This window comes from Vanessa atalanta, chromosome 28 (genome assembly GCF_905147765.1).
Source record: "Vanessa atalanta chromosome 28, ilVanAtal1.2, whole genome shotgun sequence".
Taxonomy (NCBI): Eukaryota; Metazoa; Arthropoda; class Insecta; order Lepidoptera; family Nymphalidae; genus Vanessa; species Vanessa atalanta.
In genome coordinates this window covers 3,490,717-3,612,612 of record NC_061898.1, presented here as the reverse complement: position 1 = coordinate 3,612,612, position 121,896 = coordinate 3,490,717, and the positions used below count along the sequence as shown (strand labels likewise).

General features: G+C 35.6%; 5 protein-coding genes across 7 annotated transcripts; 3 read left to right on the top strand and 2 right to left on the bottom strand.

Moving 5' to 3' along the window:
* Positions 1–394: 394 nt before the first annotated feature.
* LOC125074850 (glutamate receptor ionotropic, kainate 2) lies at positions 395–75,731 on the top strand. The gene is made up of 20 exons (XM_047686307.1): positions 395–613; positions 57,012–57,122; positions 58,179–58,340; positions 60,121–60,252; positions 61,706–61,837; positions 63,319–63,482; positions 64,114–64,167; positions 64,980–65,141; positions 65,729–65,872; positions 67,236–67,448; positions 67,899–68,102; positions 69,103–69,207; positions 70,432–70,568; positions 71,310–71,433; positions 71,873–72,070; positions 73,201–73,401; positions 74,107–74,290; positions 74,565–74,692; positions 75,332–75,439; positions 75,677–75,731. Exons 2-20 carry the CDS (start codon positions 57,050–57,052, stop codon positions 75,722–75,724), a joined length of 2,673 nt encoding a protein of 890 aa, XP_047542263.1. The 5' UTR covers positions 395–613; positions 57,012–57,049; the 3' UTR covers positions 75,725–75,731.
* An 11,874-nt stretch (positions 75,732–87,605) lies between these two features.
* Positions 87,606–96,665, top strand: LOC125074815 (peptidyl-prolyl cis-trans isomerase E-like). Its single transcript, XM_047686246.1, has 8 exons — positions 87,606–87,795; positions 88,505–88,660; positions 89,457–89,582; positions 90,274–90,437; positions 91,056–91,211; positions 95,241–95,368; positions 95,851–95,957; positions 96,469–96,665. The coding sequence occupies exons 1-8, from the start codon at positions 87,664–87,666 to the stop codon at positions 96,631–96,633; spliced, it is 1,134 nt and encodes a 377-aa protein (XP_047542202.1). The 5' UTR covers positions 87,606–87,663; the 3' UTR covers positions 96,634–96,665.
* Positions 96,666–98,248: 1,583 nt separating this feature from the next.
* Positions 98,249–111,257, bottom strand: LOC125074865. 2 transcript variants are annotated; one of them, XM_047686321.1, is made up of 7 exons: positions 111,148–111,257; positions 107,531–107,668; positions 101,903–106,984; positions 101,434–101,603; positions 101,039–101,253; positions 100,664–100,869; positions 98,249–100,367 (listed from the first exon to the last, which is right to left on the bottom strand). In XM_047686321.1, exons 1-7 carry the CDS (start codon positions 111,255–111,257, stop codon positions 100,310–100,312), a joined length of 5,979 nt encoding a protein of 1,992 aa, XP_047542277.1. In that variant the 3' UTR covers positions 98,249–100,309. The 2 variants fall into 2 exon arrangements, with proteins under 2 accessions (XP_047542277.1, XP_047542278.1); XM_047686322.1 differs by lacking the exon at positions 111,148–111,257 and adding an exon at positions 110,322–110,469.
* A 1,244-nt stretch (positions 111,258–112,501) lies between these two features.
* Positions 112,502–114,345, bottom strand: LOC125074878. 2 transcript variants are annotated; one of them, XM_047686340.1, is made up of 3 exons: positions 114,195–114,345; positions 113,326–113,534; positions 112,502–112,690 (listed from the first exon to the last, which is right to left on the bottom strand). In XM_047686340.1, the coding sequence occupies exons 1-3, from the start codon at positions 114,333–114,335 to the stop codon at positions 112,606–112,608; spliced, it is 435 nt and encodes a 144-aa protein (XP_047542296.1). In that variant the 5' UTR covers positions 114,336–114,345; the 3' UTR covers positions 112,502–112,605. The 2 variants fall into 2 exon arrangements, with proteins under 2 accessions (XP_047542296.1, XP_047542297.1); XM_047686341.1 differs by having other exon boundaries at positions 112,502–112,651.
* A 443-nt stretch (positions 114,346–114,788) lies between these two features.
* On the top strand, positions 114,789–117,287 carry LOC125074791 (V-type proton ATPase subunit e 2-like). The gene is made up of 4 exons (XM_047686214.1): positions 114,789–114,969; positions 115,058–115,105; positions 115,428–115,515; positions 117,237–117,287. The coding sequence occupies exons 1-4, from the start codon at positions 114,872–114,874 to the stop codon at positions 117,255–117,257; spliced, it is 255 nt and encodes an 84-aa protein (XP_047542170.1). The 5' UTR covers positions 114,789–114,871; the 3' UTR covers positions 117,258–117,287.
* The last annotated feature ends 4,609 nt before the right edge of the window (positions 117,288–121,896 follow it).

Genomic DNA, 121,896 nt, shown 5'->3' with positions numbered 1-121,896 from the left:
TTAACCAAATATATATGTTTTAATAGTATCGATACCAGATTAATAATTATATTTGGATTAAATTCCTTTTTCCTTTGACGAAATGGAACAAAAGAAAACTTTATATGCATTGATATTCAAAAATTAAAACAAAAGAAAACATTATTAATGTCAAACTGAATAATTTTGCTGTCATGTTTAGGCGAATTTTCCCGAAGCATCCCTCGCACTCGCCCCGTAGATGGGGCGAGAAACCACTACCGGAATTCGTTCATAGCAACATTAACTCACCCCGTATTTATTTAAGGGTCATATTCGCTTGTTTATTTCGAATTTATGTTATTTTACATAATCATAGCTATGTATTTCTATGAAATAATCAGTAGGAGTTACTCTGCCGTGCGGACTGTGTGTCCATTACAATAATTTCGGACCTAAAAACGACTATGATTCTAACAGACTGACGAATCCGAGTGTATTTTAACGTGAAATAATGTGTGTATATACGATTTTTATTATATGTGCGATGTTTAACGTTGTGTGGGATAATTTAATCGAGCAACTATGAAAAATGTAAGAGTGTTGAAAAATAAATGGTTTGATGTCGTTGATGTTACGAGGAAGATTATTAATGGTAAGTTTAAACGTCGACTGTATTGTGTCCGACATTTTTTTTTTCAAAGACATTTTCATTGGATTTTCGTCTGATAATTAGCGGCCGTAATTAGATTTGTAACTTCTTGATTGGCGCAACACGATGTCTGGCTTTTATTATTTGTGTGTAGATTATAAATGTATTAAGTATAAATATTGTTTTTTTTTTTAAGACGTTTAGATTTGTATCTTCGTCATATGCCACAATCAAAACTGTGGCATATGATAAACACATTTAATTTAATGTTATTCAGTGAAAAATATTAAAATTGTATTAGTTATTAAATATTTAATAAAGTTAGATTTAACAACTTGAACGAATTATTTTTTCCTTTACCTTTTTTTATAAAATAAACAAAAAAAATACAATTTACGGTATTAAGAATGTTTAACTTGAGCTGCTTATCTTCATTAAAATGAGTTTGTTTTTTTTATTCTTAAAATATGCCAATAACTTAAACATTTAATTATATTTAAACACAAAAAATACTGCCCTCATCAAACGTCATATTAAAAAAAAACAAACATTAAAGTTGCCATCAACAGTTTTTTTTTTAAATAACTTTAATGATACAAGTTTCTGTCGTCCATTTCAAATATTTTATATTGTTATTATTGCATTAGTTTTATATTTAATACAGTTCAGACAAGAAAATATGTACGTCAAACCAGAGTAAGTACCAGCTAATTTAATTTCAATAATAATTTAATATCATAAACAAGAATCCAAACAGGTTTTGAATAAGTTATCTATATCTATAAATATTTGTTTTTCGGGTTCCCTAACTGAAAAATTACTAAGCTAATATACATAAAACTTTTTCAAGAAGGTTTAAGTACGAGTATATGGCATGACAGACGCGCGTCGAAGGTTTTGTTGTGAATGTCATAGGGGATTTAAATAGGCCTGTCTGTTTCAATGATTGTTGTTATTAAACTATTTAATTGTTTGATTTTCACAATAAATAATCGCAAAAATGATCTTGTCATGGCGTCGTTTTTTTTTTAAATAATATTTATTTATTTTGTACGCGTGCAGTTTATAAATAAAGAAATTTATATGATATAAATTTATATTTTTGTTCTGTATAACTCAGGAATAATGTTATTTTCTACCAGAGAACAAAAAATAGTATTGTATCATTAGTTTCGGAGTTTTTTTTTATAATATCCGGGTAGGCTGACTCCACTCCACCTGATGGTAAGCGGAAGTGGAGTCCAAACGCGTAGACGACTAGTACAGTCAGCAATGAGCTGCACTAGTCTCCCTCGCCATGCCAGCCCGCAAGATTCCTCTGCACGCCTCGTTAGAAGGCACCAAGGTTATAAGAGGAGGGGAACACGTATGCTGGTAGAGAGTTCCATTTTTTGGCGGTGCGACAAATCTCTTCGCGAGTAATTTCTTTAAAATTAATTCATACTCCATACAAACTAAAAATAAAACCTCCGCCCGCGACTTCGCCCTATCGTCAGATGTTAGGTTTAAAAAAGTAGCCCATTCCCATTCCCAGACAAAGGGACAGGCGATTTGTTGATTAATCCCGGCCGCTGAATTTCACCTTCGGACGTCACCTCAAAATTCGAAGTTACCGGCTCCACTTTCTTAAGTTAAGGCATTTTCTGTCTCGCACAACAACTCTATCGATACGACTTGGGAATCTTCAAGGAAAGGGCGTACTCCTTCCTTAAAGGCAACGCACCTGCAAGCCCCCCGGTGGTGCTAATGTCCATGGACGGTGGAAGTCACTTTCCATCAGGTGAGCCTCCTGCTCGTTTGCCACCTATCACATCGAAACAAACAAACTTTTGATTTACGTATTTCATGAGGTTTGCTAATAACTATTTAATAAGTGCACTATTTTGTGAGTTTATGATTAATATATCTTTATTTTTAATACAATACTATTAGACTAAACTACTTACAACCATTTCAATTTTATTTCCGAAATTCTAATTGCAGTTTCGTCGACGTTCAATACGGCATTTTCACGCAAATCCACAGATTAATCGAGCTCTTGACCAATGATACCGCGTCAATTTGCCGTCAAATGTTTTTTATTTGGCTTTTCTCTTCTTGTGGTTGGAATAGTGTATAAGAAAAGAGGTTTGCAAGTCTTCTATTGGTTGCTTAACCATTTACCCGATTGTGATTAAGCTGTGAGTTTTAGTGCGTACGGTCGCTAAGGTTCCTGATCCAAAAAAAAAACAACAAAATATTTTATTTTTACGTTTATCCTTCAATATAACCTTTTTATGATTCCCTTATTTTACTCGAGCGATGCCGGGATGTGTTGCTAGTAATAAATAAAATAAACAATTCATAGTTTACGTCTACACTTCTAATGTCAAAAAAACCTAACAAACTCATATAAAATATTATTTAATATATGTATATTTTGGCGGACGTGCAAATGGGCCACCTGATGGTAAGTGGTCACCACCAGATATATACATTGTTGTAGTTAACCATCGTCTATGCGCCAACAATCTTGGTAGCTAAGACTTGAGAAGTCTTAGAAACTTCATAGTGGGTTCGCTGTTATTTTATGTTTTTTTTTTATTAAGAATGACTTACGGTTAATTAATAATAAAATCAATTATAATAAAAAAAAAATAATAATAAAATAATTCATAATTTATATTAGTATTGTTAGAAATATTTATTTATGCAGTTACATTTATATTATAATTATATATTCAATAAACTCATATTTTTTTATTGTATTCGAAATTATAAAAATAAGTGTAATCGATTTCAGAACGTCATTCGCAAAGCTTTAAAAAATAACACAAGACGTGTTCCCGCGCAAAAGTAAAAATAAAATAAATGACTGTCACTCATGTAACGGTGAATATGAGATTTTTGTCAATTGAGTTTTATTTTAACTTCAGGATTATAAGATTTATTAAATTAAGCAAATAATAAAAAATATTCTATGTACTGGGGTATTTATTAGTAGACGTTTATCAAGTCTAACTAAATAGAGGGGGGCGGGTTCAGTGATGTGGCCTTCTCCCATACATGTAACAATACAAACAGAAAAGTTAGTTGATCTGAAATTTAAATTAAGCGTTAACGCCCTTAGCCCGTATCTCGAGATTATATCCTGCGTCAAGATATACATAAGATCTAATCATCTCAACGGCGACTTTACAGGAAATTATAATTGTCACATCGATAATATAAAATATAATTATATCTCAGAGTTGCTTTCGTGTTTTTTTTTTCGAAAGAATGATTGTTTTTTTTTTAAACTGTTGGGCTCTGGCAAATACACCAAGAGCCCAACTTGGTCGATCGAATCGAACGTAAGCGTGAATTTAATGTCTTTGTATGGAAGTTTAAAAAAGAAACCCAGTCAAACACACACAACCATCTCAGCGAAACATTTTAAAGCCGCGTTTAATTTTCCATATTTTCAAAACGCCGACAGTCGACTAAAGGCACGTCAAATTTCTCAAAGAATCCGTCAGTGAAACCAAAGCTTTGTGACTGTCACAACGGAACAGCTTTGAACGGAGGCAGCTTTCAGCTCAGTCTCAGACTTAAGTTTATTTCGTTACGCCTGTGCCAGCGAAATAGTTTTTTTGTGAGGATTTTTCATTGGATACAGATTCGTAAATGAATTGATCTAAACGAAGGCTGCGTGATAAGTACGTATTTAGAAACATGATTTAATGGCAGAGTTCTGTTCTAGATTAATATATTTTTATTTATAGTACAATATTCAATTTAAGTAATGTAATGTTTTCAATTACATTGCCCCTCGAAGGAGGCCCGACGCGGTCTTGAAAATATGGAGGCCTCTCTTTTAGAGGAGTCCTCAAAGTCCAGGTTCATAACCTGATCTTAGGTTAACATGAATGTGCTCTAGCGCCTTTCTAGCAATTCGCCTGGTTTATTATTTAGTTTACTGATAGCATTTGTTGTTGATGGTGATATTGGTCTGTTTTCTTGAAACAGCGAGCATAAGTATCGCGTGGTGATCCCTTGTTGAATCTTGGTGGTCTGCTATCAGCAGTGCCGTATTGTACCTTGACTCTTACACGACTGTTTTAAACTAACCACACTTTCGCATTTCTATCATTTACAATGTTGAATGTAGATTTTTTTTTCAAGTTTTCTTCATTTCGAATGCTTTCTATTTACGAGGAGTAATTTTAAGAATTGTTGGATCGTTATACAAGTCTTAAATGTGGGTCAAATGGAACAAAGGAAATAATTGTGAAGCGAAACTAAACTACGTACCTACACGATTAGAAAATACTGATTCTCGTTCCGGATGTTTTTCTTGTGTTAAATTTGCATTGAAGGATTATGATTTTGGTCTTTTGGGTGATATCAACCACATTACAGCTGAGCAGGATATTGATATTGTTAAAATGCTCTTGATAATGTAAATAACCTGTTCAAACTACGAGAGGACAAAAGATAAATAGACAAAATTTGAAATCGAATCGATATAATTAGTCGAGAGCTTGAATGATAATCTAGGATATGCATTAGTGAGCTGAAGTGGCAGTGGGCCGGCCATATTTGTCGTAGAACCGATAACCGTTGGGGAAAACGTGTTCTAGAGCGGAGACCGCGTCTCGGCAAACGTAGTGTAGGACGTCTTCAGGCACGGTGGAGTGACGATTTGCGCAAGACGGCTGGCAGGAGCTGGATGCGAGTTGCCGAAAAAAGACCACAGTGGCGTGCATTTGGAGAGGCCTACGTCCAGCAGTGATATTTGAACTTCGACGAAACTATTGTAGGAACTTTTGGAAACAAAATTAAAGTGGTTAAGTGTAATAGTATTGTATTATAAATAAAGATATATTGATCATAAACTCTCAGTAGTGCACAATGTAGCTGAGTTATTAGCAAATCGCATGTAATGCGTGAATATAAGGTTTGTTTATCTTTTTTCCTACTTCCATTGGAATAGGCTAAAATATAGACGTTACTATAACGTGTTTAAAATAGGAAGAGGTACCTCTGCGTTTGCGTTGGGTTTAATAATAAAACTTTGCCCTCCACTTTTCCGGGATTAAAGTATCCCGGAAGGGATATTATTAATATATTGCAAGATACAGCATGCATCATGTTGATTTTTATAAACTATTGTGTATCGAGTACTCAGCCATGAATAAGTTTTTGTTGTCTGTATACAGGATGAGACTTTCAACGTAACGAGGATAGCTAAATCCGAAATTATGAAGATTTGATGATTTTTCTTGGTGGCAGGGCTTTGTGCAAGCCCGTCTGGGTAGGTACCACCCACTCATCAGATATTCTACCGCCAAACATTAGTACTCAGTATTGTTGTGTTTCAGTTTGAAGGGTGAGTGAGCCAGTGTAACTACAGGTACAAGGGACATAACATCTTAGTTCCCAAGGTTGGTGGCGCATTGGCGATGAAAGGAATGGTTGATATTTCTAATAGCACTATTGTCTATGGAAGATGGATGGTGGTGACCACTAACATCATCATGTGGCCCATTTGCTCGTCCACCAACGTATATAAATTCTTCTCCTTCGTGTGCTTCATTACCGATGCTTTCACCGATGTGTCGATTAGCTTCCTCCATGACCTCGGCTAGTCTCAGGGCAGTCGGAATATTGAGTCCCGTTATATTTTGAATCTGGTCGGCCCAGCTACAGCGGGTAGGTAGTCGACCGCGTGATCTTTTGCCTTCGATTTACCCGACTACAACCAGTTTATCCAGATTGTCTGGTTGTCTCCGGGCAATATGACCAAAACATCTTAGAACGTGGACGTATATAAAAAAATAAAGATTATAATCCAAATTCTCGGGTATGATTTTCGAAAATTCAATACTTCTTATCATTGTCTAATGTTGTACATTAAAAACAAACATTTAGTACACCATTCGGTAGTATTAGTAACAATTTTTGGTTGATTCATACGCTTCCCGTACCTTGTTCTAATAAATAAATAGTAATAATAGTAACAGTCTGGAAATTTCCAAATGCTGGGCTGAGGCCTCCCTTTGAGGAGAAGGTTAGGAGCATATTCTAACACGCTGCTCCAATGCGGATGGATTCACATGTGGCAGATTTTTTTTGAAATTAGAGACATGCAGGTTGCATCACGATGTTTTCTTTCACCGCTGAGCTTGAGATTAATTTTAAACACAAATTGAGCACATGAAAATTGAGTGCGTTTGAACCCGGAATCATCGGTTAAGATGTACGCGTTCTAAAAACTGGGTCATCTCGGCTCATTATTAGATCATATTATTATTTAATTAAAATATAAATATTTAATTATTTAAGGGATTGTCTATCGTTCGAGACATTGATTAAACGTGAGAAATTGTAACCGGTAATTGGTACCCAAACATCAAACAGGCTTACCTAGTGCGGGGCAACTGGATGTTTTGTGACAATGCTAATCTTTCATGTCCGTATAAGTGCACCTAAAAGGGGAATTAATTCAATCATTCTTAACGTAATCATTGTTGACGCGGAAACCACGAACGTATTACAATCACGAAAATATTAATGGAATAGTTGTTTAGTTATAATTAAATTAATACTAGCAATCTATCCCTGCTTCACACGAGTATAATAAGACTATTTATTTATTTTATTTTCAATAGGACAACCAACGGTCATCATAGCTCCCAAGGTTGGTGGCGAATTGGTGATGTAATGAATTTCAATATTTCTTACAGCACTAATGTCTATGGGCAGTGGTGACCGCTCACCATCAGGCAGCCCATTTCCCATCCCATTTAAACGATTCACAAACAAACATATTTCCGGTGTGTCAAGCACCTACAATTTGAATTAATATATAATAATACTTGTGTACATATATAAGTCTATTTAACCTCCCGTTTTGTACAGCTTTCGTTATAAAGCTCAAGGTATAAAATTATGTACTTCAAGAACATAAAGAACAAAAAATAATTACAGCAAAAGTTCTCGTGCACGGGAAATCCTTTCTCTTGAAGTGGACGAGTTTCCGTCCATGTATTGTCTTGAATATACGAGGGTCTCGTAGAATGACAGACTCAATTTTTAAACTTTAAACTTAACACCACTCGGATTTTAAAACGCTGAAAGAGAAAATATAATATCATTTAAGAATATCTAAAAAAAGTTACTTTATTTAGATTCTACCCGCGGTATATCTCGTCACTATTTCTTTTCCAATTTTTTGTAGGAATCCGTGCCGCCCTTTATCCGTTTATCCAAACATACATACTTTAAAATATAAATAATAGTAGGTGTATTATTATCACAATTAATCTTCAGTCTATAATACCTACAAAACTATACTAAATTACAAATGCACAAGTAATTTCGTCTATCGGTCTGTCTGTTGCGCTTTTACGGACAAACCACTGAATCGAATTTGATAAAATTTGTTATGAAGCAAACTTTAGCCCCAAGAAATGATTAACGCTTTTTTATACCTGACACTTTAATACCGATCCCGAAAACGCGATCGAAGTATACGTATTGATCACTGTTAGGGTATCTGGCTAAGAATTGATTTATGCATCTACTGGCGTAGGTACTGTGAATACTACCTAATAAAAGAAATTAAGGACCCTTTGACATATTCCTAACCACAAGTAAATAAGTCATAATTGCGGATTCAAACTAGACAAGAATTAATGAATTTGCTATAAATATTTTAATGACTGACATTGTGCTCGGCGGTGAAGAAAAACATAGTAAGGAAAATTGAAGGTCTAATGAAAATCACATGGTACATGTACATGTACCAAAGCAGCATGGTAGAATAAAGTCTAAAACCTCCTCAAAGAGAGCCCAGCAGTGAACCAATTACAGACCGTAATAGATCCATTCCCTCCCCGCTCTCTTCGTTAAATTCATTCTGATTTAATAAATTAAACTTAACAATTATAATCTAATTTGGATTTTTTTCTACCTTTAATCTTAGCCATCATACACCCAAAGACATCTTGGAAGCAAGAATAAGACTAGCGCTGCTAATAATTGAATGAGGAGGGGCGCGCCTTCGTGATCGAATAGACCATACCTTACCTCGTACGTTATACCGCCATTTTAAGTTATGCCTGTAAACAAATAACAAACAAGTCACAAGCCACAGTATACGTGACAGATATATTCACGCAAGTCAACAATAAATTTGAGTCAAAGTTTCAACTCAAAAAGGTAAAAAATCGTTTTAGAATGGTACACAATGTTGTGAAGAATAAAGGGCAGCGGGCATGTTTTGAAAAAAAATTAAATCGGGCATCGTTTCGAACAAGGCCGAGATGAGACCAGCACCACTGAATTTTCATGTGCTTAATTTGTGTTTGTAATTCATCTCGTGTTCGGCGGAGGAGGAAAACATCGTGAGGAAACCTGCATATATCTAATTTTAACTAAATTCTGCCACACGTGAATCCATCAAATCGCATTGGAGCAGCGTGGTGGAATATGCTCCTAACCTTCTCAAAGGAAGAGGAGGCCTTAGCACAGAAGTATGAAATTTACAGGCTGTACATGTTGTGACGTTGATGCTCACTTATGAGATTTACTGGCGATCGTGTTGTGAAAATATATCAAGGAGTTAACGGAAACGACAATGAAGAAATGAGAAAGCAATGGGAAAAAGCATAAAGAAAAAAAATGCAACAACAATATTAAGGGATAAAGAACAACACCTATACTACAAATAATCAGGAAAATATGTCCACAAGATTGACTATTTTTCTCTGTACTTTCCGCCCTTTCTCTCTCCCTCCGCGAAAGCAAGAAACAATATTGTCAAACAATTGCTGATGTAGATATTACTGTATTCTATATTTGATCCACACGTATTGCTGATCGATAATTGTTCAAATATAATTGCCCGTGTGAGTGGTACTTTTGGATTATATTTGCCGGACAGTGCCGAAACCGAAACCGCTAGTTAAAAGTGAAAATCTGAAGACTAAAAAAAAAAGGATCCAAATATTCGCGTCTTATGTTGCATTATTTTTTTGTCCCATTTGCTGTTGGAACCTTGGAGTAGTAATGCAAAAAGCTTCATTAAAAGAATGACACCTCGCCTTTTTGCCTCCACTGGTGACAGGAGGGCTGGTTCGTTATTTGCCCAGAGGATCAGAATTGCGATTCAACGGGGAAATGCTGCTAGCATTCTTGCCACCATTCCAAGCGGTCAAGATTTATACAGTACCAATTTTTAATTCATATTTGTGAAAATCTATGGACATCATATTTTTTTATTCAAACGACGAAGCCTCCGCTACGATTTAGGTCGTACTTCTTACCGTCAGCTTGTATTTCACGCGCATCGAGTATCGTACTGTCAATTTAGAAATAAATTTTCGATACAGTCTTAGTACATTTGTACCGGTCGGGTGGTTTTATTTAACTTTAAATTACCTCTGTCAGGGTTGTCTGAAAGCGATCGCTCTTGCGATAACATCGCCTTTTGTGCATGATTTTGTATATTTATTGATGTGTAAAGTCTATTGACGAAACTAAGTACCTCTCAATACCGACTGGTTGTATGACGTACAACGTTACGCACACATAGACAAATCTGCGAAAAATGATATTTTTATACTAACGACGGTAGATTTTAATTACTACGATACTAAAATTCCGCAGACATTTTTAACTTTGCCGTTTCATAGATTGATGTCAATTGTAAAAAAAACATTAGTAAAGAAGGCATATTATTCGATACAAGATTATATTGATGATAAAAAAGCGTGGAGTTAATGCTTGTTGACTTCCAGGCAGGGGACATAACATACATATAATTGTATTTAACTAACATGACTGTATTTTTAGACGTTGAAAAAGAGTAACTACTGAGTTTCTTGCCGGTTCTTCTCGGTAGAATCTACATTCCAAACCGGTGGAAGCTTTACTTTAATTAGTTTGTTAAATGACGATTCAAAAGTGCTTGTAAAAGCCTACTTCAATAAAAAGTATATTTTGATTTGATTTATCTTATTGTTTTGGAATGAAGTTCCTTGATGTTTTTCAGTGATGAACTGGCAGAAATCGTCATTTAAGGAGAAAGGGTCATGTGTCCTCCAGATGACCCTTCGCCCTCTCTCTATTGGTTTAATATACACATAAATACACTACAATACCTAAACTTATTTTTGGTTTTTGTTTTAATTCCACGGGTTTTTATGAAAATTTTATTTGAAGACCATTCTTTATTAATTTCGAAAAGTTCTACGATTCTATACACAATTATATAATAATTGATTTTTGATTCGATAACATATATCCGCAAAATTCATATAATAATCGAGATATATCGATATTATGTCTATTAAATTCAATGACGTGACAGTTCAACGGGCGGCCATGTTTGACGTTTATGGGTGCGTTCAGAGAGTGTGTGTGTATATTTGTATGTATATTTATGTTAGTTTAGTTTTAGATTAAAGCCAGGTTGACATCTAGTCATTTACATAATGTCAAACGTTATTAGTTTATTTAATTCTTTCTGTTATTTAATATATAATATATAGTATGTGAGAGTCGAGATGGCCCAGTGATTCGAACGCGTGCATCTTAATCGATAATTTTTGTGAATTTTCGTGTACTTAATTTGTGTTTTGTAATTCATCTCGTGCTCGGCGGTGAAGGAAAACATCGTGAGGAAACCTGCATGTGTCTAAGAAATTCTGCCACATGTGTATTCTTTTAATTTACAGGCTGCTAATGTATGTAAAATGTATATAGTGTGCGTCCGGGTGTCAAAAGATAAATATCTTTTAATTTATTGATGGATTTTCTTTCATTATAAATTAATTCCATTTTGATGTATTCCATCTCTCTAATGCAGCTCACATTTGTACATTTATTATTTTATTCAAATAAAATCAAAACATACTTTATTCAAGTAGGCTTTTACAAGCACTTTTGAATCGTCATTTAACAAACTATTTAAAGTAAAGCTACCACCGGTTCGGAATGTAGATTCTACCGATCAGAATCGGCAAGAAACTCAGTCTCACTCTTTTTCTCGTTATGTCATAGTTGTATTTTTATGGGTCAGTCTTAGTTTAGAGCTTGTGCAAATATGAACATATGTTGAATCACATAGTTGGCGACATATTGACGGAGTCTATGGACGAAGATGACACCTTGCAATAATACAGTCCATTATCACGCTTGACATTCAATAATAAATTTAAAAAATAACAGGCGCTGGATGGGAATATATTTTATCGTGAGGTTTGCTTATTGTTATTTTAATAAAACATTTTGATACTAACTGATAAATTGACTTGCCCCGTGGAAAAACTCTTTTAGATAATTTTTTTGGGTGGTAAGTGTTCAACACCGCCCCTAGACATGGCTCTGTATGAAATATTAACCATTCCTTACATCGCCAATGCGCCACCAACCTTGGGAACTAAGATGTCATGTCCCTTGCGCCTGTAGTTACACTGGCCGGTGAGTGAGCCAGTGTAACTTCAAACTGGAACACAATAATATCGGATGAGTGTTTATTTTTTTTGGTGGTAGTATTTTAATATTGACGATTCAAAAAAGCTTCGCTGTGAAGTTTACTTGAATAAAATTTATTTGATTTGATTTGAAGTGGGTGGTACCTACCCAGACAGCCTTGCACAAAGCCCTACCACCAAGTATAGAGTATCAAATCAGATCAGAATAAAATTTAAATATGACTTTGTAAATAGTTTTCGTCAGTAACTTTTTATCCTTTTTATCTAAAACCTTAATATAAGCGTAATAACATATAGTCTATGTTAAGTTACGGATGACGGAGTTTTCTAATGTTGTCAGAACAATCTCAAACTCAAACTCAAATCTTGACCGTATAACCTGTATAAATCTTGACCGCGTGGAATGGTGGCAAGAATGCTAGCAGCATTTAGCATGCTGTGGGCAAAAACGAACCAGCCCTACTGTCACCAGTGGAGGCAATAAGGCGATGTGTTATACTTTTAATGAAGCTTTTTGCACCATTACTCCAAGGGCCAAGTGTTTCGACAGCAAATAGGTCAAAAAAGTAATTTGACATGAGAATAATAAGATTTTAATTAGATTCAATTTAGAAGAATTGCCAAGAAACAATTGAATTTTACTTTTTAATATCCAAAAGACTGAAAATATCTGTTTTGAACAATAAACGAGTTCTCAATCGTTGAAGATAGATGATCAATTGCGCCAGACGATCTTCAGGCGTCTCTTAAATTTAATTAAACAAATTAATCGTTGTCGTTTAAAACGAGAGTTTCACAAACTGTGACCACTTTCAGCTTCCAAGAGATATATCAATGTCAGCCGTTGGATTAAAGCGCAGATGTGGTTAAGGGTTGCATAGCGCCTTTTTCGATGTTTATTAGCTAAGGTATTACTTATTTATCTTTAACTTTGAACATTATTAAGACCAGGGCAAGCAAAGATCTGGGACACCGAAGTCTTCAAAATCAATCGAACATTTTTATCCCTTGGGTATTTGAATTAAAAAAAAACTTAATTCAACTTTTATATCGTTCTTTTATTTAAAAAAAAAAGTTTTAATCAAATAAATATAATGTCGATATTTTTATTTTGACATGCAACGCAACATTTACGACGACAACGACATTGTAGTTTTTATTAGTAATTTCTCGTTGGAGGCCTTGGAGCTCTAGACTCGAATGCTCTCCCCCTTAACCCAGCAGAGAGTTACAGTAAAATATTGAAATAAAAATGATTCCGTCAAATCCCATGCAGTGGTTGCAATATTGCGTCGGACGAAAAGATTCGTACCTATATCATACAGACAAGATATAAGAGAGATCCATGATAGAGACGGTTCCATAGTAAACAGACTGGCTGAATACTAGGTAATCAGACCGGCCAAGGAATCCAGAATTCCAAGAATACAAACACCTCCTCAAATTAAAGTCGTTAAACGCACACAAAACACATTAAACAAAAAATAAGCTTTTGTTTAACCGATAATTTATTTTTGATACGAGCGTGTACAAAATGTTTGAACGAAATCGGTTGCAAGATTTGACATGAATGGCCCAGTTATTAGTAGACTTAGTCGTACCGAGCTTCCCAGAGGGTTTCCTGTGTTCATAAGGTAACCAAGTTGCTGAAGAAATTCTCATAAATCCGTAGCAACAATTTGCAATAAAGAAAATGGAATGAACTCATAACAGCTTAGTTACATAGTTTTTTTTTTAATTTGTTTTCCAGCTCTAGACAGAGAAGAATTTGCGAACCTTAATGTCATAGTTGGCGGCAGAAAGCTGATGAGTGGATGGTACCTACCCAGATAGGCTTGCACAAAGCCCTACTACAAAGTACATTAGCAGAGATCGATAGAGAAGTAGTTCAGTAATAGATTTGAAAATTAGGTAACAAAGTTTTCATTTTGATTCGTATTCACTCTCGATAAAAAATTTCATTTGGATCTAGAATTTGGGTCATGCTCGAGTTTCTTGGAAACTGAGGAGGTTATGCAACGTATAAATAAGAACTTAGATCATATTCTATGATGCTTCGATTATATATATATGTATTCTTGGTCTTTTGGTTGTAAATCTCATGATCTCAAGTCCACGCTTGTTAGGAAGTCCAATCAATGAGTATAAATATTTAATTACATGTTGGTAATATCTCCCCAGAGGTGTTGTACCTTTAGCGTATCTGAATATTTAATATCCTGAATATTTAATTTGTTTTTTTATACAAAATCTTAACTCAATATAAATATTTAAATTATTTATTAGTTTTTAACGTAGCCCTTTGATTGTGTTTAACATTGACCACTGATTTATCGCTACCAAGGGTTTGATCCTAAGTCCTAGAGATCTGCCTTCTGTACGCTGGGCCAACGAAGCAGTTTCTTGTTTTTTATCATAGAAGTTGTTTAAAATAATTAAAACTGAGTGTATTGTGATTTTTATTTTCTGCTGTAGATAGAACATACATATAGACATGAAGAAGAAATATCTGCATATTAAGGAGCTAAAATGTCCCAAGGCCAATGGTCTCAAAACAGACGGAATATACTATAACAGTTTAGTTTTAAATGTACACACATATTATATTCTTTATTGCACTAAAATAGGTTACAATTATGGTACAGTAATATATGTACAGGCAAAGGTGGACTTATCTCTAAAAGAGATTTCCTCCAGTCAACCTATGGAGGTGAGTGACAGGGTGATGTAGCGGGCAAAATAGTGCAGACTGTAGTATAGAAAATATGAAAATATAAATACTTACATAAATAAAATATTATACATAAAGATACATAAAAATACAATACACAGAATACATATACTACGTATATTATTTATATATACTATATAAATACATATACATACATATTTACAAATCGATGTTAATTTAGTATGCAAAATAAAACAGAAAAGACATGGGGACAAGTAAGGTTAAGATGAAGGGTTAGCTTGTGACAGAAAATAATGTTTCAACTTTATTTAAACCATAAAAAGAGAAAATCCAAATAAACGACATTTGTTAGCAAATTGACGCGATATTATTGGCCGAGACTAGATTAATCTATGATATTCACTATGGATTATCGAAAAAATTACGAAACTGTTATCGGAATTTTGGAAGTAAAATTAAAGTGGACATAAGTAGTTAAGTGTAATAGTGTTGTATTATAAATAAAGATATATTAATCATAAACTCTTAGTAGTGCATAATATAGCTGAGTTATTAGCGAATCGCATGAAATAAGTAAATCTAAGGTTTGTTTATCTTTATTCCTACTTCGATTGGAATAGGCTATATAATATATATACCGAATCAAGACTACTAGTTTAAATTCGCCGTACGTCTTAAACGAATTTCGCTCGAGGCGCCAAATTCGTTAAAAACTCGGCACAAACCCAACAGAACGTCCATTTAATTCGTAGACAACAATTCTAATGTTGCCAAAGAGTATTTACTTCTTATATGTATGTCATGGAGTCACTACGTCTTTAAGGAATTTTAAGTGAGCCTTGAAATTACTCTTAGAGGGCTAATTACTGCTAGTAATTAATACTAAGAATGTTTGGTTTATTTTTCCAAGTTCTGGCAAAAGTATAAATTTAGGGACGTTTTAGCCGTAGACCACTGCTTTGTAAACTACTTAAAAAAAACTAAAAGTTCCAAATATAACGATTCTATATTTAAATTATATTTTTTATTTCTCAGAATTTACATTCCGAATCGGTGGCAGCTCGATATTCAATTTTACGCAAAAACGTGATATGGTTTAACATTTAAAAATACGAACTAATATTATAAATCTAAAAGTGAATTCCATTTAGTTTGTTATTGCGCAGTGAAAACCTTTAAAAAGGTACTCAGGCCCCCGGGAGTAAACCGGGGTATGTGAGATTCCTATTCCAGGAAACCACTGCGAAGGCCGTCCTTGACACGGATCGGAGAGGCACCCTGGCAGGGTGAGGTCTCGCCTAACCCCGACCAAGATCAGCCTCTCCGCGTTCTACGCGGTATACATCATAATTACTCAACTGGTCATGAAATTTCCATACACATTGTCAGGGGTTAAGAAAGGGGGTCAAAGGCTACCTAACCAGTGATTCCATATATACCTTTATTTACTTTATTGATTAAATGTTTTCCGCCCTTGTCGCTGAAAAAAAAATAGCCTATCTACCTACTGAGGATAGGTGATCTCGTACAGATACGTTTAGTAGTTTTCACGTGATTGACGCACGAAGACAAACAAGAACATGATGTATATATATATAAATAAGCTATGTGTGTAATATACTTAGATTCTGTTTTATTTTCTGTTTCTCTATTTTAAATTTATTTTACATTACATTAGCAGCCCAATTTCTCACTGCTGGGCTAAGGCTTCCTCTCCCTTTGAGGAGAATGTTTGGAGCATATTCTACCTTATACCACACTGTTCCAATGCGAGTTGGTGGAATACACATGTGGCAGAATTTCGTTGTTAGACACATGCAGGTTTCCGCACGATGTTTTCCTTCACCGCCGTGCACGATATTAATAAACACAAATTACATATTAACATCGGTTAAGATGCACGCGTTCTAACCACTGGGCCGTCTCGTCTCGGCTCTTTTGGAATACAACATGCATGAAATGAAATTAATCAATCGTCGCCGCACTCGTGCTGTGTGCGAGTGGAGACTAATATTTTTACATGATTTGTTTTGTATTTTTATATTGCACTCTTTCAAACGTTATATTTGTTGTAGCAACATTTGTAAATAGTATACTTGAACATCTATCCACAATCATAGATCGTTAAAAAAAAAGTTTTTTATGTTGACAACTTCGTAAAATCGAGTTATTTCGATGTTAAATCCATAAAATTCTATGAAATTAAACGGGCGGCCATGTTTGACGTGTAAGGGTGCGTTCAGTGTGTTCCAAATAATAAGTTCGTGCAGGGCTGCGGTAAACAAAATGGAAACCTATTTACAATAAATTATTAATAAATGATAAACGGTATTATTATATTTATTGTTTAGTTTTATTCATTTTATCCGAGCGAAGTCGGGTTTTTGTCTCAGTCGCAGGACAAGTGGCTTTACGTGTCGTGTCGAATCATGGGCGTGTTCACACTTCCAACCTCCTTTTATTTATAGTTTTACCTGGAGGACCGGGACGGGTATGTGTACACCCCAGGACCTAGTGCCCCGTCTTACCCACTAAAACCTCCTCAGGTTTCTACCGCGTCGTATAATGGCGGGGCTACGGGAACGCTCGTGACTTACCATCGCGGTCCCGCCAGCAGCAGCCGCCATAAGGCGACTGAATACATTGAATGCGCGCCTAGGGCGTGCCTTCCTCTCTGCCTCCGTCCAGTGATGTGACGAACTCCCCCGAGTCCGCCCCTGGAGGCCCGGCGTCACGTGTTCATACAATGATTATCACTGATTCTATCAAAGTGAACAATGCTACAGTGAAAATATGACTGTGTAGTAAATTATTATATTATGACGCAACTGTGATTATTCCTACTTTATTGAAAACATCCCGAAGGTTGTCGCCTTCCTCTCAGTTAGCTCCCAGGGTTGGTGGCGTATACATGATATTATGAGAGACTGACAATATTTAATTTCCTTGGTATTATTGTCGTAATTTGACCATAATTAAGATGAGAGCCAGAGCCGAGATGACCCAGTGGTTAGAACACGTACATCTTAACCGATGATTTCGGGTTCAAACCCAGGCAAGCACCACTGAATTTTCATGTGCTTGATTTGTGTTGTGGAAAACATCGAAGAAACCTGCATGTGTCTAATTTCAACGAAATTCCGCCACATGTGAATCCACCATCCCGCATTGGTGCAGCGTGGTGGAATATGCTCCGAACCTTCCCCTCTAAGGGAGAGGAGGCCTTTATCCCAGCAGTGTGAAATTTACAGGTTGTTAATGAAAAAAATACAAATTATAGACTGAAAATGAAAGTCAATGTGTCGTTCAATTTATTTTCGTGAATAAGGTTTTCCTGGCGAATATTTTGAAATTTTGTTCATAGTAGCAATTATGTTAATCCGTTGTTAAGGCTTATTACATACATAACCGTCCACTTTAAATAGGCAGATTACTCTAAGCCAATCAAATACTAAGGCTGGGTCGCTCATAAACTCAGATATAGGTCAGATCACAATCGTGAAACGATAAAATTGTAATTCTAGATTAAATATCAGGGAAATTTTAAATACGAGATTTCGATTAAATTTTTTCGTAATTCTTAAAATTTATATTTGAGTTTGGTCTTTTTTTGTAACGGGGGTGAGTCTGACCATGTCGGGAGTCCACGTGAGTGCTCAGAATATGGTAAGGACGACGAAAATGCATTGTTTTAATGGAGTATTTTAATTAATAATATATATTCTGACTCAACTTATGGATTCTAATTTAGAAGAACATCAATAATCTTGCTAGTTTTATCGTTTATCATCAGAAAAACATAACGTAAGTATCGCAGACTTTTGTAAAAATGTCTTCGGCTTTTTTCCTTCTGTTATATACTTTTCTATTGACGTTTAAAACACTTTTGACCTTTGAATAATGATTATTGAATTTATATTATGTTTTAAAGATATCATACACTAGTATTTTCTCGACTGATAACAAGGGCGTTGATTTTGTCTGGTAGTACTGACTTGCGTTACACGCAGTCTTGACTTTAAATTATGTCTTTATGTTTTAATGTAACTGTTTTGTTGGCTTGATTATAAGGTGTGCAGAATCTTAGATCCTGAGTTAAAACACCGGGAGAGGCCAATGTGAATCATTCGGCTTAGTGTCAATAATTTTGTGCACACATTTGAAATTATGTTCTCCAGCAGTTGCTTTCCGTTGAAAATGGTCACATTACATTAACAGCCTGTAATTTTCCCACTGCTGGGCTGAGGCCTCTTCTCCCTTTGAGTGGAAGGTTTTTGGAGCATATTCCACAACGCTGCTCCAATGCGGGTTTATGGATACACATGTGGCTGAATTTCTTTATTCTAAAATGAAATTAGACAAATGGAGATTTCTTCACGATGTTTTCCTTCACCGCCAAGCACGAGATGAATTATAAACACAAATTAAGCACATGAAAATTCAGTGGTGCTTATTAACCATGAAAATGGTCGCCGTGTCTGAATTCGGGCATAACCATTTTGTCTGTATATTGTAAATCGATGTATTACACGGTTTTATTTGACGTATTGTTTTTCAATTGTACGTAAGTATTCTAATACTCGTAGGATAATATCCTGTCTACGTTTTTTATGATGCCAGTTTGAAAAACTACTATAAATCTCAAACATAAAATGTTACCAATATGTGCAGCGTGTTATGGAGAACGTTTTCAGTATATCATATTATTAGATAAGTACTGCGCTTCGCAGTTTCACTCGCTTTAAATTCAGTCTGTTGACGTGACGAGCGTCGAACGAATTTCATGTTCACGTCGATAATATTACACTTAAACGTGACATTTTATACTTTTCAACACACACCTGATTAGTGATGCATATCGATAGTCCACTATCGATAGACTAATCGATAGACTATCGATAGTTAAGGTGTTAGCGATAGTATCAATAGTCTATCGATAGTATTGTCACGTTTCAATACTATCGATAGTATTGCCGTAAACAATAGTATTGCTCACAGAGAGCTATTAATACTATCGATAGTATTGATCAAACGATACTATCGATAGTACTATCGATATCCTGAATAATTTTCGAGGTCAACCATCGATAGTCAAACTATCGATAGTTCTGCAACACACAGCTGATAATCAAAAAGGGATTGACCGCGTTATTTGACACGATACTTGTAGGGATTCCGTAGGGCGTAGAGACTGTTACTACAACTAATATATACGTTACGATATCGAGCTAATTTTTCTATCGTCAATATAGCCTCTTATGTTCTTGAAACGGAGTATTACGGAGTATATATGTGGCTTGTTGTATGGGGTCGTGAATTACTGTCAGTTGAAATCATAATGTTCGTAATTCTGGTTGGCTCTTTGAAAGTAATGAAGAAGAATGGGCATGAAATTTAGAAGTTTTACTCGGTGGTACTGCTCCGTGCGAGTCTGTGAAGGTACTACCCAATCATCATATACCTACTAACCTAACCTACCAGCGATATTTGATATTGTTGTGTTTCAGTTTTAAGGTTGAGCCAGTGCAACTACAGGTAAAAGGGCATAACGTCTTAATTCCCAAGGGTGGTGGCGCATTGGCGATGTTAGGAATGGTTAATATTTCATCTTCATTGTCTATGCGTAGTGGCGACCTACCATTATGGGTCTTATATGCCCGTCCGTTAAATTATGATATAAAAAAAAATGTTACTCTTTTTTATGTTGTCGTTAGGCGGACGAACAACTAAAAAATCACCACCACCCATAGACAATGGCACAGTAAGATAAAAATACCATTTCTTATATCACCAATGCGCCACTAACCTTGGGAATTAAGATTTTATGTTCCTTGTGCCTGTAGTTACACTGGCTCAAACCTCCTTCAAACCGGAACATACTTGATTCAATATTCACAAACGAAGCGGGGCTGTTTCAACTGAAACTGTATTACGCGAAGGTACATCAGAATGTAACGAGTAATGTCCTCATGCTCAAAATCAAATGTAACCTGTATGATAATCTATTAATGGATCTCTTTTTTGCAAACTTTTAAAGGAAAATCTAAATCAAATACTTATAAATGTGCTAGTCAGTCTCGTGAACAAGACATTCGTAGACAATGTCCAAATATCGAGCTCCACCAAATAAAAATAATAAAATAGTTTAAAAACGCACTAAAAATTACAAAATCACACACCTTAATTTAATACTCATATCATGGGGGTGCATTTCAAATAGCCTGTCCGCCATCTTGGACGTCCGCCATATTGGACTTAGGTCACGTGACAATTTTTTTCCTATTCCTGACAGCAAACCCTTTCATTTGATATCCATATCATGAGGGTGGATTTCAAATAGCCTGTCCGCCATCTTGGACGTCCGCCATATTGGATTTAAGTCACGTGACAATTTTTTTCCTATTCCTGACAGCAAACCCTTTCATTTGATATCCATATCATGAGGGTGGATTTCAAATAGCCTGTCCGCCATCTTGGACGTCCGCCATATTGGATTTAAGTCACGTGACAATTTTTTTCCTATTCCTGACAGCAAACCCTTTCATTTGATATCCATATCATAGGGGATTTCAAACAGCCAGTCCGCCATCTTGGGTAGCCGCCATATTGGATTTGTAATGACGTATCTTAGCTAGTCATGTATTGTCATCAGAACTCAGAGCGTGTGCAAAATTCATCCTAATCGAAGACCAGGAAATGGGTCAAAATAAGATTCCAATTAAGTCATTTCAAAATTAAGATTTTCTTACATACATAGTTACAAGTGAAGTTTTTATAAGCGTTTTAAAAAACGTTGTAAATAACCCGTTTCAAATACCTGTAGAGAGCCGAGATGGCCCAGTGGTTAGAACGCGTGCATCTTAACCGATGATTTCGGGTTCAAACCCAGGCAGGCACCACTGAAATTTCATGTGCTTAATTCGTGTTTATAATTCATCTCGTGCTCGGCGGTGAAGGAAAACATCGTGAGGAAACCTGAATGTGTCTAATTTCAACGAAATTCAGCCACATGTGTATTCCGCCAACCCGCATTGGAGCAGCGTGGTGGAATATGCTCCAAACCTTCTCCTCAAAGGGAGAGGAGGCCTTTATCCCAGCAGTGGGACATTTACGGGCTGCTTATGCTAAATACCTGTAGTAATATAAATATTCAAAATTGTTATTATCAAAAACACTCGTCAAATTTTGGAATCCCTCATTAGAAATTCCAACTATTATGATTTTGTAACTGGTGGAATACAATAACCTGGTTGTATTCTACATCAGAATCAAAAGCTTGATCATGTAACCGATACATTAATTCAAGCCTCTCATTGATGTAGGACAATAAGTTACCCCAAAAGACAAAGCATGTGTGTCTCGACACGCGCGACAGAAGTGATAAGTTAAACCGATATAAGTTGAACTATTTAGTATTGAAATTGTTTGAATATTTGGTTATTAATTTTATTTTATGTATATTAATATGATAATGTAATGAATTTTGTGTATGTACCAATCAATAATGTCGATTTTGCCTTTCTTCTGCCGTATGCGTAAGAGAGAAGGAAATCAGAGGGACTGGCGCCGTAACGCGTTACGTAACGAAGCGGTTTACCCTATAGCAAGTTATCACGTCAAAAATCTAAAACAAATTACTTATAAATATGTTATTAACAAAAACACTCGGCAAAAGTTGGAATTTGGAGTTTGGTATTCGGTTGGAAGTTGGTTGATTTTATATAATTTTAACCAAGGACCTCTCGACGAGTATAGGCCTCCTCGATCTCACACCACGTTTCCTTTCTTGAGATAAGCTCAAATTTGTAACGAGTAGAATATAATAACTGTTTGCATCCTAGATCTTAATCAAAAGCTTGATCATGTAACCGATACATTAATTTAAACCTATCATTAATGCAGGACGATAAGCTAACGAAAAAAAATATATTGAGGGAACAATGTCAACTAAATCCAGAAGTAGTCAAATATTAGATGATTAATTAAAGCCGATAAAGGTGATGTAACAAAACATCTCCTCGTTGACGACCTCCGTGGTCGAGTAGTGTGTACACCGGTTTTCATGGGTACGCCACTCTGAGGTCCCGGGTTCGATTCCCGGCCGAGTCGATGTAGAAAAAGTTCATTAGTTTTCTACATTGTCTTGGGTCTGGGTGTTTGTGGTACCGTCGTTACTTCTGATTTCCATAACACAAGTGCTTTAGCTACTTACATTGGGATCAGAGTAATGTATGTGATGTTGTCCAATAAATTTAAAAATTTATAACTTTCACGTAATCGTAATTTTCCTATTTTAATGATTGAAATCGCTCGTCCCTATTATGAAGGTTAGAAGATTTAACGAAGGAGTATTTAAAAAAGAGGTGTCATGGAACGGGTCTTTATTACATACTCATGGTCATGGATAGAATTAGTTGCTTTCGCTATTTATTAAATAGTAGACATAATCATATAAATAAACAATGTTTGAAAATAATAAAAAAATAAGAAACAAAGTTGTTCTCAATAAATTTGCAATAATAAGTTGCCGATGTCCTTGGACGGAGTCTGTTGCTCGTTTGCCAACTATAGAATAAAAAAAAAAAGTTTAAATATAATCTTATATAAAGGAAAGAGACAGAGAGACAGAGAAAGGGGGGAAAGGTCGCCTACCCACCGTAACGCTTTCGTCATATGTGATGATTTCTGCCAGTACATACTTCGGAACGCCGCATAAAAGAACATACACCCAAAAAAATAGATTCATTACCAAAACTACGGAGGTAAGTGGGACATCAAAGTTGCATCAGTAAGAGTTCAGATCCAAAGATTAACGTGTGGCCTGAAGCACGTAAATTTCCAACTTCCAGAACCCGGGTGGCTACTGATATTAATTTACCGAAAATAAAACCCAGTGACGTTTTATTGGTTCAAACTGGAGGCTTGAAGTCAGGACTTTATGTACATATGTGTAGAGGACTAGTGGACTTTCTGATGGTACGTTTTCACCACCGCCCATACACATGGCTCTGTAAGAAATATTCCTTACATTGCCAATGTGTCTCAAACCTTGGGAGCTATGTTGTCCTTTGTGTCTATAGTTACCCTTCCCTCACCCTTCAAACCGGAACACAGTAATACAAATCATCGATATTAAGCGGTTGCATTTCCAATAATTGGGTTGTACCTACCCGAATGAGTTTCTTCAAAGCCCTACCAACAAGTAAATGAATCAGCTGAATCAGTTGCGTTCCAAGCTCATGAAAAATATTCGTAGACTATACGGATTCTGCATCTCGTTCCAACTGCTTTTAAACGTTGTCTCTCAAGCCACTGAGGGTTTCTTATGTAAGAAGGTTAAATATCTAAATTTTTTTCTTAATGTCTAAGACAAATTTCTATTCCCTCCCCTCCCTCGCAAATATACGTCATTATTTTTGGTTCGTTATCCGTGCAATGTACGTGTCGTAACAGATGTCATATTGGACGTAATTGACAACTTGAGAAGTATATCTTAATCAAGTTATTTATATTGTTACTCCTTCGTCAGCCTATACGAACTCATTCACGCTCCAAACCGAAGCGTGGCAATACAAAATATTAATGTTAAACAGTAAATTCCGCGCGCTATGAGGATGGGACGGAACTTTGTCGAAGAATGTCGAAAATGTCATTTCTCGAGCGAAGGAGCGTTAGCAGAGTAATTCTGAACAATAATGATCTTTGACGAAGCCAAAATGGTGATAAGAATTCAGCAAATGTCTTCGGGGAATCTGTAAGTGTTTGTACGTAAGTCACGTCTCTAAAATGCGGGAACATAATTTTAAAAGTAACATAAACAATATTAGTTTATCGAAGAAGGATCAGGCCTTAAACTTAAACTTAAAGATGTTATGTCAACACCCTGGACTTCAAAGAACGAAACATAAAGAAGACGATGAAGTAATTAAGAACCAAAGGGACATTTGCAGGCTTTATACTTACCCCCACAACTATCCAACGGCTGCCTATAAAACAGCAAACACTTGAAAAACCAGAAGATTCACTCCCTAACAGAGTAGTTTTAGTGTAAGAATATTTAATCTCGTATGTACACCTTTCAAAACTGTAAATCTTTAACTTTCGTTCTACTTATTATTGTGATTTATTTGTCAAATTACTTTTTTGTCCCATTTGCCGTCGAATCACTGGGCCCTTGGAGTAATGGTGCAAAAAGCTTCATCGAAAGTATAACACCTCGCCTTATTGCCTCCACTGGTGACAGGCTAGATCGTTTTTAACCCAGAGGATGGGAATTGCGATTCAACGGGGAAATGCCGCTAGCATTCTTGCCACCATTCCACGCGGTCAAGATTCGTACAGTAACTATTTTTTATTCATATTTGTATATATTTAAGCACTCAATGTTATCAATTCTTATGTTAATAAACTTATTAATCACGATAAGGCATAAACAAACTTCATATACATAATAATTATTAAAATTAAGACCATCATGAACGCCTTTGATGTTAGCAAATATAATAATAATAATTAAATAATTGTACTACCATAAAATAATGCGGTAAAAAATCACGAGCAATAACTCCACACTTATAAAAAACAAAAGAAAAACGTGTCGAGCATCGACGCGAGTTTGCCGACGCTACCCCAACCGCGGACCACGTTTGTCTTAGTTCCAAAAGTTAGCATCCTGTTCTGATCGCGCGCGAATTATACCAATATTCCCTACCATTAGTAGACTTTCAAGCAATTGCCTCAACAATATCAAAATTCTTTCCAGTCCTGGAATTATTTGATCGCTTCGAAGAGAAAGTCGATTTGAGACTTCGTAATAAATGTAAAAAAGTTTGTCCATGTGCTTCTGCATGTATCATTCTTACATTAGCAGCCTGTAAATTTCCCACTGCTGGGCTAAAGGCCTCCTCTCCCTTTGAGGAGAAGGTTTGGAGCATATTCCACCAGGCTGCTCCAATGCGGGTTGGTGGAATACACATGTGGCAGAATTTCGTTGAAATTAGACACGTGCAGGTTTCCTCACGTAAACATCGCGAGATACCTTCAACGCCGAGCACGAGATAAATTATAAACATAAATTAAGCACATGAAAATTAGGTGGTGCTTGCCTGGGTTTGAACCCGAAATCACTGGTTAAGATGCACGCGTTCTAACCACTGGGCCATCTCGGCTTCTAATGTATATCGGGGTCCGATTTTCTAAAACTTCTTGTGAAGTGAAAACTTTTCATTAAATTCGTAATTCTTTCGTTCAATGAATATGAAATTAGTCGTATTGTCATTTTACGCGTTCAGTCGACTGTGACGACGTCAAAAGTTTTTCCCAGAATTTCGTTGAAAAAACGTGAAATGATAGAATTTAAACGTAATGAATTTACCACAAACGTTTGACAGAAAAATGTTTAAATTCTTGTTAAATTTGAAGCATCACAGAAACTTTATGGTATTAATGTTGGATATAATATATTGATGGATGGAAAAATAAAATTATGTTTAACAATGATGCTCCAATCTCCCTCTATATTTTTACAATACCTCACAATCATCCGATTGTTTTCCTTATGACAGCTCAATCACTTTTAAAATAAGAGATAGTGTTACATGTCAGAATTAAATGTTATTCCATGTAAAATAATATTAACTAAAGTTTTATAATATGTAATAATAATAATGTGATATTATTAATGATATAATTAATTATGATATCCTATGACGTACCGTATTACGTATATACGTACGTATCTTATATATTAATAGCGTAAGAACATTGTTGTTCCAGTGATTATGGGACGATAGCTAAAAAATCAAAATCAAAATATACTTTATTCAAGTAGGCTTTTACGAGCACTTTTGACATCGCCATTTAACAAACTATATTGACCCGCTATAGATTACATTTTCGAAATTGTCATATTTGTAAGAAATAACTAACGTATTCATGAAAAGGCTGGTGAGGATAGTCGATAGTATAAGTAGAAAGCTAAAGACGTGCTCTTCATGATACAACCAATCAGATACCTACGAATTTACGAAAATTACCGCATCGACTTTTTGAAACTATACTCAAGACGGCTATAAGCAAATTATTTGTACATGGTGTAAATATCTACCAAAATAGCCCCAAATTCTTGGGTGCCCAAGACCCTTTGGATACCACAGACAGATACACAGTCACGTTAAACTTATAACCTCTCTCCTTTTGCATCAGGACTTAAAAATACCACATCTCATGCTGAAAATAAAACATATGTACAATATTAATAATAAATTTATTTTACAAACGAAACTCATTTGTTTTGAATACAAATGAGTGCTTAGATAAATACTTAAATATAACACACATATGTAACATACATATTACATATAAATATGTAATTATAAACTACTTTAATTTTTCACGCCCACTAACAACCTCTCGCGAGCGTTTTGAGGTTTGTTGAGAATGCAGTTTAAGTCCACCTTTTGTGCAATTGGAGCGTGTAGTGCAGAAATATTCCAGCCCACAGACTACCAACATTCAAATAAAAATAAATAAAAAGTTATTAAGAATAATAATAAATACATTTTTAAACTAAAGGTAACTCTGCTTACATTACGAAATATCATTATAATAATATGTAGAGGATTATATAAGAGGGTTCTGAAAAATGGTGATGATGATGAAAAACTTTTATTAGTGATTTGTTGTAAATAAAAACAATTTGAATACTCTGAGAAAATAAATTATAAATCGAACTTGAGCCCCTTAAAATGGAACCGTTTATTTTTTCTGGAAATTTAAATGGTCCCAAACGAGGAGTAAACCACGCAAAGAAGTATTTACTAAATCGGTTCATAAATTACGTAGTTCTGAGAAAACGAACATTAAAATTAAAAACAAACGAATTGAGAACCGCCATTTTTGCAATCGATCAAAAACAGCTTTCAGAGATGCGGAATAGTTGCAAATTTAATGCAGTGTCAGTCTTCGATCTTCCCTTTACGATTAAACGAATAATATTCAAGGATTGCCATCAAAAGAACGTCCATTAGAAATACAAATAATATTTTAAGCATATTGATGATATAAATAAATAATAAAGTTTAAAATTTTTAATCTAGGCTAATGCTATGGCAGACGAAAAGTAAAAAACTATCAAGAATATTCGTTCCATCTACAAATTGTATAAAGATTTACCTTTTTGATACTCGGACGTCTTTTAGATTAGTGATTAAATTTTAATCTTACATTAGTTTATTAAAAGTGCTAAGGTTATGGAATTAAGGTTAATTCTTTATTACACTTACTTATTGATTGTAAAATTCAACACTACGGTTCAGAATAGAAAATACACTGATCTGAGAAGAACCGGCGAAAGAAACTCAACGGGTTTCACAATACTCACTACTATAATTTTTTTTTATTGTTGATAACACAAAAGGTACTAAACTGTTTTGTTTAAATATGTATAATTGTATATGTATAAGGCCGCAGATCTCGAGGTCCTAAATGAGTGTCATATTTCAACAAAATTCTGCAAAAGTTGTATCTACAAACTCACATCGGGGCGTGGTAGAAAAAGATCCAAACCTTCTCCAGGCTTAAGCTAACTGTAGCTATTGGGCTAATTTTATTATTTAATAAGTAGAATACACGTAACATAAATAACATAATATAAATGCTATAAAAAATAAATTAAAAATTCTTAGTAAAACGGAAGCAATACTTCTCGTTTTGTTTTGTAATGGTAGTTATTATTTTTTTCTCTTTTTAAGTTAAAGTTTTTTTTTTTTTATTTTAATTTATTTTGACCGGGCATCAGAGGCTTAAAAATGTAACTGCACACCTTGGGAATGAAATGATCGCCTCCAGGCTGTTTTAAATAACTAAAATATAATTATCATTGTACATGGAAAATGGTTAAAAATATATATATATATATCCCGCTGAGTTTCTTTCGCCGGTTCTTCTCAGGTTCGAGGTGCTAAATTCCGAACCGGTGGTAGATTTTTGACAATCAATAAGCAAGTGTAAACACTTCTATATTGAATAAAGATTTTTGACTTTGACTTGAGTAATTCATTTATCTGAAAAGTTCGTATAATTGTAGAAGAAACACTTGATTTTTTTTTTTTATAAAAATTAAATCCTTAAACCGAAGTCTATAAACGGAGAACGTGTCTATATTATTTTAAACAAACTTCACTTGTTCGTTTTCGAACTCGCATTCGAATTCGCATTCGAATTCGAAATCTTCACGACGTCGTATTGGATGAAAATCGCATGTGTCAAGTACCGGAGCTATAGTGTCCCGGATCATCATTGTCCCGGATCCGTATTCCGTGTATTAGGAAATATTGAATACGCCAGTGTCAACTGGCTGTGTTTGTGAAATCGATGAATACACGAAATATTTGGTCAAATAAAGACAAGGACACGCTACACGAGGACATTGTGACGCCCTAATGAACAATACCACCACTAAAACAATATTGAAGGCTGAGTCGTTTGCTTTCCATTCGAAACAATCTCTCGAAATGACATTTACTTTTTTTTTTTTCTACATTTAATTATTTTTATCACGCAATGAAACAAATGTCGACAGCCTCTGTATACTTTAGGATTTGATTTTTTAAATTAAATTTCAAAACACAATACAGGTTTTATTTATTAAATCTATTAAAATACGTCAACTAACTATTCTCGTTAGTCTATTTCCATCATCAGTGACATCGGTGAAACATTTTAGGTGTATCTAGTTAACGCGTATAAAAAGCCTGTGTTAAAAAAAACTAAAAACTCCTAAAAGTTAATTTAATTCGCCCTCTATTTATAGTAAATTATATTCGCAAAACGAGTATCATTGTGGTTTTTTTTTATAGTATAGGCGGACGGTTAAACAAGAGCCAAGCAAGAATTTTCATGTGCTTAATTTGTGTTTAAAATTCATCTCATGCTCGGCGGTGAAGGAAAACATCGTGAGGAAACCTGCATGTGTATAATTTCAACGAAATTCTACCAATTGTGTATTTCACCAAAGCGCATTGGAGCAGGGTGGTGGAATATGCTCCAAAACTTCTCCTCAAAGGGAGAGGAAGCCTTAGCCCAGCAGTGGGAAATTTCCAGGCGGTTAATGTATGTATGTATGTAAATGGACGGTTAAACGGGCCAACTGATGGTAAGTGTTCACCATACATTAATGGTGTAAGAAATATGAAACAACCTTGGGAGCTAAGATGTTGTCCCTTGTGCCTGCAGTTACACTGGCTTAGTTACCTTGCAAAGCGGAACTCAAAAATACTAAGTATAGCCAGACGGGATAGCACAAAGCCTTACCATCAAGTGTGGTGTAAAGAAGTGTCTCTTAAAATAAATGTATGAAATTTAGATGGGGATGCTGGAATGGGGACACAGAATACTTAAAATAAAGAGAGGAATTAGAAAGATAGTTAGATATCAATTTTATACCAATCATGGTGATAGGTTTTTGTGCAGTTCCGTCTGGATAGACGTATTTCGACAAAGGTAACATTTATAAATTTCGGTTGACACATTTTTGACTAGGACCGATGCGTGATACTCTTTACCACTATACAACTGTAGGAGTTACTTATAAAATAATACTTATTATTAGATATTTAAGTATTTATTATTGAATTAATGACGAGTATCTGTGACTTTTAATATTAAGCATTATAATAGTATTTTTTAATCTGGCAACACAAACATTGACAGGTAGTCGTCATGGCGGAAAAATTGATTTACTGGACATCGACTATAACAATAATTTATAATTACTGTATAATTAAATAAGAAATCCTATAAAATACTGTTTTATTTCTGACAAGGGGAGCTCCCTGGACGAAATTAATATTTGGATTGGAACACACTTCATGAACGCACCCGTAAACGTCAAACATAACCGCCCGTTGGACTGTCATGTTATTGAATTTTATGGATTTAATATCGTTATATCTCGTTTATATGAATTTGGCGGATATATACTGTCGACAAAAAAATCTATATTTTTTTAATTAGCATTAGCATTAGCAGCCTGTAAATTTTCCCACTGCTGGGCTAAAGGCCTCCTCTCCCATTGAGGAGAAGGTTTGGAGCATATTCCACCACGCTGCTCCAATGCGGGTTGGTGGAATACACATGTGGCAGAATTTCGTTGAAATTAGATACATGCAGGTTTCCTCACGATGTTTTCCTTCACGGCCGAGCACAAGATGAATTATAAACACAAATTAAGCACATGAAATTCAGTGGTGCTTGCCTGGGTTTGAACCCGAAATCATCAGTTAAGATGCACGCGTTCTAACCACTGGGCCGTCTCGGCTTATAACTTCTGTTTGTTCGTAAATCTGTCCCAGGGCTTTATCTTAAGCGTAAAAGCTATCCGACTCGCTATTAAGCATTTTTAATGAACTTAAATTAAAATATTATCGTTAATTGCACGTTGGAATTAAAACCCGCATTCGTCGTATATCAAGGCCAATGTGCTTTACCAACTCAAACCAACTTAACGGCCAATGTGTGTCCAATCCAAAACTTTTATGTGATAACTTATCTTAATCTATTTTAGTACCTAAAGATATTTTGTTTTTTATTATTTACATAAGAATTGATAACATTAAGTGTTTAAATATATACAAATATGAATTAAAAATAGTTACTGTATAAATCTTGATTGCTTAATTGTTTTTAGAATAATTCCGTCCTATATGGTGAAGGAGTTTAGTCAAGCTCTCTCACCGTAAAGACGTGTTCAAACATCAACGATCATTTAATAAATATAATAACAAACAAACTGCCGATAAACACACAAATAATTCGTCAAAATAGATCCAGCCGCTGAGAAGTTTTGTGAATTGTACTATAAATTCGTAAAGATAAGATCTCAAGATCTTTTGTTGTAATGTTATAACTAAATATACAGAGATACTTTCTTATTTATAACTAATACATTCACGGTTAAACATCGATTTTGTTGTAATTTAGTACGAAGCAAGCTTGAACCAATGGGACGGACATAGTCTACTTTTTCAAATTTTGATAGGGTTTTTTGAAATATAGTACATAAGTTATAGAAGCATTTTTTTTATTAATTAATTTTTAAAGTAAATTTTAAAGTTAATTGTAAAGCGTATAATGGATAAAAAACAAACTATAAACTTACTATTCATAAATAAATATTATAATGTTTTTCTTTGCAAATGGAATGAAAAACATTCTTGCATTTTGTTGCCAGTATTTATTCAAAATGTCTAAACATTTTTTATTTAAGTATACTTAGACTAAATATACATATTTAGACAGAGTTTCGCGCTACAAAAGTACTAAAACATACGAACCAAGTTTATTATCTTGGTGTGCGTGACAGATGTTACAAAACTAATGACTTCTTAGTTGATTGCACATCTTGAGAATGAGAAGATCGTCTCCAGACTGTTTTAAATAAGGAAAAAAATGTGTTGTATGAATACAGATATTTTAAAATAAAAAAATGACAATTTAAAAAAAAAGTCCCGATCAGTGTCTTTCACCGGTTCTTCACAGGTTCGAGGTGTTAATTTCCGAATCGGTGACAGATATTTGACTATCAATAATCAAGTGTAACACTTCTGTATTGAATAAAGATTTTTGACTTGACTTGACATGACTTCGAGACACGCTAGACTCTCGCCAAACGTCGTACTATTTTATTAGTGTGCATGTACTGACCACTAATGGCCAACGGTTGGCAACTATTTTCTCGACTCGTTCTCAGATTTGGTAGATATATAAATGATTAAAGCAAGTAGCCTCTTGTGAGCACTTTTAAATCGTTATTTTTACAAGATTGACATTAAGAAAGCATACGTCGTTTCGCAATGTAGATTCTACTGAGATTTCTAGGTTTCTTGTTTATATGACGTTCAATAAATAATCTTCAGCCCTGCTTTCAAATACAGAATTTCAGAGGTGCAATGTGTTCGCCAGTCCAGGGCCGGATTTAAAAGTCGGACGCTCAGAATAATTTTTGACCTAGACGAAAAAATGTATTTTATTAACATATTTAAAATGATAATGTTTGGGCACTTTTTCTCTTTAATAGAACGAACCCGGTACAATTTAAACTATTTAGGATGGGTTCACACACTGCACACACACACACACTTACAAAAGCATTCATTAATATTTGTCCAGCCATTTAGCAGGAGTACTGAACTCCTGTTCTATATTCTATGAAATGAGTTCTATTGATCGCTCAAGAAAGATCTAGAATATAAATCAAATAAACAAAATGTGGTTCGATAAAGTCACCAACTGTTAGACATGAAAACTAAAATAGCTCTTATACCGTTTAGGAAAAGTCGTGTTTTGATTGTTCTATTTATTTTCAAGAATGTTCTCGATTGTTAATAAAAACCAAATAAAATAGCGAGTTCTCTTAGAGTAGTCACCGTACTTTCGGACATAACATTGAATTCAAGAATCAAGCGGAGAATCTCGACCTGGTATTTTATGTTCACTGTAAAATAAATCACTGTTTCACTAACGGCATTTTATTACGCATGAGGTCATAACAATATACATACATAAACATTGTGGAGCTCCAGAGGTAGAGGTGTTGCCCTCACCCAAATCCGTCCCTGCACCGGACAGAATTCTATCACTAAAACATAGATATAGGTATATCGTACACCAAGTTGAACTTCAGCTCTGTTCAATCAAATTACAAACCGAATGACTAAACAAATAAGTTAGTTTCGTGTAATTTGCATGACTACGGGGACCTGCGTCTGTCTGTGTATGGCCTGACACGAACTTCCCTGATTATTTTATCATAATGCCGGTACTACACGCGTGTGCTCGCGTTAATTTCTGTGAACTACATAGCTGTTATAGTTATTCAACAGCAAGTTTTAGATAGGAGACAATTGAAATACATCGTCGTGATTAAAATTGTTTGTGTTTATTGCTATGGCTTAGTATTTTTGCTGATAAATAAATTTCTGAACTTTCTTTTTTTATTTATTTACCGACGCAAAAATAGTGTTTATATATGTGTCTGTGTATAATCGTCAATAAATCGATTTTGATTTATTTTTGTTTGAAAGGTGACCTCGCCGAGAGTTTTCTTAGCTACGATTAAAGATTTTTTTTTTCAGCTATTTGAAGATCAGTAGCGTCTTTTTTGTTCTTGAAGGGATGTGAGCTTCTAATGGTCTGTGTAGTGTACACACATTAAGTTTTTCATTTCTTGAGTTCCTACAATATTCAGAAGGTTGTTTGATTGTGGATCTTAGACGGGTAAATTTAAAATAAAAGTATAATTTATTCACGTTTTATCTATCTATAAGCAATCTTGAATTGTTGATTTTTCAATACTAAAATGGTTCAGAATGTAGATTCTACCGAAGAAAATCTGCCAGAACCTTATTCCTATTCAATAAATAAATCAGGTATAGTTTTATATGTATGTTTGTACAAATAAATGTTTGGGTAGACCAAATTGCGTTTGGAGTCCAATTATTTTAAACCAATTAATAAAACCTAAAAAAAGAAATAGAATTCGAAAAAAAAAAACATAAACAGCAACGTACGTTCGAAATTTGATTTGCTCTGAAACTGCCAAGCTGCGATCAGCATTCAGAGTCCAAGTGAGCTGAGCATTTAAATAAGTTTTCAAATAAATTAATATCCTCGTTCGCTACAAAACGAATTTCCTTCCAATAATTCAATAAAAACTTTACCGATATAAATTCGGATGTTTTTTTATTCGTTTGAGGAAAATGACTTAATTTTTTTTGTATTTATAATATTTAAAGATATATTTTTATGTCACTACTAGTAAGTACTACTAAGTGTATTAACGACAGAATCTTTTATATTAATAGTGGAATTGGTTTGGAAGAAATAATATATGATACTAAATGGCACACAGTGATGGTCCAGTGGTTACAAGACGTGTATCTTAGGCGTTGATTCTGAATGCAAGCCTGGGGCAAGCACCACTAAATTAATATGCCTAATTTCTAGTTAAAATCCATCGAGTATTCACTGGTGAAGGAAAACATCAGAATTTGCCTCTTGTATCCAAACGACCGGCATTGGAGCAGCGAGGTGGAGTAAGTTCCAAAACTCCTCAAAAGGGTGAGGAGGACCTTTGCCAAGCAGTGTGACATTAACAGACAGTAATTTTAAAGGCGAATACTTTTCTTTCTTATAATTTTAAGGCGTGTTTCGTTGATTTGATAATGACAATATTTTCTACCAAATAAATCGAAAGTGAACTAAAGTAAACTTCTTCGTTGAATCGTAGTTTTTGTTATAACCAACAAAGGGTATAGAGTATTCTATAAAAAACTAACAGTTGATGTGATTAAAATATCTATGATAGTTATTTATGACAATATACACGAAGGTACTTGAAGTAGCTTTAAAGCTCTTCAGTTACGGACGAACCGTTTATAAGAAAAGACAACATCAAATTCTGAAGCGACTTCTTTTTGCTGACACTTTAAAAAATACAAACGTAAATTCCCGCAAACGTCAAAAGAGCTCTCGTGTCGAGGGGAATTGTAACATGGCACTGCTGCACTTCAACTTGTTAGTTAAACTTGTAAGGGCACTGACACACGATGCACTTCCCGTAGTACATTTAATCAAAACGCTTCTGTTGCCAAATTTAAAAGATATATTAAAAGAACGCTTTTTGTGCAATGATTAGGGTTTACAAATAGAGTTCAGATACTACCTTGGAAATTAAATGGAACTCTTGGCAATTTCTTTGATATAGTTGTCGTCTGAGGCTTCGCACGAGTTTTAGAAACTCCACCACCCATGAACATTGTCAACGACGGTAGGCTTTCAGGTACATTGCCGACCTTAAAGAAACGAGTAGGTTATTTTTTTGAATGTTCCCAAATCGAATCGGTTCGGAAAAACCACCGACGATAGCTCTTCAGGTTCCTCAGGAAGTGGCGTCCTACTGCTAGACCAAAGCCTCCCCTCCCTCTGAGGAAAACGTTTGAGCATATTCCACCATGCTTCTCCAATGTATGTTGGATAATTATTAGTTTTCGCTTAGGTTTGATTCTGTAATCTTGGTTAACATTGAGGCTAACGTTCTAATCCTTTACTCTTCTCCGTTTAGATGTTAAAATTACAGAAGCTAGACACAGAATTTATTGTTTGTTTGACTTTGAAATATCTTCTGTATTTGTTTGGTTTATTTATTACGTCGTAATTCCAGTATTACAAAGATCAATCTGGTGCTTGGTCACAGAATATCTGATTAGTAAGTAACCTACACAGACTGGCTTGCACCAAGCCCTTTCACCTAATAAAAGAAGTTTGAAGAAGTGTCTTATCTTAACTGGCTGGACTGAATTGGAAAAAACCTCTATAAAAATCACACTGAATTTTCAGTGGCGATGCATCGCTAAGTGATCTCAGAACAGAGGCACCAAAGAAACGTGTTGAGGGCACAGTCAAGAAAAGGCAGGAGCGCGATAAAGTGACTCCAAAGCCGTGACAAAACCGGCGTATGCATTATCAACGCTCAAATGTGCCGGATCCGACTATAATTGAGTAGGACTGAGATTGGAAATATGAGTTCTTTGACGCCTCTTAATTGGATCGCTAGTGTCGACGATCCTGCTGATGGGGATATTGATGACTTACTTTACGATTGCTCTGTGCCAGCTACCACGAAGAAAAGAGTAGAGTTTTTGTCCAGAAGAACCATTTAGCCCAGCGGTTGAGTAGGGCACCTGTGTAACCACCATTGAAACATTGAATGGCCAAATGTTCCAGACCGCTCTCAAAACGTAGTAAGAGAACCTCAACGCAAATCTTCGCGCGCAAATAGCCTGTTTTAGCAAGCGCCTCGGGGGCTTGATTCATAAGCTCGGGTTTCAAAAAGTCAGTCATCTTCTCGTGGTGAACAAATACTTACTTATTCAACTCAAAACACTACGCATCACTCAAAAATGTAATAGCCTTTCATCTGTTAATTTCGTCGTCCGTCGGAAATGCCGTTCAGCGCTGAAATGCTACTGGGATAATTGCGGCCATTTCACGCGGACATCATTTGCGAAGTGATAATTATTCGCAAATTTTGGTTAACATTCAGCATTGCTTATTGGAAATTTTGTCATTTACAAAACGCCATATAACTGGGTGTATGCCTTTAAACTAGCTATAATTATAGACTCTAGTGCGGAATTAATACTATTGTTATGTTAATGTTTTGTCATACCTAGTGTTGTGTCTATTTTTCGCAACAAGTGATGTTTATTTCGTTATTATGTATGTTTATTTTTATGGCATAGGTTGGCGGACGATCATATGGGCCACTTGATAGTATATGTTTATCACCGCCCATAGACAAGGCGCTGTAAGAAATATTTAATCATTCCTAACATAGCCTATGCTCCACCAACCTTGGTAACCAAGATGTCCCTTGTACCTTTAGTTACACTGAGTATTGCTGTTTGGTGGTAGAATGTTTGAGGAGTGGGTGATACCGACCCAGACAGGATTGGATTTGTTAAAATATTCGTAGAAAATATGTAGTTATTAGGTCCCAGCGTATATTCATACAATGTTCTGTCCCAATACTCAGCCATAGCGCAATAGAGTTAATATTACTACGGACACTAAAGACCTTAACTAAGACATCTTTGATCTTATACCAGGTGTCGAGTTTAGAGCGCTAGAAAATATATGCATTTCTAGGTATAAGTTGGAAATTAAACGTTCAATCAAAGGTGATCTGTGATCATTCTTACTTTTTAAGCTTACTATCGTTTTGATTTATTTGTCGTTTATTATTTTTGTTTGAATTGAATTTCCATTTTGTAGTAGTGATTTGACATATTTAAAATGAGTTTTAAGGAGGAAATCCAGGCGTTGCCATTACAACCGGTAAGCCCGGACAAAGCCTTTGTCGTCCGGTCTCTCTTGAAAGTTCAGGCAGTATGTTTCAAAGGACTTGCCTAGTTCCAATAATTCAATTATTTTGTCTCGAAGCAACACTGGATTATAAAGAATTAAATTGTTTTCAAAGTTAAAGCTTGTTCAGCATTATTCTTGTACCCATGATGGTTGGAGAATCTTAACAGAGAAGATAGAGATTGTTGATAAAAAAATTCGCTGATTTTCTTTCACCGGTTCGCCTCAGGACAGGGTATTATCTTTTCCGAACCGGTGGCTGTGTTTGGTTTTACAATCGATCAGTAAGTTTAATTCTTCGATGTTAAATAAAGGATTTGATTTGATTTGATTTGGAATATCAAGAAACCTTTTTTTTAAATTTGGTGTTAGGGCTTTATAGTATTCTACATTGTTATGTTCCGATTAGAAGGGTGAGTGAGCCAGTGTAATCACAGGCACAAGGGACATAACATTTTAGTTCCCAAAGTAGGTGGCGCATAGGTGATGTAAGGATTGGTTAATATTTCTTACAGCGCCTTTGTCTATGAGTGGTTGTGACCACTTACCATATGCTCGTCCGCCAACAAATCGCCCCTGGACGCAACATATATTACTTTTGGTGACAATGCACAAGATCAGACACATTGCCCAAAAATAAAGCCAGTTCATTCGGATAAAATAAGGCGGTTACAGACGAATAGCACTAGCACGAGAATGATCCTACAAAGGACATTGTTTTCATCGGATGCACGAATCCATAAAAGGAAATTAAGTTATTGTTAAATAAATAAGGCGTACTTTTATCTTACACAAAGGAAAATCGTAAAACTTTATTTAGAATAAAATAATTTTCAAGAGAATCGTTTCAGTCTATATTTGCTAAGGGTTTTACATATATAAGACAGATGTTGATGAATCGTAGTTTAATAACTGTCTCTACGGTTGGATTAACCATGCTGCGTCCTAGGCAATGCTCGTATTCCCGTAAGAGTCCCCTTTTTTTCTTCTTCTTCCTTGAATATACTTTTTTCTTATCAATTTGAACATTTAATATTAATAAGGAAATTTTAAAGCCTTATTGAAATTCAATTGTTAGTTTATTGCATTTTAATCTACCAACCCTAAAACCTTATTTCTGTATCAGGCCCTAGGGTAGTTGCCTGCATTGCCTTGAGATAATCCGGCTCAGACTGGCCAGAAGAATCTATGTCGGATGACAATTGTATCACATATGCACTCAAAACGCGCATATAGCGAGACTTGTTTCATTGTTTTATTAAGACAGCTGTTGGAAAAATACCTATCTTAAAAAAAATACAGTTAGATAACAAATGTAACTACGACAGTCAGCGAGTTTTATCTGTCTTCCCACTGCTAGGCTGAGGCATATTCTCCCATTGAGAAGATGGCTTAGAGCTTACTCCACCCCGCTTCTCCAACAAGGGTTGGTGGATACACATATGGCACAACTTCATTGATATTAGACATGTGTATCTTCCAATGTAATCCTTCACCATCGACTACGCACACTAATTAAGAGTATGATAATTCTGTGTTGCTTGCTAGGATATGAATCCGTATTCATCGCTTAAGATGCACGCATTCCCATTTGCCCCTGTGTTGTAAGTCTGCACCTTCTAAATTGTTCTTTCAGCATCTATATCTCTATTCGTACTGGTTCGCGCAATTTCGCGCGCGTCAGAGGAGTTTTATGAATAAAATCAATATTTAATTAACTTCATACTTATTCTCAGCACATCTGCCATAACCCTCGGCATCGTACGACACAATTTAAATGTAGCAACGACAAATAAAAAAAAAACTCTTCAATTTAACGAATGCATTCGGTTGTATGACATTACAAATTATTACGTTTGCGAAGGAAAGAAATAAATATTGATGATTTTGAAGGCGCACTTAATTAGGATGTGATCGGTTTTAATTTTGCCGATCCTACACTTAAGTTGTGTCGTACTTTTGGCGATGTAAAGATTATCAGAAATTTAGAAATTGTTGAAACTTTACCGTGGAGGTTTTTGGTGTAAAGTGGAGGTAAAGATAAGACGTAATCAGATGCATCACGATTACACACGTAAACCTGTTGCTAATAAAAGAAGAAATACGAAAAATAGTTACGTTCCTCAATGTAGTGCTTACGGAGATAAGTTTTCATTTGTTTCCAAAAGACAAAATTATGGAGAAAAAATGGGAGGCTGCTCTAAGAATAGGCAAGCCGATTGATAACATAATTACTGCCTCACCCAGCAAGGTACCACTTAAATCTAATTTATATTTAATAAATATTTTTTCCGTGACGTAAATTGTATCGAAACTGTCAATATGTCGTTCTTAGACAGCTTCACAATTTGGACACTTGAGGCGCTAGTTAGAATAATACTTTCATCTATGCCCTTTTTTAAGTGCATCTGGTAACCCAGGCTCTGGAAGTTCAATGTTTTGTTTTAATAAAATGCATTAAGACGTAGTTACACATCACATTGCACATTTGCACAGTTTCCTCTTGTTTTTTTTACCTGTTTTTCATTTCAGGTCGAGTGCGTCATGCTTCCATTTTTTAATTAGCGTGAACTTTATTTAGGTTAGGTTTTAAAATGTAACCAAAATGAGTATGGCGCTAATTAAAAAAGTGTAGTATGGGCCAGTCACGTACGTGATAGTAGTGAAACGTTTTCGCCGTCAAACGTTGCACACGCTGCATTATAGTTTACTTATTTGGAAGTCAGTCTGGATTTTATAACAAAATTTTGTTTTGTGGTAGAATATCTGATGAGTGGGCGGTACCTATCCAGACGGGCTTGCACAAAACCCTACCATCAAGTGACGTCATGTCAAAGATGAACAATGTCATTTTGTTTTACATTTGATTTTTTTTAGTGTAGAAGTGACAAAGTATCGTCCAGTTGAGCCTAATTTTTCCAAAGTGTCATTCGAATCAATGATATTTTACTTGCAATGAATTATCCGTCGAATTTCGACCAATGAGCGACCAATAGTAATATTAAAAATGCGAAAGTGACTCTGTCCGTCTGACTGTTGCTCTACCACGGCCAAATCGCCGAATCGAACTACCAACCCCTAAAACGCGTGCAAAACCGCGGGCGACAACTCATTGGAAGTAAACGCCGATATAGTTTAAACAAATAGATTTTCTTTACTTAACAATTTTAGACTTTAAGGTTACTTTTTATCCCAGCAATGTTAGTTTTAAAAATAAAACTATCGACGTCCTAATGGTATTCTCCATTCTTCTTATTAGCTTCTTCATACTCGTTTTATTCTCAATTAAAGCGTAAAATATTACCTATCATAATGTCTGTAGATACCACTGTTACTCCATGTTTGAAAATAGCCCAAGGGACTTAAACAGAACAAGGCATTTGGACATGAGAAGTCGAATGTTTATACGAACAATAGATATCTAATTCGAGTAACACGTTCAACGATAATACAAAATATTTCCGATACGATTATTTAAAATAGCCCAATGGACTTGAACACGATAAGGGATTAGCACATGCGATGGCAACTGTTTGCATGAACAGCAGATAACAAAATCGCGTAACACGCTTAATGACAAAACAAAATATTTCCGATATGATTATTTAGTTTGTTGCAAACAAGTAACGAACCACGCCGTCTATTCATTCAACCATATTGAAGCATAAATTAAAGTCTTCATGAATTCCAAAGCCTATAATTTACATATTGACGAATTATATCGGTTGTAAACGTACAAATTTGATTCTTATATTATGAAGATAAAGGTGGTTTTCGAATGAATTTTATAACAGCCTAAAGTCAGGTCGTTCCATTATGCAAGCTTTTTGTTTGTGAAACATCCCTTTGTCTGTCTGTTTCGGTATACAATGTCTAGATTTGTGTGTTTGAAACGAAAAAATCTAGATCATTCCTTTTAGGCCTCTACACGGAACGATTATTGTTGCGCATAAATTTTGAGTTTGTCAGCGTGAAATGTGCGGAAGTGGTCCTATTTATTTATATAATTCGTTAGTTCATCGGTACAGAATTATTTTACTGATATTTGACCAACAAAGAAGTTAGTTTCATAAGTATAAGTTAAATTAAATAATACATTTTTGTTTGTTTTTTTTTTTCTTAACGCTCTCGGCAGAGCGGTTGTGGTCGTCATGAACTAGAGGATGATGTTACGCCATCTAACCTGTGGCATCTAAAGCTTTAAATTTAATTCACTGTAACTTGACGATTCAAAAAAATTTATGAGCCTACTTGAATAAAGAATATTTTGATTATAATTGATTTTAATCCTTCAAGCTCGTAATCTAGTACACGTAGGTTCGGTTCGTAGTAGGTCCGCTTACCACAGATATAATTTCGTCAGTCCATCGCAAAGGTGTCCGACCGCAAGCACTAATACCTTCAACTCTGCCCGGAACGACAAGGCGTTCTACGGACTCAGCGTTTTTTGAGACGATGTCGAAGAATTATTAATACACGTCTGCACTGTATTTTTTCTTTTAAACTTTAAATAATACTTTTAAGTCAAACATCAGTCAACATTTTCTGCCTCGCACAACCACTCTGTGGAACCAGCTTTCGCCGGCGGTTTTTCCGAACCGATACGACTTGGGAACCTTTAAGAAAAGAGCGTACTCTTATGAGATATTCTACCGCCAAACAGCAGTACTGAGTATCGTTGAGTTCTGGTTTGAAGAACGAATGACCCAGTGTATCTACAGGCACAAGAGACATAACATCTTGGTTACCAAGGTTGGTGGCGCATTGGCGATGTAAGGATTGGTTAATTTTCTTAACATTGGTGACCACTTACCAACAGGTGGCCTATTTGATCGTCCAACAACATATATCACTAAAAAAATGTTTGAAGTTTGTTTAAAGAAAACAAAGGTAGAAAGAATAAAATGACGACAAAACCATTCTTCTCTTATCTTGAATAAAAAATGCCGAAACTGTTTCGAGAGTGTTTCGAAGTTATAGCGTCCCTTCCGTTTCCGGTGCGATCTTTGGTTCATCAGTCATCATACTGGGCTATCGTTTGTACTTTGACTGCTTGTAAATATGACAATAAACAGAAAAAAGTCGTATGAAAAAAAATTGACCGAGGCAATTTTAAATTCCGGCGTTGTTTCTTAAAAAACGATTTTCCAAATAAATTCAGGCGTTCGATCGTTTTAAGCTTCTTTTATTTAACCAAATTTGACATATAGAAGAAATTCTCATAAATTACCAAGAATTCATTTGTTTTGAATATTCAACAAAAGTTATAATGTGAGCCGAGTTTTTAAGAATGTCTAGCCTTTGATTTTTATAATTGTTCATAAAGTGTTAATTTATGATATGGTCAATTGTGTCATGGTCCTTAGGCTTGACTAAACCAAGTAGTTTGTTCGCATTCCTCAACCAATAAATAGCTTTATAATATTAGTATCTAGACGATTCCCGTTCGCCGAACCCGGTGTAATTAAATTTAAGTAAATATTTATTTTCACTAAACTCACTTTACTGGGATTGGACGGGTTTGCGTGGAGCGAACGGTATAATTATAATTATAATTATAATGATTCACAAGGTATGAAGCGCATGTTTGAAACATGCGCTTCATACCTATCATATCATTGTTCCTAAACAATTTCTCTTTCTTTAATATATTTTTTTTTAAAGTTGGTGGACGGCAAAATCACAAATCATAAACATTATAAATATTGGACATCATCACATACATAACTCTGATCCCAATGTAAGTAGCTGAAGCACTTGTGTTATGGAAAATCAGAAGTAACGACGGTACCACATACACCCAGACCCAAGACAACATAGGAAACTAATGAACTTTTTCTACATCGACTCGGCTGTGAATCGAACCGGAGAAACCTCGGAGTGGCGTAACACAATAATACTAAGTATTTCGGCTGGCGGTAAAATATTTGATAAATGGTACCTACCCAGACGAGCCCTACCACCAAGTAAATTACCTTGAAGTTTTTTTAGAACAGCAGTTCACAATATTATACTTGATAAAAGTATCTCAGGACTGTTTATAGCGTTGGATTAATATTGATGGCGCGGCGTCGAATCTTCGGTTGCCAAATTGCGTGCCTCTTTTCCCTAAGGTGAAAATAGGTAGTAAACCAAATAATATATATTCTAAGAGATCAGAAGAGGTCGATTTTATCGAGAAGACTTTTAGTTTCTTTTACATAAACATCAGGTGATTAACTTTAACTGAACAGTGTAGGTAGAATAATAATAATCGTTACGATTGAAAGGAGCCGAGATGGCCCAGTGGTTAGAGCACGTGCATCTTAACCGATGATTTCGGGTTCAAACCCAGGCAGGCACCACTGAAATTTCATGTGCTTAATTTGTGCTTATAATTCATCTCGTGCTCGGCGGTGAAGGAAAACATCGTGAGGAAACCTGCATGTGTCTAATTTCAACGAAATTCTGCCACATGTGTATTCCGCCAACCCGCATTGGAGCAGCGTGGTGGAATATGCTCCAAACCTTCTCAAAGGGAGAGGAGGCTTTTAGCCCAGCAGTGGGACATTTACGGGCTGCTAATGGCTAAAAACGATTGAAAATCAAGTGAACCCTCCGACGACTAACGAACAAATGCCCCGAGGTCAGCTCGTCGACGCCTTATATAGGCTGTACTTCCTAGAATATACAGTACACGGACATTTTATTTCGAATATCAGGATTAGTCCAGATTAGCTTATAAGCTTTACGTTAGTATACGTTTATTGATCTCCTCGATTGTATTATGTTACCTAGTTGATTTTATGTATGTTAAGTCTTTGTTTAATTTTAATTTTTAACTTTGCCGTATCGTTAATTCAAATAATTTGTAAAAAATATATTGGTAAAGAAGGCATATTATTCGATACAAGATGATAAAAAAGCGTGGAGTTAATGCTCGTTGACTTCCAGGCAGGATATATTACATACATATATAATTGTATTTAACTAACATGACTGTATTTTTAAACGTTGAAAAAGTGTAACTTGAGATTTTTGCCGGTTCTTCTCGGTAGTATCTACATTCCGAACCTGTGGTAGCTTCACTTAATATAACAGTTTGTTAAATAACGATTCAAAAGTGCTTGTAAAAGCCTACTTGAACAAAGTATATTTTGATTTTGATTAAATAATTATTTAATTGTAAATTTAGCTGATGTATGTAATATTGTATATTATTATGTCTTAAGTGTTATCTCATTGTTTTTTTCCCTAAAATAAAATAAAATCAATGGCCGTATAATGTATATTCAAACGATTATTCAAAAATTCAGAAAGTCTTTAATTTAACTAATCAATTACACAGATAAATTCACAATAGTCATCAACATCGATTCGTTAATATATGACACACATAAACACATATAAATCACTGATTGTGCTACAAAATAATAAAGATAATATTGGAAATTAGCGATTCGTATACGCGGAGCGCAGGAAAACTTAAATGTTACCGTTGATCCAAGATGGCCGCCTCCAAATCCCATAGCAACACTTTTCGGGACAAGTAGAAATAAACAAGATGGCGCACCATGCGCCGTCAATTGTAAATATTTTATAGCAAATAGATTATAAATCAATTGCAGTACTTACATATTGTACTTATAACAATTACGTGAGTTTTTGCACATGCGATAATATTCTTAAAAATAAATTGCATGCGTAAGATGCAATTTATTTTTATTATACCAAGAATAACCAATACCAAGAAATACCAAGAATAGACGGGATAATAACGGGATGCAGATTAATAATAATATTTGTCGGACAATTACAATTTTATGTTATCTGTGGTCAGCTGGTCAGTGCCGACACAATTTAATAAACCCTCTTTTAATTGAATTACGTTTTAATGTAGAAATATAAAAACAATGTAAAATAAATGAGTGTTGGTATTGTCGCCTGTGAGTTCCTAAACCGTGAACCGATTGTGATGATAAGTCCAAAAATATAACTACTACAATTTTTCTTCTTAAGTTTGTTCTTCAATGTGAACGCATTATGTTTTTATTTCTATTGGGCACGCCATTTTTTTTCGATGTTAAAATGCGAGTTTTCCCTACGTGAAGTAGCGGTACCCCCCCCCCCCCCTCTCATCGGGGTCGTGTCAGCATCGCTGGCGCATTCCTTAGTTGAGCCATAACTTGAGAACGACTTAACCGATTCCATATATTTTTTTTAAGCTATCCTTTCTTGGCATCATGAGTTATCCGAAACTATTGGTCCGATTAAGTTGTAGCATAGTTACACCTTTTGCGACGAACTAACTGAGAAAGGATTTTTGAATATTTCGACTTCAAATGGGGGTAAATGGGAGGGGTGACTTAATATTAATTTTACCTCTACGGAGTGGTAACATTTTTAAAAGTTTATCTAACGTAGTATTTCCTACATGCTGAACATGCACAGATGTCTAACCTATTTCAATGAAAGTAGGAATAAAAATAAACAAACCTTAGTTTCATGTATTTCATGCGATTTGCTAATAACTCAGCTATATTGTTCACTACTGAGAGTTTATGATTAATATATCTTTATTTATAATACAACACTATTACACTTAACTGCTTATATCTACTTTAATTTCACTTCCAAAATTCCGATAACGATTTCGTCGACGTTCAAAACGCCGTTTTTTCGCAAATCCACAGTGAATATCATAGATTAATCTAAGCTCTCGACCAATGATGTCGCGTCAATTTGCTGTCAAATTTTGCTTATTACTCTTATGGTTGGAACAGAGTATATGTATATAGCGGCTTAAATCATTTTCCTCTTTTACCTTTGCCGGCGTCGGATTACTGTTGTTCAGAACTCTGTTGCTAACGCTCCTTCGCTCGAGAGTTATCATTTTCGATTCGCTTTGACAAGCTTCTATGCCATTGTGGTGGGGCTGGATTATAAGTAGTAGTAGTGGTGGTAGTAATTATATATTAACATTTCGTACAACTCTAAAAAATCTATTTTTAAGTAAACAGTGTAAATTCTTATGAGAGTAAATGTCTTTAAATCCAAGTAAGTAACCCGACCAATGATTCGTCGTCGAAAATATATACCTACAGTTGTTCACTAAGTACACGCACTATACCCTGTTCAAGTTAGCTTGATCTTTTTGACAGACGGGCTAGTGATGGGAAACAGAAAATATAACATATAACAGTCGATGGAACGATGGAATGCGTAATTCAAATTAGAATTTTTAAAAAAATTAACTTATTTATCAAAAAGCGTTATATCAGCTAAAGATACCCCAACCACTAGCCAAAGAGACCTCAACCAAAAAGAACGTTCGTAACAGTAACTTAACAATGATCTTTAATAAGGATTTTTGTAATCGATATTTGTAGCAGTTACTGCCTGTTATTCGGGTCCCGTCAATTTAAGACTTTTTCTATTATATATTATTGCTTCAAAGTAAAATTAGACACATGCAGGATTCCTCACGATGTTTTCCTTCATCATCAAGCACGAGATGAATTATAAACACAAATTAAGCACATGAAAATTGTATATATAAAACAGTGGTGCTTGTCTGGGTTTGAATCCGAAATCATCGGTTAAGATGCACGCGTACTAACCACAAGACCATCTCGGCTCGGAAAAACCCAACACAAGTCCATAATATATTGTTATTTAATTAATATTAAAACTACAATTGACTATTTTAATAAACTGCGGCATTTTGAAAAAAAATCTAGTCTCGGTTTGTTTGATATGTAAAGATATGCACTTTAATAACTAATATAGCCGCCTAGCGCGCAGGACTTTTTTAATCCAAACTTCTGAGCAGCACTTAATTTTCTAAGGGCAGTCTGTTCCATAATACGCTCACATATAACAAAATCAAAATATCCTTCATTAATTCTTCTATCCAATCCCAAAAAAAATCCCAACGAAAGCCCAAAAAGTATAATTGTTTTCTTTGTATCGATCGAACCAATTTTGACGTGGAATATAATTATTGAAATTTGTTTCATTATTTAACATAAATCAACTCATTTTCTCTTATAACAAAACTGTAGGCGATGCTAAGATTCTAATTAACGCTTCAAGTGTCAAAATTGTGAAGCTGTCTAAGAACGACACTTTAACAGTTTCGATACAATTTACGTCACGGAAAAATTTATTTATTAAATATAAATTAGATTTAGATGGTTCCTTGCTGGGTGAGACAATAATTATGTTATTCATCGGCTTGCATATTCCTAAAGCAGTCTCCCATTTTTTTGTCCATAATTTTGTCTTTTGGAAAAAAATGAAAACTAATTCCCGAATCTCCGGAAGTACTACATTCAGGAACAGGTTTCTGTGTGTAATCGTGATCCATATGATTACGTCTTAACTTTACCTTCACTTTATACCAAAAAGTATCGTTCTTAAACTTAGACAACTGCTAAATTTCGCTGCCGGAGGCGCGCGGATAGTCTTTGCATCGCCGATAGCATACTCTTCTAAATTTTAATGCAATCATAGTCTGACCGCATTTGATTACGTAACAAACGTCCAAAAATCTCAAGTTTTAATATTACTAAGATAAAATACACCCAAAAATGTTATCTAAATTATTTTTCTCGCAATTTCACATAAATGTGATATCATATTTCTAAAGATAGTCGTTCACCGTTCGATGCTATACGAAGCTATAATTTGCATACATACCTACAACCACAAATCTTAATTTACAGATGGAAATTAAGAATCATCATCGTCGATATATCGTACCTAATTTCCGTATGGAATTTTACTTTAAATCATAAGTGCGTAATATGTTTGTTTGTTACGCTTTCACGATTTAACTACTCAACCGATCATCGTATTATCAGGAGGGCTTACATTACTTTGTCCCCGAGGGTTACCGTGCCCATCGCACAATAAAGCATAGTGACTGTAAAATAATAAACTGTAAGTCAAGCCAATCGAACCCAAGGCTCGATTTAGAGGAGGGAGCGGAGCAACTGCCCTGGGGCCTCCGCGAAAGACGGGCATAGAATAAAGATTCGACGAGTTAACAATTTTAACTAAATATATGTTCACATATCAAATATAGTTAAATTATAATAATATTACTAATTACTGTTGTAAAAATTGCAAATAAAAAGATTAAATATTATATTGACAAAACTGACTGACAGAAAAGAAAATGTTCAAATTAATATGTAAAATAAATATTAGACGCCTCCAGTCCTCTGTTGCATCAGGACCTTCACTCTTTTGTGGCACCAGAGTCTCAAGACCTTTAAATTCGATCTTGACCCACAGTTTCGGAGATCTCGTAATGACATTTCGCATACATATATGTACAAATAGACCGACCAATAGAAAGATTAAACGACGAAAATATCTCTAGAATCTTTTGATAAGTTTATGATGTTTTACACAATAAAATTTGTACAATTCAAAAATATCTTAAGCGATACCAAGCTCTTAAACCCGTGGACCATCGGACTAAGAGCACTCAGTACGTCCAAATATTCAACGCCATTAGTGACGTCATAAATATTAATGTACGAGACCCCATGCGCCATGTAATCCGAATGTACGAGCAAATATTTGCATATAGTTGATAATGCACGGACGGCTAAAGCGCCAAGTTCCTTTTTTTAATTTAAAATAGGAATGACAAATGAGTAACGCGATTGTGATCTGTCATCACCCACTGTTGAAATTATTAACCATTGTACACATAGCTATTAACAGTTAATGTGTGCCAAGCTTTAAGTTATATGTAAATTAAAATGTGTATCTTGTGCCTAAGATTACGCTGTTTTACTTCAAATCAACGCAATGTAAACTATTATTGTCAATCGAGCGTCAATAGTGTAATGGTTTAAGGGCCGATGCGATGTACAAAGTCGCAGGATCGATCCTTACTTCTTGGGCTATTGTCGTCCCCACTCCTAACACAAGGGATAAACTTAGAAGGAGGGGTGTTAGGAGGAGGAGTATAAGGAGGAATATTAGTAATTCCTTAATTAATTAGAGATTAAAACCAATCAGACAGACAATTGAAAAAATGGCGAAGTGCTTGAACTTAGTCATTGTATACGAATTAGGTTTGCTGTTTTCAAACTTGTTCTATGTTCATTGAATTTGTTGAATGAATATTTATTTAATTAACAAAACTACTGTAATTTCAGTAGTTCGGGTTGGCAAAATAAAATTATGTTTTACAATGATGTTTCAATCTCTCTCTATATTTTTACAATCCTTACAATCATCCGATTGTTTTCCTTATGACAGCTCAATCACTTTTAAAATAAGAGATAGTGTTACATGCCAGTATTAAATGTTATTCCATATAAAATAATATTAACTAAAGTTTTATAGTATGTAATAATAATAATGTGTGTTAATGATATAATTAATTATGATATCCTATGACGCAGCACCGTATTGGAGGCTAGGGCTAGTCTAGTCTATTGTTGACTTACACCGTGTTTTTTAGAAAACATTTATTTTTTATGGTATAGGGAATTGGACGCGTCGTCTGATGGTAGGTGTCACCACCGTCCCATATTCCCACCATTTGGCGCTGTAAGAAATATTAACCATTCCTTACATCGCAAATGCCCCATCTACCTTGGGACCTAAATTGTTATCTTTATTAATTGAAATTTTTAATGTTAAATAATAGCAATTTACTTTAATTTTGTTTACGTTTTTCATTTTTTTTTTCTGATACAGTCGTAGTACCGCTCTCTAACCGGCTAGTACCTTTTTTCCTCTCTCCCTAAAATTTAATTGTTTGTTAAATTGTAACTATTTAGTAAATTGCATCCTCTTTTGTTTTCTGCACATCTACGACTTGAGCAATTCAAAAGACCATAAAATCGTCTTACGCTTATAATATTAGTTAGATTATTTGACTACCTTCGATAATTTTTGTACTTACTAATAAACTTGTTTCCGCCCTCGGTTTCGCACGCGAGCTAGAGTGGGTTCGTGTAACTTTACTATTCTGGGCTAAAAAGTAACCTACGTCCCAATTTAGAATATAAACTGTGTAGCAAAATTTTACCTAGATTCAGCCATTCTGGCGTGATTTAAATACAGACATCCATCCAAACATTCTCATTTATACATATATATATATATATATATATATATGTATATATGTCAGTACGATAAAGTCAAATCAAAACCATATTTATATACAATATATCTTTCTTAAAATAAAATAGCGTAGAATATGAAGATGTTGTATAGACGACCTCCATGGTCGGGTAGTGTGTACACCGGTTTTCATGGGTAACGCTACTCTGAGGTCCCGGGTTCAATTCCCGGCCGAGTCAATGTAGTTATCTTGGGTCTGGGTGTATGTGGTACCGTCGTTACTTCTGATTTTCCATAACACAAGTGCTTTAGCTACTTACATTGGGATCAGAGTAATGTATGTGATGTTGTCCAATATTTAAAAAAGATAAACTGTTACCAGTGTGATAAAGTTTTTCACGATAGCGCAGAAGCGAGTATTTTAGCTCTCTGTGTCGACATCATTATAAACTTCAAACTCTTTGTGGCTACTTTCAAAGATATCTCGTATAGGATATGCCACATAGCTGAAATGCCTAGACAATTTAAGCGCTTTCTGCTTCGTTGGACTAGTAGCTTGCTTTTAAGACTAGCTGGATTTTCGCTGTTTTCAAACTGACACTTGAACTGATATTATCCGTTATCGTGGCGTATTTATTTAAAGATACGATACATATGGCTTGATAGATATGGCTGGAAAGAATGTTACTTGTGAGATGACGTCAGACGGAGCAGTATGACCGGGTGACCTTACATTACATTAGCAGCCTGTAAATATCCCACTGCTGGGCTAAGGCCTCCTCTCCCTTTGAGGAGAAGGTTTGGAACATATTCCACCACGCTGCTCCAATGCGGGTTGGTGGAATACACATGTGGCAGAATTTCGTTGAAATTAGACACATGCAGGTTTTCTCACGATGTTTTCCTTCACCGCCGAATACGAGATGAATTATAAACACAAAACACATGAAAATTCAGTGGTGCCTGGGTGCATCGGTTAAGATGCACGCATTTAACCACTGGGCCATCTCGGCTCCATGGGTGACCTTACCCTTTCTCTTTTATTTATTGTCAAATAATTACTCTTAAACGTAGAAATATTTTAATATTTAAAACATAATATTTAACGAAAGCAACTGCGTTCTAACCGTTCTCACGACAATTCTCGTTTAAAAAAAAAAAACAAAATATAAATTCGTTTTAGTAATTGTCGGTTTTGCGAATATTCTTACTCAGTATTGTAATTGTTGACCGTCAGATGGTACCAACACTTTTTAAAGGGGATGACAGGAGCGCTAGTTCATGTATTGCCCATATTGGAATTTCGATTCAAAGGGGAAATGCCGCTCCAAGCGGTCATGATTTGTACAGTAACTATTTTAAATTTTTATTTGTTCAATATAAAATAAAAGAACTCACATCATATTCCACTATATTAATAAACCACTCGATATATATAATATATTACTTATCACTTTAACAGCAAATATCCGCCCTTCGTCCTCACTTTTACTCCCCGGTTCAAAATCCCGCGCTTCTCCGTGCCAGGCAGTACCAGCTCGCCTCGCCACGCCACGAGACGGAAGTGATGGGAATGCCACGACACCGTGTCGATAACCGAGTCTATAATCATACTTCACACATGTTACTAACAGTATTTGAAACGGGATATTTACCATGTTTTTTATTATAATAAAAAAAAAAATCATACAAGTTATTTCAATTTAAAAAAAACATATTTAAAAATCAACACAGTACTAAATATTATTATTTCAATTAAAATGATAGTTAAAAAAATCAACCCGTGGAGTGCCGGGCTTAGAATAGCACTCCCCCATCTCTTCCCGTGGGTGTCGTAAGAGGCGACTAAGGGACGGGGAAAAGGGGGGATGGGTAGCAGCGTCTCCTCCGTAAACAACTTACCCCCTACTGCGCTCGCCAACACGCCTGCCCAGCGTGGCGAGTAGGGTCAAATCCTCCTACATGGTAGATGCGCTTAAAAAAAGGCCCCCAGTTACCGGCAAGCCCGCTTGGCCCGACCAAGGTAGCGGTCGCGGTATCGGCAGGGCAGGGGGTGCAAAGAATCACCGGTTCATGGCAGGCTACCATAAAAGACGACTACATATGGCAACGTATAATGGACGCTCGATAAGGCTGGACCATCACCTTGCCGAATTAGAAGTAGAGTTAAGTCATATAAACTGGCATATACTGGGGTTATCTGAAGTCCGAAGACAGGGGGAGGACACGATAACTCTAGAGTCCGGTAACTTACTCTACTTCCGCGAAGGTGATAAACTCTCCCAGGGTGGTGTCGGTTTTCTGGTCAAAAAGGATCTCATTAGCAGCATTGTAGAAATCAGTAGTGTGTCGAACCGGGTAGCGTACCTTGTCCTAAAACTATCCGACAGGTTCTCCCTGAAGGTCGTACAGGTATATGCGTCAACTTCGGCATACTCTGATGATGTGGTAGAAGCGATGTACGAGGACATCGCAAAGGCCCTCAACAACACCTCGAAGGCCCACTGCAATGTTATTATGGGAGACTTTAATGCTAAAGTGGGAGTACAAGATAGAGGTGAATCGAAAGTCGGACCTTACGGCTTGGGCTGCAGAAATCACAGGGGGCAAATGCTAGTAAACTTTCTCGAAGCGCAGGGGCTCTTTTTGATGAATCCTTTCTTTGAAAAGAAGCCCCAGAGGAAGTGGACCTGGCGAAGCCCTGATAACGTGACAAGGAACGAGATAGACTTTATCATTTCGAATAAAAGGCACATACTTAGAGATGTCTCAGTGATCAACAGGTTTAATACCGGTAGTGATCACCGCTTGGTTAAAGGCACTCTAGATATCGACTTCAAAGCCGAAAGATCGCGAATGATGAGGTCTACTCTCCGACCTACCATGCTCCAGACTGCTCAAGGCTCCGAAAAGTTCCAAATGGAGCTTCAAAATCAATTCACCACGTTGGAAACCGTAAGCAGTATTGATGAGAAAACCGACACGCTGGTCAAAATACTGCAAAACACATCCCGCAAGTGTTTTCCGCCACAGAAAAGAGACAGCGCACCAAAACTCTCCGCTGAGACACTCGAGCTCATGAGGAAACGACGAGAACTACCATCGTTTTTGTCAGATAAGGGCTTAAACCGAACATTAAAAACGCTGACGCGGCGCGATCTCCGATGCTCCAATATCCGCGCCATCAAGGCTGCGATTGAGCAAAATCGGGGATCGAAAGTGTTCGCTCGCAAGTTTGGGAGGCCGCGTCTGACGAAACTTAAAACTGAAAATGGTAAGGTCGTTACCTCAAGGGCTGAGATCGTGGGAGAAGTAGAGAGGTTTTATGGGCAGTTGTTCTCTTCAAGATCGAATAAACCTGTGGGAATCAGTATTGATGACCAGCGCGCCCCTCTTACGCGCCATTATTCCGAGGAGCTCCCGGTCGTTGACCAAGGCGAGATTAGGGCGGCTCTAGAACAGCTTAAAAACAACAAAGCTCCGGGAGATGACGGAATCACAACAGAGTTGCTTAAAGCAGGCGGGACTCCGGTCCTGAAAGAGCTAGCAAGCCTCTTTAATTCCGTCATCCAACATGGCAAGACCCCGGAAACGTGGAGCGGGAGTGAAATGGTACTGTTCTTCAAAAAAGGTGATAAAACCCTCTTGAAAAACTACAGACCAATCTCCCTCCTGAGTCACGTGTATAAGCTGTTCTCAAGAGTCGTCACGAACCGTCTCGCCAGACGACTTGACGAGTTCCAGCCCCCAGAGCAAGCCGGCTTTCGATCAGGCTACAGCACCGTAGACCACATCCATACTGTTCGGCAGATTGTGCAGAAGACCGAAGAGTACAATCAGCCGCTGTGTATGGCTTTTGTGGATTACGAGAAAGCCTTTGACTCCATCGAAACCTGGGCAGTGCTCGACTCATTGCAGAGATGTCATATCGATTGGAGATATATCGAGGTACTGAGGTGTCTGTACAACGCCGCTACAATGACTGTCCACATCCAGGACTGTAAGACGAAGGCGATCCAACTGCGCAGAGGGGTGAGACAGGGGGATGTAATATCCCCGAAACTGTTCACCAACGCGTTGGAAGACGTCTTCAAGACGCTGGATTGGACTGGATATGGAGTCAATGTAAACGGCGAGTGCATCTCACACCTTCGATTTGCCGACGATATCGTCATCATAGCAGAGTTGCTGGAACAGCTAACCGAAATGCTGCGTAGCCTAAGCGATTCTTCCCGGCGTGGCGGTCTCGGTATGAACTTGGACAAGACCAAGGTCATATTCAATAGGCATGTCGTGCCGGGGCCGATATACGTCGAAGGGAAACCTCTCGAAGTTGTCAGTGAATATACCTACCTAGGACAGGTCATTCAAGTCGGTAGGAACAACTTCGAGAAGGAAGCCGATCGAAGAATTCGCTTGGGATGGGCAGCATTTGGCAACCTTCGTCAAGTCCTCACGTCGTCTATACCGCAATGTTTGAAGACGAAAGTCTTCAACCAATGCGTCTTACCTGCCATGACATACGGTGCCGAAACGTGGACACTGACTGCGGGACTAGTCCACAAATTCAAAGTTGCTCAGCGGGCTATGAAGCGAGCTATGCTCGGAGTATCTTTGAAGGATAAGATCAGAAATGAGATTATCCGGAAAAGAACCGGAGTCACCGACATAGCTTGCAAAATTAGCAGGCTGAAGTGGCAGTGGGCTGGTCACGTATGTCGTAGGACCGATGGCCGTTGGAGCAGACGAGTCCTAGAGTGGAGACCGCGAATCGGCAAACGCAGCGTAGGGCGCCCTCCAGCCAGGTGGACCGATGACCTCATGAAGGTGGCGGGGACCGACTGGATTCGGAAGGCGGAGGACCGGGAGCTTTGGCGCACCTTGGGAGAGGCCTATGTTCAGCAGTGGACAACGATAGGCTTTTGATTGATTGATTGATAAAAAAATCACGGCAAATATTTATTTTAATAATTCTTATTGTAAATAAATCTTTGAGTGTTACTGATTACTAAGGTGAGATGTTACAAGTGAACCTTGCTCTTTTGCCATCGAGCGAAGAGCTATAAGTCGTGTAACAATTTTTTTTATCTATATTATTTACCCAACTAACATAGTAATTCCAGTAGTTTAAGATGACAAAATAAAATCACGTTTTATAATAATTCTCCAACAAATCTATTTTTTATTACCTTGCAATCATCAATGCAATGGTGAAATCCCTTGACCCGTAGCCGGACTCGCTAAGGTCAATCGTAAAGAGACTCTCAGATCTAACGTATTTAATTTCGAACCGATGGTAGATTTTTGGAAATTATTAAATTCCATGTTATACTTCATTACTGACTTTGTAATGAGCTATCAATCACGAATGAATGAAGCGATGGACGGCGCCGCTTGCGGAAATGACGTCGCAGTGCAACGATCGTGTGATTTATAGTCCATTGCAATCGGAGTAGATATAAAAAAAAAACTTTAAATTTAATATTCAATGCGATTTGCTAATAGGTTAAATATTTTTTTAATTTTATTTCAATATTATCAACTTTGAAAGAAATAAAAGGTAAGGCCCATACATCTACAATATTGCTCTATATTTTTATTGTGCAATACTATTGACTACCCTCTTTGAATCCAAACGTTCAATAATATTTAGCAATAAGATTGACAAACCGTCCACGTCAATATTTTCAATACATATTTATATTTTTAATATATTGCGCAATAATAATAACCCTACACAGTACAAAAAATACATATGGCGCAATAAAGTTAAAACTCGCTCAAAATTCTGTACAATCATTGCGCATTTTTTCAATATTATGCCTACACTGCTAATAATAGTAAGATAAAACAACTCACATTACCTTAACTTCCATTATATTAAAACCACTCGATACATATATTACTTATAACTTTAACAGCAAAGTCATCAAATATCCGTCCTTTGTAGTTTGTCCTCCATCTTTTTCTCCCGTTAAAAATCCCCGCGCTTCTCCGTGCCAGGCAGTACCAGCTCGCCTCACCACGCCACGAGACGGAAGTGACGGGAGCGCCACGACACGGATAACCGAATCAATAATCATACTTTATACATATTATTTCGAAAAAAAAAGTATTTAAAAGTCAAAGCAGTACTAAATATTATTATTTCAATTAAAATTATATAAGGATATTTAAAAAATCATGACAATATTGTACAATCTTATTGTAGATGTATGGGCCGCCTAAAGCCAAAGGACAACAATTTCAGGTGGTGAAGACTGACGGCGGGAGTGGTGATGCTGCAATATGTGGAGTGAGTGGCGCTGGCTCGTGGTCACGTTGAACGCTGTAGCTGCTTTGTCACCGGTTGTCAAAATTGGTGAGTACTTTAATTTATGTAAAGCAACAAACAATTATTTATAAATAATAATATAATCGAATAGAATAAATTGATTTGTATCAGTGCCATAGGATGATAGGATTCTAGCGATAGAAAGCCGCCGTCAGCCGCCGTGGTCATGTCGGAATGTATTGTTAGTAATTCGGCCCGACATGTCGTACTTACTACTCTCATTTATGGGCTACTTTAAATAGAAAATCAAATTCAAAATATACTTTATTCAAGTAGGCTTTTACAAGCACTTTTGAATCGTCATTTAACAAACTATATTAAGTGAAGCTACCACCGGTTCGGAATGTAGATTCTACCGAGAAGAACCGGCAAGGAACTCAGTAGTTAGAACAGCTCCTTCCATTAAGTAGAGCGGCTTGAAGTGTTGGCGATCAAGCTGTCTCCGACCTACTCGATCGTTTGTCTTGGCAATCTGCTTTATTGCATCTTACCCAGGGAATGTTGCAAGGAATTCTTCGGATTAACCCAGGCTGCTAAATATCACTCTCGCACTTTGCCTAAGAATTCCAAATTCCATCCACATCACCTCGATCTCCGGAAATCACCAAACCACTCCGTGGAACCAACTTTCCGATATGACTTGGGCACCCTCAAGAAAAGAGCCTACTGATTCCTCCAAGGTCGACACTTTTAAGCTCACTTTGTTGCAGATGTCCATGAACTGTCATTTCACTTTCTATCAGATGAGCCTCCTGCCTGTTTGCCATAAAAGTATGTCAAAGATTCAAATGGATAGCCATCTAAATGATCACTTTTGTCGTCCGACATCTTGATTTTACTAATTCAGTCAAACCGCACGTCTGGCGCTGTCGTTGTCCGACCAAGAGACCAAGAGACCAAGTACTTTACTCAACAAAGGAACACACACTCACAGATACACCATAAAATCTTTATATTTCCGACTTACATTCTTTACAAGTGACCTCTCTTAACTGACAACCTATCCAACGTTAATAACGCTAATAAATGAGGCTGTATACCCGTGCAAAATGATTATCTCTAATATATATACATGTGTTCCAGGTGCAATATTCACAGAGGAGTCGAGAGGTGGTAGCGCAGAGTTAGCCTTCAAGTACGCGGTGTACAGGATCAACAAAGAACGAAGCTTATTACCAGAGAGTACCCTCGTGTATGACATACAGTACACTACAGCGAGGGACACGTTCCGAACTTATAAAAAAGGTAATCCAACAAATATCAAATTGTAACAATACTTAAATTAAAAACTAAACGGTCTGCAAGTCAAATTTGGCGCCGAAATGATGAAACGTTTTTTAAATAAAATTGTCAATGTCAAATAGCTCAGTTAGAATTGGAGTTTGTCGACAACAATTTGCTTTAATTTCGTTTACGTTTTTCATTTTGTTTTCTTATACAGCTGCTGTACCGCTCCGTGACCGGCCAGTAACTTAAATTTAAAATTAATTCTTTGTTGAATCGTAACAATTTTGTAAATTGCAATCAAGAATCATTTTTATACCATAATTGATTTTTATTTGTGTAATCACTGTGATAAAAATCCGTTTACGCTATTAATATATAAGATTTTAATGATGTTTGTTTAGTGGTAGCGCTTTGTTGAACTTAGTGAAATATGTTCCAACGTCAAACAGCAATAATATTATTGTATTCCGGTTTGAAAAGTGAGTGAGCCAGTGTAACTTGGACACAATAGACATAAAAACTTGGTTGTTGCGCTGTGTAAGAGACGGTAAATTGCTACTAACGCCAGTCTATAGGCGGCGGTGACCACATAAAATCAATAAGCCCATCTGCCGATCTGTTTACCTATTTTCAAATAAAAATAAATATAACTATGAATACCCACTCTAAAACTAAACAATTTTATAAATGAAACAATTGTCATTCATGAAATTATTGTACGTAACTATGACATTCATAAAATAAATATATATTAAAATAATACTGAGCACGAAACAGGAAACTCTCGGATGTCGAGTGGCGGAAACGCAATATGGCTACCGGAAGTGGTAGATTCGAGGACCCTTAACAGTTTTTGCTGGCTTGAAAATGCTTAACGTCGAAATGATAAGTGTACGAAGAATTTTAACGATACGAGAATTAAATATAATTAAATTTGAACATGTGATTAAACTTTGATTATTAATAATTGATAGAATAATAATAATATAATAATAATGTATTCACACACATTTATTTAATAATGTTATTCGGCTGAAGCCGAGGATTGGCATGAATTAGCCGCGACGCGTTATCAACAACAGAATAGTTGACCTCTGGAATAACACCATTTGAGTGCACTTTGTGTTTTGATTTTATTGTTATTTTAGTAAGCAAGTAAAACTGATTCCTAAACACTTTGATAAATTTTAAGCACGATATTAGCTTTTTCAATGTTTTTTTTTTACCAATAAAATATGATTTCAAAAGTAGTTTGAAAATCTGATGTTTTCCAGAAACGTGTACTATATTTTTCTATCGTACAAAGTGTCTTCAATCGTGTATCAAATCAAAGCAAACTCCTTTGTTCAATATAGGAGTATTGCACTTACTTATTGATTGTCATACTAAACACTACCACGGTTTCGGAAAAGAGAATACCCTGATGTGAGTAGAACCGGCAAATGGAACTAAATATACAGCCTATAAGGTTAGGAGCATATTCCACCACGCTGATCACATGCGAGTTGGAGGATTCACATGTGGTAGAATTTCGTTGAAATTAGATACAGGCTGATTTCCTCACGATGTTTTCCTTCACCGCCGAGCACGAGATGAATTATAAGCACAAATTAGGCACATGAAGTTCAGTGGTGCTTGCCTGGGCTTGAACCCGAAATCATCGGTTAAGATGCACTCGTTCTAACCACTGGGCCATCTCGGCTCTTCTAACCACTAGGCCATCTCTACATGTTCCTGACCACGTCAAATTTGACACAGTTTTCGTTCAACAATGACATATATATTTTTTTCATTTCAGCCTGTACACAAATCAAGTCGGGTGCTATAGCCATATTCAGCAGCGCCGGCCCGCTGCTCGGGTCGACCCTATCGGCCATGTGTAAATCGCTGCACGCTCCACATTTGACTGTGACGCCACATTTCGTTGAGAGTAAGTGTGGGCATCATATTAAATATCCTTATCCTGCATCGATGGAGTACTTCGTAAAAAAACGGAATATTATTTTTTATTTTTAATAACAACTAAAGTACCCGTCACGAGAAGCTATAAATTATGTAAACAAACATCTTTTACTAAGTAAACATTTTATACTGCGAGATAATAATAAATTGACCATATTCAATCGACATGAAATATAGACAGGTTATATGAAAGTAACAACCTCTTTAATTTAGTCGGGTCATATTTTAACGACGCAAAGCGCTATCGTTTGTGTTTTTTGGTACCGGAACGCGTCCGTCGCAGGGATTGTAAACTATCGGGACGCCATTTTGAAATAAACGCGACATTCGAGTTTCGAATGCGTACGAGTTTGTTTCATTGCTTTGCATATATCGCGGATCTGGTTGTTATTGTTAATTTTACTTATGAATCTGACGAATAATTATTCTTAAATAATATATGTTAATTAATATTTGTTACTTAATAATTTATTAAATCTTACACAAATTCATTTTTTTTGTTGGTCCAAATGTTGTGAACTCCTGAACACTTTTTTACAAAATTTATAGCTTCTCATGACGATTACTTTAGCAACCTCGCCCCGGCTTCAAACGGGTGCAATGCTGATACTAAATATACTACAGATTGTCTTACAACGTTCACAGTTTTTCAGTCGTTAGACAATACAAACCGCTACTCTGCAAAATATTCAATTAAATTACATGCTGTAAAGGTTCCATATTGATCTATATTAAATGCACAATGTATTTAAGGTACTTAATTGGATAAGGATTAATGCTGTTTTGCTTAAAATCGCTTCGAAAATAAGCCATTATTTCTCGTAAAGGATAAAAAATAGTTATTGTGGGTTATCCCTAAAAGGTAGAAATATAAATTAGTAATTTAAATGAATATTTTCGAAGATATTACAAATTTGAAACGCAGGGACATAGCGGTTTGTATTGTCTAACGACTGAAAAACTGTGAACGTTGTAAGTCATTCTGTAGTATATTTAGTTGCAGGCTTGCACCCGTGCGAAGCCGGGGAGGATCGCTAGTCATAGAACAAGGTTGTCTAAGTTAGGTTTAATTGAACACCACGAGGTTTTTAGATTAAATGTTTTAAGATTTATCAGGTAAATTAAACAAAGTATAATTCGTGAGCGAACAAAATGGGATGTGACTCTTTAGAACTGAGATACTGATTATATTTTTAATAATGTAGAATTTTGCTCGTGAACTGTTCATAAATGACAATTCATTTATGAACCGATTTGGTGTGATTTTTTTTTTTAAGGAAATTACTCGAAAATACGACTGATTTTTTTTTTATAGGTTGGAATATAATTTATACTTTATTTTTTTTTTAAATCGCTTTTTTTTATTTTATATACTTTATTAAATACCGATGAGTTTTAATCATTTGTTGTTTATTCCTCAGCGCTGAACAGTTCAGATTCCTTCACAATCAACTTGTACCCCTCCCGAGAACTGATGGATCAAGCTTTTAAGGATCTCACAGCCTTCCTCAACTGGACCAGAATGGGGATCATCTATGAGGACTACGGAGTCGGTAGGTACATTATATATAATACTAGCAACCCGCCTCGGCTTCGCACGCAATTTATTAATTAAGTAATTAAAACTATATATGTAAATAAAATTTATACCCCATAGCATTCAGGAATAATGTCTTCTAACGGTATTATTTGAACCATTAGTTCAAGAGAGTACCCCCTACATACAAACATACAAATTTTATAATATTCATATAGATGATCCCTATATAAAATATAAGACGCAAAGTATTTTCATTGTAATGTACTTTGTGTGGTGTTACGCGAATGGATAGAGTAAGGAATGAGCACATAAGAGGAAGTTTGAAAGTGGCACCGGTAACCGAGAAGCTATCTGGAAACCGGCTGTCTTAGTATGGGCATGTTATGCGGAGGAATTAGGACCATGTTGTGAGAAAGGTTTAGAGAATGGATGTGGATGGATATAGAGGTAGGGGATGACCAAAGAAACGATGGATGGATTGTGTGAAATACGATATGGTTAGAAAGAATGTTACTTGTGAGATGACGTTCGATAAAGAAGTATGGAGCCGAGATGGCCCAGTGGTTAGAACGCGTGCATCTTAACCGATGATTTCGGGTTCAAACCCAGGCAGGCACCACTGAAATTTCATGTGCTTAATTTGTGTTTATAATTCATCTCGTGCTCGGCGGTGAAGGAAAACATCGTGAGGAAACCTGCATGTGTCTAATTTCAACGAAATTCAGCCATATGTGTATTCCGCCAACCCGCATTGGAGCAGCGTGGTGGAATATGCTCCAAACCTTCTCCTCAAAGGGAGAGGAGGCCTTTATCCCAGCAGTGGGACATTTACGGGCTGCTTATGTATGTATGTTAAAGAAGTATGGAAGAAGAAGACATGCTGCGCCGACCCCGAGTAAAATTGGGACAAGGGCAGGAGGATGATGATTTCATTGAAATGTACTTCCATTCCACGAATCGAACTCCTAGGGTACAAAATACTTGCGCTGTATTGGTCGATGCGCGCGGCCAGTGATAAGCGAGACGAATCCCGCCTTTAAAATGAGAAATAATTTGGATAATGGCGGTCACGGTCAATTAACCAATGAGCGCACTGGAACAATATTCTTTGGGAGCTCGTTTCGTGGAATGGACAATGTTTGTCATATATTTACACATTTTTTGTAATATAGTATAATATCATTATATATATTTAATACTTGTAATAGTTGGTATGTTAATATATTTTTTGTTGTTTTTGCGTCATTGAAACAAAACATGAATCTTAACCAAAGATTTTGGGTTCAAACTCGGTCAAGAACTACCGAATTTGTTTGTACTTAATTTATGTTAATAATTCATCTGCAGCTAACGAAAACATCGTTAGGAAACCTGCATATTATGTCGACTGATAATCTGTTACGAGTAGCAATTGAGCAACCACATTGAGCTCTAAACCTCTTCAGTATCAGAAAAGGTGCTTAGTCTTATAAATATTTTGTACGAACGCGTCAGGCGAATTAAACATCGTGCGCCTGGCGCGGGACGGGCGCGACATGTACGCGGTGCGGGTCGACGCGCGCGACTACCGGCGGGCGCTCGCTCAGCTCAAAGCTCAAAACATCAAGCACGTCATTGTCGACACGGATCCGAAGCACCTCAAGCAGCTGTCCAGAGCTGTGAGTACACACTTAATTTTCCTTCCAAAGTTTTTTTTTTATTTTTTTATGTTAGAGGTGGCAAACACCTTGTCACCTGATGGAAAGTGACTACGATCGCCCATGGACATCTGCAACACCGGGGCGCTTGCAGGTGCGTTTCCGATCACAACTTTACCAATATTTAAAACGCAAAATTTCAAGGACTTGAATATCTTTTATAAATCATAAACGGACGGGCAAATGAATCTCCCGATGGTAAGACAATGTCTATAGACATTGGGACAAGAATCATTCCTTACATCGCCAATGCCTTGGAAACTAAGATGTTATGTCCTTTGTGCCTGTTACACTGGCTCACGCACCCTTCAAATCGGAACACAACGGTAGAATATCTCATGAGAGAAAGCCTTTCGACCACTTAAATAGATTCATGTACTATTTAAGATCTCGACCAATTATATCTTATCAATTAAATGTATTTATGTTTATAACAAGTGGCATTTTATGACGCCATATTTAATTTTATAGGACTGGACTAATACGGACAAATTTCTCCTGTAAATTGACGCCATATTTAATTTTATAGGACTGGACTAATACGGACAAAATTAAATTTGTAAATATTTCTGATAATTAAATTCCGTTTCAGATCTTACAGTTGCAAATGAACAACGAGAACTACCATTATATTTTTACTTCTTTTGTAAGTATTTAAAACTCTATACTGACATTATAAATGCGAAAATATTTATGTTTGTTACCTCTTCACGATTTCAATCAAAATATACTCTATTCAAGTAGGCTTTTACAAGCACTTTTGAATCGTCATTTAACAAACTATATTAAGTAAAGCTACCATCGGTTCAGAATGTAGATTCTATGAAAAGAACCTGCAAGAAACTCAGAAGTTACTCTTTTTCAACATATAAAAATACAAAGTCGTGTTAAGTTAAATACAATTATATATGTATATAATACATCCTTAAACTTAAACCGCTTAACCGATTTGGATAAAATTTATCGTGGAGATAGTTTGACTTTGATAGTTTGAAGAAATTTGACAATGAATATTTGTATGGGGGTAAAATAGGAGGTGAAGATTTATATGCTGTGAAGTTTTATAAATTTCCAGCTTATCAAGCCGTTGGCTCGTCTAGTATTCTAGAAATATCTATAATAACAAAAGAACTTCTTATCAGTTTTATTATAATGTAAATATCGTTATAACGTATAGTACTTGTATTTATCTTTACGTGTGCATTAGTATAATTTTTAACGATCTAAATGTACCATTTCAAAATTGTATAATATCGGAAATCGTTTCAATAAGGGGCGCTATTGGCTCCGCCATTAACATTCCATAAAGAATTGCGGTATAATCCTCTAATTATGGGGGCCTTGGGCATGTACTCCATGTTATGTTAGGGCGGTAATGTAAGTCTAAGTAAAAAAAGGACGCATCACATAACTGTAATATTCTGTAGCGAAATAATGCTTCGTTTATATTTCTTCCAGGACATGGAACTCTTCGACCTGGAGGACTTTCTTTACAACCGGGTTAACATGAGCGGCTGGAGGCTGGTGGATCGCGATTCCGATAAAGTGAAAGACGCTTTACAGGTCATGGAAAAGTTTCATCCGATCGGCGCTTCTATACTAAGCGGCGGAAATATAAAGGTAGGACTAGTTAGAAAACCTGCATGTGTCTAATCTCAATGAAATCCTGCCACATGTGTCACACAAAGGGTGGTATAATAAACTCCAAACCTTCTTCTCAAAAGGGATAGTAGGACTTTGCCCAACTGTGGGACATGTACAGGCACAAGTACATTTATTGATATTATTATTGGTTTCTTAATCGGGCCATCACAAAAGTTATTCAATATAAGTAGTTTCCACTTGACACTATTACCTAACCTGTGCCTCGAAAAGGTCGTGAAGTTGGTCCTGCGTCTGAACTCAGTATTTCGATATTTCACATCTGAAGGCCAGCAATTGTTTTTTTCTACAGTACTGTTTATTATGTTGTCTGTATTTTTAGTAGTCCGGGGCTTACTTTATGGTAGGGCTATGTGCAAATCTGAATAGTAACTCCTTGTACCTCCAAACAGCAATACGATTGTAACTACAGGCACAACGGACATAACATAGCTCCAAAGGTTGGCAGCGCAAGGAATAGTGATTATTTGTACCAGCGCCAGTGGTAGCCCATTGGGCCGCCTGTCACCCGGACAGTGATGCTGTAGGCGCCGTGTCCGTTGCAGACGGAGCCGGCGCTGCTGTACGACGCGCTGCAGGTGCTGGCGCTCGCGCTCGCCTCCACCAAGGAGGTGCACGCGACCAATGTCTCCTGCGAGGCAGAAACGCACATATCCCACGGCAACACATTATTGGAGAATATTAATAAAGTAAGTTGTAAAACGGCAGCGTTTGTACATCTTTCAAGAATAGCGATGTCCCCATTTTATAAATATTACATCATAAAGTCTTCCCGTCGCGTCTCTACGCAATAAACCCAAAAACTACCAAACTAATTTTTATACGGTTTTCAATAATGGCCGGCCGAGCCGGATCAGGTAGCCGGAGATATTTAGAGATCTATACTAATTTTATAAATGTAAAACTAACTTTGTCTGTATGCCAAAGTAATGAACGGGGTTTTATAAAACTTGGTGTGAAGTTAGCTTGAAGTCCAAGGAAAGATATATGCTAATTTTTTATGCCTTACGATGATCCTACAGCAAATCCCTAAAACGTGAGCAAAGCCGTCTGCAACAACCAGTGTCCTATATTTCTCAGCAATAGCATATGATCTGCAATTATGTCATTTTAAGAGGAAAGTATCCGAGTTTTTCAGAACTTGTTTCCGCTCGCGATTTGACATGTTTGTGCCCCTCTCACAGTTGTTAGGTACCAGGGCCGGATCTGCCATATGGCTTTTTGGGCTTCAGATCAGGGCCCAGTGGATTCAAGGGGGCACCAGCTAAGTCAAGTCAAAGTCAAAAATAGACGATAACGCGAAAGAATCCATAACTTTATTAAATAAAACAGATGGTATTGTTTGCAGCCCTACGAGTCATTAAAGTAATTAAAGTCTACGTTAAGATATGGCCCCTAAACTTACGGTTCGGCTCTGTTAGGCACGCTATTTTCTGTTTCATGGCGATCGGTTGAGTAGTTAAGACGCAAAAGCGTTACAAACAAACAAACTTACTATTTTAATTTGAGTTAGGCTTTAGAACATCTGAGTTTCTTTCGCCGGTTCTTCTCAGGTCTGAGGTGCGAAATTCCGAACCGGTGGTAGATTTTTGACAATCAATAAGCAAGTGTAAACACTTCTATATTGAATAAAGATTTTTGACTTTGACTTTGACTTTGATATGTGTATAATGTTTTGTGCTAGCATTGTAATCGCCGCTGATAAACAGATTCAGTACATGAGAATGGCAATATTTGAAGACAGTTCTCAGTCACTCTCGGCTATTATATTTTTATTTTTTTGTTTTATACCATTCAAAATCAGCGTTTGGATTTGGAACCCAACTTAGAATCTGTATGTTACTCCTATTTAGGATTGAAGTCATTGCTTCTCAAGACTGCTTTTTTTTTCTTCTCTGTATTGTTGTGTTTTCTTTCAGATTAAGTGTTGTATACTTTGTCCATTTTTTCTCTTTGTGTGTTTGTACGTTTTATCAATTGTGCTGTGTCCTAAATATACTTTTCTTTTATTTTCTTTTTCTTATTCGTTCTTTCTTTCTTCTTATATTGCAGGTCCAAGCACACGGCCTCACAGGCCCCATCGCTTTCACGGACGGTATCCGGACCAGCTTTCAACTGCAGCTGATGCGTCTGTCTGGTGGGGAGGGAGGGCGCGCGGTGCAGGCGGGAGCGTGGGCGCCCACCCGTGGCCTCGAGATCACCGACCCCGCCGCCTACAGGCGCGACCCGCCGCCCAACGTCACTCTCACAGTCGTGACCGTCGAAGTGAGTACCGAGAACGGATTTACGGGTTTATATATGGGAAGGGAAATATTTAAGACAAATCTATTAGAGGTAAGGCTTTAAGGCCATAAGGCTTGCACATCCCTTATGGAATGTGACATCTTAGTTCCCAAGGTTTGTGTAGCATTGGTTATGTAAGAAATAGTTAAAATTTCCATTTCGCCAATATCTATGGACCACTTACCAGGTGGCCCATTTGGCAAACCACTTCCCGAAGCCGGAAAAAGTATGAAATAGCATTAATTTTAATTATAAAAAGATGAGTTTTTCGGCGGTTCCTCGGCGGTTCATGGACCGTCAGGCAAATATAATATAAATCTATTGATCGTAGGTTATAGTTCAGGTTCGTTTTGATCCCCATTTCGTGAGCGCAGTTTACCATTAAAAAGTTTAATGGTAAACTGAAAAATAAGCAACGTTTTTTTTCTATAGGAGAAACCCTACGTCATGGTTAAAGAAGGCTGGAACCTCCAGGGGAACGCCAGGTTTGAGGGATTCTGCATAGATCTCCTGGCGCGTGTAGCCGCCAGAGCTGGTTTCCAATACCGGTTGAGGCTCGTCCCCGATAACATGTACGGTGCTTGGGACCCTGAGACCGGGCAGTGGAATGGAATAGTCAAGGAGTTGATGGAAAGAGTAAGTATAGCCTTATTGATAGTTGGACTATTGATAGCTTTGCTTATATGAATAGCCAATAGGTTGTTTAAATGAAAACTTCTTAAGTTATTTTGTTTTGTAAGGGGTCGCTGCTGGGTAAATGTATCTTCTTCCTTTAAGGAAAAGTTTTCGAGCTAATTCTACCACGCTGCTCCAATGCGGCCTGGTGGCTACACACGTGGTACCTTACGTGGTATTAATAGACGAAAATTTTACTGTAATGCAAGATAATGCCCAACCCCACGCTGCAGCGTGTCCGGTTTGACCCAAACAAATGACGTCACGGGAGTTGTCCGGAATATCATATATCAAAACTGGTTTTAAAACATAATTACAACATAATATAATTTGACTACATTTTTAAAAACAATTATTAATACTACTAATAGAAAAAAAAATACAATTTTGAAAGTGGTATAACTTAAAAAAAGTTTTTTTACATAGAAGTGATTGTATTAGTAAGTAGTTTCCAAAAATGTAAAAACTTATCCCTACGTCCACACTTTTTGGTCACGTCTGGATAGGTACCACCCACTCATCAGATATTCTACCGCCAAACAGCAGTACTCAGTATTGTTGTGTTCCGGTTTGAAGGGGGAGTGAGCCAGTGTAACTACAGGCACATGGGACGTAACATCTTTGTTCCCAAGGTCGGTGGCGCATTGGTGATGTAAGGAATGGTTAATATTTCTTACAACGCCATTGTCTATGGGCGGTGGTAACCACTTACCATCAGGTGGCCTATTTGATCGTCCGCCTACCGATATCATAAAAAAAATAAAAAAATACTTATGAATTTAAGTTTTTCTAAAAAGATTGAATACGTGGTTAAAATGTTGATTTAAATACTTCTTAAACATTGTAGCAGTTTCTGATCCGTCAGTGTTTATAAATAAAAATAGTTACCGTACAAATAATGACCGCGTGGAATGGCAATAATAATACTTATGTAACTTTTTTTTTATTATTAAATTTATAGAACGCAGATATAGCAGTCGCATCTATGACCATAAACTATGCGCGGGAAGCAGTCATAGACTTCACGAAGCCTTTTATGAATTTGGGCATCGGAATATTATTTAAGGTAAGTAAAATTTTTTTTTAGTGACAGTCATCTTTAACTTTGCCGTTTCATAAATTCAAATCATTTGTAAAAAATACATCGGTAAAGAAGGCATATTATTCGATACAAGATTATATAGATGATAAAAAAGCGTGGAGCTAATGCTTGTTGACTTCCAGGCAGGAGACATAACGTACATATATAATTGTATTTAACTAACATTACTGTATTTTTAGGTGTTGAAAAAGAGTAACTTCTGAGTTTCTTTCTCATTCTTCTCGGTGGGATCTACATTCCGAACCGGTGGTAGCTTCACTTAATATAGTTTGTTAAAAGACGATTCAAAAGTGCTTGTAAAAGACTACTTGAATAAAGTATATTTTTATTTGAGTGCTTTGTGCGTATAGACACTGATAACGTGTTTCGCCATCAAACAGAAATACTTGGTATTGTGTTCCGGCATGAAGGATGAGTGCTAGCGTAACCACAGGCACAAGGGATATGACATCTTAGCTCCTCTCCCTTTGAGGAGAAGGTTTTTGATGCATATTCCACCACGCTACTCCAATGCGGGTTGGTGGATACAAATGTGGCAGAATTTCGTTGAAATTAGACACATGCAGGTTTCCTCACGATGTTTCCCTTCACCGCCGAGCACGAGATGAATTATAAACACAAATTAAGCACATGAAAATTCAGTGGTGCTTGCCTGGGATTGAACCCGTAATCATCGGTTAAGATGCACGTTAAGTGGTAACGCATTGGCGGGTTAATGGATGTTTGATTTCTCATAGTGCCAATCTTGAGAGGTGCTGACCACTCACCAGCGCCAGTTTGTCTACCTATTTTAAAACAAAAACTTAAAGAAGCCCATCCAATATAAGTTTAATTTTAACTTCATTATTTTGGGTCAGTGAATTGTGACGTTTGGTTCTTCACGACGTGTTTCACTCGTGAAATACAAACCGACTTACATACTCCATTACCTTATTTTGATGCGTATCTTTTAAATAGTTATAAATATTACAATCAACATTGTCACTTTTTGACATTTCACGACCTTGTTCTGTGGACAAGTCAAAATGCCTGTCAATATGCCACTTCTGCGCAAAAACCTCAGTTCCTTTTTGTTGAAAAGGTTTGCAGTTTATTTCACCACACCACGTGCGGGTTGTTGAATACATTTGGCAAATTTTCATCCGATACATGTTTCCTTAGCTCATAAATATGAAACAATTATTTTAGGTGCCATCATCTCAACCCACGAGGCTGTTCAGCTTCCTGAACCCGCTGGCGATAGAGATATGGTTGTACGTGCTTGCTGCGTACATCCTAGTGTCGTTCACACTGTTTGTGATGGCGAGATTTTCCCCATACGAATGGTAAGTTCTTATTTTCTGACGATTTCGAAATACAATTTGAAACAAACATTTCTAAAAAAGTTTTTGTACCAAGTTAGTACAGTTTTGGGAAATTACCTACATGATTAATTTCAGTGTAAAATAATTCACATAAATGCAATTTCTATTTCATTATTCTATGAGACGGCAAATTAAACACGACCAGGAGTGAGGATGAGTTTAGGTTAAGGACCAAGTTTAACCAAATATTTTTATTAATAGCCCGATATAGGATTAGTACTCAGGATCTAAAGAACTGTGGTCTTATATAAGCATTAGCATTAGCAGCCCGTAAATGTCCCACTGCTGGGATAAAGGCCTCCTCTCCCTTTGAGGAGAAGGTTTGGAGCATATTCCACCACGCTGCTCCAATGCGAGTTGGCGGAATACACATGTGGCAGAATTTCGTTGAAATTAGACACATGCAGGTTTCCTCACGATGTTTTCCTTCACCGCCGAGCACGAGATGAATTATAAACACAAATTAAGCACATGAAAATTCAGTGGTGCCTGCCTGGGTTTGAACCCGAAATCATCGGTTAAGATGCACGCGTTCTAACCACTGGGCCATCTCGGTCTTATATAAGCTGACCACTAAATAAAGTGGATTTCAAGCGCTTACCGGGTTTTAACTAGTATTCTATAAAACACAAGTACGTCTTTATTCTAGGACTTACATAAATCATGTGTATTCTTCTGCAATATTCTCAATGTATATTCAAGGTCGTCGAGCACACACGTCTGTGGCCATGAAACGAAACTCCTCACGAACCAGTTCAGCGTCTGTAATTCCTTCTGGTTCATAACTGGGACCTTCTTGAGGCAAGGATCTGGATTAAATCCAAAGGTATAACATGAAATTTATAATGACCATCACACAGCTGGACAAATTTATGCTTTAGTCTCGGGAACAATAGAACGTGATTAATAATGTTGATGTTCAGAACTTCTACGGTTTCCTGGAAGTTTTTGCCGGTGTTTTAGAGAATTTGTAAAGAATGAGAAGTTTGCAAACTAAAATGGTGTCAGCTTGATAAGTCGTTCTTGTCAAGATGGACGTTTTCTTTAAAATTTGTATGATTATCCATTCAACATTTTTCCCAATAAAATTCGTCATGTTTTTGGTAAAGATCTTTTTATAATTGCACGTTTAAAGCCCGGTATGTATCTACCATTAAAATAATTTCAATAATTGAACAAGAATTAAGATGCTTTTCTATTCATCACTGGATTTTTTTGTTGAGTTTAGTCAAAATACGAAAATCATAACTGCTTTCTTTATATAGGCGACCTCCACGCGTATAGTAGGAGGAATATGGTGGTTCTTTACGCTGATCATCCTGTCGTCGTACACGGCGAACCTGGCGGCTTTCCTGACGGTGGAGCGCACCGTGCTGCCCATACAGAGCGCGGCGGACCTCGCGGCGCAGACCAGCGTGCAATACGGCACCCTCAACGGCGGCTCTACTATGACCTTCTTTAGGGTGAGTAGCAGATGAAGGTAAACTTAGTGACGGACATGATAACGATGAAAATATCAATAATTATGAAGAAATAAATCATGACATATCACGACCAAGTGATGCTGATTACTATTACACCCTATACAAGTTAGTTTGATCTTTTTGACAGACGGGCTAGTGATGGGAAACAGAAAATATCGAGTAGTCCAAAAAATAACGTTTTAAAATACTTGTAACTGTGACCAGATGGTTTGGGTGTATTATGTGTGAAATTCTTTATAGCACTAGACATCAATTATTCCGTAATTCAAATTAGAATTCAATTATTTTTTTTACATTATTTCTCTAAAAAGAGTTATACCAGTTAAAGAGACCCCAACCAAAAGGAACCCCCGTTCGTAACAATAACTTAACAATGATTTTTTGTAATCAATATTTGTAACAGTTATTATCTGTTATTTGTGTGCCATCCGTCCGACCGATGTAACATTGTACAAGCGTCTATTATTTTCAGTATTCCTATTTAAATTAAATTAAAATAAAATTTCAATAGGAACTATTAAAATTAAATAAAAAGTCTGAAAAATTTTCGGATAACGCTTGAATCTTTGGGGACTTTTGTGTTATATGTATTTTTTTAATATTTTTAAAATCATTAAATTGAGAAAATAATATGTACGTCATAGCAAAGTTATGTCGATCGGAAAAATTTACATCTGTCAAAAAGATCAAAAGCTATCTTGTACAGAAAGCGATCATTGTAATCACAGTACAGTTTATCATCTGTTCATTTTACTTACTTGTACGTGGCTTGAGTATCTTTCAGGGGAATTTACTTCTAGAAATTAGAAAAAGTGCTAGAAAAGATTATTATTTTGTAGGGCTTATTATTGAGTAGGCAGTTACGAAAGTCTTTTGAAATAATGAACATATCCGTTTTTAGCAAATGACTACTCTTCCTCTACGGTAAATCTCTTAACGTGATATTTTTTCTTTTTTGTTCTCTTTTTATTATTTGTTACTTGGAGTCTTAGAGTATTTCTTATGTGTACGTCTTTTAGTTGTTGAAAAATCTAAAGTGTTAGCGGAAGCGTTAATGGGTGATCTTCTATGCCATTATTATAACGCCGTAAATTTATTTCTTCTTCCAGGACTCAAACATAGATATATACCAGAAGATGTGGCAGCACATGTCGACTGCGACACCACCAGCGCTCGTCTCCTCCTATGAGGAGGGAGTCAGAAGAGTTCTAATGGGGAATTATGCGTTCCTTATGGAGTCAACCATGTTAGACCATAGAGTACAGAGGGACTGCAATTTGACGCAGATTGGAGGTCTTCTAGATTCCAAGGTGAACTTTTCGATAGATATCGTGATAGCTAGTGAAATGTTTTGTAAAATAAAATTAGTTTCTCATTTATTTAATAAAATCGTTAATTTGTATTTAACAAAAACAAAGCTACATCCCAATAAAACTCGGTACGTCTGATTTTTTATGTTCTAAAATCACTATCGACCCCGTTTACATCGCACGGACACCCAATTTTATTTTCGCTCACATAGACCCCTTATACGTATGATGTAAACCGCTTTGGGGTCATTGATTTAACCTTTAATTTTATCTTAATCACTTTCCATTCGAAAATGTGAAATACAAAATGAGATAATTACATAAAAGATAAAACCATATCGTTTAAATAAAAATCTATGCGTACATCATACAATTCTGTACATTGGTCCTTCGAGCCGGATTTTAAAATCAGTTTGTTTTATTTACTTAATTAGTGATTCTTATTTTATAATTATTTGTTTTAAACCATTAACAGCTTAGCTTAACACTAATAGATGTAATAAGTACATGTATAAATTATTATATATATTATATAAATACAGAAGAAAAACGTAACTTTTAGTTTTTAAAAAATATAAACGGCTGTGCTAAGCAACCCAAGTTCGATGCATATTACGATAAATATTACCCTTCGTACTGACGGTAGAAGCACAATAAACATAAAGTGACAAAATATCAAATAATATATTTTGTTATTTTATTTAGGGTTACGGTATAGCAACATGGAAGGGCAGTCCTTGGCGCGATAAGATTTCCTTGGCAATATTAGAGTTACAAGAGAAGGGCGTGATACAGATACTTTACGACAAGTGGTGGAAGAACACGGGGGATGTCTGCAACAGGGATGGAAAGGACAGTAAAGCGAATCCTTTAGGTGTGCAAAATATTGGTGAGTGCTAACTGTACTTTAGATCACATGCTAAAACTATAACACTTTTACACGCTTTTATCGGCTTGACCTCTATGTATCTCTGTAATGGAATCTCTCGACGTGTTTAAGACGTTAATCTCTCGAAAGAGATGGTAGGATTCTTGCTGGTTTTTTTCGCTAGAAACCACTTTTTGAATAGGCTTGTAAAATGTATGAATTGGTTTTCAAAAATGGTACTTAGCTTAGTGTAGCTCTTGTATGGTACATGATAAAATCCTCATTATAATTGCAGGGGGTGTATTTGTGACGTTACTATGTGGGTTGGTTCTGGCTATTGTGGTAGCGATCTTGGAGTTCTGCTGGAATACGAGGAAAAACGCCTCACAGGGTCGTCAGTCGCTCTGCAGTGAAATGGGTCAGGTCTGTAACGAATTCAATTAGTACGTCACCTTGACTAGCTTTAACCACGCTGATCATTCTTTAGGAAACTAGCCAACTGCGTGTAAAATATAATAGTGTATAAGTGTGTGTGCACAAACACATCTGCATTCTTTACTATCATAATTTGTTGTGATGAAAATGCGACACACTGGACTGGAGAAACAGCAGATAATGATGCCACTGATTTGAATTCAGAACCTCGATACCTACATTATTGAACTAGTGTAGAGAACAATATGAGCCGAGGTGGCCCATTGTTTAGAACGCGTGCATCTTAACCGATGATTTCGGGTTCAAACCCAGGCATGCACCACTGAATTTTCATGTGCTTAATTTGTGTTTATAATTCATCTCGTGCTCGGCGGTGAAGGAAAACATCGTGAGGAAACCTGCACGTGTCTTATTTCAACGAAATTCTGCCACATTGTATTCCAGCAACTCGCATTGGAGCAGCGTGGTGGAATCTGCTCCAAGACCATCTCCTTAAAGGGAGAGGAGGCCTAAGCCCAGCTGTGGGAAATATACAGGCTGTTAATGTAATGATGTAATGTAGAGAACAACCGTTTAGTATCTATTTTAATCATGTTAGTGATAATCCTATTTATTTACATTATTCAGGAATTAAGAACAGCAATGAGAGGAGGTTCATCGAGAACAGTCCTGAGACCTGGATGTTCCAGGTGTTCTCCGGGAACGCATGTGCCACCAGCACCATCCAGATACGAGGTACTGTAAAAGTCATAGGTCATATCATATAAATCTTATGTAAAAAAAATCTGTACTGAAAACGTTTTATTTACTTTATTTATTAAACAAATTACTTATTATTATGCAAAAGTTGAAATCGGGATGACTACGTCTATTGTACAACATTTTTGTGAAATCGTCCGAAACTCACGAGGTGTCCGATAAGTTCGAGCATTGATCCCGCCCCAGACTCACCGTAAAGTGTCTCTTGTGCAGACGGACGCGTCGAGCACGGTGGAGCTGAAGGAGCTCCGCTGGTCGTAGCGCGCGGCGCGGCGGGGCGGCTCCGCGCCCGCCTCGCCCGCGCCCGCCCCGCGCCGCCCCGCGCGAGCGCCCCGTGAGTGCCCACACACCACGCACTCTTTATGCACACGTGTCTTGTCGTTTGCTTTTTTCGTGTTTTCATGTTTGCAGCCTCGAGTGTGTACACCGGTTTTCACGGGTACGCCACTCCGAGGTGCCGGGTTCGATTCCCGGCGGAGTTGATGTAGAAAAAGTTCATTACTTTTCTATGTTGTCTCGGGTCTGGGTGTATGTGCTACCGTCGTTACTTCTGATTTTCCATAACACAAGTGCTTTAGCTACTTACATTGGGATCAGAGTAATGTATGTGATGTTGTCCAATAATTATTCATATATTATTCGTTTATATTTTAATATGCTTACGAACATATTCAAAAAAATTTGCACACACACACCTACATCCAGATTTTCCTGGCAATACTTTTCTATTACTTTTGTAACGCTAGCATGAGCGTATGTGTACATACACATGCAATCGCACGCTTCGTCATGACGTACACACATGCACATTAAATATGTTACGCACACGTACATGTATACGTGATATACACGAAAAAATGTAAAAACGCACACACGTACACTAAACTAGCTACATGCGCTCTCAAACTCATCATTTTCGACCTACAATTGTTTACGCACGCACCTATACTTATGACGTCACACTTCCGATGTTCAAATCCGAACACATTTTTTTTTTATGGCATTGGTTGGCGGACGAGCATATGGGCCACCTGATGGTAAGTGGTCACCACCACCCATAGACAAAGGCGCTGTAAGGAATATTAACCATTCCTTACATCACCTATGCGCCACCAACCTTGGGAACTAAGATGTTATGTCCCTTGTGCCTGTAGTTATGCTGGCTCACTCACCCTTCTAACCGGAACACAACAATACAGTGTACTGTTATTTGGCGGTAGAATATATGATGAGTGGGTGGTACCTACCCAGACGGGCTTGCACAAAGCCCTACCACCAAGTAAAGTAAAGTACACATATCAGTTTTACGAAATTATACATCCCGTGCAGGGCAAAGGAAAACATCGTGCGTTACTTTTGTGCCGATGTAATTCACGTGTGTTTTAAATTAATTTCTATTCAATATTATATGCAGATTTGAGATTGATCAACTCATTACAACTGCCCAAAGAGATTGGTATAGTAATTAACCATGCCTTGTACCACTAACCTTGAAAACAAAGAGTATTATTTTAATCTTTTTAATGTTACAGATTCGGTCGGCACTATAAGAAGAACAACTTCGTACGTGCTGAAAGAGCCCAGAGAGAAGAAACACGTTCAGATCGTAGCGTAATATAAGCATAGAGTAGATTTTGTATCGATAGATATTGTCTATGACACTGGTACTGAGACTATTAAGGTATTCATTATTTAAATTACAACTATTATAAAAACGGTTTATTCTAATTTTAAACATTTAACAAAACATGTACATGGATTGTGATGTGTTGCGTTGCATGCATGTCGTAATGTACTGTCGAGAAACATGCATTATACTGGTAGATTTCTTGAAGTGAAACTTCTTTAGAATCGCTGTGATTTGAAGCTCGATAAATAAGACAAACTGAAAAAACTTAATTTAATTATTAAGTTTCACATCTCCTTTGTGCGAACGCACACACATTATTTTTAATTGGGTTTTTTTTGTGTAATTGCAAAATTTATATTGTGTTTCAAATGTGCTATCGATATTTTTATAACTAAGATTGGGGGACTTTGTTACCAAGTGCGTTACGATATGCATGTTACATGTGTCACGACACGTGCCGTTTAACAGGCAGATTTAACATTTGTATTGAAGTGTGTAATAATGAAGTAGTTCTGTTTTTACATTTGTTAGAGGGTTGCCATATGTGTTTTCTAGAATCCCCAAATACATTGTCATTGATAAGTTCTTACAGAATGAAGAAGGAACTTCTATAAGTACTTCTCAGCTTCTGAACTCTTACAGAAGAGTCGAATTGGCCTTCTTATGTTAGACGAAAGTCGTAAGTTTTTAAATTCAAACCAATGTTCTTTGGAGTGATTAATTTGTGTTTATAATTGATCTCGTTATCGGTGGTAAAGGAAAACATCGTCAGGAAACCTGCATTTGACAACAGGTAAATACCCTCACCCGCAGTAGAGTGCGGTGTTATATAAGGCTTCAAACTTGTTACTTAAAAAAGGAGCTTGTCAACCCTGGGATGTTTGCAAATATTACTTAACTGTTTTTAAGTTTTTTTAACAGTGTATTTGATTAAAACAACCGATTAAAAATAAATTAAAGTGATTCGATTTAATTTCATAGTCGAGATTATGTGCAAAATGTACAGATTGAAAATCATTATTAAATTGAATTACGCTTACATATTGATTGTCAAAATTCTACCACCGGTTCGGGAATAACCTGAAAACGACCAGAGAGAGAAGCTCATCGTTTCTCACTATATATATTTTGAAACAGTATGGAGGCGATCGTTTAATTTCCATTTTCTTATTTACTATATTTTATAATATCCTTTAACACACAAACGATCCTTAACTTTTTTTAAATTTTGCAATTGAATATTTCCGAACGTTCGTACTACGTTGTTCGTGCTTTAAATTATCTTTAACCCTTATCTACCACAAACAGGTTGTTTTCACTCCGCTGAAAAATAAACCAACTGTAATCTACAAATAACTATTACAACCCTAATATAAGGCATTTAATAAATATACATGCGTAAATTACAATTGTTAAGAAAAAATGTTCCCGAGTTTATATTTAGTTCTTGCAACCCTAATTGAAATGACAGTTTAGTGTTCTTTTTTTGAAGAATTAAAAAACATAACCTAAGTCTAAGATAATACAAATAAATCGTGTTCCGCTAGTCGTTTGTAAATATATAGTGATGTACTTTTGTAATATAATTAATTAATGTATAAATATTAAACATACCTCTTAGAATATGTCCTAGTTATTTTTTATATAAGTCAAATAGGCCAAGGATTGTCATTATTATGCCTAAATCCTAAATTTGTAACAATTCATCCTAAACTGTTCTTATTAGTTATTGTAGACAGAATCTACATTCAAACCAAACGGTGTTATGTTCAATTTATTTTTTTCTAAAACTCAAGTTTAAACCGTTATCAGAATTTCACCGGTCGATGGCTGGAAAAAGAAGTTAAAATAGTAGTATCTGTGCTGACGCTCTGATTTATTCATTCAATTTTTAAATACACATACAATATTGACTATTATTAATTGAAGTTTATAGACCAGTCAACAGGAATATTTCTTTTTGGGATGCGTCCCGCCTTAAGAAAATAAAACTAATAAAAAAAAATATAATATTTCTTATAATTTATTCATGATATGGAGTGTATATAATGGATGACAAACAAACGAACTCTATTAATTTATGTATTGTAAAAGGGATTAACTCAGATCTACGTATTCCGTGAAATTATCTAACGGCTTAAATATACACTATTCCAACCATAACAGGAGCGAAGCCAAATAAACAACATTTGACAGCAAATTGACGCGATATCATTGGTCGAGAGCTTGATTAATAAGACTCACTATGGATTTAGGAAAAAATGACGTCTTGAACGTCGACGATATCGTTATTTTTTTGGAAGTTAAATTAAAGTGGAAATGTGGTTAAGTGTAATAGTGTTGTGTTATAAATAAAGATATATTAATCATAAACTCTTAGTAGTGCACGATATAGCTGAGTTATTAGCGAATCGCATGAAATACGTAAATCTAAGGTTTGTTTATCTTTATTCCTACTTCGATTGGAATAGGCTGTATATTCTTAAAGCACTGTGTAACTTTGGTGGCAACGCCTCGAGCATCGACGCGAGTTTGCCGTCACCGCGTGTCTCAGTTACAAAACGTCGGAATGGTCGGATCCTGTTACGAACGCGTTCGGCATGATCGGATTTGGAAGTGGATGCCCTGGAGCCACAAAGGAGCGGAGGCCGCTAATTATTATTTTAGAAATTAATTTGATAATTTTCTTTTTTGTCAGTAAATTTTGTTAATAATGAATTTACTATTTGTATTAGTGTCTTTTAAAACAGTATTTAATAAAATTATTATATTTATTGACTGTATCCAGATATCTAAACATATATTACTACATATATAACATTATAATTCTTAACTCGTCGGAACCTCCATTGTGGGGGGGCTCCTCTCTTGTGATTGCCCCAGGGCAATTGCCCTCCCCTAAATCCAGTCTTGGCGCGCGGATTATACTTTCAAAGTCATGAGAAGTCATGACGTAATCATTCACGACATTTCTTAATCAAAAGACTATGACAAACTTTTTACAGAGAGTGCGGGTTTTTATTTTTATTTTAACAAGAGCTACCACAAATAAAATCAAGGCATTTATGGGTTAAGTCATAATACAAATTGTTTATATATAATAAAGAACAACTTTGAAATGTTTTTACCTTTAATTTTTTGGAGTAAATAATTATGTATTTTTTTTTTAAGTGTCATTGCAAGACGCATTGCAGTGCGTGAGCCAAGTTTATCCGAATGTATTTTTTTTATTTAAGATTATATATTAATGTAGATAATTATAATTTATAATAAAATCGCTAGATAAAATAGTTTTACTAGTAGTTTATAGAAAAAAATAAATTTTATACTTAAATATAGATTATACATTAAAAAGTGCGTTAATTTGTCTTAGTGTTATATATTGATGTATGTTATGGGGGGTCGGGCTAGTATTATGTTAGCATAAAAAAAATATTTCCTTTTAATGTATAGTCATTCTTCGTAGTCAAAATATAACTACGTTCAGTTTGCTAAAATCAAAGTCAAAAGTCAAAAATCTTTATTCAATATAGAACTTGCTTATTGATAGTTAAAAATCTATCACCGGTTCGGAATTTAACACCGGACCTGAGAAGAACCGGTGAAAGAAACTCAGCGGGATCTCATGTTACATGTACAATAATAAACATATTTTTGTCATTTGAAACAGCCTGGAGGCGCTCTCATTCCCAAGATGTGCAGTCAACTAAAATGTCATTCAAGTCAAGTCAAGTCAAAAATCTTTATTCAATATAGAAGTTACACTTGTTACACTTGCTTATTGATTGTCAAAAATCTATCACGTAACGTAGTGTTGTATTATCCGTACGTAGTGTTGTATTATCCTTTAGCACACAAACGCTCTTTAACGATTCTTTTGAATTTTACAATTGAATAATTTTGAACGTTTTCTGGGATCCTGTTGTAAAAACGTATACATTGCCCCTAAAAAGAGTTACTAACCCTATGTAATCGGGTACTTGGAGTAACAAGTTTATTTTTGTTCCTAGTGTTAAATAAAAGGCCCTAATTTTACTTGAAACGACGGAACGAATTCTTGTTTTTATAGTTCTAATGACGTCATTAAACGCCAATTTCCGGCTACATAATACTTCGCCCCCTTCGAATACTTATGTATATTCTAATGTTACAAATTCGTATGGCTATAATAAAATATTTTGTAAATAAATATTTCCTCGAACTGTATACAAATATTGTGCCAAAGTTATTTTATTGAATCTATTATAAATAGGATTTAAAATGAAATTCAATTGAAGTATATCTGTGGAATTAATTACGTTCATTAATTTATACTTATTCGCCTGTCATTTGGACATTTATATTTTTTTATTTTCACAAAGATAGAGAACGAAATGGCAGTATGTTCGTTGTATTTATGAATTGACTAAATATCAGTCATAATATACTAAAATAAACACATAAATCATAACCAGAAATTACCGGTTTAAGCCCTATATGTGTCTCTTACGAGATCATACAACTTAAAACCTAGTCGAAAGGGTGATACTTATACCTGTCTCACTTTAATACAGTATCATCACTCTCATTGTCTCTCTCAGATTTTCCAGACGTATTTACTTGACAGATATGAGGAGCACTCTATTCTCGATGTCTCGAAATAATTGTGTTGTTCAAACTGTAATTAAACGTATCAACAGACTACATTCATAATATAATCAAATTTATATTGATTAGTGATTTTAATTCGATCGTAAACGTTCATTTATTTTTTAAATAACGAATTATGTATCGTTATTATTTTCTGTGGCAATATTTAACAACGGCATATTATTTTTTTTTTCATTACAGTTGTTGTTATGACTTTTTTGTTTAAATCTTATAATTCTTTTGTGTCCGTCAAAAATGAACGGAAACAACGAAAAGTTTATACCTTTTATGATGTATTTGATTCGTGTATTGTGTGTTGTGGAATCCGGAAATTGTAATAAAAAGAATGTTTATTGTATTGTGGTTTATTTTCTTTCATACATAGCATGGAGCGGCCGGGAAGGGGAGGGATACTAAAGGACTAACTAATTACTTATTATTTTATGTTATTAAACTAAAGTTATTAAACGTTATCTTACATTTATCAAGTAATACACTTAACTAAACACAATTTCACGTACAAGTGATAAAGTTTAAGTTAAATCCGTTTATACGGCTTAAGTTTATTCTTTAAGCGATTTAATTCGTTTAATCTCTTCGACTTTCCAAGTTTATATCTCAATAGCTCCGGCGATAATTCCTGTAACAAGGGAAATTACATAAATACATTGATTTAACTATATAATATATTATTTAAAACACATTTGTCACCATTTTCCCACTCTAGAAATTAATTCGAATGGATCCCATTCTTTCTTGGAGAAAAAGTTTACTACGCCCCATCACGGTCACTTTTTTAACAAATTATTACGTTAATGTTGGCAAACTGGCAAATCGACCAAGTGACGGTAAGTGGTCACCACTTCAAACCAGAACAGCAATTCTAAGTATTGCTATTTGGTGGCGGAAAGCGTGGATTAGTATTGATCTGAGGTTTTATGAGAGTTACCTCAGTGTCTTGCAAATCGTGTCGGCTTCCGTGTCGCTGGGTGTGGTGAACCTCTGGTCGCTCTTGGGGCTCCTCGATCCTTTCATCTTCGCCTTCAGTGCTGTCGCCGTGCGTGCCTGACTGCTTCTGGATGACTATGCATCTGAGATAATAAATTAATTGCTTAAAACTAGGGTCTAGAAAATAGTGTATGAAAAGGCCGATCTTGAAAATTCCTGAATGTATTTTATTTATACAGCTACCGTATTGCAATCGCAACACGAGTACAGACTAGTTTTGCATATCGATAGTCCACTATCGATAGACAATCGATAGTCTATCGATAGTTAAGGTATTAGCGATAGTATCGATAGCTCCCCATAACCAATATCGATAGTTGTGCAAAAACTATTACTTTTAACCTAAACTATCGATACTACCGATAGTATCGATAGTATTGATCAAAACGATACTATCGATAGTACTATCGATATCCTGAATAGGTATATGAATATGGTTTGTGTGTCTGTATGCAACACAGGTACAGACAGACACCAGTTCCACGGGGAATGTTCCGAGAAAGAATGTTGTATTAATCCCGACAGCTGAATTTGACCTTCGGACGTCTCATCAAAATTCTAAAATTCACCCGCACCACCTAGATGTCCGAAAATCTACAATAGCGTGATTTTTAAGATATCTTCTGCCTCGCACAACCACTATGTGGGCGGTTTTTCCGAGCCGATACGACTTGGGAACCTTCAAAAAAGAGCGTACTCCTTCCTAAAAGCCCGGCAACGCACCCCCTGGTGTTGCAGATGTCCATGGGCGGTGGTAATCACTTTCCATTAGGTGAGCCGCCTGCTCGTTTGCCCCCTATAACATAAAAAAAGAGAGGAACACCTATCGCTTCCGTATGCGTAAGAGAAAGAGATGCCAGATAGATTGGCGTAGTAACGCCCGTCACGCGTTACGTAACTAAGCGGTGTACACTCCCATAAGTTATCACCTCATAACTATATCTCACCGTTTTTGCCTGATATGACTCACAGTATGCAAAATTTGTTGAAAACACACGAATACGAACAAAAGTACTATAAATCTACACATTTTGAAATAATAATATAGTACGTTGACTTCCTTTTATATGTGTTACGTATCTCTTGCTAGTTATCAATATATATACATAAAGAGTTATGTACTTTTGTCCGTATATAAAATATATTTGAATATTGTGAATAACAAATAAAAATATACTTTATTCGAGTGGGATTTTACAAGCGCTTTTCAATCGTACATACTCTAGAGCCGGGATGGCCCAGTGGTTAGAACGCCTGCACATTAAACGATGATTGCGGGTTCAAACCCAGACAAGCACCACAGAATCTTCATGTGCTTAATTTATGTTTATATTCATCTCGTGCTCGGCGCTGAAGGAAAACTTCGTGAGCAAACCTGCATGTGTCTAATTTCAATGTAATTCTGCCAGATGTGTATTTACTAACCCGCATTGGAGCAGCGTGGTAGAATATGCTCCAAATCTTCTCCTCAAAGGGAGATGTTTTTGATGAAACAAAACCTAAACGTTGTAAATGCTTATTGAAGACAGAAAAATTATTATTTTAAGTATTTAAATTAAGTAACTCGACGATAGCTTAACTTTATTTTATATGAATCAAACACGCGAAATCCCCTTTGAATTGCAATTCCGATCCTCAAGTCAAAAAAAAATTACCAGCCCTCCTATTTCCACTGTGTTATAAGTTTAACTAGCGACCCGCCCCTGCTTCGCCCGTGTGCAATGCTGATACTAAATATACTACAGAATGTCTTACAACGTTCACAGTTTCATTCGTTAGACAATACAAACCGCTACATCCCTGCATTTTAAATCTGTAATATCTTCGAAAATATACATTCAAATTACATGCTTTAAAATGCCATATTGGTCTATATTAAATGCCCAGTATATTTAAGGAACTTAAATAGATAAGGATTACTGCAGTATTGCTTAAAATCGCTTCGTAATTAACCCTATAATTTATTTATTTATTTATTTTAATGCTTTATTGTACAATACAAAAGTATTAACAAAAGGCGGGCTTAATGCTACTGCATTCTCTACCAGCCAACCTTAGGATGTACAAGAAAAAATGATACAGGTGTACAAAAAACATAAGATAGTCTTAAAAATTGAACGATATTATAATACAGTATAATGTAATATAATATAATATAACATAACATAACATAACATGACATGACATGACATGACATGACATGACATGACATGACATGACATGACATAACATAACATAACATAACATAACATAACATAACATCATATTATATTACATAACATAACATAACATAATATTATATTATATGAGTACATGTAATGAAGATTCCAAAAATCAACCATTATTGCTTTGATTTAGATAGTATTTTTTCAGAGCAATTTTAAAAGTGTTTCGCGAAGGAGATTTCCTAATTTTTTCTGGTAAGCTGTTCCATAAACGAATAGCAGTCACAGTAAACGACTTCGACATAAAGCCTGAATGGTGCGGTGGAAATGACAACAACAGGTTTTCCGTGGAGCGAAGCGATCTGTCATGTGCGTCAGCCCTTAGCACGAATTTGGATACCAAATTCTGGGGATAATTTGGGTCATTCAGAATTGAGTATAGCGTGCAAAGAATTCTGCATGACCTACGATCACGTATTTCTCATAAAAATAAAGAATAAAATGGTTATTGTGGGTTATCCCTAAGAGATAGACATATACCTTCTCAGACTTTTTTGAAGACGTTTTTAAGGCGTACAATACTGTAGTACATTATTTTGATTCTTTTCCTATGGTTCAACCAGCGTTTGCAATGTTTTGTAAAAATGTGTTTATTTACGATATTACTTTAGAAACCTCCAAAATAATCAGTTTTCCTCTACTATATTGTGCATGAATCGTAAACCTTCCTCTTGAATCAATCTATCTATTAAAAAAAACCGCATCAAAATCCATTGTGTAATTTTAAAGATCTAAGCATACACAGGGACAGACAGCGGTAAGCGGCTCTTTTTATGCTATGTAATGATGATGAAGGCTCTTGTACTATTATTCCGAGGTCCAAGAGATTCAACAGCAAAATGGAAAAACCAAGAAACTTGGAATGGAATTAGAAATATAATCTATTTTTTAATGAATTTAAAGATTACATAAACTATAATAAAAATTCTAATATTTTTTTTAAAAAAGTATATGTGGTAGTTAGTACAGTTACTAAATTTATCTTTTTATTGACTAGATTACGAATAGAGCCGCGACACGAGTATAGTTCAAAATTGTGTAATGTTTTTAAGCGAATGCGGGCATTATTATATCGATATTGTTTTCAGGCTTAGGAAATATTTAGAAAAATAAATAACCAAATTTAGATTCAGAAAAAACTGTAGTTTTTTTTTAATAAAATCAATATCAAATCAATATTAATATATTTTATTAGTTTAAAAAAGTTCTTTACTAATTTTTATCATTAATTACAAACTAAAGAGTATTATACATTACATTTGAATAAAACAAGAAAATTCAGTTGGCAGTTAGTTTAAATGTTGCTAGTATTTAAAATACCGAAATTATTAAAGCTCATTTATAAATCATTTAAAAAAAACACGGTAAAAAAAGATAAATTCGGTTCTAAGATCGATTAAAAAAAAAGTCTAAGGACATCTGATTCAGAAATAAATAATTAAATTCATAAAAAATATTGTCTTTAAATATACTATAAGATTAAATCTTTAAGATATATAAAGGAATCGAGTCATAAAGTTTGTTAATTAAAGAAGCGTTACACTTGTTTATTGAGTATCAAATGTACCAATATAATGAATTGTTATGGTCTAATAACGCTGCGTTTTTGGCGCACACTATAGTTTTATTGAAGTCTATGTAACAAAATTAAACTGCATCCAAGTTCAAGACAGGTTCCAATGTATTGAAACACATCAAACTACGAGTTTCATTGCGACCGTGATCATGTTTGACCACGAAAAATGTATTTACGAAATAACGTATCCAAATATCGCACATGACGCCTTCAAATCAAATCAATTTTATTCAAGTAAACTTCACAATGAAGCGTTTTTGAACCGTCGATATTTAAATACTACCACCGTTTCGGAAAGCAGCTTCCAGCGAGAAGAAACGGCAAGAAACTCGCATAGTTGCTCTTTTCAAATAAACAGATTTACAATGCTTTTTTTTACAATAATTAGTGTGTGAGCCGAGATGGCCCAGTGGTTAGAACACGTGCATCTTAACCGATGATTTCGGGTTCAAACCCAGGCAGGCACCACTGAATTTTCATGTGCTTTATTTGTGTTTATAATTCATCTCGTGCTCGGCGGTGAAGGAAAACATCGTGAGGAAAACTGCATGTGTCTAATTTCAACGAAATTCTGCCACATGTGTATTCCGCCAACCCGCATTGGAGCAGCGTGGTGGTGGAATATGCTCCAAACCTTCTCCTCAAAGGGAGAGGAGGCCTTTAGCCCAGCAGTGGGAAAATTTACAGGCTGCTAATGCTAATGCTAATTAGTGTCCTGTAATGGAAGCCGAGCCTTCTATGATTATTTCCTTATTGTGTCATCATTTCCCGCATAAAAAATATCAAATGATCGTAGATTGTCCTGTCAAAAACAAATAACCATGCAGATAAAGAATGAGATCCAAAATGGCGTCGCCTCTATTCACCTCTCGCTTGCACACGCTCTATTTATACTAACATCCGCGTAAAAAGTGTATGATAGAGAAAGCGTGCGAGCGAGAGGTTAATAGTAGCGACGCCATTTTGAATCTCGTTAAATTCCGTCAAGGTCACCTATCTTATTTTTAATTTCGATTGCATATAACATTACCGTCATTATTGCTTAGCTTTATAGATTTTATAATTCATATCAAATCACAAAATTCTCGTAGAAATATCTTTATTGGTACATTATTGTTAGTAAATATACAAAATGACTTTAATGGGTGCGATCTTGAGGAAGGTGCAGTCCAGAGAGTCAGTGGGCAATGATTACGGATCCCCACCCCCGGAAATAGACGAAACTTTATTACGTCGAAATAAAATTAAAAAGCGAACAAAGAAGGTAAAGGTCTTAACATTATCATTACAATAATCTATAAATATTAATATTATAAACGTGACGGTAACTCTGTCTGTCTGTTTCTCTATCACGATCAAACCACTGAAAGAAATTTGGTATGAAGGAAGGTCCATAAAAAGGCTAATTTAATACATAGCAACTGAAGGCCGACCCTATTTGCTAAATCAGGTAGTAGCCCAAAGTTTCTAAGTTGGCAAAACAATCCCGTGTCTCGAAAAGGATGTAAACTTTGGTGCTGCCTGACCTCACTTAAGTCATGATGAATTAGTCATTCGTAGTCCATCATATTGCGTGAATAGACATTGCAAGTGTATATGTGCCACGCAACAGACTGGTCCCTTTTGAGTGCCCTGACCAATATCGTCAGATCTTTATGGATACTGATGGCAAATGAGGCACACGATGTAAAGTGGTTACCATTGCGTTGAAATGGGCGCTGTAAGTAATATTAACCATTCCTGAACACCAGTGCGCCACCAACCTTGAGAACTGTAATTACTCTGCCTCACCCTTCAAACCGTAGGAACAATAGAGAGTATTACTGTTTGGTGTCATAATATGCGATGAACGTGTGGCACTAGAATAGGAAAACAAAGAAATTCTCCTCTGTTTGTTCAAAGATAAGGTGAATTTAGTTGTGTATACCCAAGAGAACTTTCAAGAGATCTTAGTAATGATTATTTGATGTCAGGAAGCTCGTGTGCGTGCCATTGTCGACTCTTCATCGCCTTATTACAATGAGCTACGGATGTACCGCTCACTGCCCGAATGGAAACATCGATTACAGAAGATATATCTGGACAACATTAGAATATTATTCGCCATCGTCACGGCTTATTTGAATGGCGTGAGTTATTTATCTCAATAATGAGGCGTATATTATAAGGATTTCTGTGTGTAACGAAATTATGATATTTCTTTTATGAAATATGAAGGCTGACTGGTAATGGTAAGTGGTCACCATCATTAGCAATCCTTAAAATAGCCAATATGCCACCGACCTTGAAAACTAAAATGTTATGCAGTAAAATTATATGTAGAAAGTGAAAGAGGTGAGTGAGCCAGTGTAACTACAGGCATGAGGAATTTGCCAGTAGTTACATTGGCTACCCAGCCTTGAACCTGTATTGCTGTTAGACGGTAGTGTACGGTATGAGTAGGGGTTACTTCAGGTAAATAAACTACCCCATTGATTCCCCACGCTTAGGATACAGATCTCAAGGTCAGGTGATTAATTCCAGACAATCCAAATGATAATTCGTTCGCTGCGTTGTATCCAAACTAATATTAGAAATGAAAAAGTTTGTGTGTTTGTTACGCTTCACGTCTCAAATTATGAATCGATCAACATGATTGTCCTGATCGCCAGCAGACTTGACTGCTTGTATATCAGTCATCGTTGTGAACTCTACAGAGACACACATATACAAACAAACGATGACCTCTAGAAAAGTATTTGTATGTATATATCTGTAACAGAATCTGTTACAGCTTGTAGAATTCGTCGATGTTTGGCTCGCCTACGTACCACCACGTGCTACCGGTCCAACGGTCTGACACCGACTAACTCCCCCTCTACCGGCCTGTACTTGTGACGTATACGCTCGAGACAAACAACACTATATTCACATATATTACTACAGGGTTGGGTGGATAGCCATTGGTCGAAGCTGACGTCACTGAGAAACCAATACCACCACAAGAGAGTCCGTATGTACGAAGTAGTTAACCGTGAGAACAAGGAAATATACAAACGTATTAAGGAGACTGTTAGTAAAGATAATCTATACTAATATTATAAATGCTTAAGTAACTCTGTCTGTAACGCTTTCACGAATGTGCCGAATTTCATTACATTTGGAATGAAGCAAGCTTGAACTTCAAGGAAGGACATAGGCTACATTTTTTTATGGTATAAGTAGCAGACTGGCAGGAGACTCACCTGATGGAAAGAGACTACCACCGCCCATGGACATCCAGCAACACGTAGATGCGTTGCCGAATATACGTATGAAATAGATTTTGAGTTATGAGGGGATCAAAAGTGGCTCCAAATGGTTCTATTACACACGGTGCTGCTCGCCAGATCTTTTGTTTGAACTTGACTTGACACGCTTCAGCGTGTCTAGATTTGATACTTAAAATCTCGAATAGTAATTTGTAAAGGTTAAATCCTGACTTTATAAATTTGATTGCATATTCACTCAGTTCGCTGCGACATCTTAACAGATTATCCCGAATTCTAACCCAGGCTAGCATCACTGATATTTCGTCTGTTTAAATGTGTTTAATTCCTCGTCGTGAGGAAACCTTTATGTATTGGAAGCAAATGTTCCAAGTATTTTTTACCAGTACATAATACCATACCATAATAACATTTTTATGTAATGTTATATGCCACCTGTAAGAAATTATTTGATTGTATTTTTATTGATGTGAACGATTCGTTCAAATCACCAGAACGCTCGGGTGGTACCAACGACTGCTCTGAATAAAGCATGGACGCGCAATAAACGAGATATCATTCGTATGTCGAAGAATCAATTTATTCTTTTTCCTGTTCAACAACTTGAGACGATTGAAGACGTCGCTTTTAAGCCACCGAATGAATTAAAACGCCCTCGGTTAATATTTCTGTTTTCTTAATATATAAAAAGTAATATTTGTATGAGAATCATCCATGTAAGAGTTCTTTAACAGCGTTATTACGGCTATAGCATAGCAACCGTTGCTATGAAATATTTGTTGCGGTGATATCAAATCAAATCAAAAAAGTGTTATGGACCAATGCAATAGTAAAATATTCCATAATACTGAGTTATCGACTGCAAGATTCATCAATCCGCAACAAATATTTGACAGCATCAGTTGCTATGCTATAGCCGTAATAGCGCCACTGATTTCTATCGATAAGTCGCGATGTTAGCAAAATTCGAATCAAGGGTTATTCGATTCTTTTAAAAAGTTACGTCATAGCATAAAGCGTCATGTGTAACGGCTTACAGCTTAAATTGGTCGCATTATCCATGTGTAAAATTGAAATCAACATATTTAATTTTGTTAAAAATTGACTCTAATTTAAAATTTTCATTTTATGTTGATGAGTAGAAAAAGTAAGTCGATTATTATTAAGTTGTAGAAGAATAGGCAATTATTTTTTAACTTTTTAGTGCATATTAATTTGTTTTGGAAGGGTGTTTAATTTGAAGTCGGCTTTTTTGTTAAATTTGTTAATGTCGTAGAGCGAACATAACATTACGAATGCGTGACGCCGCAATTATCGGGACGATGGCTGTGGAACTATTCGTGGATGTGTGTCCCGCTACTTGTCAACTATTCCTGGAACTGCTAGACGGAGACGGCTTGGGGTATGGTTATGTTGGCACGCAATTTTTCAGGTAATCTCCTTTCAAAATGACTGACTAACTTATTTCACAGATATTTAAACTGGACTTAGATGAGCCCTAAGCATTATTTTTTTAGCATTAGCAGCTGCTAAAGGACTATACTAGACTGCAGGGCTAAAGGCCTTCTCTCCCTTTGAGGAGAAGGTTTGGAGCTTCCACCACGCTGCTCCAATGCGGGTTGGCGGAATACACATGTGGCAGAATTTCGTTGAAATTAGATACATTAGGTTTCCTCGCGATGTTTTCCTTCACCACTGAGCACGAGATGAATTGTGTTTAATTTGTGTTTATAGCACAAATTAAACACATGAAAATTCAGTGGTGCCTGCCTGGGTTTGAACCCTAAATCATCGGTTAAGATGCACGCGTTCTAACCACTGGACCATCTCGGCTCTTGAGCCCTAAGAATTTTTGGAAATTCATTTGTTAAGGGAGTGAATTTGGGGAGTAAAGTTTTTATGGAAATTTGTCAGTTTTTATGTTACAAATATGGAATTCAGGGCGACGATTTTATTGACAAATTGTTACTTTATCGCAATCGAATTGAAATTATATCGTTGCCTATGACACTATATTGTGTGACAAGTGGGGAGGCCTTTTTTTTATTGTTTTTTTTTTCGCTGGAAAAACGCGTTACGCGTTTCCCCCACGTGGAAGTGGAAGGGTATGTGGGACTCGCCGGTGTCCAAGATGTTAGCGGTACACCGGAATACCCACTAAAAAGCCAGCGGTATCCTCTCCGTCTCATCGGTGGGCGCCACGGGATCGCTTCCGCATGCCGTGAGGCCCTGACGGTCAGCCCGCCTATGCGGGCCTCCAATTCCTAGGGGGGATTCCCGGGGTACTGAGAACCCTCCTAGCCCATGTGGCGCCTATTGAGGCGGGGGAGAAGGTGGTTATTAACATGCTGTCTATATATGAGCTTTTTAAATTTGTTAATTACCACAAGCAATTAATATTCATTCAGTCATTGTTATTCTTGGAATTTCTATTTTTATTTGTTTTATGCCCTGAAGTTTTAGTCCAAGGTACCTCCGAAATCTGCCACCTTATTAAATGATAAATTATTTTATGGTTTAAAGTCTTTAATAAAAACGTCTATATACACAGTGGCACAGCTATGCCAATGCAGTTAATGCGGCCATGGTCGGTCGCCTGATCCAATGGATACAGATGATACTTTTATTTAAAAATACTTTTACGCCCTCATAAAAGATAAAAAAAAAATGCAAGAAAAAGTGTCCTAAATTTGGGCACATGCGATACAAAACAGCTTTGAAGTGTTTATTGCCGGGTGACCAACTTTTCGTCCAACGGTCGACAGTCCACGTTCGTTTTCATAATAGGCAAAAGGAGACCACCCGTTTTCTTTTTATTGGGACCCAAAGACCTTTTTTATATAATACTTTCTTTTCTATACTGTTTGGCTGAATTGGGAAAATTACGCAGAATTAAATTTTATTTTATTTTATCAAACGTATGTAACCTCTTCTCAATCAATGACAAAAATGTCAAAAATGACAAATGAAACCGAAAATGACGTAAAATAATGATAAAACTTATTTTGTGCCTTATGTTCTTTTTCACAAGCATATTCCTTTTCCTAATACTTATTGCCACCGAATACATTGAATTAAAACAGCTACAGCAACAAAATGCTAGTCTCGGACTCGGCTATGACTGGTAACAGCGATATATTCGTAAAAGTCGTCAGCCCCGAAGGCCAGATGTTCACTACCTACTTCCCAGAAGACACTCTCATTGAAGAAGTGAAGAATCGTTCCATTGATTACTTCTATCCGACCGGCGAAAACGGAACCGGTCGGTATAAAATCGTACGAGTTTGTGACACAACAACTCTACACGATTTCTTAACACTCGGGCAGGAACAGATCGCCATGTACGAAGAGCTGCTGTTAATAGAGAGACGCGTTCCTGAAGCTGGAACTCTATGGGATTTGGGAGCGGTCAGGGCTCCGCAAAGTGGAGCCATCATGGCCGCCACCGCTTCACTACCTACTCCGCAAAACACCGTTCGACAACCAAATCTACAATCTTTACTTTCGACCAATGAACTGTCGTACGAATTGAGGAAAATTCTGATATCATTAGTAGAAGCTGGAGCGAGATTAGCAGCGGCTGGCAGAAATTACGAATTGACGTTAGCACAACTTTCCGCAGCGTTGGACGAGCCCCTACGAAATCAGCAAATTGTTGTTCAAGTTATAACTCCTGAAGAAATTGCAGCCAGGCTCAACGTTCCCGAATCGGAAGGCGCTTCAACGGCGCCGGTAGTCGGAGACGAACTGTATAAACGAGCTGAGTACTTACGACGGTTCCTGGAGAAGTTCCGTTTGTGGAGAACGAGGATTATGGAGCCGCCGAACCCTGAATCTATCGCTGCGCTAAAAGATCTTGGTTTTTCATTAGAAGAAGCTGATTTAGCTCTCCGGTCTACAGGATCTAATATACCAGCTGCTGCATCTTGGCTGATCGGAGAACGAGGATCAAGTGTCTTTGAATTAATTAACGGTTTGCCAGACGGTTCCATTCTCCAGACTTTATTAAAACAACCACAAATTCAACGTGGCCTTCTGAATACGAGAATGCTGATCGCGTTCATAGCTATGGTCGGCCAAACGGGTAACGCATCCCTTTGGTTGAACTCTCCTCACGGGAGTCCGTTGCTATCACAGATATCGAGGACTTATCATTCAGAAAAGTACTGCTACGCTGTGAACCAGTTTTCGGAGAGACAAGAGGCCTCAAAGCCTTCAACATCAAAGCAAAAGAAACCGTGAACTTCAGTCTTACTTTGTTTTGGAAATTATTTTATGATATTCCGAAATGTACTTTTAATAAATCAGTAATCGAATTATTTCTATCAATATCATGAAACTTTTTATTGATTATCAACTAATGGAAGTTAATCTATTTCTGAAGTTAAATCTTCTTTAGCTGCGTTGAGTCATAGGACTAAAAGGACAAAATCGTATGGGTTCGCGTCATTAAACATCAGTGCAATAGATGTGATGTTAATAATTTCAGTTTATATCGACTACAAACTAATTACCTTCCACTAGTAACCGAGTTATCACCTATTTAAACATTTCAATGTTTGCCTGGAGGTAGGGCATTGTTCAAGCCTGTCGGATAATGGGTAGGTACCAACCACTAATCACATATTCTTCCGCCAAACAGCAATAGTCTCGTTGTGGTACAGTTTGAAAGATGAGTAAGCCAGTACAGTACAGACCGAAAAAAAGAAACCTATGAACGTCCTTTTGATTTAAGTTTGTTTTTTAGCAAATTGCACAAAAATTGGTTCAGTGTTATCCTGAGAAAGTAACAGGCCGATAAAGCTACATTTGCAATCAATAAATCAAATTACTTTATTCAAGTAGGCTTTTACAAGCACTTTTGAAATGTCATTTAACAAACTATATATTAAATAAAGCTACCTCCGGTACATTCTACCGAAAAGAACCGGAAACTCAAGAAACTCAGTAGTTACTCTTTCTAACATCTAAAATACAGTCATGTTAGTTAAACACAATTATATACGTATGTAATATATCCTGCCTGGAAGTTAACAAGCATTAACTCCACGCTTTTTTATCATCTATATAGTCCCGTATCGAATAATATGCCTTCATTGCATTGCGCTTATAATATTAGTATGGATAGAGAAAATTGCAACGGTATTCCATAAAGTAACTTTGATACTCAATGCTCGATACGATCGGAAATTAAGATGCACGACTTTTTCGGCGAATTTATAAATAGATCGATTAAGTCTACTCGTATATACATAGAATAGCACTGTATCAGCGCGCGTTTGGAATAAAATCCGACCTTTTGGAGCTGAGACAGGAGCGGTCTGAGTTTGTCTGAGTCTGATAATTAATACAGTTCAGAATCAACGCTAACGCTTCTTCACTCGAGATTTGATTCGATATACTTTGACAAAGTCCCGCCCCATTCCCAAAGCGTGCGGACTATAATGTATTCTGTTAATAGGAAAGTTCCGGGCTTGTATTGGAGCGGTGGTGATGTGGTGCATAACAACGGGTGCGGGTGTTACGCTCAGCGCGGTCGAGTGCGACCCATCACCGCTGAGAACTATCACTACTCACATTCCATGCCAGGCGCGTTCAGTTTAATAAATATTTGAATAGGCTATTTAACAATGCGAAAAATAAAGTGTCAATTATTGTAATCAGTATATATTATGAGTTTAAAAATGGTTATTTAATAACGAAAGTTGAAAATAATAATTAATTTATTCAAAAGTCCATAAATAAAAATGCAATTTTTTAAAAGTTTGTCATGTGACACAAAACGGTCCTTATTGGTCGGTTTTATGATGACGTCACTTGCTTGTTAACCTCGTTTGGCTACAGTAAGTGGATTATATGTGCCACAGATTACAATACAGGCAAGTGACGTTACCGACCCCATTGCAGCGCTATATTGTCAAAGTAGCGTTTTCGCGCGCTATTTAAATAATATTTTTTTTATTTGATATTTTTCAGCAAATATGTACTACTAATGTAAATGTTATGCACAGCAAGGCTAGTCTTCCGACATTTAAAAAAAATGAAGTATAATTATCTTTTTCACTTTCCAGGGTTGCTCTCGATGCGCGTGATGTCAGACGAACTTGTGTGTGGAGTGTTTAACATAACGTTCAAGCCTTTGCCTCAATTTGATTTAAAAAATGTTGTATTCGGAAGGGTAATTTGTTTTGGAAACTAAAAAAATATATATAACTCATTATATTTATACCTATTTATCTATTTTATGTGTAACATAATGTGTATTTTTTGAAAAGAGACGGAAGTATGTAACGCTCATCCAGTGAAGCGCGCGTTATTTAATTGGACCAAGGAGCACGCGCGCTGCTTGTTGGACCATTTGAGAAGCAAATGGTCCACCTGATGGTAAGTGGTCACCACCGCCCGTAGACAATGGAGTTGTAAGAAATATTAACGATTCCTTAAATCACCAATGCGCCACCAACCTTGGGAACAATATTATGTCCCTCGTGCCTGTAGTTACACTGGCTCACTCGCCCTTCAAGCCGGAACACAAGAATACTGCGTAACAGCTGTTTGGCGGTAGAATATCTGATGAGTGAGTGGTACCTACCCAGACAGGCTTGCACAAAGCCCTACCACCAAGTGAAATAGTAAGTGAAATAATACCACATGTGATATTTTGTGCCATATTTTATTATTTCCAACAGATCATCCGACCATGTTCGACATATGAAGTTATCCGCACGTTGGGCTCTCCGCTCAACTCACATCCTATCATAGAAATAGCGGCTACAGGAAGAAAAGTTGACAAGCGATTTATACGAGGAACTCTCAACACAAAATTGCAGACTAACTTTAAAATGCATAAATAAATAAGACTTCGATACATACAAACTTTTTTATTATACTAAGTAACTATCATAATATGACAATAAAAAATGGCCGAAGATTTTGCTAGAAAGAAGACTGTGTATTTTATATTAACACCTGTTTGTAAGATTAACATGTACAAGGTTGATTTCGGGAATAAAAATAGCTTTTATACGTAATATTTTTTTTTCTTTCAATAAATTACAAGTGATTTTCTACTACTTTATTCCACACTATCTCATCAACGTTTTTCCTTCCTTGGTAACCCTACTCTTCACCTTAATCTTCGCTCTCAGAGTGATAATAAATTAAGCGTACCTTCTTGTAACTCCCATTCCTACATGAATTCGTTCACGGCAAAGGCGGTTAGATTGTGGAATGCACTACCAACTCAAGTCCGTCAGTCTCCAACACTTAAGTTATTCAAAACCCGTGTCCTCTAACCCTTTCACTACTAGCAGCTAAATATGCTCGCTCCTATCTGTTGTATTGCCTATTGTATTTTGTGTGTATGTATATTTACTTTTAATTTGTTAATGCACTAGCCCACTATGTTTTCTCTTGTAAGTCTCTTTCAGTAGGGTTGCCTGGAAGAGATCACTACTTAGTGATAAGGCCGCCCTTTGCATACTTTTGTAATGATTTTGATTTTAAGCTCTTTTCTTGTATTTTGTTTATTTTCTGTGTGCAATAAAGCTGTTTATTATTATTATTATTACTTTTTTTATTTTCTTTCTAGATCAATCCATTCACCAATCATAGCCCATTTTTAATTCGAACATTATTTTTCTCTTTCACTCTTACTACTGACATGTCCTATCTCTTTAATTCGAGGATCCTGAAGGGGGCGTAACGCTTTTTATTTATGTGACGTTGTCTACCAATTTACTCGACTGTAAACCCCGTAAATAATATTCGTTCAAAAAATATTTTTTTCGCCGAGTTTGTTCCCAAATTGTTCCGGATCTATACTTCTTTCTTGTGCCAAGAATCCGAACCGATTTCTAAGGCATTTTCTCCCTCGCACAACCAGCATTGAACGGCGGTTTTTCCGAACCGATACGACCTGGTAACCTTCAAAAAAAGAACCTACGCCTTTCTTAAACTGGCAACGAATCTGCTAGCCCTCCGGTGTTACAGATGTCCATGGGCGGTGGTAGTCACTTTCCATCAGGTGAACCTCCTGCCCGTTTGCCGTTTGTGAAAAAAAAACCTTTAAATCCAGCCCAAGGTCTTTTCGTCGAGTCACTCAACTGTGCCGGAGATATAATACTGCAGGGTGTGTTGTGCACAATAGAATAGAAGAAATATGGAAAATAAATATTTATTCATTTATTTTTAAGTAAAAAACAGAAGTTAAAGCGTTTCTAATTCATCACCCAAGAGGTTGAAATTGAGGATGAAAAAGTTAGTCTTTTTTCAAATTAGAAATATAAATCCCATCGGTTATTACATATCGAGTACTAATAAAACAAAAACAAACATATGTCAAACAGGATAAAAGGATGTGTTGTGTAAGAAAAACACGACTTTTTAGTCACACAATATAAAATTTTATTTCAAAAACTTATAGTATAGTATACATAACGATAACATCAAACTTACAAAGTAATAAAACAGCGTAACTTCTATTTCTTTGATGAAATTTAATTAATCACATAATTGCACTTACATAAAGTTTACACGTGCAAATATCGCGCTAACGAGTGCAAACTAGTTTGCGCAGATAAGCGCCTGATTGAAAATGGAAGAGGTAGTTCGCGCAAACGCAATATATTCGCGTATAATGTTGTATTAAATTGAGCAATAGAGAGGAGGGAGTTTTATATTTCAGCTTGGTTTAAAGTTTACCCTAACGATTAATTTTAACAAATAATAACGTGTATTTACAGTGTCTACTTAAATTTATCATTCCCCTGTTCCGTAAGTCACTAAATTTATAGGTATTGTTTTGCTATTGTCTCTGCTTTATCTACGTATAATTAAAAGCGAAAATTTCAGTTCAAAAAGATTTTAATATTTACATATATAATTGAGGAACATCAGTCACTTTGTTGGACCCGCCATATTTGAATTAAATATAATAAATTCATTATTATTATTTTAAAGACTAACGGCCTTACTTTGTAACGTTTTGCACCGATTTTCAAGTCAAACACGAATTCTCGCAGCTCTTTCCGTCATAATTAATTAGACATTCGAAAGAAGGGGACAGCATCACATATAAACATACAATTTACAAGTACGACCGTTATTGTTGGAATAAAACAGTAAATCGAATAAAAAAAAATCTTTACAAATAAAATAATCAATACATTTTTTTTTATTATAATTGTAAATCTTATAAAAATGTTAGGATGAAATCGGTGGAGAGTTTGGGTTGGATGAATGGAGGGGATGTAGGAAAAGTAGGTTTTAATATTAATATTTTTTGTATATATCATGGAATAATGCAATTTATACTATTCTTTCTTTAAATGTAATGTTCGTAAATACTTTTATACATTTTTTTTTCTTTTCGTTCTGAAGGCGTACCATCTAGGTTTATGAAGCTTATAGTGAATGGCATGAGTCGTTAGCACAATCTTAATTTGCCCAGTAGTATTTTAGATATCTTTGTATTCATGAAGGAGTCGGGGCGCCGAGGCTGCACGTAATTGGTCCATCAGATGATGCTTGGCGTCTATTGGATACTTGAGTCTTGACTTGTCATTAGATACTGTAATTTGGCCCAAAGTGTACATACGCAAACTTACCCCCACTACTGCTTATGTGTGCTCACAACTCGTCTATCAAAACTATAGCCTATTTCAAAGGCAGGAATAGAGATAAATTCACAACTTTGATCTTTAATTGATGTGGCTTAATCGGTCGAGATCTATGTTAATAATATGTGATATCCATTATGGATTTGTGGAAAAATGGCGTTATGAATGGTAGCCGATTCGGTATCGGAACTAAGGGAGTTCAGTGGAATATTTATGTATAACGCGTACTGATCCCATATCCCAGATGGCATGCTAACAAAAATATAACGACAATATTTTTTTAATGCTTACCAAACTTACCTTAAGTTGGTTGAATAGTTTTTAACTAAATTTATTAAATGTTATGTTAAATTACGTAACATAGAAAATATAATTTTAAAATATATTTTTTTTGCACGTGATTCCGATTAAAAAAGTTTTTAACTGAAATAGATGTATTATCTGTTTCAAATAGCTTGGAGACCTCATGGAATCGACCAGTGTGACGTCATTATGAGTAATTACAACGCAACGACCTTAGTTACTTATTTTAATTATTGTGTTTGAAAAATAAGGTGTATGCTATAAGTAGAGTAGAAGCATTAGTCGTTTATCGTTCTTTAGTTCTTCTTTGTTTAAGTTTAAAGAGGTTTTATATTCGTTTTATTTTATTTCAAGCTTTAATTGTTGCATTTATAAATATTTAAATGAAAAAATATACTCTTTTTTTTCCAACTGTATCTTAACAGCGTTTGAAATAGATAACAAGTATAGTTTTGCACAAGTTACAATTATACCTAACCTTTGTAAACATTTGCCTCTTGAATTTATTTTTTAATTTCCAGTCATGTCACTTAAGGCTTTGTGGAATGGAACTACAGTCTTTAACAACTTAAGATAATTATATGCTAATCTTGGACGACCTTTACAATTATAACCCAAGTAAATCATCCTCTCTCGTCTTATTCTTCAAATACTTGAACACTTTCCTGCAATAGAAACGAATATTAATATTACAAACATTCCTCTGAACCATTATATTAGGTCACACGGCACGAGCGAACGAGACGGAAGATGATTTTCGCGAAAGAGATATGTTTATCTGAGTGGAAATAAATTATATCGACTTAAAAAAAATAGAGGTTTATTATTATATTTTTTAAATATTTGTAAACTCATAACACCTTCATTTATCCGATTCAGACTTGACCATATTATTCGTATACGAACTTTCTTAAATGTTCAGAGATATTTTCAAATAAGGTCGCGAGCGAATGATACAGACCAGAGCACGGCCGGCGCGTGTCCCCAGTCACGCGGCAGCTTGTCGGCCAGGCGCGCCAGGCGCGGGGGGGAGGGGGCCCGCGAGCCGGACAGCACGGACGCGGCGCGCACGTGTCCCGCGCGGGGCCACGCCGCGCCGCGCTCCTCCGCCACCAGCTCTACCGCCAGCCGCACCTCCCACACTGCGCGGAGCGGCACGTTCGCCACCTGAGGGATGGTCACAACGATAAAGATAATTCGTTTTTTTTTCTCGAGGGGCACCTATATTCGTCAATTGAAAGTAACATTCAATTCATTAATCTTCTGTCGCTGACGGGCGGGACGGAGTAGGCGAAGTGGGCGGGTTGTGACGTCACACACAGCACCGCGGACTCACCTTGAGCGTGAGCTCGCCGTCGGGCGTGACGGAGTAGGCGAGGCGGGCGCGCGCGTCGCGCATGGCGCGGCCCCAACGCAGCGCCACGCGCGCGAGCGCGGCGCAGCGGCGCAGCAGCGCGGGCACGTCGGCGGCGCTGGTGGCGCGCGAGCACTCGTAGCGCATGGCCTCGGCCGCCAGCCGCACGCACAGCGCCGCCAGCGGGTCGCTCTCTTCTGAAGTACGACGCGTGATACGAATTGTATTAAATACCGATATTCGTTATGTTCTGTTTCAGAAAACGGGCCCTAAGGCGATTAGGTAGGGACAAATATAAATACTTAAAACTGTTTGTGAAACGTATTCGTACTTTTTACGTACCAGTACATTTAAAACATTTACTATTTGACACCAACCTTGTACAGGATCCACCATCAAAGCGACTAGATGTGTATCTGCGCGGACTCGCGACCGAGACGCGTTGTGATGCGAGTGAGCGAGACGGACAGTCAACCGAATACGGGAACGCAAGAGTCGGAACATCCACACGTCACCACCTGAAGACTCCCATTCGCACTCTCGGCTTCTGAACCAAAGATACAATATTAGATAAAAGCAACATCGTACTTTACTAGTTCGCAAAATGAGAATTAGAATATCGCTTTCATACAAAATAATCCGTCAATAGGTCAGAACGACAACGTCAAATGTAATAATTATTTCACTTTCCTTCAATGTATATACGTCGTTTTGATATTATCTTATACTTTCACCGCGCCCGCTGATACGGTTACGTATAGCATATACAAAATATTCACATCCATACATAACGATTCTTTGAACTAATCAACTCTTTTATAATGAAAATGGAAACATGTAACTCACCCCATGAACGGCAGAGTGTTGATTTTAGCGACAACATTGGCACTCGAACTACATTCAGCTAGTAAGTTCTTTGAGCTCAACTCGTCAACGACTTCAGGCTGCCAGTTCACACGCGACACATCGCTGCCCACCACTGTAACCGCTTGGGTATCGACACTGTTCGTATCTTGCCTCTCTTTCGCACTAACGTTCACAGTATCTACGCTCGTCGCGCTCTCTGTGGTTGGCGATATCGTTTCCGTATCTAAGGTAACCGATGGACTCTCTATTAAATTTGCATGTTTATTTTTCTGATCCATTTTCGTGATCCTGTAACATTCTGAAATTAATTGTTGAACAGTTATTACTTCCTCTGGCCTGGAGCTGTTCCTTTTCTTTGGGGATTTCGTCTTATCGGGACTTTTTTCAATACTAAATTGTTCTCGATCTTTGCTCTTTAAATGCGGACTATTCGATATTTTTTGCATTTTGCTAACTGGTTTCGGAGTGATGTCCACGTTCGGTCGACTCGCTCTATTTTTGTCTTGTTTCGTTGGACTATAGCTACGTTTTCTTGTGGTTGAATTTTCATTAACATCTTCCTTTTCGAAATCTTCGCTGTCTGGATCGATATTTTGTAATTGATCTTCATCGGTATCCATGTTGTAAATAGCTTTTAGTGAGGATCTTTGATCATCATCAGAAGAAATCAAATCGACTTTCAGGTCAAACGCTGATTGAGCCAGTGCATCATCCACCAATGTTAATGAGGAACTTGTTTGTAGAAGTTCCTGATTAACTTTCATAGCGATAACTGTGTTGACTTCTGTATGTTTCATGTCCAATGCTAAGCCTTCGGTCGATCGATTGACAGACAGAGGCTTACTAACATTCGACCCCTTACTGATCAATTCGCTTGTTCTTTCGTCACACGCGTCCCCAGGTTGTAATACGGATTGGTTACGACTTAAACGACTTTCCACGTTATAGTGCATCGAAACACTCGCGACATCTGATTTCTTATTTTTATTTATATCATCAACAGAATCATCTTCACTGCAAATACTTTTCGATAATGGGTTATATTTGTGAACTTTCGTACATTCCGTTTGAGTTAACAGTATATTGTTTAGTGGATTGTGATGATCGAATACAATAACGGGTCCAGCGTTCGAATGATGGGTTATTAAAGTATTCATTTTCGCTTCTATTTTTGGCAAACGATTTATTTCCAAGGGGATATTTGTTGGAGGCGGATTAAAATTTTGTTTCAATGTTTGAGACACGGATTCTTTACCCATGGCTATCTCTGTCACGATGGATTGATTCGACTTTATATTATCAAGTGACTCCGCAGTGGATCGTAATTCCACATCAATATCTATCTGACTCGAAGTCACTAGGCTTGCTTGTATCTGAGTACTGCACGTTGAAGTTGATTTCTTGGCCTTGTGTAGTTCAGTTGTCTCGTAAGGTAGAACGTCTGCCATCGGCTTTACCAAATCGTGCATCAGAGCTTTAATACCATCTGAGACATCCTTCAAATAAGTCGGTATAACTCTCGCTTTGTCTTCCTTCATATATGCGCTTTCACCGAAAGCTGTTTTCTTTAACGGTGATATTTCTACAACTGCATTCGAACTGTTATCGTCAATTGAATCGTCTTCTTCAAATTGTAATGTTTTCACTACTTCTGTACTCATTCGTACTGATTTCTTTGGCGATTTATTGCTTTGGAAGTCTTCTTCTTCGGGTGAGTCGTGTGTGTCTTCTGTACTTCCGCTTTCGTCCATTTCGAATCGAGACTGTTGTAAGGCGGCTTGAGCCATTGAAATATTATTTAGCAAGTCCTCTCGACTAAACGCGATAGACTGCCTCTTTGGAACGAAACTCAAACGCGCTAACTTACTTTTGTTTACTAGAGTTTCGGAGCCTTTTACTTCTATTGAGCCTAACGTTTTATTCTTTCCTTGGTCATCAGATTGTCCGTCTGTAAAATCCGAAAGCATTTCTAACAACTCAGCCGTGTCATCCGCATTCTTAAAAGATTTTTTGCCTCTAGTGACGTTAGATTTATCTAAGTCTTCTATACTTTTTCGGAGATCTGAGCTCAATACTTTTTCATAGTGTCTGTTTAACGATTTCGTATTGACTTCATTAATTATTTTAAGTTCTTCGACCTTTTGTTTTAAATAATCCTGCTCAGATTCTTCGGTATCGCGCGCTTGTAGCTGTGAGGATATTTTTTGGAAATCACTGCTCATATCATTGTCATTTTTACTATTCACAGTTTCCCCAATATGTGCTACGTTAATATCATTTCCGCTGTCTCTTATTATCAAAAAGAGACTCTCACTTGATTCTTTCTCAACCGCTGGTGGACTCCGTTCGTTTTCAGTTAACGCTTTCGTTTCACTTATATTTGCTTCATTTAACGAAGCACACGACATGTCTAAGAGCTCACTAAGAATAGACTTTTTGGGCTTAGAATTTTGTTCTGCAAGAATAACTTTGGATTCCTGTGTGCAAATTGGCAGTATTTCTATTTCCTTCAAGCTTTCTCTTTCAATAAGTCCCTCCTCATTATGGACATATTTCCTAATGCTGTAAGTATTAGATCTATCACTGGACTGTTCTTCGACTGTAGTCTGATTTAATGTATGATCATGTCTGATAGAATCATTATTTTTACTGAAGGAACTATACGAGATTTGTTTTAAATCTTCTACTGGATAATTACTATGATTGGTTTCGTTTATTACTGTCGCATTCTGCTCCGCGTTCTGATATATCAAAATATCTTGATTGACGGACGCATTGTTATCTTCGAATATGCACTTATCAGCATCAATTTCGCACTTGTGCGGAAAATCATTATGAATATTTAATATTTCAGTCGGTATCGGCTTCGTTAATGATAAATTGCTTAAATCGTTGCTATTAAATTTAGATTCTTGTAACATTCTCGTTATATTACCTACTGCATTAATTGTAATATCTTTACTTTCTGTTTTATTTAGATCTGTCTTAGGTATAGTAACATCAGCCTCTTTGTTTAATGGTTCTTCTTCAGTTTTAACCTGTTCTTCAGCTGACAACAATATATTAGTAGGCAACGCACGTGTCATAGAAATATCATTATCGCGTGAAATCGTTTCCATGTCATATTGCTCATTAACATTCGATTGTAAAATATTAGTAGGCATAACTCTTGTGAATGAAACTTCAGCTTGATCTCCATAAAGTGTTACGTTACGTTTTGGAGAACTTTTCTCAGTATTTAGTTCCTTCATAGCTTCAGAAATAGTTTCAGTATCGAAAGCTGATATGTTTTTGAGATTATCTTTTGCTTTAGTATCTATTTTCGACGCATTTACATCAGAAACGTTATTTTTACTACTGAATATAATATTAGAGGGTATAGCTTGCGTGATAGACACGTTTCCAGCGTCCTCTTCGTAGACAATCGTTTTCCTTTTATCAATGTTACTCTTTTTGATGAAAACAGCCTCATCAGAGACGACTTGCGTTGTTTCAATATCTGCATCTAGATTATTACCGTAAAATATTGTTTTGCCCAGATCGTTTTTCTTTATTTCATTGATTATTATATTACAAGGTATAGCCTGAGTTATTGAAAGATTAGTTAAATCATTCTTAGTGTATTCGATATTTTTAACTTTTGAAGATATAATGTTCTGTGGTATCGCTTGCGTGACTGACATGTCTAAATCATCTTGAAAATATACTGTTTTATCTTGAGATGGTTTAGCTTTATCATTCAAAATTAAATTCGAAGGTAGCGCACGTGTAAAAGATATATCACCGTCATCATAGACAGTACTTTTTCTTTTTTCTGCCATACTTTTGTTACCATGAATTATGTTCGTGGGAACAGCTTGTGTTATTGATAAATTCGTCAAATCATTTTCATACAGTATTGTCTTTCTCTTTTCCTCTTTATGTATTATAACTTTAGCAGGAACAGCTTGAGTGATCGATATGTTTCCCATATCGTCTTCAAATACGATCGTTTTTCGTTTCGGCACCTCAATTTTATTATCAACCGATTGCGTTATTGACAAATCGAAGTCATTGTATATAACTGTCTTCTTTTCTTGTGCATTATCTTTGGGAACATTATAACTTTGACTTGTCATGAGTGAACCATCTTGATTGAAATTAGGTAAATCATCGTTCATATTCAACACTATTGTTTTTCTCTTCGGAGTAACATTATTAGGAGTTTGTGTATTATTTGAAGCGTTTTGACTCTCTAGATCTAGCACCTTCTTCTTCTCCGACTGAACTGTTAGTTTCTTTCCATCAAATACGAGAACTTCATCAGTAACTTCATTAACGGCAAAGTTTAGTGATTCCTTAGGCGTTGTATAGGGATTCATGACTATATTTTCTTTGTCAACCGCCCAATCGTCATTAACATTCGACGTATTACTTTTCATAACTTCCTGAACTTTCGGACTTTGGATTGTATCAGTGATGGACATATCACAATCATCACTTCTGACACCAACATTAGTCATATTTAGATCAATTTCGATATACTCCGATAGATCCCTTCTACCTCTAGAAGGACCCTGACAGACAACATTTGATGGATTCGACCTTTCCAAGTCGCGTTGCATTTCATCTAAATCATCACAATTACTGTTACCTAACGGCTGTAGATTCGAAAAGTTTATATTAATCTGATTCGACATTTCATTCATCACTGGAATACTTAAATCATCTCCAAACACTTTGCTATGGTGATCAGTGAACGAACTTAAATCGAAATTTTGAACAGGAGCTGTTAGCTTCCTATCGTCGCCAGTACATTCGAGTGCAGCTAGCTGCTGTGTTAAATTAACATTATTTAGTGATGTTTGAAACTCCTGAAGTACTGTATTTGTTTGTAGAGTACCACCGATATCTACGACCTCGACCTCCTCAAACTGCTGATCGAATATTCTCTTCCCGATATGCCCTATGACCTGACGGCCTGCGTTTGCTGCTGATTCGTTGCCTGATGATTCCAATGATTTATTATGTTCTTCGTAAAAGTTCTTCCAAGTCGTTGTTGCTTCATTCGTAACAAATTCACTGAAATCAATAAGATATATTCCAATTATAATTTGACTATTAATTTTAAATTATCAATCGATTTTAAAGTAAAATTTTACGACGGAACGGAAATGACGTAAAAATGTCTCTACGAAGTCAGTTGCGTAAGAGAGCTATATATATTTATACGTATATATATATATATATGTATGTATGTATATAGTTTACTCAAAAAGATAAGTTTAAAATTCGTAACAAAAGAACCATCTAATTTCCTAATCTTACTTAAGACTACTTATGATTCTTACAGCATTATGCGTTGAACTTGTACGTATGCGTAATAAATAGTTACATTATATGGCAATTAGGAATGGGAACTAATGTTTTCGCTGCAAACGAGCAAACCGAGAGAAAATATAGCTTCTAAGGCGCGTCCATTATAATTATAAACACTTCTTTTTACGTTGTTTCGAGGCTAGGCGACTGTTTTCCAAAAACTATAATATAAACGACGGCTGATCACCCAAACCTGCATCCTGCAGATACATCTAATGCAATGAAATAAAAATAATAAAGTCATCTTACGCAACGCCGGTACGCCGTGAGAAACTGACACGTCGACTCTTCGCGGTGTCCGTGGGCGTGGCTACGTTGAATTCCAACTCTGAAAAAGGCGTCCGCGGAGGTCGCTGGCTTTTGAGTATTGATGATCTGCGTTTTCTACTGTAAAGCGAAATGTTTATTTACAAAATGGCTACACTGAGCTGATCAGATACAGCTCAATCCAAACCAACGATTAAAGATTCAAACCCAGGCAAGCACCATTCGATGTTCATGCTCTTAATTTGTATGTAAACATCATGAAATAAACTGGATTTGTCGTTGTCCACATGTGTGGGTGTGTGTGCATAACCATCAATCAGTATTGGAGCAGTGTGGTGCAATAAACTTTAGCAAATTTTAATACTGTTTTTGTTGGTCTCATGGGGATTTTTTTTTTATGTTATAGGTAGGCGGACTGACAAATTGGCTATGTGATGGAACATGATCAACTCTGCCAATAGACATTTTTACTGCTATAAATATTAATAAATTCTAATTCAATGGGTTAACTGTATTTACACACTAGATATTTTTTAATATGTTTGCCCAGAATTGTAATTTATACCAAAATAATTATTTAAAATTGGAAGAAAATTTGTATGAATTTGCATACCTCGTAACAATCTAGTCCTTTATCCAATAAAAAAAATTTAATATAAAAAGCTCATCGACTACTACCAAATAAATAATAATTGCCTGAAGAGCAAAAGAAAAAGACACCGAATTATTTCGACCTTGCCTATTTATATATAGATTAATATTTAAATATTAAGAAAATTCTATATCATATTTTTTTTTAATAACTGGTAACTAAAGGCACAAAGAACATAACATCTTAGTTTCCATAGCTGGTGGTGCACTGTAAGCAGTGGCTAAGAATTCTTACCTTATCGCTCCAATGTCTATACGCAGTGTTAACCACTTAACATAGGTGGTCCATTAGCCATTCCTCCTATCAATGAATATAATGAAAAATTTGTAAACTACAAGTTAACAGATATAAAGTATTTACACATTTGCATAAAGTCATAAGTCAAAGGTAAGAATCAAAAATCTGTATTCGATATTTATTTATTACACATCCTTACTTTGTTAAAAAAATCTACCACTGGTACAGAAACACGTCAGATACATTTCAGACCTGAGAAGAAGCGAAAGAAACTAAGCGAGATGCTTTAGTTTTTCAAAGAAATATTAAATATTAACAATACAATTATTTTGTATTTTTCTGTTGTGTTATCATCTAATAAGTTGTAAGTTTTATAATATCCTTAAACACAAGAATGTTCTTAAGTGAAATTTTTAATTTTACAATTGAATAATTTTGATAATTTCTTAATTAAACTTTGAGCCTGGGTTACATATTGCAACACAAAGATCATATAGATATGGACTGTATTTCCACAGACCAGAATTCTATAGTATATTATGCTGTGGAACTAACTAAAACAAACAAAGTGAGCCGTATCCACTCAATCAACAGCCTAGTTTGTTACACATTTTCTGCGGACCTCAATCTACTTGCCTTTACATTAATTTGAGGTCTCTATTGCTGCTTAGACACTTAATGTAATACAAGAAATTTTATTAGGTCAATAAGGTCTATACTACCAAATTTAAATGATAAAAATACATGTTCAGTCCACGAGTATCTGCAGATATGTGTAATGATTATGTGTGTTGTGGTTGAAATAATAGATTATTATTGTTATTATTAATGAAGATACATTTTAACCAATATGCTAGATTCGATAGAAAATTCTGCACAATTGAATTTTATCTTAGGATTCTATATCAATTTGTAGTGAGAAGTTTCTTTATTATTTTACATTAAAGAATAATTAGTAAGTCTATAACGAGCTAAAATTTTATTATATTATAGTATTATTTGAAAGGCTAATTCAATTTTTTTTGTGATAACCACAATCATCAACTACGTTCTGAGGATTCTTATCCTTCTTCTTCTTGCTGTCTCTACTCACACTTCCGGTTTCATCTCTAATTCCTACTCCGTTTAAGTTGTCCAATTATGGAAAAAAGTACCCAAACATATTAGAAAAGCTACCTCAAAATTTACTTTTAAAACTCGTCTACGTGAGCACATATTGTCAGAAAACCCCCTAGCTCTTGTGATTTCTGTTATGCACTATTATTATTAAATTAACTATTGTTATATTATATATATGTTTTTATGATAGACAGTATATATCAACATTTATTCTGTAGATACTATATGGATATATATGTATATGTTTTTTTTTATGTAGTATTATATAAGTATGTGCATATAATGTTATATATTGTTAATTAATTTTTAATTACTGCCTTCATGGTTTTTCTGTTTGACCTAAAGGTTGACTGGCAGAGAATGCCTTCAGGCATTAAGTCCGCCTTTTGACCCATTAACTTTATGGTGGTCAATAAAGCATTTAAATAAATAAATAAATATTATATTTACTATTGGTCAATGAACATAATTTCAATGAACATGCTCCATAATCTTTCGAAGGCTATTTTTTTATGTTATAATGTATGAAGATATATATGAAATTTTCTTAAATTAATATTATTAATAACTTTCGAACTTTTCACAAAAAAATTGTAGTTTTTACGTATTAAAAAGATATTATGACAGAATATTATTTGCTATTTTAATTTCTTTACGATTATAGTGAGTACTCAAATTATATTAGTTAATACAAAATTAATAATAATACGAAGTTATTACTGAATTCGTAACAAAACTTCTTTGTAACAGTTATTTCAGACTTACGTAGCCGCTGCGCCCTCCGCAGTCTTTAGTGATGCCCCGGTATCATCCATTTTGCATAAATAATATTTTTCACCTCACAATATTATTGATATCATTATAAGTATTCGATTTAGTAAGTGTAAATAATACAAATACGAAATGAAGGCTATTTTTCAAATCAAAACACAAACGGTTAATGTTCAAAAGTGGCATTGACTTTCAAACTGACATTACAGATAAAATATAATTACGATAAAATGAATGATAATCTGTTGCGAGGTATGTCCGTGAATAATATAAATAAAAAGATTGTTTTGTATAAATAGTCTCAAAAAAACTTTTCACTTAGTGATTACATTCATTCATTTAATATAATTAATTTAGATTAATATTAAATGATGTTAATGATAAGATTAATATCGATTTCATTGTTCTATATTGACATATAAATTAGATCAAAGAAAATAAAAAAATATATTCGAAAACACTATTAATAGTTATTTATAAAATTAACTACTTTTTTGCTTATTAATATGATGATAATTATCAAATATCGCAATTGTCCAGGTTAAAAGATTATAAGCGATGTAAATTCTTCTGAGTAGCTTATCATAAAATAAATACAAAAACAAAAATAAATACTATATTTACGTTTAACAAATCATATGCTACCAAACTAACTTAAAATCCAATTTTTTAATTTAGTAATTATGTTATGAAACATAATTAGAAAAGCCCAAAAACACCGTGGGTCTTTACTTTATTTATAAATACGATAAACTTGAAAAAGGATATAGGTATATTTTGATTATATTGTTTATATAAATAAATCTTATTGAGAACTTACAAAATAAAGATTACTCCAATTGCCGTGACCGTTAGAAGAATTATATACACAGAGAAGATACCTATCCAATCAATAGAAGCATTTCCCTCAAAATTTAACGGCCCAGACATTAGAATCACAGTTAATTTTTACCTACATTTCTAAAATTTTTATCCAAAGTCTATTTTACCACGGTAATTTTGTGTTGAATACTGACATTTTTATGGCATGTGTCTGATTCTTACGCTACCATCAAAGCGTTAACAACCAGCATTTTCGTTAACCCATGAACATATTATTGAAGAATAATAGGTAAAGCTCGGTGTACACCGATCACATTCTTTAAGTAAAAGCAAAACACCGGAACTCTCTGTAGAAGGTGCAATATTGCATGACATTTCAGTCCAGTCTTTGATAATACACAAATGCCTAGAATTATATACAAATAAATATTAAATTGTTATAATACATTTATTGTTTTCTTCTATATTACTGCGTTCCTTCAAACGAGGCGTGAAGAAGTATCTTGAGGCCGCCATGGCGAAGGAGATTAAGACAGTTCATTCTTCCTGACTGTACTGGCCGCCTTCGCGTTTGGACTCCTCTACCACTTGCCATCAGGTGAAGTGGAGTCATATGCCTACCCGGTAAATATAAAAAAAAGAACAGTGACGAATTTAATTTAACCCATAAATTACTTTACCAATAACAGAGTTCTGCGTGATAATCATTAACATAATAGTCATGAAAAAAGGTATAATTTGAGAACAATCAGAATATCAGGGAATATAACATAATCGTTATAAAGAAAAACTTCCCCAGATGTAAAGATATTTAAGATCAAGTTTGTTAAGTAGTTCTTAATATTCAGATGTAATTGATTATTTCAGTCATTTTTTTAATAATTATTATATTTTTTTATGATATCGGTAGGTGGACGAGCAAATGGGCCACCTGATGGTAAGTGCTCACTACCGCTAATAGACAATAGCGTTGTTAGAAATATTAACCATTCCTTACATCGTCAATTCGCCACCAACCTTGGGAATTAAGTATGTTTCTTATGCCTGTAGTTACACTGGCTCACTCACTCTTCAAATTGGAACACAACAATACTGTGTACTGTTCTTTGGTGTTAAAATATCTGATGAGTGGGTGGTACCTACCCAGACGGGCTTGCACCAAGCCCTACCATCAAGTAAATATGTACAATATATGTTATGAACAATATAAAAAGGAATACAGATAGATTTAAATATTGTATTAAATTTGTTTTGAATTAATTGAATGCGACCTACAATAATATGACCTACAATAATTTAATTCTTATCTGAATTAAAAATAACTCCGTAAAGTATTCAATAACAAAACGAAAACCATTTTAATTTTTATAATTTCACAAAGTTCCATAAAAAAGAAAGGAAAATATCTTCATCCACTAATTCAGCTTCAGCCACAAGTTCTTGTATAACTATTAGGCTAAGATGTGTCTGTTGCTGTTGAGGACGAACCATGTGTCTGAGAACTGCAACAGGAACACGTTGAACGTTGCCTCCGTTTAAGCCTAAATATAATATACTTCGTTATAGTCGTCGAGACGAGACGAGACGACCCAGTCGCCAGAAATACGCGAACCCTAACCGAATATTGCACCAAGTTTTAATGTACTTAATTGGTTAATTAATCAAAATATACTTTATTCAAGTAGGCTTTTACAAGCACTTTTGAATTGTCATTTAACAAATTTAAAGTAAAGTTACCACCGGTTCGGAATGTAGATTCTACCGAGAAGAAGCGGCAAGAAACTCAGTAGTTACTCTTTCATATCACGCGCTACGAAAACTTTTTGAGCAAATCAACCTGAGGAAAATATCACTGAAAGACTGCCACGTGTATTTTCACCAGCATTAGAATTTGGTGCAGCGTGATAAAATATGCTCCAAAAGCTTAAAAAGAGACCTCCAAAATAAACTCGCATATGATGTCAAATTGACTTCACTCTATCTCTTTTACCCGTTGTGAATTTAATAGCCATAGCTCTCTAGCTAATTAAATAAGAATTTTTGCAAAAAATCTTATAAAAAATCGTCCAACATTAAAGTTACTGACTGATAATTTTAAAAAAAGGAGATAAGCTGAACAAATAGCATTTGGACATACTTTACATTAATAAAAATATATATAATAAGTTCAACCAACCCTCCTTTCCCAGGTTTGTAATTTGATCTTCCTTTTCTTGATGGCCTTTTAGGTATCTTTTTCTCGGTTTTTTTATAATTTTTATCACTATCTCTCTCGCTAGATTGTCGATTGCGCCCAAGCTGCCGCTGACGTCGTTCTCTGTAAACTTCACACGAATCTTTAGGCATTACTTTCCATGACCCTCCGCCTCTTGCAAGCTCTAATTTCTATAAAAAAAAAACATCACAACATAACATTTAAAACTTAAAAGAAAGGATGTCTTGTTCGAGGAAAATAATCTTTTACTTTTATATTAGAAAGGCAATTATTTCCATTTTTACATTTTTAGCAATGTAAGAACCGGAGTCCTTAACGATTTCAGTCATTATTAATGGGAACTATCCAACTGCTTAGGACATAAAATAAAGTGCACGTGCACGAATGTGTTCACAAACAAAACTTGTAGTACTCTACTACTTATTCTTACAATGAGTTCTACCGCAGAGATCGAGAATCCAGTTGTCGATCACTGGCTTTACATTTTTTTCCTAAATTCCATTCACATCTTGTGTGTGAGACGTATTTGGCCAATTACGAATCATGAAAGTAACGCTTTACATGCATTCCGATCGATGGAAGTGTTAACACTTTGAACTTCCTTAGCTCTAAGTTACTATTGCGTATTTATCTAATCATTTATTTAGAATTTTAGCACAGAGATATAAATTATGGAGCCTTATGACCAAATAGACCAACGGGGCAGTCGATAAATAAAATTCGGCCGTAATTGGACGCCCGGTAGATGTGTTTGGCGGATATCTACACCCTATAAAGAACCTACTAGACTACGTATAAACACTTAAAAAAATGAAATTAAACATACTTACTCTATTACGTAAAATTTTATTAATTTTCTCAATATCAGATTTGAGGATACCTGGACGACCACAGAACTTAGATTTTCTTTTTGATACTTTCTTTTTATTAATTTTAGGTTTCATTTTACTACTAATGTACACCGGACGCATTTAGACGTTAGTAAAAATAAAAAATATTTTTGAATTTAATGAAATATTATTGATTACTGTCTTAAAATAACTCTATTATACGTCAATGGCAAAACAACATTATTTTTCAGTTCCTAGATCTCATATAATATTAATAGAGTAATAAAAATAATTTGTATTTAATTAAGTTTATTTTCAAATAAAATTGGGATATTTAAAAAATATACAAATTATTGAACGAATTTTAGTAAATGATTGTTATGATGATCTGTTTTTCTATGACACTGATATAAAATAATTTTAAATTTGTAATATCAGTGAAGGTATGGCCTATAAAATGTTTCACTGTCGGGCTAAGGTCTCGTCTTCTCACGAGGGAAAATAAATTGTGAAAATATGTTATAAGTTTTTTATTTTGTGAGTTACAAGTATCCGAACGTTGTCATATGACTTACGACATTCAGTTCTACCAACTTAATCTTTTAGTCTCCATTTTAGGGCAGCTGATATTTGTTTGAGTAAAGATTTTATAAAAATAATTATATTTTTGTCCTAAAATGGGTGCCTCATTCGTTCCCATCACGGTTTTCACCGTTTTCTGGGGTGTTGTGGGTATCGTCTGTCCGTTTTTCGCCCCTAAAGGTCCCAACAGAGGGTAAGTTTTACAAGTGCTTTTTGTCAACTCCTATTAGAGATATATTATGATATTTTTGTATTTTAAACCCTATATTCTAATATTACAGGATAATTCAAGTCGTATTGATGCTAACAGCAGCTACGTGTTGGTTATTGTAAGTATCCCTCTTTATGAAATGTACATAAGACATATTTTATATTTTCAACCTGTAGTTTCTACATTATATGTAGTATACTCATAATTCAATGCCTTATGTCTAATAACTTATAAACATACAATTATAAATGTAATATATAAACTTATATTCTATAAGGATTATAAGGATTTCCAAGGTCAATTGTAGTCAATAAAAAAAAACATGAATTAAATTTCCTTGTCTTTTATATTCTCCCCATATTAATCCTGAACTAAAACATATTACTGTAATAATAATAATTAATGTGATATTTAAATCAATTTTTTTATGTAATTTCCAGCTGGCTGTGCGCGTACATGGCGCAAATGAACCCTCTCATTGGACCCAGATTGAACAACGAGACTCTTATCTGGATTTCACAGACTTGGGTATGTATTGTATTATGTTGTACTGGTTTCCCATGACTTAGCTCACTTGTGAAGGAGGTCTTAAGTATGCCCTTTCTGTACCCCTGTCTACTTGTATACAAAATTTCATCATGATCAGTTAAGTAGTTGAAAATCATATTCATGACAAAGAAACATATACTCTTTTCCAACCGTAAGAAAAAAAAGACCTAATAAACAACAATTGACAGCAAATTGATAAAGTATGATTAGTTAACAGGAAAATAGCCAAATAAACAACGTTTGACCCAATAGGATGATGACAAATTGATGTGATATCATTGGTTGAGAGCTTGATTAAACTATGATATTCACTTTGGATTTGCAAAAATATGGTGTTTTGAATGTCGATGAAACTCAACTTAATTGGAATAGGCTACACATGCTTTTGCATTTATAATAATAGCTAGGGGTACAGTTAAATCAACTTGGAAATTATCTGTATGTAAACATTAGGTGTAACGGTTATAGATTTATAGTCACAATTTTTTTAAGTACAAGAACTGAATAATATAAACTTAATTTAAGTTAAATTGCTTGTCTTGGTGTATTTTTATACCTTAATTTTATATACTTATACAAAAACCAGTAACCTAACTTGATTAACAAAAAATCAATATAATTTTTATGATTAGTTACCTAAACAAGTAGAATATTAAATAAGTAGTATATTAATACTAACCTAGGCTCGACTGTCTTAAAGGCTCGTTAAATTAAAATGGAAGTTTTTTTGGCTATAATACAACTGTACATCGGTTAATGGTGATCCAATAGTCAACCTATAAGCATTCATATAAAAAAACTAGTTAATCTGTTATTGACACATGCTTTAGAAAGTAGAGATACGTTGTGAACAAATATATTATTATAAAGAACATAGTTTACTGTTGAAAAAAATATATCAAAATAATGATATAGACTTTAAACAAAAAAGCTATAAAGGTTTGAAGATTATCATAGACAAACAATTTAAAATAGAAACTAACAAATGGTTATGCAAAAGCCATATTAACTTTAAAACAAGATAACTTCAATTTTATTCTATTGAGAGATCAACTATAACTTGTACGGGAAAGTAATTTTTTTCTATGTAACAGTGGAAATATTTGAAATTAAGAGCCCTTCGGTATCATACATTGAATTTAAAGCTAAACTAAAATATCTTTTAAAACAAAAAAGTAGACTTATGTTATTCTTCTTTAGCAATAAATAAAATTGAATTGAGTTTCCAGAATCACAGTCTTTTTTAATGTTATTATAGCTATTTGAGTGTTGTCTAAACAACCTTATTTTAGACCTTACTGCTTAATTTTGTTTTGTAATCCATAATACATATAGTCATTATGTATTTTCGTTGTAAACAGAATTCCTCTTTGAACCAAACCAACGGGTGTTGCCATTATTAATAAAAAATGCGTTATTAAATTATGCGTTTCCTAAGCCTTTAATCTGATTCTGACGAAACTCTGAGATGTTTAGCATACGTCATCCAACATCCTGGCTATGATTTTTCTTTGTCAATTTGCCTTTCAATATATATTTCAAGCGATATGTAGATCCTTATTCAAACCGTGCGTACCTAGCTAAAGTAGCTAGATGATATAACCTAAAAGCGAAATTAAAATAGACTAACTTTACTTTTAAAGTTAGCAAAACCAAAGTGCATAATATATTTTATTAATTGTTAATCTTCTTATTTTCAGGGCAAATCTTACAAGCAATAAGCAACACCATTCAGCTAAGATGAATGTAAGGAAAATTGTGCCGTGATTACAAATAAACAACTTTGATTATTAATCCTGATTATAATAATTTAAATAAATATTGGAGCTTCATCTCCATCACGGATGCTTAACTTCAATACGACAAGTTTTAAATTTGACTTATTGTCTGGAATGCATTGCACAGATTAAAAATATTATGATCATTCCATTTCAAACGAATATTAAGAATGTATTAAATATAATTTTTAAGTTTAACCTCTCTGTAAAAAATATTTAAATTATAAATAAATATATACTTTGTTCCAATAAATCTAGTTAACAGAATTGGGTTTTATTGGTATGAAACAAACTAATGAAAGCTCTAAGTATTTATTCCTTTACCTTATTTATAGAATAGATAAAGTGATTTATGATTAGTGGGTGAGCCAGTATTATTGCCACAAGGGACAACATATCTGTCTAATTCAATCACTAGATCTGGTTTTTGTCCGACTAATACATACAAATATATAACTACACACTATATAAAGTCATTAAACTTTTTTTAAATAATTTATACTTATTAAATGATTTGACTGACTATATAAATATAGCTAAAACTACTAAATCTAGAAAGCTGATATTTAAAACTGATATATTTATAACACAAGCATTTGCTTGTTAGGAATATAACTATTAATAGAAGTATTCAAAATTGTCTATGTCTAAATCCTTATAATCATTGTCTTTGATTATTTTCAAGTATCAATAATATTTTATATTACGTCATAAGGATATGTTAGAACAGTCTACGTGGTAGTAATCAGTATATAGTCTAAATCAGCGTTGCAGAACTATCGATAGTTTGACTATGGATAGTGGATCTCGAAAACTATTCAGGATATCGATAGTATCGTATTGATCAATACTATCGATAGTATGGCTAGCTCTCTGAAAGCAATACTAATCTTAGCAGCGATACTATTGATACTATCGATAGTCTTGGTCTATGATGTCGGCTTTAATGTCTACAAGTAATATACAAAAAGAAAACATAAACAAACTCTGTCAAGATGTTGCTGCAATAAAAAACCAGGTAAACAACATTAGCATTACCATAGATAAAATTATTATAGATCAAAACAATTTAAAAACTACAGTAGAAAACCTAGAAACTAACATGAATAACACGAAGATAAGAGTAGAAAAGTTAGAATCTCATGCAAGCGAAATAAATAACAATTTCTATGCACCTAATTCCAACTATAATAAAATGTCCTGTGAAGAAATATTCTCAGAAATTCATGAGCGTCACGCACGATCTAAAAATATTATCATTGCTGGAATTCCTGAGGCCAGCATGTCTGTTCGCGACAAACAAGATAGTGATAAGCACGAAGTAGTTAAAATTCTAAAAATGATTAATAGCAATTGTCCTGAACCTTTAACAATATATCGACTCGGAAAGCAAAAGACAGATAAATCTCGAAACATTAAAATATGTTTGCCCTCTGAAAAAGCAGCAAAAGACATACTGCGTAATAAAAGTAATCTAAAGAATGATAGAATCAAAATATTTTCTGATCAAACACCATATCAACGGAATTACTTTAAAAAATTACATGAAGAACTTAAAACCCGCATTGATAATGGTGAAAAAAGCATTAGAATTAAATATATAAAAGGAATACCTAAAATAATTAAGACCTTACAGACAGAATCCAATAAAAAGACAAAAAACTAATAAAACCGTCAGCTGAGAAAATCACTTATCAAGTTGTTTCTAAGTATACGGATATAGTTACAACAAAAAAATCTCTGAAGTGTTTTTATGCCAATATACGCAGTATCACTAAGCCGGGCAAACTGGATGAATTGAGATGCTCAATTGAATCGTTTCGAACAATAATACATATAATTATTTTATCGGAGACATGGATAAAAACTGAAGATGAAGCTAGAAGAATCCAAATGCCGTGCTATACACATTACTATAATTTTAGACAAGATAAAAGAGGGGGTGGAGTTTCTATATTCGTACATAACAATTTAAAGCATAGTATTATTGAAGATCACTGTATTGATGATAACCATTATTTATGGGTACATGTAAATAAATTCTCACTAGATGTTGGTGCTATATACAAACCTGAAAGAACTAATGACAATAATTTCATAGAAACATATTCCTCTCAACTTCAAAAAATGAAAAGAGCAGTAGTATTTGGAGATTTTAACTATAATTTGCTTGACATCGAACGCGGTACTAGAAACTACAAAGATATATTAAAAGAGAATGATTTTAAAATATTGAATAAACTTGACCATCAACACTGCACGCGTGAGACAACGACAACAAAAACAATCCTTGATCACGTCTGTAGCAACTTGAAACATAATGATTTTCATTTAGCTATCATTGATTCGGCAATATCGGATCATAAACAAATATTTTGCGAGATCAAAAGATACCAACCTCCACCTTTACGAAGAGTCGAATATTCAGCTGTCAACTATGAAAATTTTTACAAATTAATTGAAAACATAAAGAACCCTGAAGAAGACTTCGAATATAGCATGTTAGAAAAGCAACTGATGGACTGCCTATTAAAAAGTAAAATAACAAAATATAAAATTCTTAACTTGCCGAAACAGGATTGGATAAATAAAAACATTATAGAAGACTTAAACAATAGGAATATGCTATGGCAAAACTATAAAATAAATAAAACTGATAAAAATATAGAAGAAGAGCTTAATGCAATAAAAACTAAAGTAAGAGAAAATATAGAGACAACGAAAAACGCCTACTACTATAACAACTTTAAAAACTGCATAAATAAACCTAGAAAAATGTGGCAACTAATCTTTGATTTGTCTAAAAATAAATTAAATGTGTCTCCATTGGTTGATAAGCTCGTTACCGATTCGGGTACTATAACAGATGAAAGAGAAATCTGCGAATACTTTAACAGCTATTTTTCAACAATTGGATCAGTTCTGGCAAATGCAATTCCGAATAAATATCATCAAAGTCAAGTCCAAACTCAACCACTTCCCACCTACAGTACAATTCAGCTAAATAAGATGTCACCTATTACACCGACCGAAATAATTAAGATTATTGATAATCTTGATATTAATACTAGTTCTGGTATTGATGGTATTAACACAAAAGCTGTAAAATGCATTAAAAATATTGTAGCAGATAAATTAACATTATGTCTAAATAGATGCCTTAACGAAGGAACTTTTCCAGACAGTCTTAAGGTCGCAAAAGTTACTCCGATATATAAATCTGGAAGTAAATCGAATCCCAGTAACTACCGCCCCATCTCAATACTTCCCGTTATTTCCAAAATCTTTGAAAAGGTTATCTACTCCAGATTAGAAGATCACCTAAATTCTATCGATTTCTTCTATAAACAGCAATACGGTTTTCGCAGACACTCAAACACACTATCGGCAACCATTGATCTCATTACTAAAATTAAAAACAAAATAGATAAAAAGCAAATAGGTTTGGGTATATTCGTCGATTTAACTAAGGCATTTGATACGGTCAGTCATGAAATACTATTGAGAAAAATTTCTAATATTGGTGTGACGGGGAACGCGTTTAAAATATTAAAATCTTACTTACATAACCGTAAACAGATTGTTAAAATAGGGCAACACCAAAGTTCCACTAAATCTATTCGATATGGCGTCCCTCAAGGATCAATTCTGGGCCCATTGTTGTTCCTAATATACATAAATGATATTTCCCAAATTGGTCTTCATGGGGACATATCTCTATATGCAGATGATACAAGCCTTTTTTATTTTGGCAACTCTATTAACGCTATTTTGCCTAAAGTAAGAAATGATTTAAATACTCTAAGTGACTGGTTTCTAAACAATTTGCTAACAATTAATATCTCAAAAACAAAATATGTTATATTTTCCGCGAAAAACAAAAATATTGACAGTAACTTTCAACTCATGATAAACGATGAAATTATTGAGAGAAAAACGCATGAAAAATATTTGGGTCTAACTTTAGATAATCACCTGAATTGGAAACCACACTTGCAAAAAATTAAGTCAAAATTAATCTCCCTCACAGGAGCTATCCGAAGTATAACGAAATGTTTACCGCGAAAAGTAAGATATATCATTTACAATTCCCTAATCAAGCCGCATATTGACTATTTGATAGAAATTTGGGGAACGGCAGCTAATTCAAACTTAAATATAATACAAAAATCTCAAAATAAATTAATTAAAATATTATTTAACTATCGTTTTCGGACACCAACACAAAAGATTTACACGGACACAAAAATTATGAATATAAAACAAACATACAAATATTATACATGTATATTAGTACGAAAAATTTTAAACCAGGACATTCATACTAAGATAACATTTACTAAAAAATTACAAGTGCAAAAAATTAAATTACGAAATGCTAACAATCTAATATTATGCCCATCTAGAACAAATTACGGTAAAAAGAACATTGAATATGATGGTGCTCAGCTATATAACTCTTTACCAAAGGAAATAAAGGAGACTAAATCAATATTAAGTTTCAAAAAACTACTCAAATTTCATATCTTAAAACAAAAAATATAACTTATTTACACCAAAATTTAATTTAAATTTACTTTTT

What these genes read in the sequence shown, in the direction of transcription:
- LOC125074850 (XM_047686307.1), top strand. Translation starts at nt 57,050, where the DNA reads ATGTGGAGTGAGTGGCGCTGGCTCGTGGTCACGTTGAACGCTGTAGCT. An exon ending in TCAAGGAGTTGATGGAAAGA is followed by an intron (nt 68,103 to 69,102) that starts GTAAGTATAGCC and finishes TTAAATTTATAG; the next exon opens with AACGCAGATATAGCAGTCGC. An exon ending in GCATCGGAATATTATTTAAG is followed by an intron (nt 69,208 to 70,431) that starts GTAAGTAAAATT and finishes CAATTATTTTAG; the next exon opens with GTGCCATCATCTCAACCCAC.
- LOC125074815 (XM_047686246.1), top strand. Translation starts at nt 87,664, where the DNA reads ATGACTTTAATGGGTGCGATCTTGAGGAAGGTGCAGTCCAGAGAGTCA. An exon ending in CTACTCACATTCCATGCCAG is followed by an intron (nt 95,369 to 95,850) that starts GCGCGTTCAGTT and finishes TTCACTTTCCAG; the next exon opens with GGTTGCTCTCGATGCGCGTG. An exon ending in AAAATGTTGTATTCGGAAGG is followed by an intron (nt 95,958 to 96,468) that starts GTAATTTGTTTT and finishes TATTTCCAACAG; the next exon opens with ATCATCCGACCATGTTCGAC.
- LOC125074865 (XM_047686321.1), bottom strand. Translation starts at nt 111,257, where the DNA reads ATGTCTGGGCCGTTAAATTTTGAGGGAAATGCTTCTATTGATTGGATA. An exon ending in ATTGGAGTAATCTTTATTTT is followed by an intron (nt 107,669 to 111,147) that starts GTAAGTTCTCAA and finishes TTCGCTTTACAG; the next exon opens with TAGAAAACGCAGATCATCAA. An exon ending in TCACGGCGTACCGGCGTTGC is followed by an intron (nt 106,985 to 107,530) that starts GTAAGATGACTT and finishes TATTGATTTCAG; the next exon opens with TGAATTTGTTACGAATGAAG.
- LOC125074878 (XM_047686340.1), bottom strand. Translation starts at nt 114,335, where the DNA reads ATGCGTCCGGTGTACATTAGTAGTAAAATGAAACCTAAAATTAATAAA. An exon ending in ATAAAATTTTACGTAATAGA is followed by an intron (nt 113,535 to 114,194) that starts GTAAGTATGTTT and finishes TTTTTTTTATAG; the next exon opens with AAATTAGAGCTTGCAAGAGG. An exon ending in TACAAACCTGGGAAAGGAGG is followed by an intron (nt 112,691 to 113,325) that starts GTTGGTTGAACT and finishes TATTATATTTAG; the next exon opens with GCTTAAACGGAGGCAACGTT.
- LOC125074791 (XM_047686214.1), top strand. Translation starts at nt 114,872, where the DNA reads ATGGGTGCCTCATTCGTTCCCATCACGGTTTTCACCGTTTTCTGGGGT. An exon ending in GCAGCTACGTGTTGGTTATT is followed by an intron (nt 115,106 to 115,427) that starts GTAAGTATCCCT and finishes TGTAATTTCCAG; the next exon opens with CTGGCTGTGCGCGTACATGG. An exon ending in TCTGGATTTCACAGACTTGG is followed by an intron (nt 115,516 to 117,236) that starts GTATGTATTGTA and finishes TCTTATTTTCAG; the next exon opens with GGCAAATCTTACAAGCAATA.